At 40.6% G+C, this 144,179-nt stretch overlaps 1 protein-coding gene across 3 annotated transcripts; it reads left to right on the forward strand.

The window, feature by feature from the left end:
* Positions 1-18,701: 18,701 nt before the first annotated feature.
* VCAN (versican) lies at positions 18,702-118,957 on the forward strand. 3 transcript variants are annotated; one of them, XM_032676016.1, is made up of 15 exons: positions 18,702-18,965; positions 27,235-27,310; positions 32,887-33,258; positions 42,723-42,897; positions 43,012-43,139; positions 53,256-53,549; positions 64,175-67,114; positions 85,390-90,882; positions 92,882-92,995; positions 95,079-95,192; positions 100,923-101,081; positions 102,240-102,322; positions 114,310-114,454; positions 114,967-115,149; positions 116,223-118,957. In XM_032676016.1, exons 2-15 carry the CDS (start codon positions 27,241-27,243, stop codon positions 116,351-116,353), a joined length of 10,401 nt encoding a protein of 3,466 aa, XP_032531907.1. In that variant the 5' UTR covers positions 18,702-18,965; positions 27,235-27,240; the 3' UTR covers positions 116,354-118,957. The 3 variants fall into 3 exon arrangements, with proteins under 3 accessions (XP_032531907.1, XP_032531908.1, XP_032531909.1); XM_032676017.1 differs by lacking the exon at positions 85,390-90,882; XM_032676018.1 differs by lacking the exon at positions 85,390-90,882 and having other exon boundaries at positions 64,175-64,588.
* The last annotated feature ends 25,222 nt before the right edge of the window (positions 118,958-144,179 follow it).

Raw genomic sequence — 144,179 nt, forward strand, 5'->3', positions numbered from 1 at the left:
TGGCCCTGCTGGACTCACTGTTCTGGACACTGCCCTGTTCCCTGTGCCAGCCCATTGCTGGATCTGTGGGGAAGGTGGTTGCTCTGCAGTTGCTTTTTTGTTGTCTCCATCGACATACCAGACCCCACAGCTGAGGGAGGAGGATTGGTCATGGTGCCTTGTTTCCTGTTCATATCCCACATGATTTCGTTAGAATTATGAACATGTTGTGAAATGAAAATAAATATAATTCGTGCTTATCCGGTGTAAAACCAGCTTAGTCATGCTGAGATAGGGGCTGTCTGCATCTGTTAATTACACCCTGACAGGCATCAGCTTGAGACTTAGGAGACATCATGGGGTTTTCTGAGATCTCTTGATATAAACTTTTTTCCCTAAAGTGCAGGAACAAGAGCCAAAAGAACTTTTGGGGTTTTTTTTTTGTTCTTAAAGACATCACTGTGTTGGGTCCATCAGTCAGGGTGTGAGATACACCTAATGAGGGCATTGGTTTCTTTGTCAGACAAGTCACAGAACCTCACACAATCCAAAGTGCTCATCTAGAGGGGAATTTTCATTGCAGAGACTCTGGAAAATAACGCTATCCTTTACTGCTTAACTATCTCCTTTTCTGTTTTGAATTTAAAAATGCTATAGAGAGTCCAACAAGTAAGTCTCTTACCTTCTGTAAGAGACACATGTGGGAGAGGAGTTGCTGAGCCCAAGCCAAATGCTGGATATCTAAAGCCAAGAGAGAGAACAGATGTTTTACCACCTGCACACTCTTTTCTACCAGAAAATAATTCAGATTTGGATGTTCTTCACTGGGTGAGTTTTTATTTCTTTTTTTCAAAGCTAACTTACCATCTCCTTATGCTTCAAGTGTAAGCAGAGGGGGAGGGGGAAAAGATATTAGTATTATAACCTGAGTTTGCACAGTGCTTACAGGAAAATGTTAAAATGAAGTTTCTGTCTCTGGGGGTTAATAATGTATGGTTAGTGTAGGGTTGTTATGAAAAGAACATAGTTAACAGTGAGAGCATATGGCCAAATAAAAGAAGGAATCTAGCCCTTCAGAGATGCTCTTCCCATAGACTGGGAAAGGCAAAGCTGACTGGAGCATACATGCTGTGAGTTGCTTGTTTTCCTCACAAAGTATAAGGAAGTGGGTTTTTTTGTGAGTATTTCAACCATAGTGGAGAGTCTTTAGGGAGAGACCTGATGGAAGTCCAAACACTGCAACACAAATTCACTGATCACAAAAGGTGTAAGGAACAACTTAGACTTCGATGAGATCCAGTGTTTGCCTGCCCTGCGGGGGTAGGAGGTGATGGAGATTGTTCGTGGAGGACTCTTCTCCATGTGCTGGTGGATCAGAGTTCCAGAGAGTAGCAGGAAAGCCAGGCACAAAGAGCCTGGATAATGGGATGTGTGAAATTAACTTAGATACCATTTGTAACATGGTAGATTCGAGTTAATAAACAGAATTTATTCTACTTATCACTAACTTGCAGAATGATCTGGGTTGAAAGGGACTTTAGAGACCACCTGGTCCAATCCCTTGCCATGAACACCTTCCTGTAACTCCACGACAGCCTATCCTCTGCCATGGGCAGCACAGACACGGCACTGCAGAATACATTCATTTCTAAACAACTAGAAGAGAGTTTACTTTACTGACAGATAAAGATAAACAGGAGGAGGCAGCTGTAAAAAGAATTCCATTGACCACTGACCTGAAAACATGTAGCTTTCCATAAATTAAGCACAAACTAAGTAAAAGTGAATAGTTAGATTCTTCAGAAATACTTCCTACAGAACCAAGGTAATTATTTTTAGGAGGTGGTGTGAAAGGGATATGTGGAATGGGAAGAGGCATGGCTTTTCTAGGCTAAACTACCACATATTTCAGTGTAACTGCATGGACATCTTTACTCTCTTAAATTAGACCACAGCAAATGCCCAGACCGGTGCTGACTGTACATGGACCTCTTAAAGATAAATCCTAACTCTGGATTCACAAAACAAGCCCAGACCTACACAGAGTAGGAAGCTCTTATTTCAATGCCTTCAATAATTTAAAGTGTTAGAGGCACAGCAGTAGTCTAGAAATATTGGAAAATATATATTAAAAAAACAAGGCTGGAGATAGTCCTGATTTTGTTGGTTCTTTTGGGTTTTTTTGGGATAGGGGTGTTTTTGCTTGGTTTTGATCAGATTTGGCGTATACCTAAAACAAGTGTTTGTGAGGGAAGAGGGTGTATGTGGTTGCCATCTTAGTCAACTCTTTTTCACTTACAGAGACCAGTGATGGCTGCAGTTAATATATGGCAAGTTAAGTCACTGATAAAACAGAGCTTATCTGTACCCTTCCAGCTAATAAAAATACTGGGTATTGGGTTCTTTTTGCTTTTAATCCTCCTCAATCTCCTTCTCAACAGGTACCTGAATTTAAACCCAGTTGCACTTCTTATTTGGGAAAACAGGCTGATAAGCATCAGATGTCTTGGGTCAACATTGCAAAATATGAGATTTTTTTTTAGCATAAATTTGTATAAATACTGTTGAAATCTCTCAAGAATTTCAGTACCTGAGGTGCCTGGGAAAGATGACCAAGCTCCATGTGCATTCTCTGGAGGTCACCTGCATTAAAGTTCAGATTGTCCAAGCACTAAATTTAATCCAAACCTGAACATCCACCAGATCCTTCCAGGACAGTATTCCTGGTTTGTAACTTCTATCCCAAATCCAAGTTTTATTGAGACACAGCCACATTTTACAAAGCCTAAGTCAGAGTAAAAGGCTATTTAGTTTCTATTTAGAAATTATCTTTGTATTCTTAGCTTCTATTTAGTATTTCTCTCAGGTACCACCTCTGTCTGCCTGTAGGTTGAGGGCTCACACCAGGTTTTTGATACCATGCCACATCCCTATAAATCCACTTAACTGGAAAATAGTGATTACAGAAGAGTGAAACGCTGCTTGGAGAAGAGGCTGCCCTACAATCAAACAGGAAAATTGGGTTTGTTTTTCCTTCCAACTGATGGACTAGTTGCTAATAGGAAATGACCCTTTTCTGAGCTGTATTTACTACAGATACCATAGTACATCAATTATTTGATTAGAGCTGGGTAGAAAATGTTCTATGAAACATACAGATGTTTCATCGTATGTCATCATACAGATGACATCGAAACGTTCTAGAAATTCAGATTTGATTTTTACCAAGTCATTTTTCCTATTAAAAAAAAATCTGAGAAAGTCCAGGAAAAACTGGAAACAGTAAGAAAATGGGAGTCCAAGCACTACTTCAGATTATTTTGGAGATTTCCATTCAGGCTAGATTTTTGTTACACGTTGTCTTCAAGTTAAATGTCTAAATCCAAAGCAAAATTAGTTTTCTTTTAAGATTGAGAAAGCACTGCTTAATGCCAAAGTAATTTTTGAGTTGATTGAAAGTGCTAAACTTTGGATGAGCCTGAAATAAAGATTTTTTCTATTTGTCCTTTATTTTGTTTGTTTCCAACCAGCAGTTGAAAAACAAGGATGTATTCCCTCCTCAGCTCTGGTAACAGGAGGGAAGTGCCAGTGGAGCTGCTGGGATTTATGCAAATAGAGCAATGAGAGGTTGACCTTTCCTCGTCCTCCCCAGGCAGCCTCTTCTGCCCTTAAGGCCTTCTGTACATATTTAGGAAAGGCAAAGCAAAGAAACTGCTGCAGACGTGAGGTCATCTTTGATGAAGAATTGCCCTAAAAGTTAAATCTTTTACCATCAGCAAATAATAAGTTTTTTTATGCTAAACTTTTCATCTGTTGTTTTTATATTGAAACAGGTTATTGTGGTTTTTTTAAATATCCTGATGTATAACTTGCATTGACTGACACCAGTTGCTGGATATCCCATGTTTATTACACCAGTTTAAATGTGACCTGCTTGGGCACCTTCTTGGTGGCAAACCACTGGAATTTGGGTACTTGACTTCTGTCTAGTGGACGTCTGCCAATTTGGGCAGAACTTTTTCTGGCACTATCCATAACCTCTTCCACTGAAAAAACAATATAGATAACATGATAAAGTGAAAATTTTAGAAATATTTCCAGTGCTACCATATTATCCAAAGGCATTTCTATTACCTTTTTAGTTAGTTGGGTTTAGCTGGTTTGGGGGGAGGGGTTTGCTTTTTTTTACCATGCAAAAAATTCAAGGCAAAACTGGCTGACAAATATTATAGTTGCTCTCAAAATATGAAACAAATGGATTCTACAAACACTGGCCAACAGCTACATTCTGGTATTTGTTTTACATACAAGAGAGACAAGTGTGAGCTGAGAAATTAAGACTCATAAATTTACCCTGTGCGTATTGCCAGTTTATTTAAGTGATACAGTGTTGTGTTAGTTAAAGTGGTCATAGGAGAGTGCTAATAGCAAGTGATTAGTTGCTCAGGCATATTTATTTAAGAAATATAATAGATTAAAAGCCTTCTGGTCAGAGTAGATACTCCATCATCTTTAAAGGAAAATAATTCCTGCAATTTATGACTCCTTTTGTCATAATTTAGGCTTTATAACCATGAATCACAACTGAATTGCTGTTGACTGGGCTGTAGGCAGAGAAATTTCTAACAACGATAGAAAGAGGAAATTTATGATTGCTGAACTTATTTTCCTCTTCAGGTTAGAAAAGAGAGCACTGAAATGTTCATTTGTAATGTCCCCCGCTTGTAACATTTCCAGCTTTAAAATGACTCTTCAGCAGCTGAAAGTGCTAGCACTTTGTGTAGCAAACCCATTTGCTTTGAATTTTCATGGTAAATCAGTGGAAAATGATAGATGTTAGAAAGATAGCAATAACACTTCTTTGAACAGTACACACTAAACTCTTTGTGTTATTTGTTTTATGGACATTCTACATAAGTATACCTAAGACTTTTCCATAAGTGGTATGTGAGGCTAATTATAAAACCGGCATAAATAGGGAAAAACCAGAAACTTCAGCCCCTGTGTGCTGATGTTCAGCACTCAAAGTCTGCAGAGAAGGAATCACTAAAGGCTGGTTTTGCTCATCAGGACCTGGGCTGTTTCCCTCATCCTTTTTTGGCAGCCTTTTTACTTCTTTGCCATGACATGCCATGGGAGTGGCACCTCCATGAAGTCATGCCAGGGGTCTACAGGACAGACTTGGTGTGACAAAGAATAAAGGTGAAATCACACATTGTGCAAAGAGAAGAGAACACTGGTTATGTATGCATAAATATGACCAAAGTATGCACAAATATGGTCTTGATTTCTTTGTGTTAGACTGGTGAGGTGTGTTTTATACTGTATCAATTTCTGTATTTCTACAATTTACAAAGATACTGAATATTTATCACTTAGATTTTGTCCATGGAGATAGGTCACCTATTTCATGCTAGTATGGGTATAAGTGAGAGATGAGTAATTTGAAAGGTTTTTGTGAATGAATGTTAAGATTTATTGAATGATTCCTCATACCAAAGTAGAAATGGCTGCAATATTAAAATATCTACTCTTTTGTAGTTTGTCTGATTTCTGATGGAGTATCTGTTGCTCTAAAAAAGGGGGCTGCCTGTACAAATTTTAAGGTGAATAGGTCATTGTGTAAGTCTTTTTCTGTAAGATCTTTCATTTGCTATCTGGGACCCAATAATGGAATTGCTCTGTATGTGGGAGCACTTTTTCAAGTTAGGAATATGAAAAACATTCTTGTCTGACTGGGTGCATGGTGGTAGAAATGTTAATATATGGGTAATACATAAGCAGAAGGTCTCTAATATCAAATCCTTGTGAAGGACACATGATCTGTGGTGGAACTGAAGTCCTTTATGCTACACACCAAGGAATTGTGGTGCTGGTGCATTTGAGTCACAGCTTCTCCACTCTGACCTTACCTGTTTTGGGCCAGTCCTTGCATGAACACTGTGGCTTGAGTCTCTGGAATCTGCTCCTATCTCTCCTCTGAGCAGATGGCAATGCACAGCCCCACATCCCAAAGTGAAAATTTCAGTCTAAAATTGTGACAATTTTCCTGAATCAATCATCAACACTGGTTGTGTCCACAAAGCTGCTGCAACTGCGCTTACATCAATTTCCTTTCATAATCTTCCATCCAGAAAAGCACTTCAGCTGTATACACAAAATTGTATTTGTATGATTACCCACATCTAATCACACAAATTATCAAGAAATTATTGCATAGGGCTATATGGCTCTGAGTTAAAAATAATATCTACTTTTCCTGTCCTGGGGACAAAATAAATCAGTTCCTGACTGTTTTGTAGAAGCACTAAAGGTGCCTCCTGCTCTTTCTGACAGGCTATTGTACACAAACTATTAACACGCTGATTTGTGGGCCAATAGGATGAATGCCCAGGTGGTCTCTGGCCTCCTGAAGGAGCTCCAGATCTCTCCCTTCAGGCAAAAAGAACTGCTCACTTAGATTAATACTGCCTTATCTCTTCCTTCTTCAAAGCCAGCCCAAGTCAAACCAGGGCTCAGCTTTCATCTGACAAACTCAGAGCTCTGAACTAAGCCCCTGAACTCAATGCTAATATACTTTTTTTTTTTTTTCCGAAGGGTGATAGTCACAGAATAACAAAACCTAGGGAATTCTCTTGACAGGTGGAGTTTGTGGTGTATGTGTGGGTGCATGAACTCACACAAATTGGGTGTCCTACCTGAGTCTGTTAAATTAATTTTGATATTAAGTGACCAGCGTATTGCAGGCTTCTGGGGAGGCTTAAATGTCTGGTCATGAGAATATGCATTTAGGAAAGATAGCATTTTTCTACTGAAATACTTTCAGGTTTCCTTTTATAGAAGCATAAACACAGTCAACATATTCCTTTTGTTTGACTTTTTTACTGAACATGCCAGAACATAAAGCTCTTCAAAGCTCGGCAGAAGATTCCTGAGGAAAGTCAAAAGATTCCAGACTAGGTATATATTCTAAAAAGAAACAAGAGATAAAAATACCTCCAATATTTTCTTCATTCAAAGGGTTGGTCTAGTCTAAAAAATAAAATCTAATAATAACCAATACAACAGCAATAAAAACAATGAAAATGTGGTTAAAGTATATGGATACGTTCTAACTATGTGTTTACATATATGCACCCCACAAGCAAAAATTGCAAATTAAATCTTAAGAATCCACTTAATACTTTGGGAAATCAAAAAAATTCAGTGGTTAAGACTGTGAGGGCTCCTTGGGAGTAGTTGCAGGAGCACCTTCCTATGAAACAATGAATACTGAAAACCAAAAGAAACAACCATTTTTTTCTTGATTTGGAACTTTTCTCTTATTTTTCTGCATGAACCACTAATTCTTATGCAAAAATTATGTCGAGGCTTCCAAGCAAGGTATTTCTATCCATATAATGAAGGTTACTATCAGTCTATTTTCAGTTAATGAGTATTTTTGTAGCTTTTCAGGGCCTGAGGGTCATCTATAGTTGGATAGTTAATTCATTCCTAGAGCAGGACAGTGCTGGGGAACTCTTATGGATGACACCTATATATCCCACAGGTATTATGACCCTAACCATAGTGAATAGCTTATTATTACTTTATATCTTGGGGACATTTTTGATCTAGCTCCTTAATTTATCTGTAAAGGAATATGTAAGAGTTTAAATATTTCCTCAACTTCCCTGCTTAAGAAAAGTGCTTTATTTGCTTAGCTTTCTTTTTTGAGATGAAATTAACTACATTCCTACATCAAAACAAAAGCTTCTGCACAAAGTTTTAACACAAAGCAATGAATGTACAAATCTTTTCTTCCTGTGTTTGCTCTGTTCAGCTCCTCCTATCTTTAGTTTCACAGTTGTGTAATTTAATTAGGAGGAAAAAGAATTGTCGAGCAGATATGTGCAGCGGCAGTATTAGCACCCATGATTCAATCTCCCTTGTGCTGTTGGAAGTGATTATGATTTCAGGAACAGAACTATTGCTGATGAGTGCTCCTGGGACACAATCAGCCATTCAGGGAGTAGCAGGGATTTGAAGTCCCATCCTGTGAAAATAGATGTTGACATGACCTCAGATCCTGTTCTCCACCAGTGCATGAGATAGAGTGAAGATTGGTGTGTGGGACCTAAAACACCACCCAAAAGTCAGAATTTTCTTGGATTTTGGGTCAAAAGGGAGGGAGTGTTTGCTCAAGGAAAGGAGAGGCCCTGGAAGGAAGTAGTTACACATTCAAGGAAGACATGTATGAACAGAAGAGTCTGGACAAACTCTTCAAGGAGAAACAAAGCTCCGTAGAAAGATCTCTCCAGTTGCTGCTGATAAGTACACCAGGTTTACCAGAGGCTAACAGGGCTCTAGGACCTCCACTGGCTCCAAGGCACTTCTCTGGAGAGTCTGCTGATGCAGTTCCCAGATCACTTCCCAGGGATTTCAACAATGCTGGATCCCTTGGCTTCATCCCTGTATTCACAAACTGGAACACGCTTTTTCTTGCCAACTTTGAAATATTGTAAGTATAAAAATTCTCTCACCTTTTATCCATCCAGCATTTTGCACTGGGCATTTATCCTTATTCCCCCCCCCATCTTGCACACCTGGGCTGCATATAAGGCCACTATTGCAATGAGTGGCTGCCATGACATAGCTGGAGTTTGTTAATAAGGCACTGAATCTGTGGTACAAAGTGGTGCAGTGAAAGTCTTCAGTGAGATGCTGAAAGGAGCAGAATTGGCTGGAATACGTCGGGAAGTTTTTAAAGGCATTAATCCTGGGGGATACTCAGGGGCAGGAACAATCCGTCCCTCTGTGAATCGGAGTGAAATGATTGCAGGGAGCAGAGGTTACGCGATGTGGAGAGTTTTGCTAGAAGCCACTAGACTTTCAGAGCACGAAATCAAAATTACATCAAAGTGAGCAAATTTTCAAGCCTCCTTTTGTGTTGCTTTAAGCATGTGAGAGCTTGTCACATGATTCCACAAATAAGGAATTTTGTCTTCTCATTCCATTTTTAAAAAACATAAATACCTGTGTGAAACTGAACATCTCAAGACACTTCATAGAAAAAAATATACAGACCCTGCCCTGCAAACAAAGTTCTCAATTCTTACGTGACAGCATGAGAATAACTAACAGAGCTAAACACAGAGGGAAGGGGCTGGGTAAAAAAAACATGCAAGTCTTGGCAAAATCGAATCTTGCAAAGTCCAAAGCTACAAGTTCACAAAAAAAAAAAAAAAAAAAAAAAAAGGAGCTAACGAAGATGAATGGGTAAGAAGTAAAAGGGGCAATGGGAGTGTATAGGTATGAATGGATGTCTGGTTGCATCACAGATGATACAGTATAAATACATTGGTGCACACTTTAAAAACATATGTACGTTTAAATCCCTTCATCCCCTTTTTCCATTTGCATGCCACATGCTTCCGCTAAGGTATGTAAAAGAGCCCACTGTTCACCAGCAACTGGGCAGCTGGGGGCAGCTCCTGGGCCCTGGAAAAAGCCACATTTCACTTATCTTACCTTCTCTCCTCTCACCCAGATATTCTGCAAAGCAAGCAAACTACATATCTTCATATCATAGCCGGTGCTGTGTATCAGGCTACATCCACTGAAAGCCCCACTGTCTGGGGCCAGGAGATTCAGAAAACCTTGGCAGAGCTGTCCTTGAGCCTGCTGCTTGATTTATGTTTTCAGATGGAAGCTATATGAAGCTCTTAGTTGTGCCTGGTTTTCTGCCAAAAAATTGGTTTGACCCAAAGCGGGCTTTATGGAAACCTAAAGCACGAAGCGAAGTGTCATACAATCCACAGTAAAACCTGGCACTACCTTTTTTTTTTTTTTTTTTTTGTAATGTATATATAAAGAAAGTGTACATTTTCTTAGGCTGAACTGTGAAGTTTTCTCTCATTTTAAATTTTCCCTGTGGCTGCTGTGAAAGGAGTAGCTTGGAAGGCCCACATTGACTTTCCTGTCTTATCCTTTCTTCGTGTCGCATTGGTGGAGTCTGATACCAAGGCAACAAAGATGGAATGAATTGGGAATGAAAATTGTCTGTTTTCAATAACAACGACTATCTCTGGAGGAAGAGATCCAACTTTACACACATGTAGGAGGCTGAGAAGTTTCAACAGAGGCAAAGAAATCATTGTGAGCCTCCAGCATCTGAAAAAAAAAAAGCGGAGATAAGAAGCCAAGGCGGAAAATATTCATCAGTTGTGTGCTTAAAACAAAATATTGTGCATCAGCTTCCATTATCTGTAGCCGATTAAATAATGTGGGCAATGTTCATCAGCTGTGTCAGATGTTCGCATTAATTACTGTAATTTGTAAGAAGGGAAGTGCCACCTAGTGGACCGCGCCGCGGAAGCGCATCCTGCGTCCCATATTCCGCGCTGCTGTAGTCCCAAAACTGCTAAACACCCCGGAATAATACAGCCTATTAATGGTTTATCAAGTGCCAATGGGAATTGTGGCTCCAGACAAACAGGGGAGGACTCCTAGTCTAATTTAACTGGGACAATAGGTCCTAGACACTCAAGATGGATATTCCCACTGCAGATGCATTCCTCTTAATTCTGTTTAGTTTACCAAATAGGAATTGCTCTAGGAAACCTCAACAAAGAAGTGGATTAATGAGAAACTTAGTAGAGAGTGTTTGCTGTATAAGCAATTCCAAGCCTAAGTAAAGCAAGGGGCAAAGTCTGATCAGCGTTCAGTACCAAACTCAAATAAATTCTGACAGAAGTGGGTGAAAAATGTGCCAGCTGCAGGTCAGCAAGAAATGCTAACAACCCTCAAACACTCGCCTGCCCACTTTCATTAAAAAGCAAACAGGGAGAAAAACAAACACTTATTTCCCCCTGCCTTTTGTTGCTCTGTGGAGTTTATTTTGACACTCATCCTCCTTCAGCTGGATTGTCCCCTGGTTTCTGCTGTTTTCATGGCATCTTGCTGCTCCTCAGCCCCCTTTTCCTCTGCCTGGGCAGCTGTGCAAGGCAGCTCCTGCCATCAGGCCACACTATCCCTCTGTGAGCTTTACCTTGCTGCTGCCAAGTCAAATCTCAGTCTCTGTTGTCCCAAAGGCTCCTCAAATTTGCTTTTACAGAAGCATAGAAGCAGGAAGACCCTACCACCCCAAGCTGCTTACAGCTGCCTCCCTGGAACATGTCGGGGAGACCGTTTCTGTCCTCAGACTGTCCTGGGTCTGCAGTGCTAAAACTGGAAGAGGGGAGGTTGCTGTGCTTCAGAGAGCTTTGTTGTAGCAGCCTGGCCATAACCATCTTCAAAGGTGAGCTGTTTGACCCATCGAACACAAATAAGTGCAGTATCCTAAATAAGTGCAATATCCTACAATGCTGGTAATGGGCAAGACACAGAAGCTGTGAAACTGGGGATGCTACTGGTTGCAGTGGAAACTTTCAAAAAACATGCCTTCCTGTATACCTTATGCATTTGAACCAGAGGAAGAAAACAAAAATAAGAAGGTGATTAAACAGCTCCTTCTTAAATGGCTTTTCTTGTAATGATATGTGCAATTATGTAGCTGAGGCCAGAGGCAAGAAAAAAAACATATCATCTCCCATTCTACACAGACCTGACCCCCTCCCATCCCTCAAAATAAGTTACCAGGCAAGTGGTTTATCTATATTTATGGTGCCACACAGCTCCATGTTTCTTGGCTCACAGAGCCAGCAGGAAGGACCAGCAGCCATTACAAAACATCCATATGGCAGCAGGTTTTAGAATCTCAGGGGAGCTCATGCCCCCAGTGTGAGAGCTCCTTATCTGCTCCAGAGCACACCACTGACCCTGTTTGCAAACTCACCACTCCAAAGAGATAGCAGGAGCTACTATCTAAGCACTCTGGGCATAGAAATGTCACCCTCTGGGGCCACCTGCTGAAAGCCTGTGCTCAGCCGGGTGAAGAGAGGACCCTCCGTTGCACTTTGGCACCAGGCTAACAGCAGTAGTAGGTCCACTTGCATTAGTACAGAAAAATGTCACAAAGTTTCTGCTATTTCTGTCTGATTTTATAGTAAAAAGGACATCTTTTAACTCCTACAGCCAATGTTATTGTTCCCATTCTCCCTCATCCTGGGAGACTCTGCTCACCGCAACAGAGAAAACCTTTCACTGAATATCTGGACACCAGAAACATTTCCTTCCTTCAGCAGATGGAGGATAAAAATGTCATATGTCTTCACAAAAATTGATGAGGAATCCTTGGTGACAGCCCTGAGGATACCTGGTCACAGAGGAGAGCTCGGGATGGTGTGGGGGGAACATGGAGCTTGACGCTCCTTGGGCAGAGTGCCCTGGTTTAGTCTGCAGAGGCATTTTAGCAGTACTGCCTGATGCCTGGCCTTCAGGGCTCACCTGGGGAGCTGTCTTTGGGGTTTTTTTTCTGTCACTGATTATTTTTATTTGCTGTTTGGGTCTTCGGGTGAATTTGCTTCTTCTTTCCAAACTTTTCTCTGCTACAACCGTGATTCATGTTCTGTGTTAAGGGGAAATGAACTTTGTAGGTACTACATTTCCTGCTTTGAGGCCTTCAAAATAAAAATTTTAAAAGTACATTAAAAAACAGAGGACATTCAGAAAAATAATAATAGAAAAGCATTAAAAATGAGAGCAACGTTCAACAGAGTAAAGTTTTCAACAGGGGGTAACCAAATACTTCTCTCTGCTTTTATACCCATCCTCTCCCCACTGAAAAAAAATTATTACTTCCTAGTGATAAGTTTTTTGGGAGACAAATATTTGCTACTACTCCAAGAATCTTGCAAATTGTGCAAGAAGTATTTGCAGACCCCACTAGCCCACTTTGTGTGTTTGTTTGTTTATATGTTTATTACTTATTTTAAATGATGTTATCACAGATGCTATCCTACCCATGTCTGAGAGCCAGCCAAAAGACATAAGATTCGAGGAATAGGCCTGGATCAGATCTTTCAGCCTATTTACACTCTTTGTTTCATGATGGGTTATGACTCTTCCTGTAGACATGGATCTTTTAATCTTTCCTTGCCTGCTAACAGCTACCAAGTTTCCACCTTTCTGTTTTGATCTGCAAAAATATGTCTCCAGGGTAGAAAAATAGAGATTTTCCTACACGATGGAGGATGATGAAAAAGCCTGAATGCTCCCTTTCCTTGACTCTTTAGGGTCTTTCTGATCTATATCATTTCTTTGATTCCCCTGCACACACGTCAAGGGAGAAGAAACTGTTGACTGACACTTGTGGAATCAGGAGGATCTTTCCAGTGACTTCAGTGGGCTTTGGATTAATCACATTGCGAATGTTTGTTATTCCTTTAGCCAAAGATGAGAAGGCCCAGGAAGAAAAGATTAGTTAAGAAAATCTCTCTTAATCCATTTTAAGAGTTTGCCCTGTCAGTGTGGAACCAGACCCAGAGAGTTTATTCTTTGCACAATGGTGGTACCTTCATATCATAAAGGAAAAAAATAAATTAAAAAGAGTACAAAAGACTCATTTGTTTTGGTAACAGCAAGAGAACAAACCTGCATTTGATTATTCAGTGTTACTTCTTCACTAAAGCTTATGATCCAACCACAGAGTTATCAAAACAAAAATAATGCATGCCCAGGATGGAGTTTATCAGAGAAAGCCCAGGACACTATGGATTAGAACAACACTTGACTATGGCTCAGGGCATCCTGTGCTGATAAGTTTCTTAGTTTCTTTCCCCCTTTCTTGCCTTGTCCTGTTTGGTCCTCAAAGGGATCAACACTGAGAAAGACCTTGGTGGTGACCTACCCACACTGACAACTCCTGCCCAAAATTACAAAGCAACCATTCTTCAAGGAGTCAGATCTGGCTGTGTGATGCAGACTGCTTTTTCAGCTTGACTTGAAGACAGAGCCTGATATTTTGGCTTACACCAGGCAGAACCAAACACCACCAGAGCCTTCTGACAAAGGTTTTGAGGGGATTAGCCGTGGGAACAAAAAACATCCCAGTCTAGCCTCTTGTCCTTGGAGTCAGGGCAGAAACATTGCAGCAGAAAAGAAGGCAGCACCGAAACACAGGAGGAAAACATACCATTGTCTTTGCCACCACCCAGTGCTGCTGAAAGCCTGGACCTACTCCTGATAAACCCTGTCCTGGAAACACACTATCTCAGGGTAGATAATGCCGTGTCTGCATCTTTACATTTAATGCAGAAATAATACCTAACCATCAATTGTGGCTTATTCTGTTACCAAATGAAACACTCTATTCATAGCTGAGTGCTCTCCCCTCCGCTGAAGAAACATGGAGCAAAAATAGATGGAGAAGGGTTTTGCCACAAAAGAAACATTGACATAAGCCATCAAGTGTTTCATTTGAGAAAGTGGTTATATACACACTATGGTTACTGCTGCTGCTAAGATTGAGTCCTCTGAAGAGTTTTAATTTGCCTCTGAAAACACATTTGACTCAAAGAGTAGGAAAGAGAAGGACTGGGAAAAGCTTTTCTTAAACACGGAATCCGAGAACTTGCAGAAGTCTATTGTTTCAAAAGATTTTGTGGTTTCTGAAAGCACACTGGGGTTTAGATAACTGAATCACTGCAGAATCAGGAAGCAACCGATGGTTCTGTACCTCTGAAAGGGGAAAATTGGGTCAGTGGACTGTTTTTCAGCACAGCTGGCATGGCACAGCCCTTTACAAGGAGATGGGAATGGGAAGCTGGACCTTCAGATCTAGTGGCCCCTTAAAAGTGGAATAACTTTGCAAGGATCTTTGATTTGCCTAAACTGACCTTAGTGCTGCTGGCACCTAAATTACATTAATTATTCCCTTTACTTTTACCTAAGGTTTTTCACATACAGTGGCTTAAGAGGAAAAAAAAGGAGGAAAAAAGTACAGAAAAGACAAAGAAAAGGTGATTGTGAAGCCACAAAAGATGGCTTAAGAGAACCTATGCCAGACAGATTAGTTTTTCCTTGAGAGACTGTGTTTTAGACTCACAGTATTCTTTCAAGTGATGGGAAGCTTTTTTTTTTCCACAGATGTTCGGTTTGATATTTGCACATTGGCTGTAGCCATGGTCTAATTAATTTCAGATATTTCAAAACAATGGTTTCTCATAAAGAACCATTTAGGGTCTATGTTTCACATTTAAAATTATAGTCATTGTTGAGCCCGTAACATAAAACCTATGCTTAAAAAGTGTGTAATGAAAATAGAATTTTTTCTTCATCTCTGGACTACCATGTAGCTAGCAGGATTATTTTTTTTTCTCCAGTGATATTGCTTTAGGATGCAGACAAAGCCTAAACATTTTCCCTTTTCTTGGGTTTTCTCACACAAATCTGAACATCTGAAAACAATGATTTGTCATGGGAGATATTTGGCAGCCGGAGGAAAGGTTTACTGTTTCTACTTTTCCTAAAATATTTACAAAGCAAAATATCTGACATTCGCAGTAAGTCAGACAATGTTTCGGACCTCTGACAAAATCCATGGAGGCAGCCTGAGTGGTCTCTCTGAGAGGAGGAAAGGAGATCCCCTTTCTAGACAGTTTCTTGGTTCAGTGCAGAAACCTTGGCTCTGGAGGAAGACGGGGAGAGTTAAATAAAGTGGGACGAAAACACCGGGAGGTTGCAGAGGTCTGTTTTTGCAGCTTGATCAGCTCTTCACTTTCCTCAGTCCTTCTTGAAAGCCCCGAGGGTCTCCGGTGTAACCCATCAGAGTGGGTGAGCACAAGGAAAGGGAAGCCCCGCTACCACCTTCACTCCCTCCGCATCGCCCCCCACCCCACTGCGCAGAAACCCCCATCCCACCGCGAAGTGAAGGGGTGGGGGGCACGGGGGAAACACAGAGCTCCCCGTCTGGCTCGTCTCCTTGTGCTCCCCTCGCTTTTCCCCTCTGGAAAGGGGGCTCCAGGAGCTCCTCTGGGGGGAGAGGAGGAAGAGGAGAACGAGGAAGGCGGTGGGGCGGGATGGGAAGGGGGAAGGGGGTGGTTTCTGCATCCTCTGCTTTCTTCCCAGCTCCGAAATCTAGCAGCTTGGCCAGTCAGTTTTCATCAGGGCTCCTGCAGGCATGGGGAGGGAGAGAAAAGGGAAGGGCTGAAGGGTCTTTTCTTTTTAGAAAAATAATCTATTTTCTTTTCTATTGTGGAGAAAAAAACCCCAACAAACCCAACAACAACAACAAAAAGAAAAAGAAAAGAAAGATGTGCCAGCAGCAAGGCTGGGTTAGCCCCGGGGTTTAACTCCTCGTTGCTTCTTGGTGGTGCCTGTAGGTGTCTGTAGGTAGAGAACAGCCCCCACCACCCCGCCCTACCCCCTCCCCAAATTTCTGGTCATGCTGTCTCCTCATTCCCAGGAAGGTTGGTCAGCAATTCAGCTGGACCCCCAGAACAGTGCATGTCCCGGTGAGAAGAGACAGGTCCAACTTCTCCTCTCGGGGTTGTGCTGCTGGCACCTGGGGCAGTCGCTCTTCGGCAGAGCATGGATCTTCACAGAGTGGGGGCAGCAGAATCATCTCTTCCCATCCTTTGCCAGGAGCAGTTGTTCTGTCTCCAGTAGACATGAGTGAAGAGATGATGGAGAAGCAAGACCAGGGCTGCAGAGGTGGCTTCTGCTCCATCAGAGGACACCCATCCTGCCTGAAGCCAAGGCAAGGAGTGAGTGAGAACAAGCTGGAAAGTTGGGGCGGATGGTGAAGGATAGAGGGGCAACTTCATTTGACTGTGATGCCTGGTCATTTACAAGTTCATCATTTGTCTTTGAGGGTGGCCTGGAGATAGGTAGATACCCAATGCTATGGGGTATGTCCTGTTGTCCTTTCCAGAGGATTGGGATGGTGGCAGGATGGTCTCCCACTTCTTCATCCAGAAAAGAGAATTGGTGCAAAGGACAGGAGAAGTCCAGAGAGTTTCCTGCCTTATGCACATATCCTCAAAGGGTTTGTCTGCAGCCTGAGAAGGCTAAGACTGTGTAGGGAGAGGGAACAGTGCCTTAAAAGTGTGTCTCACACAGACCCCTTATGTCTGGGAGAGCAGAAGAGGCTTGTTTGAATCAATGTGGGAGAGATTCCATGTAAAGTGTTCTCCTTTCATCACAACATTGTGCAGAGGAAGTGTGTACCGTCTCAGCAGTGACACTGCACATGGCAAGGCAGAGAAGGCCAGGCTGGCAAAAACAGGAACTGCAAAGCCTTTGTGTGAATTTGTATCAAACCCTCTCAAAAATGTGCCTGCAACTCTTTATAGTGCCTGTTTGAAAGCAAAGAATTGTATTTCTGTCAGCTCTTCCACCACACAAGGTTCAAGGATTGAGAAACCTGCATCCCAACATGGGGCAAGACCAGTGCACAGGAGGAACACGTGCCATGTAGGGTCTCATCCATACATGGGGAATTGGAGGGACTGGTGCTGGTGGGGGCTGGCAATGGTGAAGAGGGCTCCTGCACTGTCTTGGGAGAAGGGGAGCAGCCTCTCTCCAGCACCCCAAGTAACCAGATGTGGGTTCACCCTATTCAAGGCAGAAAGATCAACAAGCTTTGCAAGGTGAGATAAGCATTTCACCCAGCACTCCATCTCCATAGCTCACACAAACCTTGTCTGGTTTAAGCCTCCAGGTCTCCATTTCCCCCTGTTTGTCTGTCATCTTTCCACCTGCAGCTCCTCTAACTTGGCAATGGAGGTCTGCCTTTGGAAACGAGGGCTTTGGGATTGTCTGAAATCCACTGTCAGCGTATGTCTGGGGCCAGACCAGCTGGAACAGTGACAGCAAATGGCGCTGAAGGAAAACTCCTCCTCTACCTCTTCCAGTTGTACCTGGGGCTGCCAAAGATGTGCCCAGAGCAGTGTGATCAGACACACCTATTCGTCCAGGGTTTTCTTTTCTGGCTTTACACCTTCCTGGAGGAGGGGGGCTTGTGGCATCCAGTGGTCTGAGAAGGCACATGCCAGAGGCACCTCTCCTGCCAGTGTTTTGAGAGGGTGCCTTAAGCGTCTCCCACAGACTGAGACAGGAACATTTTGGGACAGGAGCTGCCTGGAGAGGACAGAAGACCCTTTATTAAAGGGTCCCTGGTGAAAGTCCCTTGTAAGAGGGTGGTTTAGAATTCTGCTTATGACTTCATCTCTGAGAGGTCTGGACAGCAAAAGCAGAGTCTAATCAAAAAAAAAAAAAAAAAAAAAAAAAAAAAGAAAAAAAAAGAAAGAAAAATGGCTGGAGATGCATAAAGCTAGGGTGGAGAAACTTGGCTCAGGAGGCTGCCTATGCAAGGCTGCCTGTGAATTAGCATCGGCAGGGGAAGTTTGGAGCCAGCACCAATATATTCTTTCATTGCAATCTCCGCTGAGACTGGGGAGGCAAAGGGGAAAAAAAAGGATTTCAGTCCCAGTCACTTTCCCCCATTTCAACCGGCTTCCGGAGCCAGGGTACAGGAGGTCTCTGCATTCTTTTCTCGGTTAATTGTTTAATTGGGGAACAATGCGCCCTGTGCACCCTCTCTGGATGGCTAGTGCCCGTCTCGCCGCACCGGGCTGCGGGTCGCGCTGCGGATCTGGGGTGCAGGGGGCGCCCCGAGGGGGCCGAGAGGGGGGCCCCGCTCGGCGCAGGCGGGCGCTGGGGGCTCTCCTGCGCCTAGCAGCTGCGGGAGCTTTGGAAATTGCAGGGAGGCTCTCGCAGAGCCTGTGAACCCTCCTCTCCCCGAGCCAGCGCCCCTCCTCTGCAGCGCTGACGGTACAACGATATAATAATGATGGGTGGCTGAGACTCGCATTTGAACTTGCAGGCGAGCTCCCTTTGCCCACAGCTCGGTCCTGGCTCCGCAGCCGGGAGTCAGGTGCTCGCTGGCGGGAGGGCAGGGAAGGAGGGAAGACCGAGCTCTGGGAGAAGGGGAGACCCCGGATCCATCGGCTCCTTCCAGCGCTAACGAGGGGATTTACTCTTTTATGCGGCCACTGGGATTTCTGGACTAGCCCAGCCACCACGTTGTGATTTTTTGTGATCTCTGCAATACGCTACCTTTTAAGGTAACTATAACTCTTTTATTGCGGGTTGGTTTTTTGTACTTTTTTTCCTCCCCCCCCCCCCCTTTTTCTTTACCTATGATTGGCAGCACACACTTAGTGTGGGATTTAAAACAATTGTTTTACTGCTGTACCAACAAAGAGTTTGAACTGCAAATCCTAAGCGGGAGGGAATAAGCGATGATTGGTGAATTTAAACAACCTGGGGTAAGTTCAACGACACGCACAGGGGAGAGGAGAAGGAGGGATGCTCGGGAACCCACCAAAAAAAAAAAAAAAAGGAAATCCAGTGCAAGAAGGAGAACAAAGAAAACTAGGGAATAGAAGGCTTTTGGGTGGGAGCCCTGGCAGAAGTGGTTGGTACTGGTGGTTTGGATGGCTGGGAAGGCAGAGCCGCACCTTGGGCTCGGGAGGGAGACGAGAGGAAGTTGCTCCGTTTGAATGTTAAGTACACAAAGCGCCCGTGTGGCAGGAGCTACCAGAACGGACCTTTCCCTTCAGCCACCGGCTTTTCTAGCGCTGGGAAAAGCGTGTGCTCGGTCTCCTCCGCTCCTGTGTGCTCCCCCCATCCATCTCCCCCTTCCCCCTTTTTTTTTTCCCCTTTCAATCTCTTCTCCTGATGTTCCTGGAAAGCTGCTCGCAGAGCAGAGCGGGGCTGAGGTGCTGCGCATCTCTCTCCCAAGGAGCCGGAGAGCAGCGTATCCCCCTGAGCCACATTTTCACTGCGGAAAGGGAGGCAGTGGGTGAGGAGGAGGAGGATCGCGAGGTCAGTGGAGCAAAACGCCCCCTCTTAGACCCGCGTCCAGCTTCTCTGTGGTACGGGCACTGTCTTCCCCCTCCGCTCCCGGGGATCTCGCCTTTGTGTTACAAAGGAAAAGTGAGAGCATCGTGGAGGGAATTGAGGGAGTTCGGACGGCGGGAAGAAGCGGGGGCAGTGTGTGTATGTGTGTGCGGAGAGACGGGACCCTCTGCAGCTCCCTCCGTCCCCCGACCCCGTCCCCACACAAAGGGCGGTCCCGGCCTTCATTGTCCCCCTGGTCACGTCTTCTCGGCCACCCTCTCTCCGTCGCTCTCTCCCGGCACCAGCTCTCGGGAGTAAGCCCCGATGGCTTTTCTTTCTTTCTTTCTTTTTTTAAAATTTTCTTCCCCCCCCCCGACTTCTCCTTTTTTTTTTTTTCTTTTCACCCCTTTCCCTCGTTTTTTCCGCTTTCCTCCCTCTCTCCCTCCCCCCTTTTTTCTTCTCCTTTTTTGTCCGTGTCCCCTCCCTTTCTCCCCCTCATTTTTCCCCTTTTACCCCTTTTTTTCCTTTTCTCCCCTTCCCCCCCCCTTTTTCGCTTTTTCTTTTTTTTTTCTCCTTCCCTCTCCTGTTTTCCCCCTTTACCCACCCATTTCCCCATCCTTCCCTCCTTTTTTTCCCCTTCTCCCCCTTTTTCCCCTTCCCCCCCCTTTTTTTCCCCTTTTCGTCTCTTTTTTTGACCTCCCCCCCCTTTTTTTCCTCCCCCCCTTTTCTCCTCCCCCCCTTTTTTCCTCCCCTCCCTTTCTTCCCTCCACCCCTTTTTTCCCTTCCCTCCCTTTTTCCCTTTCTCTCTCTTTTTCCCTTTCCCTTCCTTTTCCCCTTTCCCCCCTTTTCCCTTTTTCCTCTCTGTTTTCCCTTTCCCCCTTCTTTCTTTCCCATTCTTCTTTCCCCTTTGCCTCTCCTTTCATGCTCCTTCTTCCTTTTCCTCCTTCCCCTTTTCCCCTCTTTCCCCCCCTTTTCCTTTTTCAGTTTAGGCATGAGCTTTGAGACCCATCTCAGGATGGGAGAGTATGAATGTCGGGTGGGTTTAGGGATTGGCTTTATTTCTGTGCCGGGTTTTTTTCTCTCTCTCTCTCTCTTTTTTTTTTTTAATTTTATTTTTTTATTTTTTTATTTTTTTTTTTCTTAAACAAGCCGGAGCGAAAGAGGAAGTTTCCTCCTCCCTCATGAGGAGCTGGAGAGGCCGGAGGGGCGCGGGACGGGGCGGGCCCGATGCCGCAGCCCGCTTGGCGCGCAGCCGGGGCAGGGGGCGGCTGTAACAGGGATGAGTGTCCTCGGGGCCGGTTTGGGGGGGTCCCGGTTTTAGGGATCCCAGCTTTGAGGACCCCAGTGTAGTGGCGCGGCTGCTGTCGAGGAACGGGGCGGGCGCGGCGGCGGCACCGCGGCGCCCCCCGGCGGCAATGGCGGCATCGCAGCGGCCGCCGCTTTCCCGCCCGAGGGCTCCGGGCTCCTCACTGTGAGGGGAAAATTCCCACCCCATCCCCTCGAAAAAAAAGCTACAAAACCCAAATCATCATCGTAATAAAATAATTAAAAAGAAATACCCTCGAACAAAAAAAAAACAACAAACAACTCTGTGGCTTCTCTGTTTTGGTGTGTTCCTCGCACTCCTCATCCAGCTCTGGGGTTCTGGGCGCAGAAGAAGACACGGACCTGTTGAGGCGAGTCCAGAGGAGGCACCAAGATGATCAGAGGGATGGAGCAGCTCTACTGTGAGGAAAGCCTGGCAGAGTTGGGATTGTTCAACCTGGAGAAGAGAAGGATATGGAGTGACATAGTTGTGGCCTTACAGTACCTGAAAGGGCTACAAGGAACATGGAGAGAGACTATTTACAAGGGCCTGAAGTGAAAGGACAAGGGAGAATGGCTTCAACTGACAGAGGGCAGGGTTAGATGGGATACTGGGAAGGAATTCTTCCCTGTGAGGCTGTTGAGGCCCTGGTAGAGGTTGCCCAGAGTAGCTGTGGGTACCCCATCCCTGGAAGTGTCCAAGGCTTGGTTTGACGGATCTTGGATCAACCTGGCGTAGTGGAAGCTGTCTCTGCCCAGGGCAGGGGGTGGAATGGGATGATCTTTGAGGTCTCTTCCAACCCAAACTATTCAGTGATTCTATGACAGGGGAGCCAGCAGTGCCTGAAGGGCTGTATTTGACAGTGATGTGGAACTGGGGTCTTTCCCAGCTTCAGATGGCCCCTCAGTGCCATCAGATGGGATTGGGGCTGTGGAGAAGGTGCAGCAGGGCACTCTCAACCTCCCTTGAGCTCAGCACTGGTGCTGGGTGGACCCCAAGACTCACTGAGGAGCCCCTCACCCGGCCCACAGGCTGGTCCTGGAGCTGAGGCTCTGTGATGGCAGCACGAGCAGCACCTTTGTGTCATTTATCCATGACTGCACTTCTTGCTCCCTTCACTAGTGTGGGTGCTCAGGACAGGTGGGCAGGGGATGTCTGCAGCTCTCCTGGACCAGGTCCCCCAGGCAGTGGTCCCAGCCTCAAGGCTGCCAGAGGTCAAGAAGCATTTGGACAATGGTCTCAGGGACACGGTGGGATTCTTGGGGTGTCCTGTGCAGGGCCAGAAGTTATGATCAATGATCCTTGTGAATATCCCAGCTTGGGATATTCAATGGCTTTGGAAAGTGGGAATCGGAAGTTGGAGCTGGCACTGGTGTGGTGCTGGGAGGAGCAAGGTGTGCTCATTGCTCTTCCACAGGCTCCCGAACTCTGGGTCATCTCTCCACACGCTGCCTCTGGAAGTTTTCCAGCATGTCTCTGCATGGCTGTACCAGAGCCTGGAGCCACTTCTGGCATAATTGAGCACGGGACTGGGAGGGATGTCCTGAGGCAGCACTGCCACAGCAAGGAGCACCAGAACACACTATGCTCTGCTCACTTTTCCTGTCTGTGCCCCAGGCTAGAGCCAGCACTCTGGTTAGTGAGGCTTCAGTGTGGAAGATTTCCCCCCCCGCAGCTGCAGAAGGTGGTGAGGAAGGGATGATGCAGTAGCCCCCAAGACCTTCTGCAAGGCCTTAGGAGGAGCTTTCCAAGTGATAACAGGCCAAGCAGAGGTTGCTAATGAATCAGATGCAGTCTGATGCACCATATGGCAGCACAGTGGGCTAATTAATCATGTAGCATAGACATGGTGAAACTGACAAAGTAATTAAGCAGCATTAATGGTGAGGTGGATACATGTCAGCAATAAACAGTCAGGCAGTGTAAAACGATCAAAGGGCTGCAGAAGCAAAAGAAAGTGCAGAATGTGTGCATGTTTTAGAAAGGATGGAAGCTGTGAAGTTTCAGAGCTTGGGAGGTATCAAGAGTTGTTCTGGTTGTTTCCAGCTTACTGGGATTCCACTGGGAAGTTGTAATTTGCTGTTTTACCCATTAGTATGAGCAGCAACCTTCCTTCACTTCTCCAGAACTAGATTCTGTTAGGTTCCTCCCTCCTATTTTTATTTTTTCTTTTAGTTTTTTATATCCTTCTGACTTTCACTATGAGGGTCAATGGGCAGAGGCTGCTTTTTATGTGTTTAAGAAACACATTCAGCATTCACAGTGCAGCTGTGGAGCATGTGCTGAATCAACTTCAGTGTGACCTGAGGAGTTGCAGGCTTCAGAGACAGTGTTACCTCCATCAAAGCAGCTAATTCCTCACTGTCCCAGCTTCAGAGAAAATGGGAGTAGTTTTTGGATGGTGAATTTTAGTCTGTTCCACACCAGGACAATTCACTGTCTTTCTGAACCTGGAGTTTTAAACAGAAAGAGAGACATGATGTTCTCCCATCTGGTTAAAGTAGCACTGGTATGAGATCAAGCTTACATTGTAAACTAAACACAAGCTGGAATTTGGTCAGAACTTACTGCTCCTATGAATTTTTGCTGTAGTAAGGGAAGGTAGCAGTGCCTGCAAAAATAGGAGACATGCTCTGTCTCCACAGAGAGAACCCCCACGGCAAGTTTTTAAAGATTTGAAGTTTGACAAGGACTTTGGCAACTTTTGGTTAAAAGATTCTGCGCTCAGGGTTGCATACCATTTAAAAATGCAGTGCAAATTCCCACTGTAGATCCATCTGCCTGTGGTAGCTCCTAAGAAAGTGGATCAGTCCAGTTGGAAACCAGTCAGCAGGCAACCCAAGTTTGGTCATGTTAAGTGAGATACTTTTTTTAATAGAAGGTGGAAATTAAGCACTTACTCAAGTCTTGCAGCTTTAGCTGGCAAGCTTTTCTCATAGTGTTATGGATTTCTTTTACTTTGGGTGTAGTGACACCAAGGGGAAAAAAAATGCCTGTGGAAAAAGGTAAGTTTAGAAGGATTTTGGCTAATTGTTGTGGACTTAGGGACAATATGGTAGTCAGGCAGCAGACTTATGCAAGCTGTAGAGTGCAGGAATGGAAAACACAAACCAGTTTTAGAGTAGAGATTTTGCTTAGGAGGCTGCAAGGAAACACGGTCAGCTGCATCCTCTGCCAGCAAAAGGGAAGGAGGCAGGAGCAGCCACAGGCCAGTGTCCTGGAAATGTGGGCAGCACTGAAGGGGAATTGGGATGCAAGGTGTAAGCCACAGCCTCTGCCTTGCCTGTGGCTCCTCGGGAGGATTTTTGGCACTAGGTCTGCAAAGCTCCGCTTTCCCCTAAGCTGGGCTGCCCTGGGGGACTGAGCGGGGTGCTGCTGTTATGGTCTGCATGTTTGGAGAGGGTGGCAGGAGTAATTGCACATCTCATTCTGGCAGCTGTAGGGGAACCGCACTCGGTAACCCAGGAGTATTTACGGGAGCCGACCAAGGACCATAACATGACAACCAACCCTCAGGTGTGGAGGGTTGTTTGGGAATCACTCTCCTGAGCCTGCGGGTTGGAAATCAGACCATTCCCCCAGGGTTTTTCATTGCTCCAGTAAGCATTTCAGGATAACGAAGATTTATAAAAAATCAAGAAGTGGTGTTCCAATAGAGAGGTGGGGATTTTTGGCAGATGTCTCATATTAATCTCGGTGCTCAAACAGTGCAGTTTTTTGGAGCCATCCGAGCTCTTGGTGCAGCAGGTGTAATTCCTGCTCTGCTCAACAAAAAGCTTAGAACCATCACAGCCACAAGTGCTCTCTTCTGTTCCCATGGATACCTCAAAAATTGTCCTTCCACAGCTGCCTCTCTGTTTTCACATGTCACTGTGGGTGTGCATGCTGTGTTTGGTGACTGGGAGCGGAGCAGTAGGGTTTGTCTTTGCCAAACCTGGAATCAGTTGTGTTATGACAGTATTGCAACAAGCTTCCAAGGGCAACGGGCTTCCACTGGCATGTGTCAGGTGTCCAGGAGCTCCAGATCAGAGCCAGGACAATGGAGCAGGAGATGGATGCAACATGCAACCCATGACCTGGAAAAAGAAAATACTTTATTCTTTTTCTTGGCCATGGTTTCTGGTCCCAAAAGCCGAGGTTGTCTTTGGGGGAAGGAGGAGGAAAATAAAGCATGGGGGTAAATATGGAAAGCTAAACTTGTAAACATTCTGTTCAGGATTTTTTGTTTTGCTGCTGGTGTAGCCAGTGTGTGACACACGAGAGCACATGAGGACAGAAAATCTCTAAAGAAAGTTTGGAGCCACTCAGCTTTCACAGAAGCCCAATCTTTCACGTTGTCTTGCAGGCAGGTCCATCACCCACCACCTTGGGAGGTGGAGAATTCTGTCAGTCTTCTTTCTGTCCTCTCTTCAGAGAGCTTGTGTTACTGTAGGGACCGGTTTGGTGCCTAGGGCTTCCAGCAGCTTCAGGATACAAGCATTGCTTGAAGATCCTTATAGTCTGTGTAGGCTCAGGCTGACCTCTCTATTCTTTAATTATTGTGTAATAATGAGGATCATTTAAGTGTTTATCTCAGTAAACGTGACTGTCTGTATTTCAGAGCTGGTCTGTTGCATTTAAAGGACTTTAATGTCTGCAGCTCTGAATTTGTGCAACCTCCTCACTCACAGCAACCTTCTACAGGCAATTTATATCAGAGCACAGTATAGAATTTTAAGATTAGCTATTAAATAGCCACTTTATTTTCTTCACATGCAGGTTGGCTTGTGTAATTGTACGGAGACATGAAACTGTCTGGGTGTTGGGGTTGTGTGTTAGAGCCTTCAGAAAAAGTTTTATGGTAGATAGGGCTTAAACTGAATGAAGTCAAAGATGTCCCTGGTTCTTGTTTGGGACATGAGAAGTGCAAATTCCATGGAGTTCATGTTGCAAAATAAGTGATATCACACTGTACACTCAGCCCTCCTGAATGGCTGAGGCAGAGATGGGGTGTCCTTGGCAGTGCACAGCCAGATCTGTGGAAAGCAGCTGCATTTCTTCCTCCACGCCCTGGGAATACGCTGCAGCAGATGTTTCCTAGTGTAACCATCTGGCTCTGGCCATCTATGTATAGGGAATGAAGGTCTTTGGGGTTTTCAGCCCTGGCAGGTGGGAATTTTTAGCTTGGCTCATTGGAAAGGCTTGGTTTGGGATGTTTTGTGCCTTTTCCGAGCTGCTCAGATGTTACAGAACATATAGCAGCTCACAAAGACTTTTGTGAAGTGTGGGCCTATGGGGCGCAGCTGTGAGCTGTGGAGAGAACTGTCCTGAGGTTGAGGACGTCAACAGCAGTTTTCTGGAGATGTCTTTCTGTGTGTCTTGCTGTCATGTTCACTATCACTTGTGAAGATTTTTAAATGTATTAATGTTTTCTGTTATACATTTGTGCAATGCAGGTTCCATAGTTATAACACAGATATATCTCTGTGTTATAAATCTCTGCTACGCTGATCCTTAGAGCAGCTCAACTTTGAGTAATCTCTCTTGGACAGGAGAAAACTATCAGTCAGGCTACTTGGCCAAGTGAGAAACCCAAGTAGCATATTTTGACAGCAATTATCAGGGTTTTGTGATAAAACTTTTTCAATGGTAGGGTTTGGAAAACTACTGCTGAAAGTTATTTCTTCTGATGTCTGGATGGTACCTATGTGTAACTGTATGGATGAGGGACTTACAAACCCCTAATAGTTATTGGTGTCTGTGGGGTTTGTAATGCTATTGTCAGTATGCTTTTGAAATTTTTGAGAGGTTTACAGGTCTGGTGTGTGTAACTATGAACTGAAATAGAAATGGAGAAATACTATTATGAAGATGCAATTATTGTTCTGTACATATGATACATGTAGAGAGCCCTTCAGTGGTTAAAGGTGGAGCCTGTAAAGGGAATGAGAAGCAAACTCAAATGGAACTGATGTGTCTGAATATCCCTCTGGACTCAATCACCTGAAACTCACTATAGATCTACATTCCACGGGGGCACATCATCATTATAACAGTTTTCCTTCATAAGTTATCGAATGGAGACACCCCGGAAGCAGGAAGGACCGCTTCTGATATCAATGACAAACACTGATATACTGAGTTACAACACTTGTTAAGAGCACAATGCAACACTAACAACTTATCCTTTTGTTCTTTATTTCTAGGTCAAGATGTTGTTAAGTATAAAAAGTATCTTATGGATGTACTCTGCGTTAGTTATAACATATATGCTACCTAAAGGTAAGTCTGTTGTACCCAGGACCATTCATTAAAATCAATTTAGTCCAGCTGGTGGTGTGTTTCCCTGGACTTAGCTGCTGGGGTCTGGAGCAAGGATGTGTCAGGGCAGCTGCAGGTCTGCAGTTTGAGTGGGAAGGAAAGAGCCCTTATTACTTCTCCTGGCAATTACATGCTAGAACTAGAGTGTGTATTCATGTGTGGTTGCCATGGTTATTTGAAATTTTGAGTCAGTAAGGGCAACGTCCCTGCAGTTGCTGCAGGCTCACAAAATTGGGATAACAGCTTTCCCAAGTTTCAAAATGAGATCTTTCTCTATTTTCTTTTCCCCCTCTTTCCAGGAACTCCTCAAGCTGAATTTAGCCTTTGGGAAAATCAAATTTACTCTTTTTTTTTTTTCTTCCTGCCCGACTTGAACACTGTTGCTAGCAAAATCTTTAGGCAGTCCTGAAAGATAAAGGAGAAGACTGTTATGCTTAGTGGAGCTAACTAGAAAAGAAAGTTGATTTTTTCCTCAAGCAGGTTTCTTACTAGAGCAGGACAAGGGACAACAGTTTTAGACTGAAAGAGAATAGGTTTAGATTGGATATAAGGAAGAAATATTTTACAGTAAGGGTGGTGAGACAGTGGCACAAGTCACCCAGAGAAGTTGTGGATTCTTCATCCCTGGAATAGCAGGACATCTCTAGATATCCCCTAACTTACTCCACTTTTTATTACTTCTTGAAGGCTCCTGTTATCTCCAGAGTAGAATTTTTGGTCCTTAAGAAAGTTCTAGATGAATGTCCCAGTAAGGACTTCTTTGGAATGTAAACCAGGTTGTGACCCATCCTTATTTGTCCAAAATTTTTGAGAGAATTTTTGACCCTGATTTTCCTAAAACACACTGTGAACTTTGTGGGGTTTATTTTTGAAGACCATTCTTTTACCACAGAGAGACTTAAACAAATTCAAAGTATGGCCATGGTGAGGAAGACAAAGAGTAAAAAATTTCCTTTTTCATACATTGGTTCAATTCATGATCCCAAAGGGTCTCGGGGATCAACTCTCATCCTTCTCTTTTGCAGAAACGTCAGTCAGTTTGTGTAATAGTATTTTTAAGGATGAATGTTAGAAGACTTACACAATCTTTATATGTGCACCTGCTTCTTTTGTTTGAAAATACTCTAAAAATAAAATACATCTCAGCATTTTGAAGTGTTAGACATCTTGAGCTTCAACCTCTTCTTTTCAAATCCTTAATTTGAACACAAAATTGAAGCCTTGAAATCTTTTGTGAGACACAAATTCCCACCACTCACCACTATTCCTGTCTTTGCTTTTCACCCTCATCTTTTTGAATGGTCACATTCATAATACCTGCAGTGTTTGCACAGCATTCTCCTTAGATTTTATGTAGTAACAAAAGTGGTTTTCCTTTGAGGTTGAGAATGGCCTTGCATGGGTTCTTTAAGACTTTGAATACTCAGATGTGTGTCAAGAGGCAGCAGGAAATGGAGTTTAAGGTTCTGGGTTCCGTGACTGTCCCTCTGTGAGACCTTTTTTTGCTCGGGTACAGGTGAAGGATTAATGGCAGAAGTTCACCATCAAGGTTTATGCCTACTGCTGATATGACATTTACTCACTTTGAACTGGTGTTAGGGTATTGTAGTTTACGAGCTGGGCCCTGTGATTATGCTGGAGTTTTCCTTACCTGTTTTAAGTGTCTATTTGTCATGCCATGGGTGAGCACCCTTTTGTGAAAGCTCTGTAATCCAGAAGGCAGTAGAAATCCCCTAGATTGTAGCGTGTGGTACATTCTTTCAAAAATATATAAACAACATGCCAGTGTAAACATCAGTTTGTGTGATCATGTTTGTGTCACGGGTGCTATAAACTACATGTGTTCATGTCTATAATGTCTGCATATGTTATGTTGAATTCTGCAGCTGAGATTTACATTTGCCTGGCTTCCTGTGACTTTCCTGCAGACTATAAAAGTAGTTCTCCATCACTCTATGCCTCCTTCTCTTATTCTTCTTGCTTAGACCACAAACCAACTAGTAAAAGACTCCCTGAGGGTTTTTGTTGGGCCTCAGTCCTTTGCTTCTGCTGTCAGTTTCATACAAGTTTGTGTAAGAGGTGCACTCAATTTAATTCATCATTATCTTCATTAAGAGATTTGTGGTTAATGAAAAGACTTCTCTTAGGTTCAGTGCTAGTGGTTGGATTAAGAAAACACATAATTTTGTTGATCCTTTCTATCTCCGCTGCTAGGCAGGGCAATATACCATATGTCTAGGCAGGTTGTTGATGAACTGAAAAATGAGATGCAATTTTTTTTCTCATGAATTTAGCTAAAAATAAATGGAATCTTTTATTCTTTAAGCATGTGAGATTTGTCTGCATAGTCGGTAGCAACATCAGTTCAATTAAGTTTAATTATGTAGCAAAATCACTCATCTAAGCAGTGTCATTTCATGTAGGGCATTCTTTTCTTCAGACTCCTTGTCCATTGCAGACCTTCCAGTCTGATCATTGTGGTTGATGTGAAACAGAAGGGCAGAATTCTGTAATTCTTTTTATCTCCTTGGATTCACACTTTAAGAATTTTGTAACATTTACCACAGAAGAAATGTACAAATTCTAGAGAAAGAGGCTTTGTCCTCCAGCAAGAAGCCTTTGATTCCCCCTCCAAAGGAAATTATCAATCTATGTGTCATTGGTAGGATAAGTTGACTTTGCAGCTGGAATAGTGGACTGGGAGGAACTATGGAAGCATGACAACAAAAATCCCCAATGTGTGAGGCACATTACATGCAGGATCTGCCCGAAATAAAACTGCACCAACTCTAGTCCCACCATCTTGTACAACTCCCTCATTGACTTTGCTGGGAGTTCTACCAAAATAAGTGTTGTGGCCAGGTAATTTGGGTTTAGCTGTGTGTTTTATTCCTTTATTGTCTGTGTATTTTCTCTAATAAATTAATTATGCCTGAGTGATATAGGTTAGTCAGCAACTGAGGAAAATGCTTATATTCATTGCCAGCAAACAAAGTGTTTTCAAAACCATTCTCTTAAGAGTACAGATGTCATAAGTATTCTAGGTCCTACATGGGGTGGAAACTTGGTATTTACATTGGCAAATACTTGGTTTTCTGAGCTTGTTTTCCAATTTACAAAGAGTTACTTAGTGTTTTGGTCATACTTTTGCCCTCCATATCCCTTCTAAGAAATAGTCTATCACATACCATTGATAGTGGATGACATGGAGTATATCATAGGGAAAATGCTAAAGGGAAAAAAAGGTATGGATTATTATAAGACATTAATACATTCTGCATTGGTCAGTAAATTCTGCTAGATTAACTAATTTGGGCTGCTGCTAGAAATCAGACTTTTCACAATTGTGCAGGACATCAATCAATCTTATATTTCAAATACCATATCAGACAAATAGTTTTGGTTGTTTTTTTTTTCAGTAGGGAAAAGCTTCTGCTTCTCCTTCTCCTTCTTTATCCTTCTCCTCCTTTCTCCTTCTCCTCTTTTTCCTTCTCCTTCTTCTCTTTCTTCTTCTCTTTCTTCCCTCCTCTCATCAAAACAAATAGGTTTTTTTCTGTGGTGCTTTCTGGAGTTAGAGAAATGTGTCTGTAGCTACAGTCTCCTGTTCTGGGATGTAACACAATTTAAACTGGATCTAGTTTGCATGTCATTAGGATATGTGTTATTTGCCAAGTGTTACAGTTAGCTGATATGAAGGTTTTAAACAGAGGAAATTTCCTCAGGGTTCAGTGCTGATATCGCGGATCACTTATAATCAGAAACAATGTTCTCAAATGTTTGTTGAAATTCTGTCAGTCAGAATAATTATAACTAGGTCATTCCTCATTTAAGAAGAAATTTCCTATAATGTCTATAGATAATAAGAGATCATAATAGATACCAAATATTTTGAGACTGATTTTAATCTTCCACCTGTGAAATTTGGCAGTAATTCGACCACAACTGATAGAACTGAGAATTCATTCTGCTTCTTTATCTCTAACCTACTGTAACTCAGGGAAGTTTCAGAAATTAAAGGTGATATAAAAAGTCTCTGATCTAATCAGTTTTGATGCCATCATCTTGACTCTATCTGAATTTTGTTCCCAAGGAATTCTAATTATGGAGGCTGGATGGAAAGGACCTGAGTACTTCCATTCTGGGGATCCCCTGTATCAGATAATTTTTCTCTTTTTCTCGTTAGTGCTTTATTATTGAAATGCTTGGGCATCAAGCTGTGATTCTTTTATTGAACCTTTTTAGATAATACTGTTATCTAATACTTTTTCCTGTATAAAGTAGTCTGTCTCTGTTAAAATAATCAACTTGAACAATTTTACATTTTTCTTCTTTTTTTTGCGTTCTTTTTAAAGAAAGGTAAAAAATCTCTTTTTCTCTTTCTCTTTTCCTCTTCTTTAATTTCCCTCCCTCCCCCAGTCCTCTACTTTTTACAGAGAGATGGAGAGATTATATTTTTATTATAGATCAATAGCTAGATAATTTTCATGTAGTGGTGTCACTTCATTGGTGTCCAGTATATTAATTTATTATACTTCTAAACTTTATGACTCCTAGTTCACCACAATGGTGACCAAGTTCCACCTTTCAAAAAATGTTAGAGTGCAAGACAGTGAAAGAGGTGAAATAGATTCTGTTGTGCATCAGCTTTTAATGTTCATTAAGCCATGTATGATGAAATAACAGCGCATAAAAAAGTAAATCCATCAGAAATCCTCTTTCAAATTGCTGTGTGTGGGTTGGATGAACAGTAGTCAACTTCTCCCTCAGGATATTGTCAGATGGAAGTGTTTGCAAAATGTTTGCAGCTGGAGATGTCATAAAAATGATAAAGGTCCTATCACGTCAAGTCTAAACCAAGCAGGGACCTTCTCTGTGCTTTACTTCCTTCTTTGCTTAACATCCTGAGATAATTAATTTCTACAATGTGTTAAAGGCCCTGAGGCTACAAGGAAACAACCTTGACTATTTGGGGGAATCTCATTGAAAAGTCTTTTGGTCTGCAATAAAAAGAGTTAACCCCTGGAAGAATAGAGGAGTCAGGGATATCATGTGGGCAAAGTCATGGGCTGTGCTTTCCTCTGAGGACAGGAGCACATGAACAAGCTGCTGTGAGGAAAGGCAAGGTGTAAACACCACTAAGCTCCCATATATGTATTGTTTTGGTCAGCAACAGATGAGAGATAACTCATCATCTTTCACTCAGAGTGCTCTTCTTCCTGTCAATTGAAGAAACAGCCCTTGCAGTTCATCTGTCACCTGAAATTTCAGACCAGTTTCCAAAGGTCAATAACTTGGTGACTGTAACAAACAGAGAAAATAAAACAGAATTAAATTTGCCCAAAGAGAAAAGGGCTCCAGCAGCAGTCTGAGATTGGTAAAAACTCTTTTTTATCTTATCCTAACCAGTCAAATTAGCTAAGGTTCAGGTGTTTCAGGTCTTGTGCAAGCAAATCATTAAATAACAACAAAATATATTTGTTTCCCATTTCATTAATGTGATTTCTCCTTTCTCTCCTCCCTCTCTCCCCTTTTCCTAGTTAAAGCAGAAAAAAAAACCATGGTGAAGGGTTCTCTCTCTGGGACTTCAGTGCTGCCATGCTTCTTCTCAACCACCCCCACCATAGCCTCCAGCTATGCAGCTGAGTACCTCCGGATCAAGTGGTCAAAGGTGGAACTGGATAAAAGCAGGAAAGATGCGAAAGAAACCACCGTCCTGGTGGCCCAGAACGGCAACATCAAGATAGGTCAGAGCTACAAGGACAGAGTGTCTGTCCCAACTCACTCAGAAGAGACTGGTGACGCCTCACTGACCTTCTCGAAGCTGCGCGCAAGTGATGCTGGAGTCTATCGCTGCGACATCATGTATGGGGTGGAGGACACACAAGGGATTGTCTCACTGGCTGTTGAGGGTAAGGACTTGTCTGTTTCATTTGTAACCAATACTGATTCTGGTTAAATTAGTAAAACTTAGTAATTAACACAGAACTAGGGAGTATTTAAAGAAGCATCTTTAGCAATTTGCCCTTGTTTGCATAGGATGAGAAGAAGCAACAGTCTTGCAGCTGAAGCTGTGGTTGACCCATCTTGATGTACCAAACCATGTTGCCATCAGAACCACTCTTTCTGTGGCAGGAATGTCAAGCACAAAGAAAGTTGCTTTTCACGCAGTGGTAAAGGTTGTATAGGCAGAGGGAAACTCATCTGACAGAAGCTGCAGGAGAACAATTAGTGGAGGGGTTTGCTAGATGTGGAGTGTCCAGTGATAACAGTTTGCTTGCCATCACTGTTAGGAAATAGCCTCCAAAATTTTGAGGGGGAGAAGTCTGCTTGTAGAGAGACAGAAGAGACAGATCTTTCAAAATCATAGAATTATTGAGGCTGGAGAAGACCTCTAAGATTATCAAGTCCAACCATTAACCCAGCACTACCATGTTCACCTACCATACCATGTCTCCAAATGCCACATCCATGCATTTTTTGAACACTTCCAGAGATAATGGCTCCCCCATTTTCCCGAGAAGCCTGTGCCAATGCCTGACAACCCTTTCAGGGAAGGTGTATTTCCTCATATCTAACCTAAACCTTCCCTGACACAACCCGAGGCCTCTTGTTCTCATCCAGTCCCTTGTTCCCTGGGAGAAAAGAGCAATCCTCACCTGGCTCCATCCTGCCATCAGGTTGTGGCGGAGACTGAGAACTTCCTCCTCGAGCCCCCTTTTCTCCAGGTTGAGCCTCCCCAGCTCCCTCAGCCACTCCTGGTGCTCCAGACCCTTCCCCAGCTCTGTTCCCTCAGTGCTCCAATCCCTCAGTCTTTCTTATCTGAGGGGCCCAGAACTGCCCCCATCACTCAAGGTGTGACCCCAGCCATACCCAGCACAGGGACAGCACTCTCAGGGCCTTTTCCAGCTTTTCAGCCCCTCTGCCCCAGTCTGGAGCTGCAGGGGATTATGCAAAAAATGGTGACAAAAGCAGTATCTGATCTATAAGTGTTTTTCTCCCAGGAACCACTTAACCAGCACAGCGAGTACAGCACAGAGGCTACCCCAGAGCCTAGTGCTGTACAGCCTTGTCAGTTTGGCACCAAGTCTGAGCTAACAGCCTGCACTGAAAGGCAGGATGTATTAGCCCAGGCTCTGTGCCATGCATAGGCAAATTCTGGACCCAGGTTTACTGTGTGTGCTTAGAACAACACTGTGCTGTGTGGACATATCTGCTTGCAGGAGCCTTGGTTTGGACCCTGCCTTGCACTCCTTTGCAGTTCTGTGTTTTTTGGAAGTCCAATATTTACTCAAATGACCGGATCCCAAAACAAACATTAATATCTGCTGCTGGAAATTATGGCTTTGGCTTAGATTTTTTTGGTGAGCTTAACACTGCATTGTTCTTCCAATATGCCTTACCTAACGTGAACAGTCTGTTGCCATGGGTTCAATGAAAGGATTTGAAGGTGTGGTCTTAATTTGGAAATGAAATAAATCAATGTTGCCACTAATGCCTGCATAACCTCATAAATTGTTGGTCCTAATGAAAAAAGCAAAAGGGATCCTGTTTTGAACATTATTTTTTAATAGCAAATGTATCTCGCATTCCTTACTCCTCTTCAAGTGCTCCCCTGACTATATATCTATATCCAGGAGCAGTAGATGTTTACTACAATAAAATATCTGATGTTATTCAGCTTTTGTAGTTAGTGCTCCTGGAAAAACACTGCAAAGTGATGAACTGATTACATTTATGTTTTCAATTCAAAGAAAATCTCACATGCTCTATTTTCTTTCTGTGACTGTTCTTTTCCATGATTGCTTTAATGTTAAAATTTCAGGAGAGGAAGAAGCTAGGTCTTGACCCAAATGAAAAATAACATCCATTCTCAATTTTCTACAATGTTTGCAAACAAATGTCATTTATCAGACTTGTAAGAATTTCTTGTGAATGTTGATGCTCAAATCTTCTGCCCCCTTTTCAGTGAGGCTTTATGGTTTCTTATGATTTCAGCTTGTAAGTGTGAAAACAAAAACCATTGGTCCAAAAAGTGAATTATCTCCATTGTGTTGCCTTTTTGAATCTGCACCCCAAAGTGATATCAGTTGAAGTCACGTGATCTCCTGTACACTCCCTTTGTGAACTCTGTACTACCTGTCCTTCGTGGGGTATTTCCGTGTCAACTGAGGTTATTCCAGAGCTGAGGGCAGTTTCAGCACCGTGCTTTGGTCAGCTCTCCTGGGTGGAGCTGGGGCTGTTGCTTGCAGAGTGATTCATGAAGTCCTGACAAATTTATCATCACTTTTGTTATTTCGTACATTTTATGCTCACATGAAGTAAGCCAAAAAATATCAGCATTGCTCTGAAGTAGATGTAATTCTTCTTTTGTCATGAGAATAGATTAATTAGGCTCAGGATCTCCATTTGTTTTATAGACATTCCCTAATTTTAAACCTTCAAACAAAAAGCACAATTGAGCATCAATGAAGCCAGAGAGATAAGCTTAGACAGCTGGCCTGCTTGTTTTTCAAATTAACCTTTGCTAGTAACATAATAGGTATCTGTGAGAGCTAATTTGAATAAAATTACTGTAATTGCTATTTCTATCCTTTAGGTATGCTGGGTATATAAAATTGCTGTTGAACACACTGTCCATCAAGCAAATGCATTTTACCAGTGATGGAATATATTGTGAACTAAAAATGGGATTTCTGACGAAGAGTAACTTTCTCTGTAGCATATAGATTTTCTTCAGTCAAGCTGTACAAGATGAATAGTTGGTATTAGGCATTGAAAGTAAAGCTTTTAATGCCTAATTATTTTTTTGCCTGAACCTCAAGCCCAAGACCATCTGTAGAAGTTCTGTGTATTTGTGCATCTATTTTTTCTTTCTACTTAGCTATCACAACTGACAAATTTGATAATTGGCATGCCAGTATCCAGTTAATTTGCTCTTTTAGATGCCAAATGAACTTCTGAAATTCTGAAAAGTCATAATCATATGTGATTAACAACAAACTTGTGTCTGTACCATTTCAAACTAAAGATCTGGCTGTCCAAGTGTCCTGTTCCAATGAAAGCAACAATAGACGATATCAAAGGGCAAACCTCAATATTTACTCTATTACTGTCAGAGACTTGTCACTCATGGAATTACTCACACAGAGGCTTTACAGTATTCAGTCCTGAGCAGATATGGTTTTTTCCATTTGTTTTTGGAATGTCTGTGGATTTCTAATATCTAGAGCTGGACTACAGGTTAAGCCACCCCTTAACCACAGCTGGTTATCTTAGTTATTATTCACAAGGAAGATACATTTCTCATCGCCCCCTTTGCCTTTTTTTCTGCATTGCATATTTCTGCTACATTTTTTTTTTGGCAGGTAAAAGCTTCCAAAGAGTGACAGGAAAGTCGTAGCAAAGTAGGGGTAGAAGGACATTTTGGGCCCCTTGAACTCATTTGTTCAGCACTGCGAGTGCCCGTACTATGTGCTGTGCTGCCTGCCTTTAATAATCCCAAAATCAAGTGGGAACACCCATTCACATGGATTAGGTGCTTCCTGTATTCCACCTCTGAAATCAGTGTTGCTATTTTTCATTTTGCGGTTGGTGAGAGTGTAAGAGAGAGAGGAGGGGAAACAATTTTAGCCCATACAGGAAGTCCCAGGGCAGCCAGATATCTGCCCTGCCTGTTAATTGCATCTGCAGAGCTGTCCATGATCCACGGGATGGTGCCCATGGAGGGGCAGTTTTGTCCCACTGGATACACCCTTTCCTATTTCTAATTGTGGGAAGCGCTTTCCTCACACCCTGGTTGCTGCTGTAATTACATCAACCTCTCAGACAAGGATATTTGATATTCAGAATGGATCCAACAGCATCACGATGTTAAGATGCTTCAGCTTCTTACAAGAAGAGAAACGTAGAATCACAGGTCATTTTGAGTTGGAAGGGACCCAGTAGGATCATCAAAGTCCAATACTCCAGAATAAGTCATTCACACTGATTTTTTCTTCCATATATTTTCTTCTCTACCTTCTGTGCATGTTCCTCTGAAATCTTCCCCTTGTCTCAGGAGCAAATCTTCCTTTGTCAGGTTTTGTAATTTCATTTTTCTACAATGTTTTGAGATTTTCTTCCAATGTTTCTTAATGTTACTAAACTGACAGATCAAACTATCTCCCATTGAGAGTCCTTGGCCTCACAGTTTTTGAATGTTCTTGGGTGAGATGAGCTCTCTGCCATTCCATATCCCTGGTGACTGATTTGAGAGATTTACAGATGGCAATTTTAGACTTGGCTTCTAACCTTTAGCAAAGCCAGCTTTGGTGAGTTGAATCCCAGAAAGGATTCTCTAAAAAGTATTGCTGTACCTTTCTATGTCCACATTTATTCCTTCTCTCTAGTTATAGTGAAGTCCACTTGTATAAAATATTTTTGACCTACCTTGTAAAAAGCTGACCTAGAAGTGAAATGGGACACTACTCTTTATCCTGGAACATAATTGAATATTTAATTAAATTCTTGTTTTATGTGATGCTATGATGTTGGACAACAAAAAATAACATGTATGACCCAGTGTAATTAAAAAAACTAAATCTGAATGAAGAACTCATTGAGCTGAATTTTTGTTACCTTCCTTGGAGATAATTTGATTTAAAGGGATCAAACTGGCAAATGGGATTCTTCCAGTTTTCTCACTTTTTTGTCATAACTTCTCAGTAAATACTTTTTTCCCAAAAGTGAGAGCACTTTTTTCTTTTCTTACTGATTTTTTGGGAGTCCACTGTTTTCATGGGCCTCATTTTAGTTGTTTCTGTTTGATTCTGCTGCAAATCTGGGGGACTTTTTCCCCAATTTTTTTTCTGTTTTCTTTTTAAAACCAGTAAAGAAAATCCTAGGCTTAAAATACTTATCCTGTTAATGGAAAGAAGCAGGGTAGATGGCAATTCACATTTTCATGTTTATGCAAACTCATCTTTCTTACAAGCATTATAATAATAATAAATTAAAGTTGTTTCCATGTGGGAATGCTGCCACTCAAAGGTGCTGTTAGCCCTGAGAGATATGTTGACAACCTAATTAATCTGTTCCCTCCACAAGAACTCCCCTGCTTTATCTCTTAAGCGTTTGAAGAGATGTTTTTATTTAATCTGTTAGGCTTACCTTGAAACCTCACCTCCCATTGATGTTGAACTTCTGTGCTTCCTTTCTGACTAAATTATTGTGGGCTTCTGCATTTTTAAGATATCTCCCTGGGAAGGGAAGGGCACAGCTGGTAGCCACCACTGAAGGATGGGAGAGAGAAACTTATCTCTAGGTAATAAAGACACAGTTAGTGCCAGGAATCTCTATCCTTACAGGGCAGGAGGTGCAGGGCAGAGGGCTTGGAAAGCACTTTCTCTCCTCACAGTGAGTTCCCCAAGGCCTTGGCAAGGGAGCTCCTGCTGATGCAGGGCAAGCCTGCTCCTCAGGCTGCCAAACGCTAAGACAGGGGTCAGAAGATGAGTGGAAAACCTCAAATGAGGGACATACATGAATTATTCATGCGGGAAGCTGAAAACCCTGCCCTGTTCCTTCCTTTCATACAGTGCTCAGTCCTGTAACCTCTATTTTGGGGTGTATTTGTGATGTAAGTTTTGTTCTGCATTAAAGGCAAGGAAAGTCATCAAATTGCGTGGCAGTTTTGTCAATGGGCTGGGGCTTATTTCGGGGGTCTGCACCACAGCGCCCAACATTTAAAGGCAAAAATTAATAGAATAACAGCCACTGCCATCATAATCTTTTCTGTTTTTCTCTCTTTGCTGTATGAGACAACTTCTGAAATTCAGGCTTTATGTGGCCACATCCAACACCGCATGAAGCAGCAGCCTGAGCTCACTACTGAGTGTGAAATGTAATTTATTAGCCATACCAGCAGCTAATAAACTAACTTCCCCTGCTGTTTCACAAGGTTTTGGTGCACCATACCCTGTCAAGTACTACAGGAAAGTTGCAATCTAAAGGTGCGGAAACACAAAACCAGGCTTTAACCCATGGAAACTCTGGTTTGTTAAAAGTTAAATACTTTAGATTTTCATTTTCTGATCTAATACATGAGATAAATGATTAAAAGCCATTCACTCTTGCTCTGACAGAAGTGAATTTTGGATGCTACAAATTATGTCCCTGTGAGTGCTCTTTCTTGCTGCTACTCCTTCCTGTAATTACACTGACTTTGTTTGCCAGATGTTCAGTGACAACATTATACTGCTCTAGTCTGTTTTCCAGTTGTTTTATTTGTTCCTAGGACAACTCCTTCATTGCCTTTTTTATTTCAGGGAGGAAATAGACAAAAGAGGAATTAAAAAAAAAAACCCAAAACCTTTACAAATGTTTTAAAGTGCAAAGGCTGGGACAATGGGTTTTGCCCCTCTCTCTGTCTAACTGAAACAATGAAAGTCCTGCACTTTAATCTTCTTAGCCCCAGGGGTTCTTCTAATTATTGCAGCTGTTGCACAGGCTTATGCATAGTGACGTCCTCCTTCCCATTCATCTTGGAGGCTCTTTCATGTCCATCAGCTCCTCCTCCATGGAAATGGAAGAGCCTCCAGCTCTTAAGAATAGGTGAAGTTTACCTTTAGGATCAGGCTGAGGAGAACAAAGCATTCCCCGGGTTCCTTTCCAGGATTTACAATTGACCGAAGGCTCTTAGCTCACTGCAAAATCCATTGTAAATTGGTGGGGATATTAACTCTTTAGTCCTGACTTATTCAGGTGTCACAGGGATATCCCAAGTACATGTCAGCTAGGAATGGCAGTGGTTACTTCCAATATATAAGAAATGAGAGGTGAGATGGTTGGTTATGGAGAATATGCTCAATATATTTAAACAGCAGGAAGCTTTTTTTTTTTTTTAATAAGTGCAACTTCAGAGAAATATGTTGCCATCCCCTGCTAAGGTAATGAAAGTTTTTGTGGTTGCACTGAGAATCAGGGCTCTTGTGCCCAGCTGAAGTCATGTAGTATCAGTTAAGCAATCTTGGTAAGAGAAAGAGGCAATTAATCTAAATTAATACAAAATACATTTTAATTAACATTAAAACCGAATAGAAAAATTGCTTCACATACTTGGACGTTTCTGGTTTGACTATGAGTTACAGACGTGCCTGTAACAAATGTGGATAAAGCCTTCCCAAATCTTCGTTCGCGAAGCCCAGCCATGAAAATGAGTTACAGAGTTGGTACCAAACATTATCTATTACAGAAACACCAGTGTTTCCCAAAAAAAGGAAAGTTTTAAAAAGTCTGTGCATATTCAACAATAATATGGAGTAAAGGCAGATACTCAGCTTGTGAATATTATTATGGGTTGTAGTTGTGATTCAGGGTAAATGTTTTATCTGCTTCCATTGTGAGCTCTGCAGTAGTTGCCCATTTTTTACTTTTAGACTCAGAACACCAAGCAGGTCATCTGAACTTTTGGTTTTATTTATTACTGTACTACTGATACAGCAATGCTCACTTATACCAGCAGGTATTTTCCTCAAAGTGTCAGCCCATGTTACTAAATTCTGAATATATTAAAATAAATATTTTAGTGCACACAGTATCTTTAAAAAAAATAACCTCCAAAGAAAATTTTTTATTTTAAGATTTTAGATGCCAAATGTGATTATTTACTCTTGCCTGACTCGTTCTGCAACAAGGCTGTCTGGAGCAGTGTGACCCCCATCCACCCTGTCATGCTCCTTTGGCTCCCAGCAGCAGATGAAGATGCCCTTTGGAAGCTGTCCCTGTTCTCTGCTAGTCACTGAAATTGCCTAAGAAACTCCTTGGAACAGTGTCATGGGGCCTGGGCCAAATAATGCAGCGAACTAATCTAGCGATTTAACACCCTTAATGACCAAATCTCTCACCTGGGATATTTAATTTAGTGATGCAAACACAGCTATAATTTTTCAGAGTGTATTCTTTGCTTGTCACTGCTACCAAACAACTTGTGGGTCCATTCAAAGGTGAAATTACATCACTGCTCGGAAGAAGCTCTTTGTGGTAGGTTTTATCAGTGGCTCTGAAAAGGAATTTTAGAGGGATGCTCGTGGTCTGCAAATTTCCAGTTAGTGGCTGCAGCTGGTGTGTGACTCCACATCAAATGATGTAATATGGGGATTCCCACCATTTCCTCTTTCATTTCCTGTTTCTCTGCAAGTAGCTTTGATGAAATTTATGTCTGATGGCCAAGGTTTAACCCATCTGTGAGTAGTTCTCAGATAAAATTTTCTATTTTAATTCCTTATTCCATCACAACAAGATTAAAAATGTATATTTTCCATCTAATGGACATATGTAGATCTTTGATAAGGGGTAAAATTTTACTGAATTTGTCTGCAAGAGAAAAGTATTTCTAAATATGTTGCAACCTCTTACATCGTTTCACTAAGTGACCCATATTTCTTTTTACTTGCAAATTAGCAGACATTTTCCATCTTTCAACAATGCTCTAATAACAAATACTTTAAAAATCATTATCGCTAAAATGTCACCATTTTTGCAAACTGTATTACAGTATATTATTGCCTCATCATGAAGTACTCCAGTGAAATCATCAGAGAAAGGGAACATTTTATGGTTTAGGTTTTTTCTTTTTTCTTTGCTTGTTTTGTTGTCATTCTGTGCATGTTTTATGGTGGTGTAATGCTTTCTGAAATATTTAGAGTGCAATAAGTGAGGTTGGATGTTATTTTTAAGAGTCAATCAGGGGACACTCCTTTGATAGTAAACCGTAAAAGACAGTGGTAATAGGGGGAAGTGGTTTTGCAAGGTAGAATTGCTGTTTCCTGCCACTTTGGTGCCCTTTTTGGTTTGTTTCAGCTGTTGTCAAATTCAGTGGGAATTATGTGTATGTAGAAAGCAGAATGTGGCTTCTAGACAGATCCTGTCTTAACTAAAACCATCTTAACTCTAGGCCTCATCTTGAAATATCCAGCTGAAGTTGTCAAGTCTCTTTCTAGAACTAGAAAAATCCCAGATAAAAACACACTTTGTTTTGTCTATATCATTCATATCATGTGCAGGAAAAGGTGGTTATGAAAAATTGACTAAAAGCCATATATTTATAAATTTAGTATTTGTAGTAAGCTTTGACGTATTAGGAACAGATTATAGAACTAGATCAGGCTAACCAATGTGCTTCAAAAGCACAATTTTTTGGGGTATTTTATCATCACTGGTATCAACCACTAGAGGGGGAACATCATTTATATCAAATATATCTTTTAACCTTTTACTATTTTTATTCTACCCATTTGTTTCAGCATTCTAACAACATCTAGGCAGAGTTACAGCACAATGATGGCTGCAGGAACAACAGAAAACATGTTACTAACAAAAAATTTTGGTTTTTTTTCAGGTGTTGTATTTCACTACCGTGCAGCGACCAGCAGATACACCTTGAATTTCACACAGGCTCACCAGACATGTCGGGACAACGGTGCTGTGATGGCAAGCCCAGAGCAACTGAAAGCCGCCTATGAGGATGGGTTTGAGCAGTGTGATGCTGGCTGGGTGTCTGACCAGACTGTGAGGTGAGGCATTTAAACATTCCATTGACACACTTTCCCAACATTTATATGCTTTGACTGTGCAGGCTTAAACTGCTGACTTGCCCTAATAATAAATCTAACTGTGCTGCATTCCAGGTATCCAATTAGACATCCAAGAGTTGGCTGCTTTGGAGATAAGATGGGAAAGAAAGGAGTCAGAACATATGGGCGCCGCTTCCCCAACGAGACTTATGATGTGTATTGCTACGTGGAGCACATGGAAGGTAGGATGGGTCTGCAAAACTCATGAGATCTGGGCTACAGATCCTCATGTGGAAGGGCAAAGAAATAGGAAATCCCATTTAAAATAAGTTTTGGCTGCCTTGGATCTGCAGGGAATCGCTGAATGGAGCAAACCTACAGTTTGTGGTCTGGTAGGTCTTAATTAAAGGCAAATGTGGACCCTGCAAAGAGACAGTCAGGGTTAAAGCTGCTATAGTTAGTGCAACAGATCTCACAAAAATTGCTGTTGAAGCATCTTGTGGTTTTTTGAATGTTATAGAAGTATTTTCATAGAAACACATTTAATGTTTGAGAAACTATATATAAATATATATTTATACATATATAAAGGTAGACATAGTACATGTGCTGACTGTATTATAGTTTATAGAGTATGTAAACAAGTTTTTTATGTGTTTATGACATAAAATTAAGCAGGTATCGAGTTGCCATCTAATTTTAATAATATCTTTTTTGAAGGGGGGACATTTTAACATCAAAAAGAAACAAGAAAAAAAAACTTTCTAGTGAGAAATCTGGATCTCCTTTAGTAAAATTCTTTGCCACTTCACAGTAGAACTATAGTCTTTTGAAAATCTACTATTTAGGGGGCTCTTGAGGGTGGTCATGATTCTACCACAGGGTGACTGTGAGCTACGGATCATGTTGTGGACCCCATGGTATCTTGTGATCCATTGTTGGGATCTATGATCAGTCCTTATTCAAAAAAGGGTTTGATAATATGGTAAATTTTTCTGTAATAAAGCAGTTTAGCCCATGTGAACAAATCTCCATACTACAGGTGTGATGTTGTAATAATTTCTTATAATCTCCCTTCTGGAAGTGAATTTAACTATATCCTTTCAGTGGGCGGGTAGATACACTCCAGGCATCAAATATCCTTATGCTTAGGCATTACTATGACTAGTTAAATGCATAGAATTAAAATGTAAATGCAGAAATAATCTTTCCTGTCCTGTAGTCTGTGTTTTTTTGGCTTTGTACTGGCTATACACATGGGAACCCCCATTCTGGTACAGAAATACTTTGCAACAAGGACCAAAGTACATTTTCAATTTACCACAATGATCTGAGAGTGTCACACTTCTTCTGCCTTTGCAAGTTTATATTCCATACCAGTTTCACTGTTCCTTTCTAAAGAAACCCTGATAGTTCCTAATTAAATAGCTTTTGGGAAGATCCTTGACAGTCATACATTTCATTCGGTGCTCTTGCAGGCAGCAGAACAATAAATCACTCATGGCTTCTGTACATATATTTGCAGCAAGCAATTGCAAAATGAAGGTGCTCAGTGTTTGTAATCTGTCTTAGAGAAGGAATAGCTTAGATCATGCAAAGTTTTCTCCTGCTGATGATTTGTAGATGCTTTAGTCACTGAAATCAAAAAATGTTTTACTTTTAGCAGCTGAAGATCTGGCCCAAGAGATCTTTATAACGCTTGGAGAGTTATAAAGTACAAGTAATACAAGTCTTGCAAAGCCTCAAAAAATATATAAACTTGAGAAATATGAAAATTAAGTGACAGAATTTTGTTAGTTCTCTTCATTGCTTTAATTTTAGTTATGTCCCATTTATATATGTTAGTGAGCAGCATTGCTGGACATCTACAGTTCATAACATTTGATCCTCCATCAGTCCTTGGTGGGATTGAATTCTGAATCACCTCTGATCCAAGAGTGTTAAATTCAGTTTGGGTCTTTCCTACTTTACAAAAAGAACTTTTGACCAATCTGTTTCATTCCTGGATGAAAGGCAGTTCTTTGATCCTTTCCTTCTTTAAGAACAGAGGAGTGTAACTTAATACAGAGAAGCCCATCTTGGATGCTTGTGAGCCAGCAATTTCTCAGGGTCAAATATTCCCACTAAGCTTTCAAAAATAAAAATTAAAATAAGCCAAAAAACGGAAGCGTTTTTCACTGAAGCTTATGGTCTCTGCATGGAACAATCTGGAACCAGGCTGTGAGGCTCAAAGTAATTGCAATGACTGTGCAGTCTTTGTGGGTGAAGATGCATATGCATAGATTTTCAGTTTCTCATGGGTATTAATTTGTTCTTCCTCATTATAAAATTTCATTTGCCAAGACTTCTGAGCTGGATTTCCTCTCTGGATACACTTAAATTTCTGTCCTATTGTTGTGGGTGATGGTTTGCTTAAGCATATGCCTGTTGTTGTGGCCTATCAAATGTACTGTGGTATAGTGATCTGCTTGGATATGAAACTTTCAGCATTTAAGAAATATAATCCAGGAGAGAATATAGGGAATATTTGGTCTATGAACACAGGTAGCAATAAGGACATTCATTTATTGATCAATTTTAATTCTAGATTATTATAATATTTAGCCAAAAATACTCCCCCCTTTTTTCTCCACTGGTTTGTTTGTTTTCCTTTTTTCATGTGTGTGATTACATTTTTTTTTCCTGTTTTCTCAGAAGTTTTCAAGTGATCTGGAGTGTGGAAAGAACTTCTATGATTTCCAGAAGGAGCGATTGTTTACGAATATAGGGTACAGGAATGGTGTAGGCATGTTATAGTGGCATGCGGAGAGGTTAAATTACTCTGTGTGGATGAAGATAAACAGGTGCTTGTTAGGAAGACACATCATGAAATAGTGAAGGATAAATTATTCCTCAGTACCTTCACAGAAACATGAGCCTCTGAGCCAGACTCTCTTTTAAGTTGGGACTAAGGAGCCAAGGTGGCTTTTTCTGTACAACAGAAGCAGTTTCTGTGAGAAAAAAGGTTAATTTCGAATGAAGAGCTTGATAGAAGTCACGTAACATTAATGAGTTTATAATTCAGAGCCACTCACCCACGGAAAACAGACATTTAGACAAAATGTCAGTAAAGTTACTGCAAGGTGAAGGCTGCACAAAACTAGATTGCAGTGCTGGTGGAAAACTTGCAGTTCAAAATTTAAGCATATGTCAAATTGCTGGTTGCCCTGTCCATCAAAGGCTGATTCTGCAATGTACGACCTTTCTCTTGTAATGAGCACTCCCAACACTTAACTCATAACAAAGGACATCCATGGCACTGAGGGTACTGTAGAACAAGGCTTAAACATGACTTTTTCCATGCGAATTTGAAAGCTTATATTTGCATAGCCTGTTCTTGTTCAATACCAAAACTATTAGACTTACTTGCACTAAATAGGTCCTTATTTGGAGAGTCTGTATCATTGGAATGACTATTTGTGGAATAAGACAGTGCTTGATTAATGATATCAAAAATCTGGTCCATAGCGAGGATGGAAGCCATTGAACAATTATTGGTCTGCTGGCTGCTATTTGTGTGTTACCCAGAAGGCCATAAATGGTGGTAGGAATTCTTGCAATACATTTCAAAGTAAATGTGCCTTGAATTTGCAGTACTAATTTTGGTATTTGCACTGAGGATTTGTAGGAGCAACTCCATTTCAGTTTTATTCCTTTCTGGCCATATGAAATCATGAAGTTGGCCAGAGACATGGATTTCTCCTTGAAGTACAAATGATTAGCTTAAATTAAAACCAGTTATCTAGGCTAACTCTTACCATTTCCTTGTACTGAGGAAAGCCAGAGAGATTAAAGGCTGTAAAATCCTAATTTAAATATTGAGCTTTGCTAAAACTCTCAAAAGAATAATTATGGGAAGGATTTAAAATTTCTGTACTCCTAGTGAAAAAAATGGGAATCTGGAGTCAAAATATTAAAAGGGTGCTGGGCATGGTCTCTTACTGCAAACTGATCTACATCCCTCATATTTTATCATGTATTTCAGTGTACCAAGCATTAACAGAAACATTTAGGATACTTTTAACTGCAGGAGATGACTTGCTATTAAAGAGTTTAATGTAAAGTGGTTGAGCTGCAGAGGTTTCGGTTTAACTTTTGAGGTTCTCTGAACATCTCCAGCTGAAGCAGTGTCAGCACCAATATCCATGGAATAATCCCTTGGACAGAGGTGGATGTTGGGGAAGGAAGAGTTTCCGTCCCACCCTCAAATAAAGGGGGTGTGTGGTTCATTTGACAGCGCTGTGGTGTCAGGGACAGAGACAAAATGCCAAGTGAGGGCCTTGAGGTGTCTGGTGCTGAGCCAAGGCACAAACTAACCTGTCAGGATTATCTCCTGGCCAAAGCCACGAGAACCCATATCTGCCTAACAAACCTATAATGTATGCAGATGGGGACTCACGCTAAGAAAGATGTTTTGGGGTGTCTGTGGGGAAGATTATACAGCTTCCCTTCCATTGCACCATTTACCCTCTACAGTGAGCACATGGAATAAAAACAAGAATCAAAACCAGATGTCCTTTGAATACTTTCCACCTACCCTCATGCGGTTTTGCCACAGTCATGGAAATTTCTGTGAGACTGATAATAATAATTAAAGAAGTCATAGTCTAAAATATGGCTTCAGGTGAGATGTTGTTTCTGTGTTTGGGGCAGCTAAAGATCCTCTCTGGAATCCATTCTGATTCTGCTGCAGCAATTGGATTAGATTTTAAAAGTGGGACACAGAGAAGAGAACCTTTTTTTTTCTTTCTAGTTCAGGGCCTGTGATAAGCCTTTGCATTGGTTTATCCAGGAGACTTATCCAGGCTAGGATTGTGTGACATCATGCAGGGTTCATGGATCCAAGGGTTCTCAAGAGGATTCCTGTTCAGCCTACAGGTTTGCACAGAATAGACTCAAGGCATTCAGGAGAGTTTAATTAAATCATTGCTGATATGTATCAAAAGCAATCCACTCACTTGGAGGAAAAAAAAAGCTTCTTCACCTTTTCCAGCCTTCTGCTTTAAGGCTGAACCAAACTTCTTAGAGGTTTGTGATTTTCCATTCCTAGAAGGTGTTTCCTATTAATTAGTGACTTTTTTAAGGACACCTCTTTTTTACTCTGGTGTGTCAGAAAACACAGACAGCAGAGAAAGAGAGGAGGAGGAAATGGAATTTCTTGGGACACATGGTCCTGAAGGTGCAAGGGTGAATGCTTTAGTCCCCAAAGTGCCCATGGTATTTCTGCTTCTTTGCACACTTGATAGTGTCCTAGGAATAAAGTTTTGAGCAGATTCCACGTTTCTGAGTAAAAGAAAGTCATGGTGGCACTGCCTCATCACTGCTTGAGCTTTGAACTGCCAACCATGTGGCTGTGACCAAACATTTATGAGGAGCAGAAACAGCAGGTTACAGCCGCAGGTGGGAAAATGTCCTTGGAATGCTCTATGTAACACCAGAAAAGATGATATTTTGTCACTTTGAGACATCTTTCATAACGGACCCAGGGCATCCTGGTCTGCTACTGCAGACCCTGGAGCTCTAACACCCCCAAAAGGGCATCTCTGCTTTATGAAACTTGGTGGTTTCCACCATCTCTCAGAAGCAGCTAATGAACAAGTCTGGAGTTCAACATAGACACATTAAAAGAAATGAGAGCTGCCAATTCTTAGTGGGAAGATAATGTTTCTTCTCCTGAAACAAGAACTTCACCAAGGAGCTAAGATGAAAAAGCACTGGAACTTTTTTTGTGCTGTTTTTATTTAAACTGTGAGACTTAAGCATTTCCATTTACAGAAATGATTAGATTTTCATGTCTTTAATATCCCTCTGGATATTCTAATGTCTTTCTTTAGTTGACACTGAAGGTTGACACTTGGGTGGAATATGACCACCCAAGTAAAAGATGAAGCTCATGAACACCAAATTCCAGATGGGACAGTAATAATCACAGAATTATAGAATCACTAAGGCTAGAAAAGATCTTTAAGATCACCAAGTCTGACCACCAACCCAGCACCACCACTACATTCACCATTAAACCATGCCCTAATAAAGGCTTCTTAGAGAAAAAAACAGGGAAAGAGACTAAAAATATTGCAAACTTTATGAGTTCATTCCCTTCACATGGAGTGAGTAATAGCAAGGACTCTGCGCAGGTGCTTCATCAGTTACCATCCACAGCAGTTGGTCAAAAAAGTGTTAAAAGCATCTGGACAGAGATTCACAGGTTACCTCCTGAGCTTCCCTGCAGTTTCGGAGGATCATTCTGTAAAGCTTTTGTTGCAGACTTGCATGGAATTCCTTCGTTTCCACAAGGGACTTGTGGTTCATTTTGCTGTGCCTGGCACTGTGCTAAGCAAAGCTGTGGAGATGATGCTTTGCTCTGGGAGGAGAGTGCCACATAGTCAGGCTCACAGATGTCCTCTAGGAGATAGCAGCCCACTAATCCCCTGATTTTGGCTTCATCTGTGGAAAAAAGGACATTACTAGCAAGGTCTGTGCTGAAGGGTTTGCATCTAGGTTCATGATGTCTACCCCAGTCAGTATGTGTTGACCCTGGCCATGGTTTGAGCCTACCTCGCTTCCCATCTTGCTTTTAAGATGTGTGATTCATGAAATTCATGTCAGAAAAACACACCCAGCTCAGTGAGACTCCTCCTGATGGGAGAGAGTAAGTGAATGAAAGGGATGAAACTTGCTGTAAAACTGGCTGATAAGCCTGTAGATATTAAACTTTTTCCTTAGGGATTGTAGTGAATCAGTTTCTGTCTTCCAAAGGAAAACCTGGCTTCTTTTTCTGCCCTAATGTATTGGAAAGAGATGGAAAAAGCATGACTTTCAGCAGGTGTCTCTTTTAACCAAGCAAAACAAGCACACGCGACAGGAAAATCTTGGGGATTCTTCAAGTACTGTGACGGCTGAGACTGGTCCATCAGCCTGGAGCTTGGTTTTAGATAGGAGCCAGCAAAAATACCCTACATTATTGTCTGCAGTCTAAACCTTGTCACGTTCTCCATCTCACCTCCTGGTACATGCAGGGTTGGTTTTTCCTCATCTGCTGGTCTAAGCCCTGGGGTTTATCTGCCTAATATTGTTCAGTTACTCGTAGTGAACTCCAGCTATAAAAACATTGCCTTTAACAGGCACAGAACTGGATCTGCCCTGCTTGGTGCTGTGGCTATGTAATTTGTTTATCGACCAGAAACATTTTCTCTCTTAATTTCCTTGTTTTCAGTGTTTTGGCTGAGAAATTGAGGTGCTTTCAGTCACTATAACAAAAACACTTGTGACAGTGTGACAGGATCAGTCCCTCTGCTAAATGTAGAACCTACTGTGCGTTCAAAAATAGGAGCAAATTTTAGAGATTTCGTGGATTAAATAAGTTTTATTAGCCTCAGCATTACTTTTCTTGCTTTTTAAAAGAAGTTTCTGTTCAAGTTTCAAGTCTTTTTAGTACTTTGAAGGAGTCAGGATGTTTCAGTCATGTGGTGAAAGTGAATGCACTAAAGAAAAAAAATAAGACTTTTTTTTATGGTAAGGTGTTTTTAGAAGATTGCATGCCACTTCTAAGTGTTTCTGGATTTATATAGCAAGCAAGGCCCTTATTAAACTCTTGCTTTATTTTTCACATCTTATTCCAACAATTATTATGCACATTAAGTGCACACTCAATCACAGAGAACTTCGATTTATTTTCAGACTGGATAGACAAATTGTGGAGCCATAACTCCTAGAGTAAATGATTGCTATTTGGAATCTGACTTTTGCACTTGATTTATAAAAAATAATAATTGTGGAAATCAATGAAAAATGCTCTTTAACTAGAGCAATTGCAAGGTACCATGTTTAAGGTACCATCTTTATGCTTTATCTTATCTCTAGAATTCATGAAATAAATGAATATTTACTTGGTATATGATGGAATTTTACTGATTCCTCTGCTACCTTTTTACCTTCTTTGTGAGTTTAATGGCACAAATTCTTTAATATACCAGTTAGGTGGCAAATACTTTGGATTTCACTAATTGGATTGTTCTGGTTAGGATGCATTTTGCCTTAGACACATGGGGTTTTTATCATTTTGTTTTGTTTTTTTTGTAAAACAGCCGTTGACAAAGATAGTATCTGTATGCCAGCTGATGACTTTTAAGAGACGAACAAAATAAATATGTGTGGGGTCAATAGAATAGATTCAATACAAAAAAAAGATATGCTACCCATCTTTTAAATGTGCAGGATTATCAATATTTCATATACAGGCAAACCCCAAGGCAAATTTGAGGCAGACTTCCATATAGAAATGCTATTGTGCAATTTAGATAAGTAATTCCTCTGTAGAGTGACCTCTCTTAAAGAACCTTGTATTTTGAAATCTTACAGCAAGACATGACCATTCCCTAAGTTTATTTGCCTTAACTGAGTACAGATGACAGCTCAGAGGAACAAATAACACCAACATTAATGATGTTATGCACAAGTGCCAGTCGGAGCCAGTGATCCAGATCAGCTGATGGAAAAATTTCTTTTCTAGTAATCTTTCATGTTTACCCATTTCCCCGTCTATTCAGTGAGTTTCCCCCAGAAAGAATGTTGTCAGATTGTCTGACATTATTTAGGTTTTGATCCATTTTTTCACCTAGAAATCATGGCGATTAATTGTTCTTCTTTACTTGTCTCATTTTCTTATCTAATTGGACTGATAACTGCTGTATAATTTCAATTTAATTGCATTGTAACTGCTAATTTTCATAAACGTCATAGCTTCTGTGAGAGAGGATCAGTGATCTTCCTCAGAGCAGAATGGGCTTTCTATGGAGAGGCCTTCCCTTGCCCCATTGTTCCATGATACTGGTGCTTGGACAGGACTGTGGGATAACTGTATCCATCATTCTGCGCTGGCCATGACACCAGAGCTGGTACGCAGATGCAGAAAAAGCTGTCTTCTGCAAAACGGTTTAATAAAAAGAAGAGTTCATTGTCTGTGTGGTCTGAAGAGCTGAATGAAGTATTCTGGTCCTTCTGAGGATTAATGGTTCCTTGCTTTTCTTATCTGTCCCTCTCCCATAGATATATTCTGGCCCTTTACCTCTGAGTTGGAAGCTCCACACAACATGTATAAAGAAACTTACACTATGGAATTGGAATTACAGCTGTAATAACAAATCAAGAGTTTCCACCTAGGAAGAAAAAGAAAGTTGGCACTTTGCCTCCTTTCACACTTACATTCCTTTCAGTCCCCAAACAAGTGTAATATTGATGTGAATGGAACTGCTCGGGGTGATGTAGTTTCTGTCTGCATTTTTCTGGGTTCCCTTCAGACTAGTGCAAGGCTAAGAGAGATTGCATGACCAGTATGAAAAAGTAGTGGTCTCCTGCAACACTGGCTGCTGTGTTCTGGCCTACTCCATCTGAGGAAGGGAACGGCTGTCTTGTAAAAAATATTTTTAATTTTACACTGTTGATTTGAAAATACTGATTTTAGGTCTCATCAGTTCCATCTGAAGTCTGAGCAAAAACTGGGAAAGAGTCAGTCTATTGCTTCATTCCCAGGACATGAACATTAGAGGCTTGATTTTTTATTTTTTTTAATAGTGCTTGGGTGAATGAGGCAACCTAGACAACTGCATGAGGGTGATTTAGCTTGGAAGTAAAAAATCACACATGCTATTCGCTTTGTTTCAGTTTCAAACTGAATGGCTATTAGTCACAAACTGTTAGTCCATGGAAGCTAAACAATACTAAAAACATTCTAGACTAATTCAGCTTTTCTTCACACAAAAAGGGCTTTGTATATGAAACATATCTGTTGTATTTCCCCACCTGTGTTTCCCTGTGGAGCAAGGTGAAGACTGGCAGAAATCTGACCCTAGAAGCTGCTCTGGAACAGCAGAACATTTGCCTATTTTGTTTTTGAGGAGGTGTCTCAAGTGAGATTCTAGTGATGATTAAATGATCAGGTAAGATGCTTGCAAATGTAAAAGATTTGTTCTACAGAGAAAGTAAACTGTGTTGAGCTGGGCTTAATTAGCTCAGTTGAGTTGCAAAGTTTAACAGAGGAGTCTAACAAAGTCTAACAAAGCTTCAGGGACTGAGGGAGAGACTCAGCGTCCAACCACCGTGCACTTTGTCACATGAAGTTTGCTTACAAACGCTCGTGCTTTGAGGTAGGTTAATTTTCAAATTCAAATGTGGAACATTTGGTTTCCAACTGGCTGATTTTTTTTTTCTTTCAAGGAAAAACCTATTTGGGAAAAAAAATCCAACCTTGCAGATATTGACTGGAAGAGGAGAACTAAGCTGAGTTGACAATGTTTGTTATTTCTCTTTTCTTCCCCTAGATGAAGTGGTTCATGTCTCAGCCCCTGAGAAGTTCACCTTTGAGGAAGCCAAGGAGCTTTGCAAGGAAAGAGGGGGTGTCCTGGCCTCTGTGGGGAACCTGTACGTGGCCTGGAGGAACGGTTTTGACCAGTGTGACTACGGATGGCTGGCAGATGGCAGTGTGCGCTACCCGGCCTCCGTGGCGCGGCCCCAGTGCGGAGGAGGGTTGCTTGGGGTGAGAACCCTGTATCGCTATGAGAACCAGACAGGCTTCCCTTACCCACATAGCAAGTTTGATGCCTACTGCTATGAACGTAAGCAAGTTTTATTCAGTCATTATTTTTGTTGTGCTTACCCTGTTTTCTTTAAATATTTGTTTTACTTTGGTTCTTGCTGTGCACATGTGTTTTTTTAAAAGAATTGGCTTTATCACTACTGCTTTGCCAAAAAGAGAAAAGCCAAACTAAAGCAAACGTCATAAAGTAACGCTGGCAGATGAAGACAGGCAAGGTTTTAAGGTAAGATTTCAACCTGAGCAGTATTTTCACATGCCCATAGTCACCCTGAGCCTGTGGATGCTCCATTTTTTGATGCCTGAGTGCAACTTGGTATACTTGTGTCATGTCAGTGGACACAAGCCATATCAGACATTAAAACCCCCACCTGGATGTGTTCCTATGTCACCTTCTGCAGGTGACCCTGCCTTGGCAGGGAGGTTGGACTGGATAATCTCCGGAGGTCCCTTCCAACCCCAGCTATTCTCTGATTCTGTGATAAAAACAAAAATGTCCTACTTGAGCAGGTGAATGACTGTCATATAACTTGGTATTCTGTCTCCAGGGATGGCAGTAGGAGAGGCTGTTAGCAGGCTGTGTACAAGCCTGGTCACTTTCAGGTCTCTGAGACGCCTCTAATTTTGGGGCTATCTCTGGATCCCAGACACTTTATCCCGTCATAATATTTCTCTTACTTGCTCAGTCCCCATGAATTGTCTAAATTGCCTTTCTCAGTGCTGCTTGTTTCCCTCCTGGTGTTTTCAGAGGCACATCAAGCACTTGCCACAGTCACATGGTAGACTGCATCAATCTAAACCAGACATCCTCCACACCTCTCAGCTTTCCTTTGGGATTCAATATTCCCCTGCAACCTCATCTATCTCCAGTGACCGCTGCCTGGCTCTGATATTATGGTGCATCCTATCCCTGCACAGGCTTCTGTTGTCCCAGTTTCCCAGCTGAATCTCCTACTTCCCTCAGCAGCACAGGGAGGTTGGAGAGCCCAGCAATTTTCCTACAGGCCTCTCTGCTCAAGGAAGTTCCTGTGGTTGCAAATAGCACAACTGACATTAACATTGTGCTGAGTTAAAAGTGCAGAGCTTGGTTGTAACTATGAATATCTTGGTTTTTTGGACTCAGTCCTGTGCCTCCAACTCAGAACTGCCTGAAATGTGCAGTTGGTACTGTCCCTATTTTTGTGGATGGTGAACCAACTTCAGCTGCTGATCTTTCTAGCTCAGGAATTGAAGACCTATTTATGAACAAATCTTACCATTTGATAACAAATCTCAACATCTGTTGCAGTCTGGCTGTTCTCAGACACTGTTTTGTTTTTTTAATTTTCCTTTATAATTTGTGGGTATGATGTTCTAAAACTTTGCATGTGAAAGTAGCACTAATAGACTTCAAGGGAACTGCACACAGGAAAAAGGACTTAGTTAAGTTCAGGGGTCTGTGCTTGATCCTACAGAACAGAGTTTTGTCATATCACTGCTTCTGTTCCTCCTCAAAATTGTTTATGGTCTGTTTAAACTCTTGCAGACAAAACAGTCTTTAATGGGGGTGAATTTCATCAGTCCCTCTAAAAGACTGGAATAGGAACTGGAAATTTTGCCTGTAACCTAGCCTTTAGTTAGGACAAATTCCAACTTGCTGTTTGTTTTTGGGAATTTCACCCCTTTCAAGCAGCGTGTGCCTTTACAATGTTGTTCCCAGTAGTTTTAGTTAGCAAATTTTAGTATCAGACAATTTGTTCTAAAAAACCCCTTGATTAAGTATGGGGTTGTTACCTTTTCTGCAAACTCTTGCCCTTGATACGTGAAGAATAAATATTTCCTCACTTTGCAGCCCAGGAAGTAGACAGTGTAGGACTATCGACCCTTTTATGAGACACAATAAGACTAAACAGGACCAACACAATTTGATAAAGAGTGAGCTGCTCTCTAGCAACTTTAATTACAAGCAACATTACATCAGAATTAATTAAACACCACTAGCTACATGACTCAGGTTTTGCCATACATCTGGTTTTACATAGGGAAATGCAGGAGTGTGATGCTGTACCTCCTTCAGGGAGCCTGTCTACTGCATATTTCAGAAGTTACTGAAAGTTCTCTCCCCCTCTCAGAAGGTGCTTGGGACCCCACAGAAACCAGCTGTGACTCCTCACTGCTTTTGCTAAAAGATTTATGCATGTGGTGAGTAATGAGACTCAGTTCCCAGCATCTTGGTCCTCCACATCTCCAGCAGCTGCCTGATGCAGTGGCTTTGGAGTGAGTCACTCTCTCCTACTGGAGCCTTGGAACCAGTCCCTCTCTTGGGGCAGAAAAAGGGAGAGGGTGAAAAAAATGGTCCTGCGTGAGAGCAGAAGGCTTGAATTTAAAGTCTTTGTTCCAAACCGTCTTTTGTCTGGAAGTGTCTTCCAAAGCTTCTCATTATCTCCGTTTCAAAGTTTTGGTGCATTAGTCCATCACAAACCCCACCATTCCCCAGCTCTGGCTGCTTTTAGGTCAATGTGAAGCTTTCACAGAGAGATTTCCACAGTGCCTGACAACAAAACTATGCTCCCAAAGCCCTTGGCTTTCCCTATAACCCCGATTCAGTGCTCATAGCCCTTAATTATGTGTCTCACATTACACTGCTGTTTCCCTCCTCACCTGAACGCCCAGTCATACCACAACAGATTTGTGGCAAACTAGGCACCTGTTTTAGTCATCACAAAGACAAACCATGTATTTAAGAAGGGGAATATCTCCTCCTTCATCCTAACTTAGACTCTTCACCTCTATTCTGTGATTGAAAGTCTCTTTGGTGGAAAAAATCTCAAAATATTAATTTTAATTTGCAGTTGAAAGAAACTTCAATTCATATTTTGAACATTTTGCTTACTTTTTAAAAAGGAATCATATTTATTAAAATATACAAAAGATCCAGGAAGTAAATTTAATTTAAAAATTATATGCACTAGTTTCAGTAAAGCAGCCAACCTGGGCAACTTTTAAAAGCACAGTTAAGTTCAGGATTTTAACTTCAACAGTGTTTTGGTTACAAAATTACATGGTATGAAGTGTCTTGACTTTATGAAAATAAAAGTGGCCCAGACTAATAATACATGATTTAAAATCAGAAAGTCTTGTTAGAAAACCTGAAAACTTCATCTCTTTGATCACAAGTGCTTTTCACTCTGCAGAAGCCACATGGCTCTGAGCTTCTGAAACATTATCTGTGTGTTTAATTTCATCCCTCCAAGGCTTTTTTTTTTTTTTTTTCCTGAGAGATACCTAATCTTGTATCTGATGAGGCCTGAAAAAGATTCATGTTAGACATATGATTAAGTACTTGCAGCTCCTTGGAGGCGTCGTCAGAGAGAAGGTTTTTCAAGTGTTAACTTATAGGACTTGTAATATATTAATGTAATTTTTTTTTTTAGAAAAAAGTAGAAAAATTGTGCTGAGCACCTATGTTAATTTTTAAGAGGTTAAAGCATTTTATCATAAAAAAATCCTCTTTAATATGTAGCTATTTAATACTTCTTGCATAAAGCTATAGGGTATTTATTTAATCCAATCCCTCAGCTTCCCAGTCTTTCCAGACCTAATTCACTGGTCTGAGTAGAAATTAGACTTCAGCTGACTTTGGATGGGCCACTTTATCCTACAACATCTGCAGGACAAATTGCACCCCAGAAATGCACTAATCAAAATGTATGCGAGGTTTTTTTCCTTACATACCTGCAAAAAACTGAATTTGATGAGCTTTGTACACAGAAGTCGTTGAATTTTTGAAATGTAAATCCCCATTTTGCTGAGTAACACTGATTTATGAACTGTTTCACAGACCTGTATTGATCTTGGCAAACCTTTCAGCAAAGCATTTTTTTACTTGACTCAAAACATGTGTTGATCGTTTCGCTCTGGATTTGTCCCACTTTCCTCTCACATTTTGCTCTTTCATTTTGACTCAGTTTCGCACACCTTTATTGTTTCTCTTTGGTTATACCACTTTGGTTTGGAACCATGACTTAATTTTAGCTGTGGATTGTGAAATTCCAGTTCTAGGATAGTATTGCCATGTGTATTCATTGGGAATGGAGTTCATGTTGTTCTGATTGTTCCAACACGGTATCATCAAGGGTGTATCCAAGCTAACAACTGTTTGGGACTGAAGGCCTCTGGCTTTGATACTTCATCCACCTAAAGCTCAAAATCAGAGCATGATTTTATAGAAGAAACATAGGGAATGATGATCTCCATAATATGTAACCTCTGTTTCAAGAGGTCCTACAGGAAGAGCCACCACAACTGCAGGCAGAGCCTCAGGAATCATCCACAGTGCTCCACTTGTCTGGCAGCAGGAAGGATATGACTCTTAGGCACAGCTCAATAGCTGGCAAAGGAAACTTTGTCTTCCCTTTTCCTGCATGTAACTTAGCCTGGAAAACTTTGAATAACTGGACAGTCCTGTTCTTCTCTGCAGCAACTGTAGGTAGCTGCGTGTCCCAGCTATTTCCTGGATGAGGGAGTTGTTTCCAGCCTGATGTCAGGAACTGCATTACAGGAGATCTGTGGATTTCTGATCAGCTTGGAAATGACCACAGAACAGTGAAGACCTAGGGTGTGATGGTGATACCCAGGGAGCAAAATTGCTGACCTGAAGAGAGGAAGAAAACCAAAAAGAGAAGTTTTATCTTATATGAAAGGTAGTAGAGTGCTGGGCATAATAAAGCCAGTGGGCTCCACCATTTCACAACCCAGTATCAGAATGGGCAGATGCCTTTGAGCAGGCAAGTACCTCGAGGTCATGGCACTGACCACAGAGTGTAGAAGGCTGTTGGCTCTGCTCTAGCTGCCTTTCCCCTCTGTGAAGGTGAAGGTATGCAAGATTAAGCCACCTTACTGAGACACCTACCATCACATAACAACTCTTCAGCCCTTTATTACTTTCCTAAGAAGGCAAATCTCTGTGCTTCTGTCAGATATGCAGTTATTGCTGCATATATAGAGATCCCCAGTAATACCTTGAATTGGGTGTGGGAGTAATAAGTCCCTGCAGGTCCCTGCTGAGTTTATAGCAACAGGCACAGAGGCTGGGTACACTGACAGCTCACCGCAGGTTTCTCACCTCACTCTGCCTTGGGATTTTGAGAAGTCAGTCAAGTCATGCTGAAAATGGCAAGAAAAATCTCAATCCACTTCAAACAACTGTGCTATAACACCTCACTAGTACCTCACCCTGAGAAGAAGGTGGTCAGGTGCAGCTTGACCTTTTAAATGTAGGAACACAGAAAACACAATTTATCAATCTAACTGATGTGTGTGGAGCAACTGCTGGGAGCCTCAGGAGGTGGAGCTTGAGGAGTTCTTCCAGAGCAAGTGAACTTGCTTTTATCTGAGTGACTCAAAACTGGGTGCTTTAAGAGTAACCTCTAAGTGCAAATGTTGTGGCCAGAGGGAGAGAGGAAAGAGAAGAAGACACACCTGGAGGCATTTTCCTTTCATTCCCTCAGGTCACTGAATGGGTCAGGTAACAAGGACAGGATTAGGAGCAATAAGGTGAAGAAGCAAAAGATTCATCCCTTTAGGTGTTCATGGGCAGCAAAGATAAATTGGTTGTTCTCTTTGCTCACTGCTGCAGGGACTGGACACCACTAAGGGTGATTTTGCTCCTTTCACACCAGGTGGGGAGAGTAGAGCAGCAAGAATTTTGCTGTCAGTTCTTCTCCAAGTGACAATCTTGGCTCTTTTTGTCCTTCAATTGTTTTTTTGCAATCATGAAGCAAAGACTGTTGGTTTTATTTGGTACTGGGATACAGATTTAATTAGGAAGAGCTGACTAAAGGGGCCTGCTGGTTTATTCTTTTTTTTTTTTGTCCTCTTCGGCAGTTTTATTATAAATAATGAGGAAAGAGAAATGGGTTTTTTTTTTTGCTATTGTTCCTTTGTGGGTAGATTGGCAGGTTATAATTCGTTCACAGAACTATACTTGCATGTGGGGAAACCAGGAGATAACATATCTTTTCCCCTTTAACCATCTGACTTCAGATGTTATGAAACAGCAAGTGGTTTTACTTAAGAGTGTTTGTGTTCACAGAGCTAAAAGAGCTGCTGCCTCTGCTATTTTGTTAACTGGAAGAAAAGGCCTTGGGCAATGGTGTGAAGAGAATGCATGACTGTTCGTTAGAAGTTTTTTTCTTACAGATAAGGTAGACTGATAGCTTCCAAATTTGTATTTTTATAAGAATCCTACTGGTTTTCTCTGATATTGCACATATTTTGTGCAATGGACACTGCATTTAGATTTTCATATTTTTCTCATTACATTTGGCTTTTGATTTTGACATCAAAAACCACAGTGTAGGTAAGTGGAAGTATACACCTGGAGTCAGAGAGAAGTTCGTACAGCTGCAGGGTCAGATTTTGGTTTCTTGTTGTTCTACCAAAGGTCTCATTATTTATGAACACAATTCCACATTCCCTGTGCACCAACCTGCTTCTGGAAAGGTGTGAAGGAGCAGGTACTGAGTCAGTAGCATAATCAGAGGTTTCTTGCTCAGTCTGTAACTCAGAGCACTATTTTATTTTCTTTCATTTTGTTTTATTTTGTTTTATTTTATTTTATTTTATTTTTGTTTTTTAATCTGTTCTTAATCTTAGACTTGTCCAGTTTGGAAGGTTCTGCCAATAGTTTAAACTCCAGTTAGCAAAACTCTTGGAGTCAGGGGAACATTCAAGGCTGTCCTCTCTGCTGGGGTTGGTAGCAGGGAAGGGACAGACACACAGAACAAACTCAACAAATTAACGCAAAAAAATGCATAAAAAATAAGCAGAGCAGATTTCTGCATAGGCATCATGCTCAAATTGGGCTGGAAGACATTAAACTATTATTTTTGACTGATATTTTCTAATAATTTATTTTGTCTATAATTCACATGAAGAATTCACTATTTTCATGTTTTGTTCCCACTTAAAACAATTTTTGTTTTTTGGCTGTTGGCAATGACTCAGAGCAATCTTTGTCTATAGGGTCTATATTCTTCTGCCAGGTTTTTAGGAACATACCTGAATGTAAACATGCAAACAATATTTCTGAGTGCAGAAAAACTGCTCAAGTGGTTCAAGTTAAGTATATGAGTAAAGATTTTTTGGAACTGGTAATGTTGAAAAAGTATATATATAAATCATAATATATTTATAGTCTTAAAGATAAGCATTACTCCTCTAGAAAGTACACCTATATATCCTGAAATTATTATTAAACAGCACAGAACATGTTAAAATCCTTACTTGGTAATTGTGAAGTAAAACCCTGTCTAAAGTTGTGCAGCTTGATTTCCTTGAAAAAATATTAAGTTTTAATATTGATTCATTATTTTGAATCCTTATTTAAACAACAGAGGAAGAGAATTCTATACAATAAAAGTATAAAATAAATAAATACAGAGAAAAAAATGTAGTATCTCTGCAAAGTCATGTAGTCCTTCCAAAATCATTTTCATGCAAGTTGTTCAGTATAAAAGGACTCCATTAAAAAAAAGAAAGAAAAGACAGTCTTTGATATGAGCAGCTGTTGGTGAGATAATTTGCTTTCTTGCTGCTAATATGTTCATGAAATTTATTAGGAAAATCTGCCTCATGTCTTGAATCAGGAGGAGGACAAAGGAGATAGCGCATTGCACGCATGTGGCAATGAGTACAGTAATGCAAAACATCTGGATGGAGCAGACAATGTTCAAACTCATGTGGTTTATTAAAAAAGCAACCTCCTCTTTGTTTTGTTTTTCTTTTCCCACAGAAAAAAAAATATAACACTGACAGATTTCTTATTGAAGCAGCACGATTTCTTTTTATCCACTCAAATAAGTTTGCAAACCTCTATGAAAAAAACTTACATATCGTGTTTATGACAAAGTGATTTTAGAGGTCCTGTAGTTGATTTTAACCAGAGCTGAACTGCACACAGTTTCCATGGGAGAAAATTTGGCTGTTTATTGATAAACTCTTAGAAAATGTGGGCTTGCCTCTTACTACTATATAAATCTAATATTTATTTATTAATTTCTTAATATAAGCAAATAAAATACACTCAGTGTTTTTTCAGGTTTGCATAATAAATATACACCTATTTTGTTAAATAATTGGCAGATATGAGTCATGAACAATAAAAAACTGCATCTCAGGCATAAATATGTGAACTTTTGGGACTTCCAAGCATTTCTTGGAAATTTGGAAGCTACATAAGTGGCTGTGAGTAAGTATACACGACTTCCCAGCAGTGATGAAATAAAGTTACCTTTTTTTTTCTGCAGGTTTTAAAGTCTGTTCCCATGCCCTCATTTTCTAACTTTGTGAGAGGGTATTACGTTTTCATATTCCTTCAAACAGTGAACTTGATAGTCACTTAGAGTATGGCAACTGGGGTCTGAATGAGCGTTTGTGTTGGCTGCAAAACCAATTCCATCTGCATTAAGGAAACTGATCCCATGATTACAAGAGAGAGTTTGAGACTGGCCTGTTTCCTTTCCATTTTACCATAAAAAAATAGCTGTTAGAGGAAAAAAAATTGGTGAATTCTTTGGTAGAAATTTTAAGAGCTACAGTAGCACAGAGCACTTGTGTACACCCTTCGCTCCCCAGTTGTGAAACAAAACTTACGTGGTTTAAACCAGCCTCACGCAAGCAGAGAGGGAGGAAAATTGCAAGGATTTCTTGATTCTTGGAAGTACCATCTCATACTTGAATCACATTGGCATTGAAAACAACAAAGATCCACTTGAGGCAGTAGAACCCCAAAACACAAAAATCTCTTGTCTTAAGGTTGTGTTTTTGCTTGGTGGGATTTCAACAATTTTACTCCTTTTTGCTCAACTGAATGTTTTTATTTACTGGGAAAAAAAATAAATCTCTCTATATAAGTAGCTAAGTCTTCTTTGTAAAACCACAACAAGATTTAACATATAGTAGGGATAATAATCCATTCTCCTTTCTGCTGGCAAAGACCACCACCACTTCTAAACATAACAATGTCGTATTTTCCTACCCTCATAATTTCCTTTTCACTTTCACTTCTCATGCATAAAAGTTGAAATATCAACTCTTTTTTCTCTGGCAAGCCTTTCTACTCTAGGGTAAATCAAACAGGTCTCTTGCAAAGGTGACATTTTCAAAGCTTGGTGCATGAAACTAAACAAATATTTGTGTGACTCTGACTTACATGTGTGGAATTCATATCTACAGTTGTCAATGGGGCACTTAATGAGTCACGGGTGTGTGAAAAGAACTGATTTGTGCATACATGCTCCTTATGCTTGAGTATAAATTGTAAAACAGTGGAGTTATTCTGATTTCTGCCTGTGACTGGAATAGAGTTCTTTGCTCCCTTATAAGCTGAGCAATATTTTGTTTTTCAAGAAGTTGTAGTGTAGTTGTGTCTGTCTGGTAAGCAGTGAGTCCTCATACACATGGCCTGTTTAAAACATTCTTCATATGCTTAGTGTGATTTAGAGACTATATTTTACTCTTTATTTGAATCCTTATAAGGCTTTTGGCTCTCAGTCACTTAGCAATTAACAGAACTTATTTAAGACATTCACATCTTCCACCTGAATGCTCCTATTGCCCTTCTGAAGATTCCTGATCTGGAAGACTGGCAGAAGGGAAGATGTTCACACCCTGGGCTTTTCCTAAGTAAAACCTGTTTTCAGAGCACAGACTTACCTTTTTCAGGAATTTAAAATCTGCTGACAGGCCTCGCAGTGCTGGCACACATTTCCTCCTCAGATAGTAATGGAAATCTGGGATAGAAGGAGTGGACAAGGAGCAAGGCAACAAGATTCTTTAAAACATCTCAATTTGGTTCACTGAAGGACCTTCCTTTGTGTCTCCTGTGGGTCTAGGACAGCTAACCCCTTGCTCTGGCCACCATCTAGAGGGTTCAACATTCTGCCTTTTCATGTCCAGCACTCCCATAGAAGCATTTCTGTGTGTGGAGTAGTTTCAGAACACTTCAGATCGTTGAAGTGTTTTCCAAAGATCAACATCATTACAGTATTAAGTTTATGATCTTAATGGCTGGTTTACCATTCTCACCTTTCCTCATAATAAATTTCTCTCAGCAGAATTTAAATGCAGTACTTTTTGATGGCATACTTGATCCTACTGATTAGCCACTCTCTCACTCCAGTGAGGTTTCCTTTTTGCAATTTGTAATTACATGCTGAAAATAAACTAAAGCAATTTTTCAGTCCCTTTATGCATTTGGGTTGGATGCTGCAGCAAACTCTGAAGAAAACCCAGAGGTTTGCAGCTCCACTCATTTGTGATATCATGAAATTAAGTTTTATATTCCCAGATCAGCATTGAGCTCTTTGATGGGTACTCATGTAGCACAAGGACTTCCAGAAGTACTTACATAAATAAAAAAATATGGAGAATACTGCTACTCTTCTCACTTCATCTGACTTTGAGTTAGATGTTCTGCACCTTAATATTGTGTTATTGTGTGTCATTCAAAGCTCTTAACAACTGTCTAAAGCCTTTGACCTTTACACTTATTTCTCAGTGTGGCATTTAGTTTTTGTTGGGAATGCTCAAACTGAATTAATGTAATAGTCATTTGTGTTCTGATTGAATGATTCCTTAACTCTTTCCCCTCCCCCCTTTTTTAAGGTAAAAAAGTCACAACACAGCCTACAACTTTTGAGACCGTGACATCTCTGAAAACTGACAGCGTGAAATCGCTACTTGCTGAAGTTACCTTTAAACCTCCTGTCTTTGAGACTCCGATTACTGAAGTGCCTGACACCCAAACAGAGGCCCCTGACTGGGAGGAAACAACCCCAGAGAGTGAGGAAGACACAGAAATAACTACTGAACTGGTTGAAGAGAAAAGGGAGATGGAGGTGCTTATGGAGAACATTCAGTTAACCACCCTTCTACCTCAGACTGTCACAAATGGCGAAATAAGCACTTACTATACACTGGGAAGGACTGAATATGTTTTCCCCAAGCTAACAGAGAGCACATCTGCAGCTTTGGAACTGGACCACACTTACTCTGAAGCAGAACTGCCTGAGGAACAAGGTAGGTCTGAAAGCATTGAGGACGCTTTCTTGACCTCTATAATTTTTCAGGATAGCGCAGCTGTAGATAAGAGTTCTACTGGTTTTTGGGAAGATACTGACACAGGAGACGCACAAAAACATGATGTTGATAATCAAACTGAGCAAATAGAAGTGGGCCCTGTGATGACAGCTACAGATAGCTTGTTACTGACTTCCCGGAGAGAGTCTCCCAGGTCAGGGACTTCACTTTCACTAACAAAAGAGAATGTGTATCATGGTGCCCACTCAACACGAGAACCCACCAAAAAGTCAATGGAGGCAAAATCTGACAAGAAACTTACAACTGTTGTAATCCCTAAAGCTTTGCTCACTGATCAGTATGATCTTACTGCAGAGGGGGAGGGCAGTGAGAGCACATACACCGTTGTGCCTGACAGAATTTCTGGCATGGCTACAGGTAGTGTCCCAGAATCAGAACAGTCTGCTTCATCAGAGACACTCTTAGATGAGCATGCAGTAACCACTGGACAATTTTCTTCAGCAAGTGGGTCAACACCACTTGTTAAATTTAGTTCTGCAATGGCGTTTGATAGTGAGGCATCGGCCCAAGGAAGCAGGGAGGACCTGAGAGATGTGCAGCCTACCCTGGCACCTGGGACACCTGTATCCTTTTCTGTATCATGTGTTGGTCAAACAGAATGTGAGGCTGCCTCAGGAAGCACTGATCCCCCATCAAGCCTGGGAGAAAGCAAATTTGTTATCCCTTCATCTCAGCAGATGGAAGCATCAGCCTTTTCAGAGGAGCAGGGAAAAGCAAAGGAGCCAGAAATGAGAACAACGGACATTAAGACCCCTCTTACCACAGCCATCATCCCTCCCTGTGCTGCAGCAGAGTCTGAGGGATGTTCTGTAAGGGAGAAGTTCACACAGGCTCCTCCAGCTCCTGAAACATGGCTGCCAACAGATGAATATCAGGGGTATATGACAGAGGAGTCATCTCACACTGAGGGAATCCCTGAGTTAGGTACAGAGGAGGGTGTCTCTGGAATGGAGCCTACAGCATTTTCAGGGCAGACTGCAGAATATACAATGCACCCAGGAGCTTCAATTTCAGCAGTTACAGATGAAACTGAGACAAGCATGGAGCCAGGGGAGACCACGAATGATGAAGAAGTGGTATCAACTGATTTTGGTCAGAGTAGACATACTACAGGTGTCTCCTACACAAGCCGCTCTTTGGATTTGGAAATGAACCTGGTATCCAAAATACCAGTGGAAGAAAGTAGTGCAACAATAGGGTCCTTTAGCTCCTCAAATGTTAGTGTATGGCCAAGTGCTATGGCCACAACTGTAGGGGTAACTGAGCACGAAGGAGATGAAACATCAAGGACAAGTGGAACTATTGTATTTACAGATGTAACAGAGGTAGATTCTGCAATCCCATGGAAAGAACATGATGCTTCCCTAGTTCCAGTTACTGTAGAGAGTGAGGTCATTAGAGATATACCAGTTACTGATCAGACTCCTTTTGATGGTATCTTTCATACAGAAGCATCAGAAACAACTGCAAAACACAGGGAGGTGTTCCCAGAGGAACCCTCCACAAAAGATCAAGATGAGCCAGGAACTGCCAGAGAGTCAACTTTATCTGTGACATCTGTCCAAACACATGAACAAAGGACAGCACCAGGATCTGAATCATCTCCAACACCTGTTAATGAGAAGCAGGATGAGACAGGTTCAGCCTACGATGAGACATACCCAGAAACAGAAGTACCAGTGCCTGCAGTGGAGTTCACAGACCATGGAGGAGTTCTGGGACCTGATGAAACCAGCACCAGGACCTTGCACCTCACAGTGTCTCCAAAAGCTGAAACTGCTACTGATGAAGAGCAGAAGGTCACTGAGGTAATGCCCATGACAGCTGGTACCCAGGAAAGCCAAGGAACTCCCAGTAGGGAAGTAGACAGGGATGCAGTCACCTGGGATCCTGTGTTACCCCCTCATACAGTGCTGACAGGCCGTTCCACTGTGGAAAGCATCACTCATCTGACCTTGCAAGCTTCTCCAAGCCAAATCACAGAAAGTTCAGGAATGACTGAGGAACCTGAAGAAATCAAGTCAGTATTTGCAGCTACTGCAACAGATAAGGCTGCAATCCTCACCAGTGTAATACGTTCCAGTAGTGCTGTAGACAAAACTCAGCCCACATTGGCATCCAAACATTTAGTCACTCAAAAATCCCCTCGTATCATCCCTGAGGAAGAAGAGGAGGTAACGAGCCATGACATCATCATCATTGATGAGTCTGTTTCTCCCAGTAAAGCCACTGCTGATGAGGATCTGACAGGAAAGACGTCAGAGCCGGAGATCGACAAGGAATATTTCACAGCATCCACAGCCACGGCGGTGGTACGGCCAACAGCACCACCCAGGGTGGAGGAGGCCACAGAGGCTTTGCAACCTCAGGAGGTGTCTCCTTCTACTTCACACCCTGACAATGACATAAGAATGTATGTTATTCAAATCACAGGCAATGACACAGGTAAGATTTTGCCTTTTAGACCTGCAGTCCACCAGAATGGACAGTTTGTCATAACAAAGAGGTGTCCTTTAGGATATATTGGAGATGTTGCTTGGATCACTGAAGGATGCAAAGTACCAGTTTTATCTAGACAGCAACTTACTGAATATTGGTAGGTCTATTTTCCTATCCAATAAAAAGCCCTCAGAAACGTATGTTACATTTGCTTTGCAGTAAGATTAATTTCTATGTAAGAATGAATATGAAACTCTGGTATTTTCTCTTAAAAGTCATGATGGCTATAGTCTAGTTTTCTTATTTAACATTGTCAAGTCACTCATTTAACTTCAGCTATCTGTGAAACAAGCATTTTAATTTCACAGTTTCCATTTCATGCATTACTAGTCCTAAACAAAGTGCCAGATTATTTTAACATTCCATTAGTCTGTAGCAATTAACAATGCCATGTACAGTGGAGTCAGCTAAAAAATGGTTAAAGCACTCTACTGCCTCCTGTGATTTGGGGAAAGGTTTTTTTCATGTTTTTGTATCATATCATGGTATTTTTTAAAATCGGTTTTAGAGAATATGTGATGCAAATTGACATAATTTTAAATTCTGCCTCATTTTTTGGCTGATGGTTCTGTACATGTGTATGTAGCTTCAATTCCATGGGTATCCAGAACAGAAACTTCTAAAGTAGTAATGAACTGCTGGGTTTTATGTTGAATATATCTCCATAATGCAATAACTGAAGGCTATGCAATTTCACAATAAAGGAGCCTGTTAACTGACTACTATTTAAAGATGTCTTGGTAAAACCTTATTTTTTAAAATGAAATGTAAAAGAACTGACAAGCAGGACAAAGCACAGAATGTTGTTAGGTTAAATGTTTTATTCTGTTTAATTATTTTATAGCTGCATAATAATTTTCTTTTTAAGGAAGACAGTAAAAATGGATCCTATGTCTTATATACCTTAACCACATGTACTACTTTTGAATGGTTATGTAAGAAACTGTTTTCTAACTGGTTCTCTAAAGAACTCATCCAACAGAATCCATAATGTATGGGACTCTTGGATGATTTTGTCAGGTTTGGGCTTGGTAAAGTTCCATTCAGAAATTAAAAATCAGTAGTGCTTCCCTTGAGATATGCCATATCCTGGCTGGACTTTTCATGCAGTGGTTTTATATCTTTATTCACTTGATGCTTGTTATCCCACTTTATATTTACAAGTTGTAAATCTGCACAAATTATATCAATAACCTTCTATTTCAGAAAATGATAGTTCTGTTGTCTTAGCTTTTAAACACTCCTTTTGTTTCTGTGGTATATTATCATTATTTTGTCTGAAGCTTTATGTGTTATCAGTGTCTTGAAATGAGACAAGTCCTGTAAATCAGAGCAGAAGGGGAACTTCTGAAGACTAGAGTTAAGCAACATGATAAATACTTTCGTACCTGTGGAAATTTGATTAATTTGACTTAGAAATGAATAGTTGCACTGTGTAGTGTTTTTCCTGCTAGATTTTTTAGCTCTACTATGGTTTATTGCAAAAGGGAGAGTGGGTTGTACTGGGCAGCTGCATATTCCAAGGAGATGGAGAGAAGGAGAATGATTTGGAAGGATGTGGATGTAGGATTTCTCTGCATATACATCAAGGACAGTCTTATTTTACACATTTTTTTTCCAGAATTATGTGTGTACTGTGATTCATTAAATCAGGATTTAGTTCAAACTGGATTATCTAAGGGACAGTGGATCAATACTTAAATCCTTTTCATAGCTACACTTGCTTTCCCTTGGGTGATCAGGTCTTTAGGCCAAACTTTCTCCAGGATTTGCCTTCTTCACCTTCACAAACTTTCAAAACTGTGCATACATTTCCCATCTACATATGTGCTTATGTGTCAGCATCTTTTTAAGCAGACCTAAATTATACATCCTTAAAAAATCTAGCCTTAAAAATTATTTAGTCTATGAGCATAGAAAAAACCCCTTATTTTCTTGAAATATTATTAAAGTCTCAATATGGCACTATTTGTATTCTCTTTAAACATAGGGAGCTTCCTGTATCCAGTGCAAGGTTAAAATGAAGTTTTCTTTATTTTCTGTTTTCAGACCCAATCAGTGAGAATTCCACCACTTATATTTCCACAAAGAAAAGGCACCCTATACCTACTTACCACAACTTAAGTCAGAGAGGCCAAAGATTTATTCTGTTCGAGGATTTGGATTGGTGTTTTCTTTTGTTTCTACAGAAATAAAAGACTGCATCTGAAAAATCTTGTCAAGCTCATTTTCACTTCATTGTTCCTCAGTCCATAAACTTTTCTTTGTGCTGAAGAAAATGTGTATAGGAAGTGGTGAAGAGGAGCAAATTTGGCAAATATGACTATATATGCTTTTCACTAGGACATGGTCTAACTTCATATTCCATCACTCTTTATTTGAGAATTGCTCCTCATTCATAAGGAACTACATAAACTGTACCTCTGGCTTTTTATTCTTAGCTGGATGAGAACTAGAAATACGGTTTTCATCCTTACATCTCTCTCATAAAACAAAAGTTTTTCCTCCTTTGTCATGTTTCAAGGTAATATAGCATTCTTAAAATTAATTAGTGAATGTTATATGCAAATGTCTTCTTGATCTTTGAGTCAAGAATCCAAAAGTGCCTCCTGAGAAAAGATAGCTTGCTTTCCAAAGCCCTTCAAAAAACAACTATTTAAAATAGGAATAATAATGAGAGGTTTGCAGTATAGCTGGTATTGCCTATAAATTAATATAATAATTTCATTTCTGTGTATGCACAAGTGCTGGAAACATTTATGAGATTAATTTTCCCCCTCTTTCTTCCCCTCCTTGTTATCCAACTTTTGCCAGGAGGGACAGTTTCATGGCAGAGCAGAAATTCAGCATCACGGTTTGTTTCCTATCAGCTGTGTCACTCAATTACAGTAAAAACTTGCTGTTACACCAGCACAGCTGAATATTGCTCTCTGCAGCTCCATTTGCCATCTGTAGCTCAGGGGTAATAATATTTAAGTGCTTCATGGAGGTGCTATTAGGCTTTGTTAGTCAGGAGCAGTGTTTTATATTCCACGTGGGAGCGAAGGGTCTCAGTAAATGGGTGGATTTTTGAGGGTTGCAGACAATTTTAACAGTTTCCAGCAAGCAGGACAGAGTGTATCCCATGGAGAATAGAGGCCCCTATGCCCTTGGTGTGTGTCCTACCTCCTGTGGAATGTGGGGGAGCAGCACTGGCTCAGGTGAGTCCACCTGTGGCCATGCACAGGTAGAGGGAGAAGCAGGAAGGATTTTTTTTTGTGCCTTTCTTCTCATTCTCAAACCCTCCCTAAACTGGCACCAACTTTACTGAGGCACTTTGAAGTTTTTGGCTAGAATGTGCTACTGGTGTATGGAATGTATTATGGATGTATGGAATGTGGGGGATATATTATTCCTCATTATTGCTGTAGACTCAAGCTGCACTGGATAGTTGTTGAATGTTGACTGGGTTAAATTGATTTAAATATGGTGGCAAGGATATTAGTCTGTCTTAGACACACATCCTCCTTAGTATGAAGTGCACAATATAGAACTGAAACTTGATGTTAAATATTTTCATTTCTTTAGCATATTAAGCCCTTACGTTTATTAGACCAGAAAGAGTTTCTCCTAGAGGACTACTTTCCTTATCCAAGAGGTAAATAGCTATACTCCTGGCCTTCAAAATGTATCCTTACAATCAATTAAAACTTTCATAAAGGAAATTTCAGTTACTTTTAGATTAAAAAAATAAATACCCTGGAAACAGAAGTAATTTGGAGTCCTGGTGGAAGGTCAAGCTCATTAGCTTAAATTCTGGAAAATACCTTCAAGTGCTGATAAGAAAGAACACACAGCTGAATAGATTAAGCTGCTTATTTGTGTAAGAACACAGCAGTTTTCACTGAGGAAATGTATTGTACAATCAATCCTTGCAATTCCATGTGGTCAAGTGTGAGGCAGGTGCACAAATTAATGAGGGTAATAAGATGTGTTTTCTCTGACAGCCTGTGGCACATGGGCAGGTGTTTCAATTAATGGGGAAAATATATTTGTACATGGGGAAACGTCTCTTTTTATGCCACAAAAAGGACATGTTTCATAATGGAAGGAGCTTGGGACTTTCATCCACTTGGGTGGAACTGGAGGCTATTCCCTTGGGTTTATGACCATATTGTGGAAGTGAGAAAGAAAAATATCCCCTGCACTGTGAGGTGTTACCACCTGAACAGCTTTCCATGTCATCAAAGGTTACAGAGAAGTTAGTCTTTCACTGCAAGGATGCAAAACTTGCCAACTTGTGCCCTGTTGTATCCTCATAGCTCCGTGTGTTGTAGTGGTGAGGACTGATGCTGGTGCTGGAAGGTATTGGATTAGCAGCTGAAAAAAACAAAAAAAAAATACTCAAACCCAAACCTGAAGGAACTTTTCAGCTCATAAAGCTTTTATGAGCTGAAAAATGCTTGTGGGGGTGTTGTTTAACAGTGGTTGAGGGGATGCTGGAAACATAACTCCCATCTGTATCAGGAGTAATTTGCACACCTGCATTTTTTGGAGACATTTAAAAGTCTTTACTTAGAGAAATGTGTTTCAAAGTGCTTATTGAACTGTGGGACTCACATCAGCTCTGTCTGGTTTCTTGTCCCTTCCAGCTTTGAAGAGAATGAAATTGCAGGAACTTGTGCTTTGTAGATGTGAAATTTTATGGAAAGAGGTTACAAACCTTTGTATTTCGACATGTAATTCTCTGACATGCATATTTCTGCCTTAGCAATGTGAGAGGGCATGTGAAATTTGAATGAAATGTAGAATGGTAATGAGTCACAGTCATAAACCTTAACAAAGAAGGTAGAATGGAGTCTTTTCAGGTCCACATTAGGCCTTGCCTTAAAATTCTTTTAATCCTGTTGTCTTCACAGTTCCTTCTGGAGGACTGTCAAAGACCGTCATGGCTCTCTTTAAGCCTGAGTCTAACATCTAGCCTGAATTGCTTCTTGGCCAGTTTATACCCGTGTTTATTCTTGCCAGCATTGTCTTTAGCTTGAATAGGTCTTTTTTCTTCCTGGCACTTATCCCTTGGTACTTTTATTTCTCTGTTCAGTCATAGAGAATAACCACGTCCCCTTTTTTCAGCCTTCATTTTGCTCACTTCTGAGGCGGATGTGTGTGTGAGAGAGTGGGAATGCACTGGCACCATGGTGGGAGGAGAGACACTGGCTCTGTCCTGGGGGCTGCGGGTGTTGGGATGACTAGAGCAGATGAGGGTGTGAAGGTCAGGAGCAGTGTGGCTCAAAATGCCATTTCCAGACAGCTCCTCATGTCCAATAGAGACAACTCAAAAGCTTGGAGCATGGATCTGTCTGCACCTGTACCCACATTGTTCTCTCTTAAGTTATTTTATGTATGCCCTATGGAAAATAATCTATCTGGATATCATACTTTGTGGTGTACACACATAGGCTAGGTGCAATTATTGGTGTACTTTTCAAAAAGTACAAGCATTAATTACAGTGTTAGAGAGACTTCTGCTGAAGGAGAGGAGACTTGGTGTTTTACTTGCTGAAATCACCATTTGTTTTTTCCTCAAATGAAGAGCATATGCTACTGAAAGACTATTGTTTATTCATAGAACCTACTTCAAATCAAGGTTTACTGTGAGGAAAGATGCTGTAGGCTGACCTGAATTCATTTCTGGTGGGATGTTGAAGCAATAGTAAAAGCGACCTCATGTGGGCTGAGCCAATTTCCCGTCTTTTTAAACATAAAATCTCCTATTTGTTTAATGGAGGGCTGGGCTTGTCTCCTTATTAACTGTAATTTTCAAATGAAACAGGTTTGTTGGTGTCCGACAGGCATTTAAGTAATTTTCATGTCCTGAATGACCAAACTCTCCATGTTACTCACAAAACCTGTCACAGGGACAGCCACATTCCCCTTGTTGTGTCTCAAGCAACTGAAGTGTTAAACTCCAACTAAGATGGCCAGATTCTGATATCATCTTCCCGAGGGTAATTACACCATAGTAATTCCAATGAGGTGATTGAGGGCAGAATTGCTGTGGGGATGTGAGGATAGTAGGTATCAGAATGTCTTCATAACATTTTTGATGCTCCTGGATCATTATTTTTTATGATTATTTATGATTATGATTATTTTTCTTTAGAACACATTTGAGTCACACCTTCAACCCAAACTGGTAGAACCATTGATTAATTAAACCAGTAGGAGTTTTTCTATATGAGAACACTTGTTTTTCACCGGTGCTGTGGAGGGCTTTTTAAAATAGATTGTACACCATCTGGTATATATCATACTTAAAATAGAACGAACACCAGTGATGCCCTGTATGAAAGCAAGATCTAATAAACAGGTAATTGTAATAAATTCAAGCTTTTTGCACACTTCTCCTTTTTCCAAAACAAAGGAAAATGAAAAACAAACAAACAAACAAAAACCCCAGCCCCATATCCAACAGAGCTGAAACTTGATACTTAGAAAGTTTCACAAGAAGCTAAGACTGAATTAATAAGTGATCTTCAGGCCACTATTTCTGGCTCTTCCTGAAGTCTTATTATAGAACGATAATTTCTTTTTCCACATTCCTTTCTAGACCTCCAAGGAACAGTGCCCTCACATTAAACACTGCTCAGAGGATGCCTACACATTCCCTGCTGTTTTTGTACTGTATCCAAGGAAACATCTCAGATTTAGACATAGGGATTACACATTTCTTGCTTTCTTATAGCTCTTTGTTTATTCATGAGAGAAATGAAGGATTTTTAGTCATAGGTACAATGTGGTTTTTCATACTTTTGTTTTGAGGAACAGGAATCCTTTTAGAAGTTTTGTTTGCACGTGGAGATGCAGAAAAGATGAGCTGTCTTTTACATGGTGATGCAATATGAATTAATTTCTTTTTTTAGGAAAGTGGTTTTCTGCACCAAAGTTTTCTGAGTGTATCCAGACTGTAACTTTCTGAATATGTAGTTTTCAGTGGTCTTTTTTTTTTTTTTTGCAGTTGTTCTTCTCACCTTTTGAGATTTACTGATTGAATTAATCCTTGCTAATCCAGCCAGTCTTTTTCTATCTCCCTCTTTTTGGAAGTGGTTAGGAGATAAATTTAATCAATGATATACAAAATACCCCATAGTGTCTTTCAGGATACTTGTGGATTTTTTCCTGGCACAAGTGAGAATGCGTGCAAAGTATTTGCTGCATGTTTTCTGTTTTATTTGGGAACACGCAACTGAAGTTATTGATTTTTTTCTACGGAGTAAGTCTTTTTTTTTAACTGCTCATTGAATTAGGACTTTGCTGACCAGTGGTGTGTTACTATTTTTGCTTAAATGAGGAGAATTCACTGTGAAAACTCTCTACTTCCTGAGGAGGAGAAATGTAGTTGGAATTTTATTCCTGGTCAGGAGGGATCTTATCTTCCATGCTTTGGTGTTACCTCTGCTACACTTCATTAACTTTTTGATACCGAGCATTAGCTCAAAGATTGCATAAGAAACATTAATTTCTAACTTTCAACCAATATCTTGGATTTTTCATGCAATACCTCATCAAACAAGAGTTCCATAGTTTTAGTGGGAGGTTTTTTGGCATTAGGACAAGAATTTCCACATATGATGTAATTTTATTTTTTTTTTCCAAAGTAGCAAGAAACAATATGTCTATATGCACAAAGAGCAGCATAGGGATTTTTGATCATATTTTATTGTGGCATTTGTCTAAAACATTTTTTTCCTTTCTTAGAAGTGATGATTAAAATGATTCTGGGGTTACTTATATATTTACTACTCCAGTAAATGGACTTGTAGTGAGTTCCAGTGATGTGTTTAGCCAAATCTTGAGCATTAAAAGCAAAATTCATGAGTCCTTTGGAAAAGCTGTGGACACTTAGTCCAACTGACAGGCAAGGATTAACCTAAAATGTTACTCAAACATGTATTTGTTCATACCTTAATTGAATTTTTTGATTTCTTGACTCACAAACATTTTTCAGTTTATTCTGTCTACATACAGAACTTCTCAAAAGTAAACTAATTCTGTAGTCATGTCACCATTTTAGTACAGGATGGAGTTTGTGCTAATGGGTTCATAGTCAAAAATACCTCCCCCTCTGCTGATTTTTACTAGTGCCCTGGTCTTACCCCATCTAGGCATCTATTTTCATCTGTAGTTGATTGAAAACCTTTGTTCTCAGGTATTGTCCAACAAAAAGCTCTTTTTTAAAAAAGCCCGAAGTGTTTCTGAAAATAAATAAATATTTTTTCAAAGCAAATATTTCAGTTTTGCCAAGGGAAAAAAAACTAACCTTGGATGAAAAAAGTTCTGTTTTTAAAAGCAAAATGCATGGGATTATATGGCTAAAAAGAAGCTTATGTTCTGTATGCGTTATATGAAATTGTGTCTGAAAGAGAGTCACACTTGTGTTATTCCGTCTGCAGCAGTGGGTTTTTTGCAGCCTTATGCTGGTTTAACTGAGAATCTGGTTTGTCCCTGGGTTGCTTTGGTTTCTTAATACCCAAAGAAATCTCATTTCCTAACCCCTATAGCTAAATTTAAAACATTTTCTGTTTTTTATTATTTTCAGAAGTCAAAGGGTGATGTTAATAATATGCCATTAAAATTGCAATTACTGAATCCACCCTGTGTCTTCTGAGTAATAGTTGCAAAGCAGAAGATTCAGATCTATGTGCAAAAATCCACGTGCCATATATGTCAATATTTGTGTATGCAACCACCCTAATTATGTATTCTAAGACATATTTGCATTTAAGATGTCATGAAGATCCTCTAATAATTTTAGTTATCACTGACACTGCTGTAGCAACTCAAGTATTTTTGAAGAAGCAGATGGGTCTAGGACAAGGGTGTTTTGGGCCTCAATGAACTATTCCAGCAAAACTTTAGTGGTATTTCACTGAAGAAAAATTAAGCTTAAAAAAATAGATTTGCTTTGACAAAATGATTATATGTTGCTACATGATTAATAACTCTCTCAAAGAAGCAGGGACTGCAGCCAAACAGTGTGATTTTGAGTGCTGGTTGCACGAAGAGTGCAGACACTAAACTAGAAGTGTGCTGATCAGGTGTTTGAAAAAACGCTTGGAAAATGATAGGAGATAAAATAGCAGAAAAGTACCATAAGTGGTATAAACATCTCCAGATATGCCATGCCTTCCCTTCCCTTCCCTTCCCTTCCCTTCCCTTCCCTTCCCTTCCCTTCCCTTCCCTTCCCTTCCTTCCCTTCCCTTCCCTTCCCTTCCCTTCCCTTCCCTTCCCTTCCCTTCCCTTCCCTTCCCTTCCCTTCCCTTCCCTTCCCTTCCCTTCCCTTCCCTTCCCTTCCCTTCCCTTCCCTTCCTCCCTTCCCTTCCCTTCCCTTCCCTTCCCTTCCCTTCCCTTCCCTTCCCTTCCCTTCCCTTCCCTTCCCTTCCCTTCCCTTCCCTTCCCTTCCCTTCCCTTCCCTTCCCTTCCCAAAACTTCCCTTCCCTTCCCTTCCCAAAACTTCCCTTCCCAAAACTTCCCTTCCCAAAACTTCCCTTCCCAAAACTTCCCTTCCCTTCCCTTCCCTTCCCTTCCCTTCCCTTCCCTTCCCTTCCCTTCCCTTCCCTTCCCTTCCCTTCCCTTCCCTTCCCAAACCTTCCCAAACCTTCCCAAACCTTCCCAAACCTTCCCAAACCTTCCCAAACCTTCCCTTCCCAAACCTTCCCAAACCTTCCCTTCCCTTCCCTTCCCAAACCTTCCCAAACCTTCCCTTCCCTTCCCTTCCCTTCCCTTCCCTTCCCTTCCCTTCCCTTCCCTTCCCTTCCCTTCCCTTCCCTTCCCTTCCCTTCCCTTCCCTTCCCTTCCCTTCCCTTCCCTTCCCTTCCCTTCCCTTCCCTTCCCTTCCCTTCCCTTCCCTTCCCTTCCCTTCCCTTCCCTTCCCTTCCCTTCCCTTCCCTTCCCTTCCCTTCCCTTCCCTTCCCTTCCCTTCCCTTCCCTTCCCTTCCCTTCCCTTCCCTTCCCTTCCCTTCCCTTCCCTTCCCTTCCCTTCCCTTCCCTTCCCTTCCCTTCCCTTCCCTTCCCTTCCCTTCCCTTCCCTTCCCTTCCCTTCCCTTCCCTTCCCTTCCCTTCCCTTCCCTTCCCTTCCCTTCCCTTCCCTTCCCTTCCCTTCCCTTCCCTTCCCTTCCCTTCCCTTCCCAAACCTTCCCAAACCTTCCCTTCCCTTCCCAAAACTTCCCTTCCCTTCCCTTCCCAAAACTTCCCTTCCCTTCCCTTCCCTTCCCTTCCCAAACCTTCCCTTCCCTTCCCTTCCCTTCCCTTCCCTTCCCTTCCCTTCCCTTCCCAAACCTTCCCAAACCTTCCCTTCCCAAACCTTCCCTTCCCAAACCTTCCCTTCCCTTCCCAAACCTTCCCTTCCCTTCCCTTCCCAAACCTTCCCTTCCCAAACCTTCCCTTCCCTTCCCTTCCCTTCCCTTCCCTTCCCTTCCCTTCCCTTCCCTTCCCTTCCCTTCCCTTCCCTTCCCTTCCCTTCCCTTCCCTTCCCTTCCCTTCCCTTCCCTTCCCTTCCCTTCCCTTCCCTTCCCTTCCCTTCCCTTCCCTTCCCTTCCCTTCCCTTCCCTTCCCTTCCCTTCCCTTCCCTTCCCTTCCCTTCCCTTCCCTTCCCTTCCCTTCCCTTCCCAAACCTTCCCTTCCCTTCCCTTCCCTTCCCTTCCCTTCCCTTCCCTTCCCTTCCCTTCCCTTCCCTTCCCTTCCCTTCCCTTCCCTTCCCTTCCCTTCCCTTCCCTTCCCTTCCCTTCCCTTCCCTTCCCTTCCCTTCCCAAACCTTCCCAAACCTTCCCAAACCTTCCCTTCCCTTCCCAAACCTTCCCTTCCCAAACCTTCCCTTCCCTTCCCTTCCCAAACCTTCCCTTCCCTTCCCTTCCCTTCCCTTCCCAAACCTTCCCTTCCCAAACCTTCCCAAACCTTCCCTTCCCTTCCCTTCCCTTCCCTTCCCTTCCCTTCCCAAACCTTCCCAAACCTTCCCTTCCCTTCCCAAACCTTCCCTTCCCTTCCCAAACCTTCCCTTCCCTTCCCTTCCCTTCCCTTCCCAAACCTTCCCTTCCCTTCCCAAACCTTCCCTTCCCTTCCCTTCCCTTCCCTTCCCTTCCCTTCCCTTCCCTTCCCTTCCCTTCCCTTCCCTTCCCTTCCCTTCCCTTCCCTTCCCTTCCCTTCCCTTCCCTTCCCTTCCCTTCCCTTCCCTTCCCTTCCCTTCCCTTCCCTTCCCTTCCCTTCCCTTCCCTTCCCAAACCTTCCCAAACCTTCCCTTCCCTTCCCTTCCCTTCCCAAACCTTCCCAAACCTTCCCAAACCTTCCCAAACCTTCCCAAACCTTCCCTTCCCAAACCTTCCCAAACCTTCCCAAACCTTCCCTTCCCAAACCTTCCCAAACCTTCCCTTCCCAAACCTTCCCAAACCTTCCCAAACCTTTCCTTCCCAAACCTTCCCAAACCTTTCCTTCCCAAACCTTCCCTTTCCCCTTCTCCCTTCCCTTTTGAGTTGGACTTCCCCCTGTGCACATCCAGACACACCAGCTGATCAGGCACTGTGCAGCTGCACAGTCCAACTCCTTGCTTTGTTTGGGATTCCACCTGGAGGAAAATGATTTATTGCATGTCAGTTGCTTGGGTTTGAGTTGTTTAGTCCTACGGAGCTTTAGAATTGTACCTGGGGAGGTTTAGGTTGGATATTAGAAAGAATTTCTTTACAGAGAGCGTGATCAGACATTGGAATGGGCTGCCCAGCGAAGTAGTGGATTCTCCATCCCTGGAGATTTTAAAAAAGAGACTGGATGTGGCACTTAGTGCCGTGGTCTAGTAACTAGTAGTTGCTAGTAGTGGATCAAGGGTTGGACTTGATGATCTCGAAGGTCCCTTCCAACCCAGCTGATTCTATGATTCTATGATTCTAATTGGTTTCTCCATGGGCAGCAAATGAAATGTTGTTGTTGTTGGAAGGATGCTCATGTCCAGGAGTGCTCAGAGACGGCTGGAGTGTCACTTTGTTAGGGACATACTGGTGCAGAGAGAAATGGGAATAACTGTCCTTAGCATATTCTATGACAAACACTCAGGCATTTCCCAGGAAACCGTATCCTGCCCTTGCTGGGGCTTAGCCTTGACACTGCAATTTTTAACAACTTGACATTCACTCAGTCTGAGGGGGAGGAAAGAAGGAAGCGATGAGGCTGAGGGGAACACCAAGGATTGCAAGAAGTCTTCATGAGATGCTCTTGAAATAGAACAGTTTGTTTCTGACATGGTTTCTGCATCATCATGTCTATCACTCTAAAGTTTGGCAGGGACGTGTGAGCACATCCGTGGATCCCAAGAGCCTTGTGAAGAGCAGTTTTTCACCACAGTGACATCCACTTTCCACAGGTGCCTGTGGTCATAGACAAAAACTCCATTAGGATGGAGCCTGGGGGGACTGGTGTGGCTGTAAAAAAGGCTGCAATTTAGCAACATGCCAGAAATTGATGCTCAGGTTTCCATCAGGGCTGTATTTTGCAAGGAAACCCCCAAATATGGTGAAGCAGACAACCGGATAAGTGAATTTCAGTAGGCAAGGCTGACCACCCACCTTGAATTTTTTTAAACTTCTGCTCAACCAGCTGTGCAAAAATCACCCTTTACAATTATTTTCTTCCAGAAATTTACCTGAGTCATTGAAATTTTTATGCAAGGTAAATTTATATGTGTCTATCTATCTATCTATCTATCTATCTATCTATTTATCTATCTATCTATCCATCTATCTATCTAAAATGCATTTGTCTCTTTTGACTCTCAGAGGGATAACAAAGCCATAAATTTTGATAAAATTTAGAAGTCTAAAAAAAAACCAATCCAATCCCCAAACTATTGAAACCTGCCCTATGACCTTATGCAGTTGTAAAGGGAGCCAAATTTAACAAAAATTTTAGGAATACAGAGCCAGATGGGAAACATTTTAAAGTGAACTAAATAAAATCTTTTGTTTACTTAGACTGAACAGTAATCAAAAACTGGGTTTTACTACACCTAATCATATATACTAGTCATGTTAACATGAGGTAGAAGGATTAAAAGTATCAAAAATTTAATTTTTCTGGACCTTTCTTAGTGCACTTTTTTGTGTTTGTTTTTGTTTGTTGTTCGTTTTGTTTGTTTGTTTGTTTGGTTTGTTTTTTTAACTTAGGTGTATATATATTAGTAGCCATATTTCTTTAACGCCTTAGACTATCTCCTTGGTAGTATTCCCACCTTTTCCTGAAGGGGAGATGGGATATACCTGGAGCACTGTTGCACTTTGTGCTTAGGTAGGTTAATGATGCTTCAAGATGACACAAGTTGGAGGAATTGCATGTACCAGAGGCTGACACTTGAAATTTTGCTTCAGCAGGAAATGTCTGTATTTCAAAATCTTGTTTCTTTTGAAATGAGATAAAAAGAAGAACATTTAAAAAAATCCTTTTTCTATGGAACAGCCCTAAAGATGTTATCAAATTGGTTTATTTCTGTAAAATTGAAGTTTTCTGTTCCAGTTTAATATTTTAAGGGGGAAAAACCCCACTAAATTTGAAGGCGTGGGGTTTTTTGTTTGTTTGTTTGTTTGTTTTTTGTATTGGAACAGCTTGTCAAATCACCTTTTTTACCTCCTCAATATGCCTTTAAAACAAAATATATTCAACAAGATTGGCACATTCCTGTGGAGTTGGTTGAAACTGGGGGTTTTTTTGCTGGAGGACTTTCAGCAAAGCATAGTCATAAAACTACTTGAATCCACCCAGACTGCAGATCTGGTCCCTGGCAGAGCCGACTTCAGGGAAGGCAGAATATGTCATAAAGCTGTTTAAGTCTTTCCTCAGTCACACAATAATATTAATTACATTTTAGTTTTAATTCACTTGTATATAATTCTATTGAAGCCAAAAAAACCCCCCAAAACTTCTGATTATCAAGTGCAGGAAATAATTTCACTAATGCAAACTGTTTTGATCTTTCATGCAGCCCTGTCTTGTGGCTATGGGTTCTTGGTAGTGAATATAACGGATTTTGTGATAGTATCACATTTATCACATTGTGTAATGAAATACTTTTGAAATGAGCAGTCCAAAATAGTTTCGTTCTTATTCATAAAATCTTTTTTTTTCTATTTAGCTCTATTCTAATCAAAATACAGGGCCTGATTTAAAGTCCACAGAACATTTGGTGACCCTTTCTGTGAATTTCATGGGTTTATCAAACCTCTAACCCTTCTATAAAAGACTGAACTCTGCTATTGCTCACAAACTCAGCATGTTGCTCTGAAGCAATAAGCAAACAAACTGCTGAAATCTGCAGATGAAATTCTGTTATCTGCAGGATGCTAGGTTAGATGCTAACACCCTCCTTTTTAATGAGAATGTCACAAAATTGCTCTAAATCCATGTCTACTGAATGAAATATTTTGGGCTTTGAAAGTTTGGAAAACATCAGAGCATGTTTTCTATTTAATTCCCTACTAATTCTTCTTCAGCTGCTTATCTGATTGCTTTGGAGAGAGAAAAATGCTTTTTACTGCCTGCCCCCTCAAAAATAGTCTTGGAAAAGCTCTCTGTAGAATATTAAGTCTTCTGAAGAGAAAATATTACTGCATGATACATATTTGGATGTATGCAGGAGTTGGCTTGTGCATCAGGAGCACAGAGGGAATTTTTCTGTTTGATCCACTGAAAAACTGCTGTGGGTTTTGAACCAGTTGTGACTGATTAGAAGAAGGGTTGTAATGAAACTGGTGCCAACTTGGGCAGTGGCTCTGTGGTTTTTTGTAGTAGCAGGTTAAAAAGCACCCTGTAGCTAGAGGGATTTCCACTTCACAGCTACTGTTGTTGAGGTCCATGCCTATTCCATGCAGGTAATTTAAAACATCTAGACAGATGGACTAAGAAACAATCTATGCTGCATATGCAGTCATCTATCTATCCATTCCATCTCTATTCCAGTGCATACCTCATCACTTCCCTCAAAAGAAGAGTTTTTACTGGTAAATCTTCCTCAGGGCTTGTTTGGATTGGCTCTCTGAGCTGACAACCCTTGGCTTCACTCCTTTTTAGCTACTTGTTTTTACTTTCCTTTTCTTGGAGTCAGTTACAAACTTGCACAAGTTGAACAAGTACTTCTTTCGGCTGGTTTTGCATGACAACGTGTGAGCTATTGATAAACATGTTTAGTAGCCGAACTCCTTTCCCTTAAAGTCCTAATTTCATCTCTTTTTAGTAGTCTTTGGTCTGTGTGTCTTTACCTGCAGCTGGAAGAGGCTTGGGGAAAAAGAAAATACAAAATCCCCAAAGACATTTATTATTTAATGACAGAGCCTCCTGAAAGTTTATTATCGGAATATCATACTTTTAGCTAACGTTCTTTTATGTGGATCTTTGTGGCATGTGAGATCTTGAAAAAGCTAACAAAGTAAAAGTAGGGTCTGATAGAGATCTCTGCAAATGTAAGAATTTGTGTGTATCTTCTAGGTGAATTTGGAACAGATGTTACTCACTAAATTTATTACCTACCATAAATGACTTCCTGTGAGTCAGTAATTTGAAGGACTCTCAGGTGTGTACTGCTGCAAAAATACTACAGTGCTGGTCAGAACTTGTTAGTCAGGGCGCCCTCCTACAAATTATAGCCTACACAGCCCCATCCAGGCTTTATAATTTATTTCTTTTAATGTACAGTTCTGTGCAAAAGCCTGCTACAGGCTTTGTCACACAAACTCAACTGCTGTGTATGAAATTATAATTAATATTTATGGCACACTAGTCTATATGCCATATTCTTCCCTCAGCTGTGTATGCAGTACAAGATATCTTTCTTGCCCATGCACATTTTACGTGTAGTTTTCTGATCCTATGTGTGGGTGCGGTTACTTCTTAGCAAAATTACTGAGAATCAGAAACTATCAGAGCTCCATGGTAGCTTTGCCTGGCTATTCTTTCGCTTATTGAATTTCCACATATTTTTTCACAATTTCTAAAGGATGGTATTCAATTCTCTGTTGTTTAGAGCTTCTACTTTTATGAAAACATGTTTTCTCTGTATGACTGGTGGTGCTGTTTGCTATAATTTGTGGATTCCGCAAGTGATGTTGTTAAACACTTGAAGTCATATTGCCAATCTTGGACAGATTACCAAATTCTTGCTTTTCACAGGGATCTAGGGAAGCTCAAATAAAACTTTATTTTTCTGTGGTTTCGGGCAGCCTCTGTAAATATTTTTAATTTATTGGAGAAAGAAATTCTTCCTTTACAGGTATTGCATAAAATAACTCCCAAAAAGCGCAGGTGAGGAAAGCAAAAAAGATCAGTTCTGTAGTCATCTAATACAGCTGTCATGGCACAAAGTAAATGCCAGGTTTCACTGGGGCAACGTAGAACAGCCAGGCAGAATTGAGGTTAAAAACAACCTTTATTTCATAGCACTGGGAGTGCTGAGCTTAGTGCTGCACAAATGGAACACTGTGATTGAAATAAATAATGCTGAAGGTGATTTATTTTCTCTATTCTTCAGCAGGAGGTTTAGCAAAGATAAGACTCAGTAACACTTATGAGTTTAGCTGTGAATACAGCATGAGATATTAGGACATTAATTCTCAATGGAGTTGGAGTGACCTTTTCAAAACCAAGTTGCTGTCAATTTCCACACACAGAACAGCCCAAGCTGTGGAATCACAAGCCTTTTGCAGTGCTCTGTATCAGTTTAATGTGACTTAATACATTCTTTTCCAGAGTGATCACCTGATGACTCTTTCTCTAATGACTCAGTAGTCATAGAGGTTAAATGATCTTCACAGGTAGGGGAATTACTTTGAAACAGTGAAGTACCTTGACTCAGGTTCTCATTGTTCTATATCTTATAAACAGTTTAAATGGGGAAGTTTTGCTTAAAAAAATGACCTCTGTCATATTCTGTAAATATATTTTGGGAATCAGTCAATGCAGACAACACAGTAAGGCAGGAGTGCCATTAATTAGTTCAGATCGTCTTCTGGCAGATGTGGACAAAGCTCCATTGGCTGCCCCAGTTTGTACCAGCAAAAAGTAATTTTGCATTGGAAAAATGATTATAAAGATAGATTCAGAAGAAAGAAATTCTCATGGAATAAGATTTCAGCTCAAGGTTTCCAATTTAGAGTCACTTGGACAAGCTTGAAATGTGGATCTTTTTTTTTTTGACTAAGTCTGTTGTATTCTTTTTTTAAAAAAAATATTTATTTCTTTACTTATTTATTTAATTTTGTTTTAATGGGCGTAGAGTCTATTGTCTGGAACAGAAGGCTTGCAGTAATGTTTGTGCTGAAAGGGCAAGTTTAAAAAGTGTCTATGGAGTTTGGGATCATGAATACTAGAGGAATTCAGGAGGCTTTCTGCAGCTAAAATCTTGCCTTCTTAGGTCTTCTTTCTTCCTGCTTTTCTGCTTAACCACCTAGGAAAAAAATCCGAGATGTTTGCAACCTGTGGGAGTGTGTAAATACCTTGGAGTGAGTGGTAACCAGAAGACAATTACTGGACTTTACTCATGTTATGCTCTGAGCAGTGCTTGATTCTTGAATCTGTGATTTTTTTTTCATATTTGCTTCATAATGCTTTAAAATTCCAAATAGCAGTCACTCTGTAAAGCAATACTTTATTCACTGACCTAGGGTCCAAGTCTAATGAACAGAGAAATTGATGTAGTTTTTATGGTGTTCCTAGTAATTTGAGTTACTCTATGCTAAGCAATAATGGAGATGTATAGGTATTGCCTGTATGTCCTATTTTATTTCAAACTTTACCTTGCTTAGCTTTGTCTAACTTTAGTTTTTGGTAAAGGTCAGCTGGTGTCTAAATCCATGGAAGCAGTTATAACAGGTTGGTCTAAAAAATTATTTTCCTCTTGTCCATTTCTCATCTCTCCTGAATAGAACAACGTGACTTGGGTGTGGGTTTGAGGCCAAATACATATGACAATCAACAGCACTAAATAATTATTGTGTTCAATATGCAGAAAGGCTTCAACTAGAAAGTCACACATCATGGCTGAGTTTAACTTTGTGTCAACAGAAGAACACACTGAATTTAAAAAAAATTGTTTAATTTTGAAGGCTTCTTTGTTTGTTTTTTTTTCTCTGACAGGTTGCTTGTATTTCATGTGTGTACTGTAATGCACAACTATTGCTGTCACTCAGAGATTATGAAAAGCTCTCTTTTTTTTGCAGATCATCCGGTGAATGAATTTTTGGATCTGTTCAATCGCCATGTGCTCCCCCATGCAATAGATGAGACCCACATTGATGCAGAGTCAGCTCAGACCGAACCCTGTACCTCAGACTCTGTGCAGGATTCATCTGAATTTATAATATTGGATCCTTTCTTTCCAAACTATATAGAATTTGAGGAAGAGGAAGACTGTGAAAATACTACTGACGTTACAGCTCCTCCAGCTTTGCAGTTCATCAATGGGAAGCAGCAGGTTACCAGTGCCCCTAAGAGCACAAAGGCTGAGGAAGCGAGAAGTGACAAAATTGAAAGCGTTGCACATTCCAAAAATGTAACCTTTGCTCAAATCAATGAAACAAACACATTTATAATATCTGAATCTGAAGCTTCTGGTACTATGCAACCAAGCAAAGCTGGAGAAGTGACAGGGGTGTTTGAAGTTACTCAGCCAACAGCAGATGTTGCAATGTTAGAGCCTGTCTATAGTGGTGAGTCAGAAGTTGTCACAACAGATAAATCAATAGCCATTACTTCTTCACACAAGCAGTCTCTGCAAAACAATAAAGAGATCATAACATGGCATGGAAATGAGGAGAGCTCTACTAAGGGTGCCAAAAACTTGCTTTTGGATACTATTGAATCTTCTGGAGATGGCTCCATGGAGTCTGACCTATCCACTTCTGCCTTAGAAGTTGTGACAATGTCAAGAAAGGAAAATGATAAAAAAAATTCTGGTGTAACTTCTGTTCCTGATGCATTTACTGTGGAAAGTTCTGCTGTAACTGCTTCTCTGGATGCAGTTTTTATTCCTGCTACAGCACATGAAAGTGTGACTGATCCTATTCCAGAAGAGGCAACCTCTGCTCCAGGAGGTCATTATAAATCAACTGCTAAACTTAGTGCAAATTCCCCTGTCGATAATATTCTGGAAACAAGTCCTACAACAAAGCCTGAGATGAGTGCTGCTTCTTTTATGGTTCTGGAAGGCTCTGGGGATGAAAAAGAGGACATCACTGTAACAACAGGGGAAATAGCAGTAACAGAAACACTTTCAATGCAAGATATTTCTTTGGGCTCTGGCACAGTAATGCCAACAGAAGTTTCTGTAACTGCCTCAGGAATCACCTCTGCTTTGCCCAGGGGTATAACTCATTATTCTGCTTTTGATCAAAGTCCTGAAGCATCTGTTGCCACCAACTCTGTGTCTGAGTTTATTACGAAAAAAGTACTTGCCAGCTCTCACGTAACTGAAAAGAATATTGATGATGAAAAGGAAATACAGACCACTGTTTACTCAGGTCACCAAAATTCAGCTACTGCTGCAGAGGGAAATTTGGAGTTGAATGAATCTGAGAGCACAAGTGAAGTCAGAACTGTAAGTCAGGAGCCCAGCTTACCCAGTAAAAGAGTACCAGGTACCATAAGTTCTGAAACCAAAAAGGTCACCTCCATTCCTTTCTTGAGAGACAAGAAGCTTTTTATAAATGAAGGATCAGCAGAAGAACCAGCAGACTTATTTGCAGGGAGTCCCACAAGAAAAGTGGTAAGTACTGACTCCCCATTTTTTGGTCCAGGTTCTGGTGACATAGACCTTATCATTCAGTCTGCTACTTTGACTTCAGTTCCATTAAGGCCTGTCACTGAAACATACACTGAAAAGCATGAAGGAAAAGTTTACAACACAGATGACACTTCCCCAAAGGATGCAACAACAGAATATGGGAAACATGCAAGAATAGGTGAATTTGCAGTAACAGTTTCAAGTACTGGGTCAGATGGCTTGACAGAGGGGTCTGGAGGAGCAAGTGAGGCGTCCTTGGATGTGTTAAGTACAAGAAAGCCAGGAGAACAAAACATGGGAACAGAACCAATCTACACAGCTCCTTCTTACATAAGATCTGGTTCTATAAAGGAGGTAAGACCTCATACTGCACCAGGAATTAAAACAGAAGGTTCAGAATCAGGTGAAGTCACGCCATCTCCGGAATCCATGGTTCATAACAACCCTCATGACAATGTGGTGACGCGTGGTACTGGCAGTGGAAAAGCAGTAGCTGAATCTATAGAAAGCAAAAATGGAAGATTTGGTTCTTCCACTGCCTCACTGGGCAAGATTCTTTTGATTGAGCATGGCTCTGGAGAAGAATTCAAAGACAACAGTAGCACCACAAAACTGATGTTTAACGGACCTACTGAAGAAATACTTGGGGATCATTTCTCACTCCCTAATCAGGGATCTGGAGAACCAGACACATTCTTTGGATCATTTGCAAAAACAGAATTTTCACCTACTGGGAGCTCAGAAACATGGGAGAAGCATGACAATCACAATGTTGTCAGCACATCATCTGTGAATCTTGCCTTCACTGCTAACCCTGACGAGCCAGTCACAAGTCCTGAACATGAGGAAACCACCATGGAAACTGTAACTGACCTGAGAATGGAAGAGAAAACAACTGATGAATTGACAGTGAGAACTTTTTCAATGACGATTCCTTTGGTAGAAGATTTGTATTCTGGGGAAGACAGGCCAAGGGAAATTTTGCCAAAAGCTATGGAATCTTCTGAAGAAAAAGCAGCAGCAGACCCATTCTTTAAAAGTACACAGGTTACCCATGAACATCTGGAATTTTCAAATGTTCCGATTGTCAGTCATTCAGAAGAAAATGAATTAGAAACCAAACCTGTTCAGAAAGTACTTTTGCCATTTAATGATGACAGAGTAACTGAACCTATAAAGATTGAAAGGAAATACATAAGCTCTCCAGTTACAGATACAGAACAAGAGAAGAAGTTGATACAAAACATTTTCCCTACAAAAGATATTCCCAGAATATTGCTGATGTCTCAGGAAGAAAAACAATCAAATAATGAGTTCATTAGTGATCCATTATTTTCAGGACAGGGATCAGGAGATGACCTTGATGTAATTCCTTCTATAGTACCATTGGTTGTTAAAGGAATCAAGAGTACCTTGAGTCCTCCACCTTCTCATCCTGCAAACATGGGACCTGAAGTTTCAACTGTAAAGACACGTGACTTTGAAAGAGGAAGCACCCAAGCAAATGCTGAAGTTAATGAAGAAGTTTCAAATGCTCTGACTGAGCTGGTCTCAGAAACTGGAGGCCAATTCCCCACCTCTGTGTTCCCCAGTTTCCCAGCTTTAACAGAAGTCAGCTCCAAGAGCTTCATCTCCAAACAGATGGAAGAGATGACCCATTATTTTGTGGCAACTGAAGAACCTCACAATCGGGAAACTAGTTATAGGAGAGGAGAAAATGAAACAGATAGGACAACAGCTACTTCTAAAGCTGTTTCACGAGAGGAAACTTCACATTTTGTGATTAAAGGTGGAGTAACTTCTGGGTCTGTTATACTGAATGGAACTCCCAATCCTCAAGCAGATGAATGTCTTATAACATCAACAACAAAAATGCCAGGCGGAGTATTACCTGAAAGCTCTGGAGAAGGATCTGGCTGGGTTGCTGTTTTGGATTCATCTTCTCCTGACAGGTTTACTCATCTGTCAATACCCCCGGTATCAAAAGTAGAAGTAAATGCTTCCTCTAGTGCTTCTGGGCATATTTATTCCAAAGTTATGACTACAGAGGCACTGACAGATGGGTCACAGACTGTGATCACAGGACCAGTATCCCTTTTTACTGAAGAAACAGAGATTGTGTCAAATCCATCTACTGTTCATCCAAAGGCAACTACATCAGAAGAACTAGCAAGTGACACGGGAATAGATGAGAAAATTATTCCCATGATTGATGACAAAAAAAGCACTTTATTGAACGTTTCTGTTTATGGTGACATCACTCTAATTGAAGAAAGATTTCAAATCCCATCAGAAGACACAACAATTATAGACATGGATCACTCAAAATCAATGCCTGAAGATATAATAAGTGTGCAGACAATGCCAAATCCTGTTACACAGTCAACATATGGCAGTGATGATGATAGCATGACAGCTAAAGGAGAGAAATATGATTCAACACCCAAATTTTCCATAACCAAAAAGAAGACACTTGGATCTGGTGATAGTCTTTCTTTGATTACATCCAGTCCACCAAGCAGAGAATCGGTAACAACTGGGCACAGACCAAAACCAGATGATATGGATTTGGGTTCAGGGAATGCCATGAATGTTGCAACAGAAACTCTCACCACTACTGAACTCTCTGAACTGGGCATTTTCCTTCCTACAGTACCATCTCTGGGAATCCCTCAGGTGCCCTATGAGTCTAAACATGTTGTAACCACCACCCCAGAAGACAGCTATGAGCCAAATACTTCAGCAAACAACAGAGTAATAGCAGATCAAAGTGAAACAAGCTCTGTGTCTGACTTTTCTGGAATGGGCCAAGAAGAACCAACTGATTATCAACCTGTGGTTCCTTCCCTTACAACAGTTTTAGCTACTGAGCTAGAAAAGCCTGTGACAACTGACTTGCTTGAGTTGAGTATTGTCACCACACAGCATGCATCCCAGGTCGTGACTGTATCACCCAGCAAAAATGCAAAAAATCACACCGTGGTATACATAAACACAAAATCAGCATCAGCAGAGTATGAAGAAAGAGATTCTGAGAGTTTTCATTCTATCCCTCAAACTCCTACATCCTCAGTAACTGTTCATTTAGCTAATGGAGTGTCTGAGTATCCTGAGGTAATCATTCCAAGTACATCATCATCATCAACAAAGGATTCAGATCAGCCCAATCATTCATCAGAAGGATCCTTTAAAGAGGTTAGTTCTGATATTACAGCAACATATAAACCCCGTAGTACAGACCTTCTCGACACAACAGAGTCTTCTCTGCTGGAGCTTTCTCCCGAGTCTGTCCCAGAAAGCACAGCTATGGAAAGTACTCCTCACTTTGGCAGGCTGGTAACAGGCAGGACAGAGGAGACAGAAACCCCTGTCACTGATTTTTCTGTTGAGGAAGAATCTACAGTTTCTGGAGATTCTTCATCAACACATGTCTTGCCTGCTGCTTTTCTGAATTTTGGAGAAAGAGCGAGCACAGATGTCCCAAAAGTTAGCACAACAAAAGTTGAAGCTTTCTCGGGGAGAGTGAATAATTCCCACCAAGAAGAAGACAGGACTACTAAGAGAGAGAACCCCTTACTCGTTTCCACACCGGACTCACCCAAAAGCATTGAAAATGAAGGATTTAAACGCGACCAGGGAGCAGTTACAAAGCTGACTTCACCTTCCCAACTTCTGGAAGGAAGCACAGAAACACAGTCAGCTTTTTTTGGTCGAGGGGAGATCACAACAATTTCTTCTAACATTGCAACACACGGCATTGCTCCTGGCAACCGTCCCTACCAAAATGAACAGTCCACAATGAGCTCTGAGGAGCCAAACACTGTTGAAGTTGTAACCTCCTCGTTTTCCCTTCCTGAAGTCACTAATGGATCAGATTTTGTGATTGGCACCAGTGTGGGTTCAGTTGAAGGAACAGCAGTACAAATCCCAGGTAACTCCCAAGTATGATCACTGTGTTACGTGTATTTACACCTGTAAAAGTGTTTTCTTAGCTCTGGTGAGATGTGTGACTACCAGAGCATCCTGTGAAATAACATCAGCTCTTGGGACTCTCCAGCTGTGCATCATGGAGCTCTGGATCAGACTTGAGGTAACAAGCCAGTTCTAGAAGGCAGGAAAGTAACACTGGTTGTGATAGGGAATTCTGCTGTAATTATTAAATTTTCCAATTTCAGGCAGATAATTTTGTCTGATAGCTCTTCTGTGCTAGCGTGAAGATAGTACTCATACAACGGGTTTGGAAATAGGGTTGTTCTTGACATCTTGCAGTTGACTTAAAAAGAAACCCTCATGCACATTTTAAGATCAGAATTTTCACAAAAATTAGCACCTCCTAACCTACAAGATAACTTTCCACACAAGAGAGAAACAAGACCTTGTTTTCAGCCTATCTGTAGCTTTAAGTGGTTGATAAAGTGTCTACCTCTTAAAAATTACAGATCTTTTTATTAGACATCACTTACCACAGAGTTTTTTTTCATGATGGTTATTAGGCACCATTTCACCAAATACATGGATGATGCAGGTAGGGTCTCTGTGAGTATTGTAACTTCAAATTTTTGTCCGGATATAGCTGAGTAAAGAACGGGCTTAATTTTATAGGGGTTTGTATTATTTTTCCTCAAACAATCCAGGTAGCTGTCAACTTGAAAATGTTTACTGGGAAAATATCCAGTCTGTAGGACAAAGCGACAGCAAGCACACAATAAATATCATTAAGGTGCTCAACACAGCCCTACATTTGTGACATTCAGTGAAGCAGTCCTAAAACAAACACCCTCTTGTATGGATGGTATCAGATTCTTTTCAAAACCTCCAAGGTGAAATCCCTAATTATTTAGTTATATTCCCAAACTTGTGTACATGGGAGTTTCCTCAGGAGGCTTTCAGCTGGACTTTCTGCACTCCCATGACTAGACAGGGAACTTGGTACTTTAGGAAGACTTTGAATGTCCAGTTTGCAAGGGTAAAATAGATGTTATTTACCTTTTTTTTTCCATTGACCATAATCAGATTTTTTTTGTGGAAAATATAATCAGAAATCTTATTTTTTTCTCATTTCTCTGGTTTACAGAAATATCTGAACCATTTCGTAAATTTTCAAAGCCAGGGCTTTATTTTTGTACCCCAGAAGAACTGTCCTCAGGATTTCCCTCTAACTCTGAGAAGCTAACACTTAGAAATGGTTTAGTGTGCACTTGTTTGTGTGAATGAGTTCTCCTAGGCATGAAATTAAATGCAAATACCTAGGTATCTAAACTCAGTGGAAATAAACACCACTAGAAGGCATAAAGTTCTGCAAGGAAAAGCTATTTAAATGATAACTCCTGTAACAACCAAGGATTTCATATCAGGTAAGCTTTTCTCTGACTTTTTAGTTCAGTTACAAATATACTCAGTATCTTTATTTTTGTTCTTCAAATGTATTTCTAAGAAAGACTTTGCAGGCATTGATTGATTAGATAAAAGAAAGACCTGAAACAACAGCAGCCAGTAGTATGTTCTGTGTACCCTGTCATTCTGCATAAACTAACCCTGTTCAAAAGAAAAGCATTTCTCATTCATTGTTCATATGTTTAACTGTTTTCAGCTATAATTCAGCATCATGTCATGCAAACTAAATCCTTAGAGTATCATGACTGCCAAATACAGTGCAAATTGCTGTGAAAAAGCATAATTCTAAAAATAATTTGTATTAGTTCTTAGTAAATGCCATATTTTGTTGTTAAAGTTGAAATATGGTGATGCCTGAAGACAAGCTTTACTGTTTTACAAAACTATGTTATTTGCAGTGTTAATAGTTTCTGTAATCACAGTAAAACTGCACCATCAATGCAGCAATGAAGATTTTTTTTCTTACAAAAAATTGAAAATATACTATTTCCTTGAAACTGCGGAGTCAAATTCATTTTTTTCTACTTGTTTAACAGGCCAAGATCCCTGCAAGAGCAACCCCTGCCTCAACGGTGGCACCTGCTACTCTCGTGGTTCGTTCTACATCTGTACCTGTCTTCCAGGTTTCAGTGGAGAGCAGTGTGAATTAGGTAAGATGAAGCCTAAGAAAAGTTTTCCTACATGAGATCTGCACAAGTGCTGAGTTTTGAAGTTGAAGAATAAGCAGACATTTGAAAAACTCTGCAGTGAGTCCCTTAAGAGCAATAAAAGAGAGGAGGTCCTCTCTTTTCTCTCTCCCCATAAAGTGCACTGATGTGTGCACAGAAAGGTTGAGAGAGCTGTGCAGGAACTCAAATTCAGAACACTAAGTTCAAAAATACCTGAATAAAACAAACCAAACATTAATATTTGGGATAGTTCTCTAAGAGCCTGTAGTAATTATTTGGAAGGCTGCTAAAATAAATTTATCCTAAAAGTGACTGGGAAGATGAGTACTGAATGCCAGTCTGATATTTTTTCCCAGGAAATTGTAAATATTATGGTAATCATATGCATATTTGGTATAGATTGGTATTTTTGTAACAACTCTACCTGAGGACCTCTTCAAGCTGCCTGTGGCATCCATGTGTACCTGCTGTGACTGTGGATTTTCAGAGACTCACCTGTACAGTGTAAAATAACCAGTTTTTCTTCCAGAAATCTAACCAAAATATGGTAAAAGTGGTAGGTTGGCTGTTTAGTGCAGAGATGATTTAGACTGTTGAAAAGCTGTAGGTTTCATTCCCTGATAAATATCATGGATTTGTCTGTTATACAGTTGCCTGCCAAATTTGAAAGAAAAAAAATATGCTAAAATGAGTTTAACTCATCATATATAGATTAGGAGAAAAAACCTCAACTCCACCCAAAGGTTGACGAAATCACTGCAGCATAGCTGTCAGGATTAATATGGTTTTATTTGTGTTCTGTAAAACAAATTTGTGTTTTTTGCATGTGATTTAAAAAATAGTTAATATTGTTCTCTGCTTTCCTAGCTCATCGTGATGAGTTTGGTATTTCACTAGTTCATTAGTGGTAGACATCACATTTTAGATGCTGCATCTTAAGTCTTTGTCAAGGAATATGGCGTTCCCTCATTGCAAAACACAGGTCAGATATAATAATTATAAAAAAATGATCTGTGCACTTTGTGTCCCTTAACACTTTTAGAGGCTTATCCAAAAATTGGAGTGTGACTCTCCACAGACCATTGCCATGTAGAAGTAGGTTTTGTGATACCTAAGATAGGAAACCTCAGCATTTTTAGCCCTTGTATTCAGGGATATTCTGGATATAAAGCCTAAAATATTACCTTGAGATCTTTCCAAATGACCGGAGCAAGTAAGACCTAGCAAAAATTTGAAAAGAGTGTATTTTAAAATAGAAATATTTTTTAAAAAAGCCCTCCTCATGATGCAGCAATTATTCCTAGTTGTTGTTTTTTGGTTTGTAGATATGTCTAACTTCTGTCTTATGTTTCAATGAGTGAATCATTACCAGCAATTCACTTTGGACTGAGGTGTTTGCAAAATCTGCATTAAAGTTTAAGTTGTGATTGTTTAAGAGAAACAGAACTCATTAGAAATCATCATATGAACTTTATGAAAAGACAGACTAGCTTATAAACTATATGAATACATGTACAAAGTAATTACTTTAAATGAACTAGTGCTCCAATTTAAAAGGTGAAGACAAGATGTTTTAGCCTTGGAGGAGTGGGGGACAGAAATTGTTTATTGTGTAAGACTGCTACTATCTGACTGGTCATTAAGTGATATGGCCTTTATGGTGCTTTGTCCTCATCTTGATAAGATTAGACAAGGAAGAAATGAGAAATGCAAGCCAACAACAAGCCAGTGCCTGCTTATTTGCAGGCTGAAATTAGCAGTGTGTTTGATGCTACATGGTAAGATTTCCAATATTTGAGTTTCATGAAGATACTTGAGGTCCTCAGTGCTTAGTGAGAGTTTTTGTGCTGTGGTCACATGTAAAAGTCAAATTTTCCACCAGCACAGGAAAATGCTGCATGGTGCAGCATTTCTTCTCATCCACACAGTGACCACTTGGATCTTGCACAGTGTTTTACTCTTCTGTGCTGAACTGGTCCCAGTCACCAGTGTGACTAAGGCTGAAGAGCATTTACCTTCTGGGAGCTGGGTGGGTTGTACAAACACTCTTATCTTTTTGCTGCAGATGTTGATGAGTGCCAGTCCAACCCGTGCAGGAACGGAGCCACATGCATTGATGGCCTCAATACCTTCACCTGCCTGTGCCTGCCAAGCTACATAGGCGCTCTCTGTGAGCAAGGTAAGGTGTGTTCTTCAGCCTGTGGTGATGGAGGTCGTCCTTTTCCATTCCAACACCCTTCTGGAGTAACTAGGCAAAGCCTCCTAAACTGACTGAGTTTCTGTCTTAAAAAATTACACACACTGTAAGACATATCAGAACCCTTCACCTCCAATAAACATCGGTCATGTAGGAATACTCTACTGAATAATTCAGATTATGTATTCATCCACTGGGGGCCATAGATCTGACAGCTTTATCCCAGAATTTTCAAAATTACTTGTTCTGTAATTATTTCAGCCAAAGTAGGTAGAGGATTTATAGTTTCAAGTAAGTTGTAAGAGGCTTTCTAAACTGGGCAGATGAAATAAGGTTAAATACCCATGTCTCTGCAACTGTTAGAAAGTTCCCTGCAAGAAATGCCACTGTATTTACAAGACACATTTATAGTGTGAGATGCTTACTCAATATGTAGGAGGAGGACTAGAGTAGCAAAATCTGTTCTGTTAATAAAATTGATGAAGGCATTTCCATGGGAAAAGAAATGGTGTATTAAAATGTACTTGCTCAGCTCATGAAAATATTTTTTTCTTTTTCTTCGGTTGAATGTTTTTGGTCACAGATGAATGAACTAAATCTTTGAATTTGTTTAATTAAGGAATTGTGTATTTTCATGTTTGTTTCTCAGCTTCAGTGAAGAGCAGTTTGCAAAGTCTTCCAGCTCAACTTATAGAGATTTGTTTGTCAGAGCTGAAAAACCTCAGACTTGACCAGTACTTTTCAAGGTTTAACCTTTTTCAGTAGTCTGGCTAACCTTGCAACTTGAGACAACTTTCTGAATCTTGTGTCCCAAATTATAAATTGACAGTGTTTTTACAACAAAGGAAATAAATATTCTCACTCCCTTCCTCCTCCCCTTCATTCCAGCAAATCCATAGCAGTGAGTGGCTCTGAGTACCATGGTAGCTTTAAGCTCCTTTTTGTGACCCGAGAGTGCATTTCAGGTGGTAAATGGGAACATTTCCTAGTTTGTCAATCAGAACCAGAGCTGTGCTCTCTCAGCTTTGGAATTTAAATTTCCTCCGCTTAAAGTCCTGCAGTGGTTTGGGATTTGGGAAAAGGTTTTAGTGCCAAATTTCCGCTCCACCAGACAAAATAAAACTGTGTTGGTGATTCAGACATGGTTGTCTGGCAAGCAGGCTTTATTTCAAGGCACCAGTCCTGACCTCACTAGATTTAAAGACCAGCCAGGATGATAGAATGTGTTGCCTCGGTGCCACAGAAAAGATGGTGCTCACAGAAAAATACACCGAGATTTTATTTCATTATTTTTTTTCCCCGCCAAATATAATATTCATTTTAGAAAACTTAAAAAAAAAAAAAGTCAAGCTGAAGGGCTTTCTTAGGCACACTGCTGTGCATTCAAAATGCCACGGGGGGCCAGGGAACAGGAGAAGGGCTTCCTCTGGAAATGAGGCTCAAAAAGTAGGAGGTGATTCCATCACATCTGCACCCACTGGAGCTTGGGATGGTAGGAGTGAGAGGAACCTTCTGGGAGTTCCGGTCTGGATGACGGAAATCAGTCCTGAGACTCAGACATGGAACTGGCTCCCTGGCACCCCTTTTTTTTGCCAGGTTGAAACAGTTCAACAGTTTGAGCCCAGGAACATCTTCCTGAAGAGAGCTAAAGTTATCTTAGAAATAGAGCAGCTGAAGTTGTTCACTTTTAAACTAGATTTTCAGCTCAGTCAGGTAGCATCACTTCTGGTTCAGAGGAGATCAAAAGTGAGTGGAGTACCTCTCTTAGACCCTGTTTTGTCCGCCACCTGTGTCTTTTCAAAGTACAGATGCATGTTCTGCATGACACTTGGTGACATCTGAACATCACTTCTTAAAATGCATAAATATCCCCAAAACACCTATTTGTACAGGATGAGACTCCTCAGGATGGTACAACCAGCTGTTCTCTTCCAGGTTTCGAAGAAAATACAACTGGTTTTTTTTAATTATCATATTAGGAACAATTTTTTTTTTTAATAACCCAAGTTCATCATTCCAGTGTCTGTGATTACTCCAGTCTTATTTAATTCACTTTGTTCCTAGGACTTGGTAGCTGGAGATTGAAGTAGTTGAGAAGGTCTTAGTGCAAAGATACTTTCTGAAAACAGATGGTCTCTTACTGATGTCTTTCAGCTGAGAAGGGATTATTTCGAATATTTACGAGAAAAATGGGTTTCTCCACAAGAAGTGTGGGCTAATGAGCCTCTGGCATTTGTTCATTAGCTGAAGGTAGAGAGTCATAGATAAAATTCACAGCTGAGTAAGACTCTCATTATGTTCTAGTACCTGTGTCAGTCTTTATTTTCTTTAAGCCCCTTATGGTATTTCTTTAAAGACAAGGGACCTATTGTCAGCAGATTACTGCAGCTCTTGAAAAAGCAGTACTTATCTATGTATTAGACCTACAGACAACTCTTTTTTTAATGCAGAGTTTAGAGATGTTGTCACATATGTACAATTGCAGCTACAGAGAGATGAAGCTGCATAAATAACTCCTTGCACACATCACCCAAATACTCCCATAAATTGTCATAAATCTTAACGCTAGTGAGACAAGTTTCAAAACACCATAAATATGAGTGTTTAAGTCTTTCCATCACATTCTGGGATAAGGTTACAGAGATCTGTGATTGCCTCCCTGGCTGAGTACACAACGAATGTGGAGTAAGTGCTTGGACCTACTCTGCTTGCAGGTGACTGAGTCAGAAAATTTACAGCCACCAGCAATTAGGCTTTACTGGTTCAGTAAAGGCATTAAAAGTTTATACCCATATCGAACCCTTACCTCTCTGTCAGCCTTGCAGCTCTCTTTATCTGTTAAGTTACGTGAGCTGAGGACAAAGATGTTGATGAGCACAGGGACGAAACAGTCCCCACATTTTTACTTGGCTGGTTTTGCATTTTTCATCCTCTGCCCTCCTGAATCTTCCTTTCCCTGTTCATTTTTCCCCTCTTCTCATCAACCTCTCCTCTCAAAAATAAAAAAAGCAACAACAACAACAACAACAAAAACCAACTTAACCACCCCAAACAAAAAAAAACCCAACAAACCAAAAGCAAAAAGCAACAAAAAAACCCCCCCAACCACTCACCAATTCAAACCAAAAATACCCTCTTCCCCCTCATGTGCGAACATTATGTATTTTATGGCCATCAGTCCTGTCTTTTGCTGCTTTTCTAGATTTTTGGGCTACCAACAGGGGCAGAAGAAGTTATTTAACATTTCTCTTTTGGAAGACAATCTACTATTTTGTATAGGAGGGAGGAGTTGGATGTGCATTGCAGTGCATGCGCTTAAATAAAGAGCACTCTGGTCACTGTTTGACACTTTCTATCTTAAGAAGAGAAGTTGTGTTATTTATGGTTGATACTCAGGCCATTGTATCTTATTTTCTGAACACAGTCTTCTCAGTTTTGTGTTTTCAGGCCTCTTTGCCTCCTCTACCTGCCTTTCAGCAAATCTTCTCTCAAATCCTTCACTCCTTCCCTAGGAGAGGCCAGGGAGGGCTTGGTTAGAATAATGTGGAAATCCTCTCTGACCACGTTTTTCTCAGCATGCAAACCTCCTTGTTATTATCTGACTTGTTTCCTGTGGGACAAAGGAGACCCTGAAAAAGATAAATAATAAAACCCGGAGAGCCTTCACAAAGGACATAGGACTGTTAGTCAGCCTCGTGTGGTTAAAGAAATATTCTAGAAGGCCAAAGGCAGACTAAGCTTTAAAATTATCTAGATGTCAGAGATTAAAGATGTATCTACATCCTGCACCTCACACAGAATACAAAGAGGGAAAATTAAAAACATCTAGCAAGTTGGTAGTGTAGATTACATGTCTTTTTTCATAACTGGGATTACTCAAGGTGTAAGCAGTTTCCTACAGTTCAACTTCCCGAAAATAAAAGGAAGATAACCAGTGTAAACTTTATTATGCCTTTGCATTAATTATATTTATGTCAGTACTAATGACTTTTGGGAAATTATTCTGGTGCCAAATTCCTAAGACAATGACTGCTGTGTTACCAGTATCAGAGCAATTATAGTAAACCTTTGATGTGACATATTTGCACTTTTGAGTCCATTTATATACATCTAAAGTGTAGTTTTTGTTATGGGGAATTTAAATTTTTTTCGTAAAAATATACACTTTTCTGCTTCAGGATGTGAATGGCCTCTTCCTGCTATGAATTGAAAACCTGACTGGGGTTGTGAAAAACTATTCTACAGTTGTGGTAGCATCTCAAAGCTAAGTAATGTCTTAGTTAAGGCATTTTCAGTCATCTGTCCTTGGCATGTTCTGCAATAATTGGCTGTTTCTGTACTAATGCAAAAAGAGCCCTTTTGACCAAAGCTTGTTATTGACCATTGACTATATGGACTTACTGAAAATAAGAAATCCAGTTTCATACCCAGGATGCCTTTGTACCTCTGGAAAGGCCAGAGAGTTGATTTCAGACATAGTTTTGTTCAGGGATTGATAAAACTTGGTGGGAAGGGGCAAATTCCTGGTGGGTGGGTGGGGTGTGGGAAGTCAGGCTTTGTGTTTCTGTTCTTCAACATCCTGCCACTGAGGCACCTCAGGGTGAGATAGCTGTGGTTGGAACAGGCTGTAATCTTGTGCTGAAGTATCCTTTATGATGCCATTTTGTCTGTCATAGCTCAAAACTGTCTGTGTTTTCCCTGTTGTTTCTCCCACTCCTCCCTAAAACTCTCTCTTATCAGTGGCAAGTTGTTCTCATTCTCAAGCACAGCTCGGATACATTCAGACATCACATTTGTTTTGTCCATCTTATTAATGTTGACTTTTTTCTGTGATTCATTCAGCAAACTTGGAACCAAAAAGGTGCAGTTTCTTGCCATCTACTCTGTTTGCAGCTGCCTAACTTGAGAAAATAATTAGCATCAAATCTACAGGTTGTTCTTGTTCCAAGGTTCAAGTTTATTTCTCTTTAGATGGAAGCACATACTGGCTGGTGTGAACTTCTGTTTGTGATTCTTTCTTATCAGCACTATGCCTCAGAGAAGCACAGACAACGTACAGTTTCATTACTTTGTATTTCAGCTTTGCAACCTTCCCAAGAAGCTGATGCCTAAAGTTTATTAAGTTAGACTTTGTCAAGGAAGATGGGTTTTGGGGCAGCATTTGGAGGTGTAAGTTCAGAAAGACAATATTGCATCTTTGCTTCTGTGGGCTGAACAATCACAGTAATTTTCCTTTGTATTATTTTCATTCATAATTTTCTTCCAAAAGTAATTCAGTAATTCAGTATATTAACTCAAAGAACTGTTTGTCCTTGCAAGTAAAAATTCTCATCCACATATACAGGGTCAGAAAATTCAGATGAGTTGTAGAATAACTGCAGTTGAACATCCAGGCACTTCATTCATTCAGAGTGATGGATGATGTTCTCTTGAGATGGCCCAAACAGAGCCTAGTTCCATCAGTGGAAACTCACAAAGTTTCCAGTTGCAGTTATACTCCTCAGATAAGTAGTATTCTTGCAGCTTTTACTGAAACTGGCTAAACAGAACTATCTGCAAATGATATCTCATGGATGAATGTTTGCTTTTGTACTACTTAAAAGGTGGGGTTTTTTCTTGGAGCTTTGCCCTACAGAAAATCCATCAGCTTGCACAAAACTTCCGTATGTTTCTTACCCACTGACAGAGAAGTGGTTTATTTGTTTGCCACAGACACGGAGACCTGTGACTATGGCTGGCACAAGTTCCAGGGGCAGTGCTACAAGTACTTCGCGCACCGACGCACGTGGGACACGGCAGAACGGGAGTGTCGGCTCCAGGGGGCTCATCTGACCAGCATCCTGTCCCATGAGGAGCAGATCTTCGTCAACCGTATGTGCCCCATTCAAGGGCTCCTCTGCCTCCAGCTTTGGGGGGGGTAAAGTAAGAAGGATATAAAGACCTCATGGGGGTCTGCAGATCCTCCAGAGGAGCAGCTCTGATCTCTGCTCCGTGTGAGCAGGGACAGGACCCCAGGGAATGCCTGAAGTTGTGTCAGGGCAGGCTTAGGTTGAATGTCAGGAAAAGGTTCTTCCTCTAGAGGGTGGTTGGACACTGAACAGGCTCCCCAGGGCAGCAGTCACAGCACCAGGGCTGCAGAGCTCAAGGAACATTTGGATGATCCTCTCAGGCACATTGTGTTACTTTTGGGGATGGTCCTGTGCAGGGCCAGGACTGGATGATCCTTGTGGGTCCCTTCCCACTCAGGATATTCCATGACTCTGGTCAGTGAGGATTCAGAGCTGGTGAAATACCCTCCTGACTACTCAGCTTTTACAACTCCATCCTAAAATATACTTTTAGAATGTTTAAAAGGCACACTTTGTGTTCTTAATGTTTACTTCTACAGTCAAATACAAGTTCCCTGTCACTATTAAGTTATTTTTTGTTGCATAGAAAATACTTTTTTGGGGGAGAAGAGGGTGCTTTTTGATGGGGGGAAGAAGATAGGAACTTTAATGTTGACACTGGAAATTCTTGAAACATTATTTTTCTGGAGGCTTAAGATCTTTTTGTGCACATGATATCAATGCCCCCACCACCATATATTGTATTAGTTTGGCATACAGAAATAGTCTCGCTGTGTTGTGTTGTTCAATCTAGACAACACAGGTCACAGCCGTACCAAAACTTGAAGAATGTAGAATATAATACATGATTTTGTTATTTTAATGTTTTAGTTGCCTTTTTTTTTCTCCCCCTCGTATGCGCTCAGGTAGAAAACTAATTCTGTTTCCCTTGGTAGACACCAACAGAAGTGAAGAGACAGGGTTGTTTAAGAATGTTAGATGAGAATCTGCATTTTTATAGACATTCTAAATTTAAAACAAAACAAAACTGACAAAGAGTCTGTAAAACAGTTGTTTGCATAATGAGTAGAAGAATCTTAAGGACAGGATGTCTGATTCATGTCTGTGTAAAATTATTTTCTTTGATGAAATCTGTTCCATTTATGGGAAGCTTAATGAAAATACCCTTCTGGTTCCCTAGGTATTGGGCACGACTACCAGTGGATTGGCCTCAATGACAAGATGTTTGAGCGTGATTTCCGCTGGACTGATGGTAGCCCACTGGTAAGATGCCTTTGAAATGAAATCACTCATCCATTTCTTTTTCTGGTAGCTTAGCAAATTCCCACCAGCAATGAGAGAAGTTGTGTGCAGAAAAAAAAAAAAGCTGCCACCAAATATGGACCTGAGTAAACAGCCAGTGAAATCACTTTGGGATAACTAATATTTTGTTATTTGGTTCCAAAGTCTTGTTCTTACTTCCTATTTTTGTATGTGTGAGAAATCTCAAGGATTTCAAAGAGTAGTAATTTAAGGGTCTCTGGTTGAGCTGGTTTGGGCACTTCTTGTCTTACACAAGGGCATGTGTAGCAGTTCCCTGACCATCTGTACACAGAGCAGGATGCATTTTTTGGGTGAGGATATGGCATTCAAGCTGTTGCATTTGCTGGGTCTGTGGAGTGCACAGAGGAGCCTCCCAGGTATTGCTGGAGCCTGTTCTGTGTGGCAACTCTACAGCTGGGGTGTAGAGCCATTCTGATGTGGTTCAGGGGGCCTGCAACCAATAATTCACCCATAACATTTTAGGATGCTATTGATACCTCTTTCTGCCTTAAAACAAGAAAGAGATTCAGCAGAAGGAGAATCAAAGAACTGGTGAATGCAGGATGTGATCAAGCTCTTTCCAACTCAAACTCATCTGTTTTGTAGAAGAGGCAGGTGATTTATTGCTATTTAGCACCCACTGAAGAAAATTACATTAAGGAAAAACCCTCAAACTAGTTATGTTTATTATTTGTGAATTCTGAAATCAGAAAGCCTCTGGACACACATGTGCATGTGTTGCTGCAACTTATGTAGAAAGACACCTGGAGCAAGGCAGGCAAATTAAAACTGAAATTAGAACTGAGATCTTACTTCTTAATTCAGGCTACCGACCAAATGTGGTGTTATATTTTTACTGTAATTTTCAATTTTAAGAAATTAAGATTTTCTAGGAACAGAATGAGACCATCTGTCCAACAGATTTCTGTTTTGATTGATCTTTCTTTATCTCACTTTCTTTTTCTTTCAATTTTAACAGCTTCCCTCTGTCTCTTCCTTCAGAAACAATTTAGGTGTCTCTTCAAATCATTTATGTTCACTGCTTCAATAGATTTCCCTCGTAACTTATTCCATATGAATTCTGCATCCTGTGGTGTTGACCAACTACCTCATTTGTTCCTTTGTCCTAGCTTTTAACTCATTTCTCATACTTTCTAATCACAGTTCTGGTTATAGTGATTTATAACCTCTCTAGTGATTAATAGAAATGATGACCTAATTAAATATATGCATCAAATGTATTTCCCTGATGATGTTCTAAGTTTGCAATGAATTTGAATACTATGTAGGTAAAAAAATTGCCTTTTTTATGTAGTTGCAGCTGAGTAGTATTCATGATAGTGTTAAATGCATTAGTACAATTTGTGATCATAAAAATCAGACTTATTGCATCAGCACTCAGGTTCTAACTTGAATTTCTGAGTTTAGGAATGGGTTTTCCCTACAGGCAAAGCCTAAATAGCCTTCATATGTTTTACATATCAGAGTGCGTCTGTAATTCAGCTGTTTCTAAATTTGTTTCCCAGCTTGATGTGCTCTCTCCAAAATATTCTTCTCTATCTACAATTCTGTTTAACACTTCTGGCATAGGGGAAAATTTGTCAATTCTGTTGAGGGTCCCCATGATAATAGTTTTCTTGGAGATACTATCAGAAAACTGGTTGAGGATTTACAAGTTTATGTACTTTCATCTTTATCTTGATACTACTTTGAATTTTTTCCAATAAGATCTTGATTTAATCTACAAATCATGATTACATGATTTTATGAGGTTTTGGATTGAAAAAAACCCCCACACTGTTCTGATGCTTGGTAGACTTCAAAGAAAAAACAAATTGACAACAAAAACAGCAGCAGCAGCAAAACATGTTATGGACGGAATTGTTTATGCCATACTGTGATAAATTTTAGTGATTTCTCTTTCACATGAGTTTTCTTTCTTAAACAAAAAAAAAAACCAAAACACCCTGGAATTGTGAATCCTTGAACCACAGGCACCATTACTGAAGATTTTGGAACAAGGTTTGCATCACTCCTTTACCACAAACATGAGGAAACCAACTAGAATATGCAGGACATAGGCAGGAACTCTTTCGCCAGGTGGCATGTATTTGTTTAGCAATTTCTGGAAAAGGGATCAAATACCCAAATACCTTTCCTTTTTTTTTTTTTTTTTTTTTTTTAACTTTACCCCTAAAAGATATTTCAACCAATGAGCTCAGTGGAGTGAAATCAGTAATTTTTTGACATTTTCAGCTTATGCCTGTTTGTGTTTTTCCTTTTTTTTCTTTTAACTGAGGCCAAATGCCAGCCACCATTAAATATGATAGTTGGACAAAGCATGTACATGAGAATATAGAATTAAGGTTCTCACTGGGAAACGTACACTGAATGTAGAGTACCTTTGACAGGCTCACAGCTCTACTGAAAATTATTGTTTAGTTGCATAGTAGTGGAAAAAAAAAATCAGACACCCTTGATATTTTGGAATTCATTCTTTTTAACCCCTCTAGAAAGTACTAGCTGTTAGCAATTCATGAAAACCAGCAGCAGTCAAAAAAGCCCCTCTATTCCTGTACGTGCTTTTTGTGCATCAACTGGAATTATGCTGAACAGAAATAATGACAGAAAACAAGTCTTGGAATAAACGAAGAGTAAATACATGCTCTGATTCTCAGAATTCCCCGAGAAAAATGTTGGTGTCTTGAATAATGAAGCAAGTACAGATTTAGTGAGAAAGCAAGAAATAGTATTTAATACTTCTTGGCCCACATAACTTTTGTCTATATCTGCATTGCGTCTACCTGTTTTCCATTCAAAAAAAGTTTTAAGACAAAAAAAATAATCCACTGGTCCACTCCTAAATCACAGTATTGCAGATCTGCTACTGCAGAGAGAATTTGAAGAGGCTTTTAGATCTACCTCACTGAAGTGTCTGATGCATCATTATCTGGGTACTTTTAGGGTGTTTTGGCAGGTTTATTTCTTAACTGTAAAGTGTTTTGGGTTTTGATTTGGGTTTTTGTTGTTGTTGATTTTTTTTATTTAAAACTGCTTAGCAGTTTCCTGCCTTTCAGGCAAAGTGACATAGTCTTGTGCAAGGGGCTGAGTGGTGTAGATGAAGTCTCACCATATGCTGGTAAAACACACTTTTTCAGCATTCTCTATCCACTAAATCCCAAACACAGACTGGGCTTGAGAAGTGAAAAATTACATGAATAATGTAGTTGTGTCATACCTCTCATGCATTCAAGTTTAATTGTCAGTCCAGGTGGTACTTTTTCATAAAGGAATTGCTTTCCAGGTAACTGATACATCATTATACTGGATTTCATTGGTCAGACCAATCTGCTTATATTTGTCTTTTTGCAGATTATTAAAAAAAAATTAAAATTGGGAGCTTCTTGGTTAAGGTCAGAGTATATCTTCAAAGAGCTCCTTGGCTAAGCTTGGAGCTTAGCCAAGGCCAATAAGCAGAATAAAATAAGCTATAATTATACTAAGCTGTGGGATCCATTGGCCACTCCCACATAGCTGATTTGTTCTGATTTGCTGTACTGTATCCCCATGGCAGGAAGAAATTTGTCCCAACATGTTTCTACTCTCTTTTTTTTTTAATTCTCTTTTTTTTTTTCCTGTTTAGGAAAGAAATAATTTTTCAGTGTTTCTGATAGTTGGGAGAGGTGGATTCATGTTCTGGAGCTGATGAACCACTTTGGCAGCATAAGTCATTCCCTTTTTGTATGAAGGGAAAGAAGCTAATGGCAGCTGTGTTAGTACAACATAAAACAGTGAATGTTCTTTCAGGAAATCTCAGGGATCCTCACATGTGGAGCAAGTTCACTGAGAGCTGGAGATCAAAGGCCACTGCCACAGTCATGGGCTTGGACTGGGAGCAGCATCCAAAATTGTGTGGAGCAGCAGGAAGGGAATTTGTAAACTGAAAACTTTGACATATCTGCTCAGTCCCTAAGTTCAGATAATTTGTCTCAGAGGTGAAGGCAGTGAGAGCAGGTACTGAAGTGTGTTCAGAGAACTCGCAACACCCCAACGTTTTTAGAGCTTTGTTATTCACTGAAAATCAAGCCAATTTCTGCTCAAGGCATTTCAGGTATGATTACAGTGATAGACTGAAGAGGCAGAAGAGAGTTTTATACTATTTTTAAGAGCATATTTTGTTAGCTCTTCTTTCCTTCTGTTGCAGCGTAGTTAAAGGGCTGTTCTGTTGGCTCTTGGTGTGGGAGAAATATTCGTTTTCCTCTGATTTATATGCTGCACTGGAGTGAAAATGGCTAAATATTGTCTTCATTTGCATCTAGAAAACTACAGAATCAAAATTATTCTTGCACTTTCCTGCAGACTTTGCTCCCAGCATTTCTAGAATAGTGAACAACTCTTTAAGGATGTATCATGGGCAATCTTCATCCTACAATTATCATGGAAAGCACTGAGCAATAAAAACAACTTTGGGAAAAACACAGAGACCTAGACAGTCACAACTATGTGAACAGAGGAATTTGTCCATGCTATTTGTATCTTTTTATACTTTAAATGTGATGCAATACAAACTACAAAACACCAAAATTTACATCATTTAATAATTGATCAAAGGGAAAGAGAACAAAATGCAAAAGATCCCCGGATGAAATTGAATTTAAATAGTTCACTTAGGCCTGTGAATACCAACTTTTACAGCTGTAAAGCACACCCATCCAAACAGAAAAAAAAAAAAAAAAGAAAAAAAAGGAAAAAAAAAAAGAAAGAAAAATCTGGTGTTGCTTTTGGCAACTTCCCCTTTGTATTTAGACGGCTGGGTTTTCCCTGCTAAGGACCCTTGTGAGCAGGCACAGCAGAGAAGGAGTTATTCATGTTATGGATTAAGCCCATACGGCTACTTGGGGTGGTGCCTCACAAGGGGGGTTATTCACATCCTCTGGAAAATGCTGCTGATAATTAGAACTTTGCAGGGCAGTGAGCTCACCCCCATTACATAAGATTAGTGCTGCAACAAGGAGCTGGCCAGTGTCTGTGGCCAGATTGTCTGTCACTGGGAGAGTGCTGCCAGCCAGGGAAGTAACGGGGCATATTGCCATTTTTAAAGCTGCCTAGAGAACCTGAGCTGGTTTTCCTTCCCTTCATCATAGGAGCACTTATGCTTTGTGTTCTGCAAAGCTGGTGCTCAGGTTGTTAGCGTTAGGTAGCTACATTTAAAAAAAAAAAAAGAAAAAAGAAAAAAAGAAAGCAACCAGAAGTTTAGTTCTGGTGAAAACAAAGCCCTCTCTTTTCCGTCCTTCACTGGCTGGTGAATCAGAAAGCTTTAACTTGAGAAAAAAAAAATCTGTAACTGCACCCCTCTCTCAGAAAGAGTAACTTCATTGAACACAAACACAAAAAAAAAAACCTTCAAAAAGGCACAGAGTATTGTAGGGAAGGAGCCTGCCTCTGTGGGTTAAATAAAGCAAACAAACTAAAAAAGTGCTGTAGTCAGCTGCAAACAAAAAGCTCATTGTGCCCGTGTCCCACAGGGTCCTTGGAGAAGGAGATTTTAAACCTACCAAATGTTTGGTTCTGTGCTGCAGTCAGACATTATGGCCTCTTTTTAAGATGCTCGTTTGACCTGCACTCAAATGGAGGAGAACTATATAATGTTATTAATGACAGGTATATTTTTGGTCCAGGGTGCCGTAGGCAGTATAGGAGGTCCTCTTGGACAAAGTGGGGTTTTGTCTTGTTTTTGTCAAGGGGGTCAGCAGTTACTCCAGAGCCTCATTATTGTTGGCTCTGGGCTAAAAATCTTGGGCAGCTTCAAATTTGCAGTAATTGTTGACATAAATGACATAAATTTTTTTTCCTGCTGGCTCTCCTGGTAGCTGTGCACAAAAAGAATAAGTCACACCCTATACAATTTGAGAACGTATAATTATACCAGTGTGACTCCCAAAGAACATTACACCAACCAACACTTACCACCCTACCATTCCTTTCTTCCACAGTAAAACATGTGCCCAGTACCAAGAGAAATTCACCAGCTTTTTGCCACTTACTTTTGAAGTGAATTCTCTTACTGAAGTGACTTCCAAAAGCCTAGCACACATAGCATACCCTCAAAATTGAACTGTACAGTGTATGAACCATGTTGAAAGCTATTACTCAAAAAAAAAAAAAATCAGCAAAACCATGATACAGAGCAGATAAAAGTCCGTGGGTTCACTTAGCTTTGAAAGAGTTAATAAAAGAGGTGTCTTTTCTGAATAATTATAATTTTGGAGTACTCCAGTGAGTATTTGGACTCAGCAATGAGTAGACAGTGTCACCTAGTGGGGGTTTATCGCCATACTCACTGTTTTCCACTTTTCATGGAAAAAATGTCATACTGTGATATTATTTTAAAAAAAGTCAGCTGGTTATCTACTCCACCTCACAATCGGCTCCTCCCAAAATGTAGAATTGACAGAATTATATTTCAGCTTCATCAGCTGGTGTTTTTTCACTCTTTAATTCTTATTCATTACATTTCTTTCTCAAATTATTTATTTTTGCATAGATCTTCCTGATTATTCAATCTGCAATCACTGCTTGTTGATATCCATAGATACACACGAGTGTATGTGTTCCAGAGTCCCTTTTTTTTTGCAAGCTGCTACATAGGACTCAGAGAGTTTTTCAATACATCCCATCTCCCTGTTACCAAAAAAACCCAACCCTTTCAAGTAAAATCTTTTGCAAAAGTCCTTAGCAAAGCTCTTCTCAGGAGTTTGTCTTGCTCACAGTGTGACTCAGTCATGGCGAGTGTTGGGTTCTTGCCTGGGCCAAGCCCTGCCAGTTTCCCAAATCCTATGCAAACAAAACTCAGATTAAGAGGTAGAGGGAAGGTATTCAACTACGACCTAAAAAATCATCAGGATCATGACATGTGATTTTGGTGTGTACTTGTAGATAAGTTTAAATACAACAGTTGTCTCCAAATTGATTTGAGTTTCTCCCAGCAAAGGTTTACACATACCCTTAACTTGGTCCCTGTCACAGGTATCTGATCTTCCCTGCAAAGTTTAAGGCACCACCTATGCCTCTAAATCAAGGTATGTGCTTAAGCAGTCACTGAATGGAGTTTTTAGTCTCAAGAATTCTTCTGGTGAGTTCTGTCAGACTGCTCCCATTCATAAAATTAAACAGAAAAATTCTTTGCAGGACTGGGGGGAACTTTAGTGAAACAGAGTCTACACTATAAGGTAGTTTCCTGTCTTTCCCAATGTATAAATGCATTTAAATATGAGGTGACATTAATGGAAGTATTTCAGACATTGCCAAATCTTCATAGAAATATATTTGATTTTTTTTTTAGAGAAAATGCAATCCTGTTCAAACTTTCCAAATATCTCATGTAACAGCAGCAGTGGTCTATAATAGCATGAGCCACAAATGAGGAGTCTATGTTCTCATCGTAACCTTGAGCTGATCTTGCCGAAATTCAGCCTCTGAGTAATTACCAGGACTGTCTGAAAGTGAGATATAACTTTTAGTTGAGCTATTCAATCATAGCAGAACCTCCACAGTGAGGGTCTCTTTCAGGGGCTTTCCTGATAAAGATTTCTAAGACTTTGTCTGCTATTGTGAAGAAAAAAACAAAAAAGTGTATTCCTGTTATAGCAATAAAAAAAAGGATGATGGTCAATGAGGTTTGCAGTGGTGGTCTCGACTTAATCATAAATACCAGGCAGGAAATGCTGCTTCACTTTCAGATGAAATGGCACAGGAAGTTCCCAGTCAGCCAGTCCCTACATCTCTCACTGTTGTTTGTTGTTTTTTAAATTTGCCTCATTAGTCTTGCATTAAGAAGGAATAAGATAGGGAAGCAGCCAGAATGAAAGAAAATAAAAATCACAATAACAAGTGCCAAAAAGTGCCAAGACAGTTTTATTTGTACTTTAAGGTTATCTAAACATGCTGAAGACAAGCTTCCTTTGCCCAGAAGGGCAAAGGCAAAAGCCTTAACCTGTAAATCTAAATAGGAGTATTTCAGGTAAATTATTGATCTTTACACAATACTGAGGTCAAGTAGTAAAATTTTGTTTGCACCAGTACTTTATTTTGTTGTCTTTCATTACAAACAGCGTTTGTTAAATGTTTTGGAATGCAAAGTCCAAGTGATTATCTCAGCCACTTGATGGGCCTTTTGGAGATAAAGGAATGGCTGAAATTTCCGAAGGAGTGTCACAAAGCTGAGCTTCTGCTTACTCGCAGATTCACCTTGACAGTGCAAACACCTGACAGAACTGAGTGGTTACCCATTATTAAGGAAATGAGTCCATCAAGGAAGGTTGCTTATCTGAAATTTAAATAACAAATCTCCCTCAAGGTGAGATCTTGTTCATTATGTGAAGATTATGCTCCTTCTGTTTAAATAGCGGCCATCTGAATGAGAATAAGTAGTGACTAGCTAATAAAGTTTTCTACTTTACAGCTCTTGCTGTAATCCTGGCTTCTTTCGTTCAATTTGTGACAAGCTAGCCTGTCACACCACATGGCTGTGACTTAATGCCATGCCATATAAGGAAATCCTTCCCAAAAATGTGGAACTTAAAAAAAATGCCCTTACAGGCTTTTGTAACCATTCTATCCAAACTTCCCCTGTGAGTCCACTTCATGGACTGGGAATGGCCAGCCAAGTGCATTGTCTAATGCAACGCAGAAAGTCTGAAGAGCTGAATTCCAGCTCAGTTCCATCTCTAAGTCGTGGATCATCCACTCTCTGTCTGCAGGAAAATTTTCAGGGCCCTTTAGCAGAGGAAGCTGGAACAAATAAATCCAGTGTGACAGTGTAGGCTTTGATTTCAACAACAATAAGAAAAAATCTACAAGGAAGATTAATTATTACAGAATAATTAAAGACATAAAGAGCATAACAAGAGCTCCAATTTTTAGCCTGAAATGGTGGCAAGACAGACTAGTGATTCCCCAAGGACCAAATGGAGGTAACAGGGATCAAAATCCTATCCCCAGGGCTAGGTTCTGCAGTTACGAGTTTACAGAGAAACCTTAGACTTTTAAGAAAAAGCCCCAATTTTCCTGCCACTGTGGGTGCTGAAAGCTTTGCAGAGTGGCTGGTACAGTAGTGCCTGTCTGAGCCTGAGGCTTAATCAAGGATGGATTGGATGAGGCTTGGCTAGTGGAAGGTGTTCCTACCCATGGCAGGGTGTGGAACAAGATGGGCTTTAAGGTCCCTCCCAACACAAACCATTCTGTCATTCCATTATTGCTTTGCCTCTCCACAGCCTGCGAGAGAAAAATGTCTTGAGCCAAACCTCCTCTGATTTTGAGTCATGTACATAATTAAGGTTATATGTCCAAAAATGTGCGGTCTGGAAGTACTTTATACTTTAATCCACAGAAAAAAAGTTGTAGTAAAGCTACTTAAAAGCCAGGGTAGTGATAGCTTTTAGGTCACTGTGCAATCACCCGGTGTAAGTATTTCTGCTGAGGACTAAAAGGGTGGTATCAGCTTTTCTTTAGCATATTACCTTGTTGTATCATTCACAAGACAAAACTAAATAGAACCAAAACCTAAGAGTGTTGCCAAGGGTTTCTTCCCATTAATTCTTTTGCTGATATATATTTACTGGAGATGGTGCAGTAACACCTGAGTTACACTAGTGTAAGTGAAAATCAGAACCATGCTTATGATCCTGCAAAGATCTAATCCGTAAAAGGAAAGCAAAATATTAGTTTATTTGTCTAGCTGTTTATTCCACTCAATCAGGGAGAATCTCTTTGTATCATTGTCCCATTTTCAGTGGCTAAATAAGGAGTTGAAAAACTACAGAAGATCTGGGTGGAGACCTAAGAAAGCAATTCAGAAGTCTGGAACTTCCTCTGCTAAGCAATTCTGGCACTAAACCCAGGCAAAAATCAGAGGTCCTCAGCCAAAATAAATCTGTGCAATTATGATATCAGATGTGAGGTAATAGCAAGTTATGCTGGAGGGCATTAGACATTCTTAAACAAGCCACAGGGCCCAGATATAATCCTTTGCCATTACACTGCAGCCCTGCCAGCAAAGCAAATGCATATTTTGGAGTCGTTTTGCTGAGGCGAGTAAGAGCATATGGAGTCTGTGTGCTGAGGGTGGGGCCACCTCCAGCTCACACGCCCCCAATAGCCATCAAATATCCTCCATTCCCACACTCTGATTCCTGCGGAAGCAAACAGCTCTCTGGTGTCATTTCCAAAAGAAACAGCTTGTTGCAGCCTTTCCTTTGCTCTCAATTATTGATCAGATTTTCTACCATTAGACTTACTGCTTTCCTCAATTTTTGTGTGTCTGTGCATGTTCTTGAAAGCAAATGGATTCTGGACCTGGGTAAATGAGTTAGTGTTCATTGTAGTTTAGAACTGTTAAACACTGGAAAGTCAAGACGGAATTAAGTTAGTTCCACATAAAAAGGGGGAAGTTTATTAGAGCTAATAAACTCAGTGCAGAACAAATTTATTTGGACTGTGATGGTTAAACTGCCTGGATAATTAAAACCTGTGATGAGTAAGATGACACATGGTAGGAAAATGTTAAGTACTTAACTAATTTATTTTTCTGTAGTTCGATTCACTGGAAGGTAAATACTACTTGTGTGGGGCATGTTAACTTTATTTTTAAAATGTGTTCACCCAGGCAATGAATGGGGGTTATGTAATAAGTTTTAAAAAATAGAAAGCTAAACTTTTATGACATTTATATAGGCCAGCTCTAGACAGAAGGATGTAAGCACTGAGGAAAATATAAGCACTGTAGAAACTGTGTAATTTTGACCATACAAGGGGCTAGCTGCCTGGTTAATGTCTGGCATTTATGTGAATTCCAGCTCTTACAGATATCTATTTTTATCCTTCGTTAAATTCTTCTCAGAGTCAGACAGCAGAAATCCCAACGAAAATCTCTAGGAATGGTTTCCAAATCTTCTCTCACTTTCCTCTGTGCAAATCTCAAATTACTGTGCTTTGTTTGGAAACAAGGTTAGAGGAGAAAAGGGATAAGGATTATACCACCTCTGCTGACTGCTAGGGGAGGAAGTTGTACGTCCCTGACACGGACTGATGCACAGGTTTCAGTTGGTGTGACACTCCCTATGTTGCAATTTTTCCTCCTGATTGATTGAAAAAACAGACTGAATCCTCCCAAATTTTCATCTAAAAAAGACATTGTGCAGATATTTTACAGCCATTTGAAGATTATTCTGTGGGATTTTTTTGTTAGTTTGTTTTGCACATACCAACAACCAGATTTCTACTTCTAAAACCAGTTTGTCACTTTCTGCTCTTATTCATATATATGTTCGTAGATACCTGAAGTCAGCTTTTCTGCAGAGGGCAACATTTGAATCCCCATTTCTAAGGCTGAAAGGCTGCTGTCTGTGCTCAGTCTGTCACCTAGCATTTTTAATGGAAACATCAGTCTGGGATTGTCTGGCGAAACATTCACTTATGTTTCACCTAATTCTGCGCGTCATCTCATTGAGTGACTTCATTAAATGAGGTCAGAGAACAAATAATCTGAGTCTAAAAAGCCAGTCTGTGATTTATCACCTTGTAGATATGGACTAATGAGGGTTATGGGCTATTTACTGTATTTCCTAGCATTCTACTTCATGTCTGTCTATGTAGGAAAGAGTGGTTTTGACACACTTAGGATCTGGTTTTGCTTGTGCTGAATTGTGTCTCTTTGTTTTTTTCACCTGACATCAGTTTACAGTAAATGAGGTGTTAGAGCAGAATATTTTTTCCCATTGAGAAAACCTGTTAATAGACTGGGAGCATTTCATAAATCTAGCTTTATTTAGTCCATGCTTAACAGCCTGAATCAAATTGAGATTGCTGTTCACCAAAGGTGCACTTCTGTTAAATGGAATGTGAATGTTCTCCAGCACTGGGGATAATGGTTTTGCTTCACCTCTCTGCAGCAATATGAGAACTGGAGACCCAACCAGCCAGACAGCTTCTTTTCTGCTGGAGAAGACTGTGTTGTTATAATCTGGCATGAGAATGGGCAGTGGAATGATGTACCATGCAATTATCACCTGACCTACACCTGCAAGAAAGCAACAGGTACAAACTTTCCAGTGACAAAAAGCATAATTCTCTAAACTGGCACTTAAAACTTTGTGTTAATGTGTTCTCTGGGCCTTGGTGGATTCAGTTTTAAGTCCTTTTAAACAATGTCATTGAGGAAGACATGAGAAATATTGAAAATGAGACTTTTTTTTTTTAAATGCCTGTAGTAACTTCACTGGTTTTCAGGCTTTTGAAAAATCCCTTCTTTGTGTGACTGTGACTGTGACTGTGTGAGTTTTGGCTCAAATTTACATCAGAATTTAAACCAAAAAGGGGTTACTAACCACAATATCTGCCATTTTCCAATCTACATCACTACTGTGTTTGGTCTACAAGACTGGAGAACTACAGGAAAGACTGACTCCCCTGTCCTTGTCTGGATGTGCCTCTTAGGGGTCTGACTGAGGTTCCTTGACCCCTTCCCTTAGCTAGGGCTCAGAGGGCAGTCCCAGCTCAAAGTGGGTTTGCAGGGTGATGTTTTGGGTGACGTTCTCTCTTCCTTCAAGTTGCTTGTGGTCAACCTCCTGTTGTGGAAAACGCCAAGACCTTTGGAAAGATGAAACCTCGCTACGAGATCAACTCCCTCATCAGATACCATTGCAAAGACGGTTTCATCCAGCGCCACATCCCAACCATCCGATGCCAAGGGAATGGAAGATGGGACATGCCCAAAATTACCTGCATGAATCGTGAGTTCTTTGAAAGCAAAACGGTGCCAGACCAGAAACTGTACGATAATTTATGATCAATAAGTAATGAGTAATTAATAAGTAATAAGAGAAGAGCAAACGTTGCCACGGCTCGCAGGGGTAGAGGGAATGGGGACACGGCACTGCAATCAGGTTCGGGACACAGTTGAGGTGAGGGAAGCAATGCCTCTTTATTAAGGGTAACAGAGATTTAAATAGGGAAGGTTCAGGGGGTGGACTCAGGCTTAGGGAGGAGCATAAGATAGGCAGCTCAGGGAAAGCAGCGACTGGGAGAACAGGGAAAGATGGGTGGCAGCCTTGGGTCTCCAGGGGAAAGGGCCAATGGAAGCTCTCTCTGCACTGCAGCAAACCAAAGCCAATCAGGTGCAGAGGAGCGGGAAAGCAGGTGAGAACAAGGGAGTAAACAAGTTTCGGTGGGAAAAGTGTGAGGGGAGAAGGAGACAACATGGAGGGTATAAAATTTTTAACAACAAACTGGGGTACATGGAACTTCATAGCAATACAACCATAAGCTGGGGTGAACTGGGGAAAACTGTCAAATCTAGTAAATGTCTAATCCGGTATGAGAATGTCCATTTCAGCAGTAAAGTGTCCATTCAGCTCTCATATATCTTTCTCCACGCTTGGTATTTTTCCCATTCTGATTCCTCTCCTCCAACAAAACGTGGTATGAAAGATTATGACAGCAGCACTGCTCGCTCTGTCCATAGGAAAGAACACCAATCCTCCAAAACTACTAAAATATTAAAGAAAATATTCCCTTTCTGTCTTTACAGAAGGCACTGAGATTCTTTAAAAATAAACAATAACAGTGTTATAATTTCTGGAATCAACAGGTTCCTAATATCACTAACGATTTTTTCTGCCACTGTGTGTAAGAGATGCTTCTCCTGCCTGTAACACAGTCATAGCACTCATAGTCATAGCAATCATAGCATAACTCTCTAATTAACGAAGAATTAACAGACCTGTGTCATGAAATGTAGCCAATTAAATAACTTTAAACTAATTTCCCTTTTCTTTTTTTTTTAATTTCCTCCTTCTCATTGCAGCATCCACATACCAAAGGACTTACTCTAAGAAATACTACTACAAACACTCCTCATTGGGGAAGGGAACATCACTAAACTCGTCGAAGCACTACCACCGCTGGATGAGGACGTGGCAGGACTCAAGGCGCTGAGAGCTAAATGGTGAATGGGGGATCTCCACCATTTCAGCCAAAGTCATAACTTCCTGTGCCTTTTCTATCACTTATAGGATTATTATCAAGTTGTTTTGAAAACTACGGACTGCAGTATTCACAATGTGTTTTTGCAAAAAAATAAAAAAAGATATGGTGTTTATCATAAAATTTAAGAAATAAATAAATAAATAAAAAAAAGAGGAGAAGTGCTTATGGGGATAAAAGGAAACCATTTCCAGCCTGTAAAGATTATTAGTTTTCTATATGCCATCGGTGTGGACCATTTTAATGATATGTACCAGCCTTCTGCAATATTTAAACAGCTTGATTTTAGCACCAATGAAAATGTAAATAAGATGATTTTAATGTTGTTTGTGTGTTGTTTTTAAAATCGTGTATATAAAATGAAAAGTCACACTAATTTCAGGCATATTTATGGTTAGAACGGCCTCAGAGGTCTTCAGTCATTTATGACGTTGTTTTTATGTTGTTTACTTAGGCTGGAAATGGTTGAAATAATGACTTCACTGACTGAAATTTGCTGTTATCAGGTGAAGATAAACACACAAGTTACATGACTTTTTTTTTTTTTTTTTTAATGAGAACTGTGCCAATTCCCATCCAAGGTACAGTTTGTGCCCATGAGATGCAAAGTTTAGACAGAGCACATAAAAGTGGCATAAGGCATGAACTAGGGACTGCAATATGGAACATTTTTTTCTGCTCTCCATTCCAGCTTCACCACTCATGAGAAAGGACTGCGTGGAGGAATTTTGTATGACAGGGAGAGCCTGTAAAATTCCAAGTGCTAATACATTAACTTTATCAACCAAGGCTACTTTTTTTTTTTTCAGAGAAGAAAAAAAAAAACAGGAAAAAAAGAAAGGAAAAAAAATTACTTTCACAACATTAACCACAAGGTTTATATTACAGGTCTCTGCATTCCAAAAATGGAGGTAGACCTGGTATTTGGGGGATTTTTTTTTTGTAAAAAACAAGCAAAAATCAAAAAAGTAAATAATTTTGTATATATAACCATTTTTTAACCTTTTTATAAAGTAATGAATGTTTGTGTATGAATGCTGCAGCTGTGAAGCGTACATAAATAAATGAAGTAAGCCATACTGATTTAATTTATTGGATGTTATTTTACCCATACAAAGAAGATTGAAAGAGCTCGCCAGTGCAGTATTAGCCCCTGAGCTCCACTTTTGGAACCATCTTTCAGTTCAACTTGCTATTTTCTCCAGAGAGCAAAATTCCTGCTCAACAGGATCATTTGTTTTGCAGTTTAAATGAGTGAGAACTGTGTGACTTACAGAAGAATCAGGATCTTGGCTTTCTAGAGAGAAGTGTGTGCACAGAGAGATGATTAGGTTGTAGCTGGTGCAGTGTGTAGGTAGGAGTTTTCTGTTATGGTTTCTTACCCTGGTTAGTGTGATAACTGGCCTTGATGTGTACAGTGAAGTAGAAGTTAACATTTGGAACGATCTCTCCACAGAAGGGACTGTTATTCCTGCCAAGTGCCTTGCACACCTTTGGGCACAGGATTTAAAAAAAAACAAAACCAACAACAACAAAAAAAGGGGGAAAAAAAGGAAAAAAAATTAAAATAAAGGGCAGTAAGTTCCTTAAGATGTACCTTTCAAAGCAACATGACAAATACACACAAATGTGAGGTTGACACCTTTGTGTTCATGTGGGGTTGTAATGAAAAAGGTTGGAAAGAAAAGGATAAGAGCTGAAAGCCGGCTAACATGGCAGAGCTGCCCGTGGAGTGACCAGGCCATAGGCTGGGAACTGGGATCACAGTTCAGACAACATCCCTTACGAAAAGGCAGTGGCTGCTCAACCCTCATGTGTCCAACACAGTTGGCTGGTTCATTGCCCACCCCTCGCCCCCAAACAATGCACATAATACTTTTTTCTATTTATATTATTATCTTGTATAGTGTATAATGTGAATGTCTGGGTTTGGGGTTTTTTTGTGAATGAAAGTCTAAAATCTTTGTAACTTTTATATATGCTTCTGTTTCACCAAAGAAACAAGGTTTTTTGCTATACTGTGACTTGTCTTGTTATTGCATGTCTTCCTGTTTAAATCTATGCAATGTGATTTTTTTCATATGAATACAATTAGACTGTCAGGTACTTCACAATTACCATAGGCCTGGTCAAGTGCCCAGTCAAAGAGTCAGCTGGCTGAACTTTAGTAGGTGCTGGATTTGACTTTGTATGAGCAGCTTTAGGGGATATTTTAAGAATACATTGTATGTTTTGAAGCTGATTATTGCTTGTAAAAGTCAAGGCTCTGTTCATAAATATACAGTAATCCACACATAACTTCCTCGTACCAGAAACATACAGAACAGAAAATATATTTCAACACTTTGCAAATTTTCTTCACCATATGTATAAAAACCCCTGCATAGATTTGTTGTTTTCTTGTCTACTTGTTGGATTTAAACAATGTTGTAAGACATTCAAATAACATTGTGTTTGTAGTTTTAATTAGGTTAGATTCAGAGCTTATGTCGATTTTTTTTCACCACCTTCTATTATGCATAATAAAATAAGACTGACAATATTCCTTATTAAAAACAACAACAACAACAACAAAACCTAAAAATCCCTGTCACCCATGCTTGTTTATTTAGACAGAGAATGGTAATTTATTCAGTTCTGGAGACTCCAAAGCGTTCCAGTACCAACCCCCTGCAAGAAGCACATCTTCATGTCACAGAGTTGGCTCTGCTGTGAATCCCGGGCAATTCCACCATGATGGCCATGATTCCTTTATGTAGAACATCTCTGAACTCCAGTTTGTGGAAGTGTATTGGAATTGGAGTAGAGAGAAGAGAGAACTAGAGATCTCACAAGGGCCTGGAGTGACAGGACAGGGGGAATGGCCTCTCACTGCCAGAGAGCAGGCTTAGATGGAATATTGAGGAGAACATTCCCTGTGAGAGTGGAGAGGCCTTGGCACAGGTTACTCAGAGAAGCTGTGGCTGCCCCATCCCTGGAAGTAACCAAGGCCAGGTTGGGCGGGGCTTGGAGCAACTTGGGATAGTGGAAGGTGTCCCTGCTCATGGCAGGGAATGGGACTGGATGATCATTAAGGTCTCTTCGAACCCAAACCATTCAATGATTCCATGATTCCATGACTTGAACACTGATTTTGCATTTTGTGAGCCAATGAAAATCCCTGAGAGTAACAGTTTCTGCTCTGAATGTGTTCCTGTCCCTGCAGATATTGACAGTATTTGACTCCTGGTGTGCACCCCAGGGCACGGGGTTCAAATCCTGCACAGGTTCACACCACACAGGGCAGGAGTAAGTCAGGCCTACTCTTCTGGGAGAGCTTTTAAATAGAAAGAGGAGGTGCTGGTCAGTGAAAACATTCCTGAATTCCAGCTACACCCAAAAAGATGCACAGGCTCTTTGAAACAAGAGAGAAAAAGATAGCTCCCTGATGGCAGAACTCATGGATATACTTTGGTTTCTGTGGGACCCCTTGCCTGAGACATCACAACTCATTAGAGACTAGGGGTGGAGGAACAACAATAGGAGACACAAGTCCCAGGAATTGCAGCAGCTGGGCCAGCAAGGTGCAGGTGAGCTGGTAAGAGGCTGCCAGCAGAAAGTATGTGGTGCCAAGAGAAGTTTGCAGTAAGAAATTGCTTTGCCAGGGCAGTGGTTGGAAGAACATTGAGGTTCCATCTGTGGCTGTAGTTAAGATCTATGTCTGTGACACATTCTTAGGACAGATGTCTTCATTTCTAGAGGCAACATCTCTGCTCTGAGCATATGCAGAGACAGTCCCTGGGCAGTGGGAAGTGAAAATGCAACAGCTGGTGCAAAAGGATGAATGCATTCTTTTTTTTCAGAGAAAATATACAACTCCATTACTGATTGTAAGCAGAAACATGTGTAGGACTCTATGAGTACCCTGATTTTCCTGAAAATAATGTTTGGATAAAGCATGGACAAAAGCTTGAAGGCCACATCAGGCATGGTGGAGCCCAGAAGTAAAGACAGAAATATCACCCAGAAAAAGGTGTATAATTTGAAAACTTCACCAATAGACCTGGAAGGAAGCTTAAGAGCTTGTAAAGTGCAATTTGTTGGCAAATTTTGTTTTTCATAGCAAATATTTTCAAGTGGGGAAGACATTGGCTATAACTGCTGCAGAGGCTCTGCTGCTGTTTGAATGCAGATAAAACAGAGAAATAGAACCTTGAGGTATGTTAGTGAGGAATTTATTGCAAAGGCAGGAGTGGACTCATGTCACCACCAGAATGCCTCTAGATTGCCAGCTGCCTGGAGCTAGAAGAAATGGATTCAAGATGAGAATGGTCCTGTAGCTGAATTTCTGTGGTGGTTGGAAGAGTGGAGAAGATGAAAGGAAGGCAAACACTGATGTATCCTGCATAGTTGCCACAGAATGATGAGCAATTAAAGGCTCTGGAAGTGACATCATGGAGTGATGAGAAACCCATGGTACCAAAAGTCCTTATTAAGACAGGAGGGTAATTCATTTGGAAAAGGGAATAAATGGTATAGTTTTCTTCAGTAGCAGGAGAATGGCAGGAGTTTTGCTTCTGTGTTTTTTATAGTCTTTGAGGTGATAATCATACATCTTGTTCCTAAGTGATTTGGCAGAGGTCACACAAAAAGATCTGCAGCAGACCTGAGAGGGGAATTTGTGTTCACTGAAGACCCTGTTCTTTCACATAAAAAAAAAAAAAAAAAAAAAAAAAAAAAGAGAAGTGACTTTTCTAAGCATATAATGGAAGATTTAATTCCAATGGCAGCAGGATCCCAGTTTGCTCTCTTCAGGTTAGAACAAACTTTGGGCTCACCCATGTGCTGCATCTTTGTCAAAACATATATTCTTAATAAGCTTAGTAAGGCAGCAAGAAGCACCAGATGTTGCTGACTGCTGTTTGCTTGCTGAATGAGGGATCCCTTTGATTCCCTGGAGCCCCAATTCTTCCTCCATTGCTGCTTAAACAATGACAGCTTCCAGATTTGCTCAAATCTTTACCAAGGATTCAAAATCCAGGAATCAAAAGAATTCTTGGATTACCAAGGATCAAAAGATCCAAAATACATGGACTTTTTTAGTACATGGCAGGGTAACAGGCCTTGTGTCTCCCAAAAGTGCATTTCCATGGGAACCCATGCTCTATTAACAAAACGTGTAGATTTTGGTGAATTTCAAAAGAATTATGAGAGGAAAAGTAAAAGAGTATTGATTTGAAAATGGAAAATCAGTCTAGGTTAGCTTTGTATTAGAGAGGAATTTGAATTTATACAGATGGATTTAGACCAACCAGACAGTAATATTCACAGCAAACACAAACCAGTACTACAGCTACATATGATACAAAACATGCGCTATTCTAATTTTTGACAACCTGGCCTAAATGTGTGTGCACTTTGTGTTAGTTTTTGTCTGCATTCTATGGTGACAGGTGTTTTATTATTTTTAAAAAGCTACTTCAATCCTTCAAGGCCTTATTTAAGACAGGCCTTTTAGCCTGTGTTTGTGCTAATGGGCTACACTTCCCATTGCTCTCTAGTCCTTGAAAATTCTTAGGAACAGCTGTTTGCATTTGTAAAGCCAAACATTTGAGTTTAAAGTGACAGGCAGCAGGGACACAGGGATTTTTCAAGTTGAAGTGACAGTTAACATACTAATGGAGTGGAATGACTTCTAAAGATAAGAGCTTTGGATGTCCAGCATCACTCTATGCTGCTCTTGGGAGTGGAGGGGGAGATTCTTCCTGAAAAAGAGATTCCAAATATGAAAGCTAAGGAAAAACTTGGAGTTTAGTCTACAAAAGTCTTTCGAGATTGGCAGCGTACTGGATACTAACATGTGACTGCACAAAGAATGACACTTCTTTTACATTTTAGGACATAGTTTTATAGTTTTATATAATAAATATTTATTTTTCAGGGATAAAAAAATCAGAGATATGTGTTTTCATAGGTTCAATATAAGGAGTCCAAGGCACAAGTAACAACATCAGAAATAATCTTAGAGAGAGAAATTATTTTCCAAAGGAGAGATTAATAAAATCACAGAAATCCGTTAACATATTTTTTTATTCTCCTTCACTTACCTTATCTTCTTAACAAGAGTATGGTGCCATCTGCACCTGAAAAACCAAGTATGCTTGATGACTTCTGTGAATTCCTCAAAGCAGAGACACCTCTTTGGATCTTGGCCCAAATATATCTTGTGTGATAGCCAATGTATACATGGCTCCAGCTGATCTCACATCACATAAGCAATAATCCTTTCTGGCTGCAAATTTTCAGCTTGTGCTCAGTGGATGTTAAGAACAGATCACAAAAGGGAAACAAGTGAATTTTGTGCAGCAAAAAACTTCTTTCCTTTCTCACCTCTGCTGTATTACTATTTGCATAAGCAACAGTCTTAGTAGCAGTGAAATGTCATATCTTTACTTTTTATGATATATTTCTTTATAATAGATGTTTCTGAGACCTGTGTATCTTCAGATGTGACAATGGTAATATCCTACCCTGACCATTCACAGTGAAGAGTTAAGCCTCCGACCCCAATACAGATCAACAGGTATCATTTGATCTCACCAAGAAGTGTGTTTCTTTAATTAATGATCTCCAACTTCCATAAATTAATAAATGTTGACATTTTTTTTAAAATATAATTGATCATCATGATAGTAAGAAGAATCTCTCCTAGAGTAAAGACAAAGTGCAAATATTTAGTAGCCTTAATTTCACTTTGTTACCTTTGTTCTCAAAATAGGTGAAGTACTTATTTCACACAGATCCAATCCAGAGTAAAAGGCATGTTCCATTCTTAGAACAGGAGAAATCAAGTTCACCTTTTTTCAGTTACATTCATAGAATGATAGAATAACAGAATGGTTTGGGTTGGAAAGATCTTAAAGCTCATATTGTTACAAACCCTGCAATAGACAGAGACATTTTCCACTAGACCAGGTGGAGAAGGAATCCTTTGCAGTGATTTATAGTAACCTGGTTTTGCAGAGGTAAATAAATGCCTTTGAAACCTGGGCCAGAACATGAATTAATAAATCAGGATTTAATTGTACAGTTGAGAGGAAAAAGGGAGCTTCCTAAATCAAGGGACTGATATCCACTTGAATTTGGATATGAAATACCCAGTTTCACACCTCTAAGTTGTTTTATGGCAGGTACATTTAGAGCTTGACCTACCTGCACAGCTTGTTGGGTGGGCACTTTTTCTTTGCAGAAGTTTTGGGGTCACCTTTGGGAGCTATTCCCATGCTTTTTAGCCTTGGAGCACAACATCACCAAGATCTAATGCAAACCCCTGCATCCCTTTTCCCTCAACCCACCGTTGACATTTTGTGGTGAAGGAAACCCATTTTTCTCTGTTTTGCTCTGTTGCTTATGGGATGTTTAAATTGGATAATAGGAAAAATTTCTTTACTGAAAGGGTGGTCAGGCACTCTCACAGGCTGCCCAGGGCAGTGGTGGAGTCACCATCTCTGGAAGTGTTAAAAAAATATGTAGTGTGGCAACCAGGGACATGATTTAGTGGTGGGCTTGGCAGTGCTGGCTTGAATTCAATTATCTTAGAGGTAATTTCCAACCAAATTCTCTATTCTATGAAATTATATAATGCAAGCACAAGGAGGCGTTTTATTCAGTCTTTCCTTAACAATGTGGAAAAGCATCAGTTTTAGCATAAACATTACAAATATATACATATCTGTTGCATGAGTGGGTAAAGAGGGAGAGCAAGACACTAGAGAAATATTACAAATAAAATCATTATCTGGGATTAAGTTTTGGTGGATATTAGTAAGTCTCCTTCCAAGATCAGCCTCTCCACACTCAAGAATGAGATAAACTCCAAGGAGGATTGGACTACATGGATTTTATTAACAATTATGGGCTTCTTCAACTTCACACGTGCCGAAAAATTAAATCCATATAGTTATGGCCCAGGGCAAAAAAGCTGTGGATGAAACAGCTAGCAATGGGTGACAGTAGCAAAATGGAAATTTTTGCATTTTGCGGGGCTGTATCTCTCTGCTTAGAACCTGTCCTGCAGCTGCCTAACATCTGAGATACTGTCACTCAGAGAGTTGCAGGTGAAAAAGCTTTATTTGCTTCCCTGTATTATTTATTTAAAAGTGCAATTGCTTTCTGAAAGTTCAAAAGCAGGAGGAAAAAAGCCTTGAAAAGTCATGAAAAAAGGGAAAACTAATCAAGATTTTTTTTTCCCCAAAATCTCAAAAGGAGAAAAATTACCTGAACAGAGGAAATATTTTATATCATTTGGGAGAATTCATCACCTCAAAATTGTTCTTCTTGATGATGGATTCCCTAGTAACTGAGAGACTTTTGGTTGCTGGGGGCTAATCAAGGAAGGGCCAAATTGTAAGCTGCTTTACAAATTTATAGCACATATTTTTGGTCAGTAATAATTTATATTGCTGTTCAGCTATTGAAAGAATTGCTTTGGGTGGCTACAATGTTAGTTTTATATCATTACTAGTTTTATATAATCTGATCTGACATGGATCAGAGTCAGAAAGAAAAAAAGATGATAGATTACAAAGTAAGTGTATTAATTGCTTATTATATAATAAGCAAGTATAAAAGAAGTAAATAAATATATTCATTGCTTATCAAGCAATGCCAACAAGACATACTTTTATAGCATCATTCTGAATTGAAATACCTGCATTCAAACATCATGAGGAAATGCATGAACATAAAGAACTTGGTCTTACAAGAATTTAAGGCTCCACACACTCACTCTTCATTTAGATTTGGGCTTGTGCAAACTAATTTCCAACAGAAAATGATTCAGTGCACTTGGGATTTGAGGCTTTGCTCCAACATTTATTATCATCACACAGTACCTGATTTTGCAGTATGATAAACATTAGGCCCAGAGCCAAAGACAACTTAAAAAAAACCCTGTGAAATGTGCATGATTTACTTCTCTGTGTGTTCAGGAGCATGTTCAGAATGGTAGAGTTGAAGCTGCAAAACATGACTATCTGCAAGACCAAATTTTCAGGCAGAAAGTGTATAATGAGAAAACTCTGTTTGCCACAAGCAGAAGCCAATTTTTAGTTTTTAAGGCTTACAAGTAGCACAAGGAATCTCCCCAGCTGCTGGACCCCACCTTAGAGAGGACTTTGGGAAAGGAAGAGAGATCCTGCATCACCTGTGTGTCTGCAAATCCTTTATTAACCTCCCAAGCTTGGATTTTCCAAACACCCTTACAGCCAGATTTTCTACCCATTATTTGCTAATTTTCTATCCTTCTCCCAGGCCTCGGCATTGCATCATACATGGCTCAGAGGACCCTGGTGTCATGATGATTGTCTGAGCCTTGTGCTTTAAACTTGTCATATTTAAAAAATTCATTTCTAACCTCGGAAATGCTAGAATGCTAGTAATTATTTTTTTTGTGGTTTTTTTTGGTTTTGTTTTGTTTTTGTTTATTTGTTTTGTTTTTTTTTTGTTGTTGTTGTTGTTTTGTTTGTTCGGGGTTTTTTTTTGGTTGGTTGTTTTCATTTTGTTTCTGTTTTTGTTTTAGGTTTTGCTTGAAAACTACCAGGCTGAACATTTTTGCATTTTGATGAATTCTGTATAGTTGAATGATTGGGGAACCCCGAAACATTACAGGGGCTGTGGTGTAAGAGTTGAATCTGATGCCTCCATGGGACATTGAAAAAAAGAGCTTTGCAGGTGATAGACAGGCACAGACACATCCAAAAGTCAATATTGAGACACAAAGTAGATGTTCTATGTGTTTTTATTAGTAATCTTATGGTGAATTAACTTTGGAAAATCCAGTGCTCTTTATCATATTTTTCATTGTGACTCCTGTTAAAATTTCTTGAACTGAAAGGAAAAAAACCATATTTTTTCCTGTACTATTCGAGTCTTCATGGTTGCAATGCATGTCCCTTATAAAAGAAACACTAATGGGAGTGTTAAAATACGTGTTTTCAGTGAAAATACTGTTTCCCCACCCCCTACCCCTTCATGTGTTGGTTGCTTCAAGAGAAATCTGGCATTTCTGACCATATTAGGACCAGTTTTAAGATTTAACCTTGAAGTGGGAGGGTGCAATGTTTGCCTCCTCTTCAGCAACAAACACTGTGCAGCATATAAAGCTCTCAGCTATTAGCCTGTCCTTGTACAACAACACTCTTGAAACATCAGCTTTTATTTCCTTCTTCCCTGTGTATTTCACTGAAGAAGCACAAGATCCATTTAAAGGTTGTTTTGTCAAACTTAAAGAGCTTTACAGAAAGCACACACAAAGCCTTTCCCCTTCAGGCATAAAAAGGCAGGTGTGGTTAAGGATTTCAGTAGGTGATTTAAGGGAAAAGGAGGAGAAATGAGTTTCTATGATGTGTCAACCAAGAGAGATTTATAGGGATTTGTAATTTAACAGACCCTACCTAACGATTAGTGTCCACTGATGTTGGGGTTGTTATGTTATCTTTTTTTAATCATACAGACTGTGGTGGTGGGTTTTGAATTAAAATGTCAGTGCTTTATAAGCCAAGATTTTCTAAATCATCTTCCCAGGTATCTGATTCCCTGCTTCTCCTCTGGAGTTTTATTCCCTGTGAGTAGCTGAGATGGGCAGAGTTATTTTTATGAGCTCCGTGATTAGTTACAGTCCTCCGCAATTCCAGGTGCCTCTCTGATAACCTGATTTGGTTTCTGGCAGCTCCCGGCCAAAACTGTCTCCAGTACTCCATCTGTTGTTTCCAGTTAATGAGAAAAAGTGACCTCATGTGGCCTGTGAATTGATGTTTTTTTCTGCTTTTTTACAGAGAAAATGTATTGTGTGTTTTCTCCTGCATGGAGTACGAATATCCTTGGACTTTACGACAGCTATCTTCAGGGATGTGTAGCTGTGGTGCAGTGCAAGATACTTTTTATGTATGGATGGACTGCAAAAATGTGGTGATATGCAGATTCAAGTCAGATGTCTGCAGTTTAAGGAGAAAAAAGAAAGCACTGCACTCCCAGCAGCTCTTTCTCAGTTTTCCTCTTGTAACAGAGGATTTAAGGTTTTCCATTTTCCCCTTCCCTGTAAAAGTGTCATTTTCTCAACTAGATCAGTTAAAAGAATGAAAAATCCTCTACCTTCCTATAACCTTTGCCTTTTGTTACATCCACTGACAGCCTTGGTGAAAATGGCAAATTTAATTTTAAGCCACAAATACTGTTTTAAATGGAAACTACAAACCACATGTTTAAAAGCATATTCCTTTTACCTATCATCCATTCAACAAGAAAGGCTCTTGAGGATTTTGTATTTTCCCTGATAAAGTTGGGATTCCAAAGAAGTTACAAAGCTGAGGGTGGGTTTACAATAGTATCAAGAGGATTGAGGGACACAAGTACTGTCCAGCTTTTTTCCTTATAATTGTTTTAGGACCCTCTGAAAAGCCTCTCCTCTGTGCTTTATTTATTTGACCTGTCCACTGACAAGGACTGAGATTACAAATGTCAGTAACTCTGTAGAGCACTAAAGCTCACTCACTGAAGTTTATTTCCTTAACTGATTTCTGGTTGTGAAATCACCTCAGAGAACACTACCCAGAGAACTCCGGAGAAAGGTTGTTTTATTCGTCCTTTAAATGAAATAAACTCGGTTAATTCATTTCAGGTCCATTACTAGTAATGATCCTGCTAGAACAGGTAAAGCAATTTCATACCTGTTATCAAATAATTGTATTATAACGATGCACCTTCCTCCACCCCCCTGGTGGCATGGTTGGGATGACTTGGATGACTTGAATGATTCCAGGTTCTTTCTCTTTCTTTCGTTTGCTGCACACAGGCTTGTCCTTTGAGTAAGCGAACACTAGATGTCACATAGAGGAGGGTTATTGCAAGAGGAAACAGCATGCAAGGAAAGATTTTTTTCTTCCTTTTTTACTTTATTTTCACTTCTTTCAGCAGCAGCCACGGGTTAACTCATGATAGACCAGCAGCACTACGAATGTCAGGTGCTATAGAAAATAAAACCAATTCATTTCACAAGTTATTCTAAGGAGAATGTAACTTTATATTCCTGTCACAGGACCATCAGCTGAGGTTTGAGCACTTTCTTTCCAGACTGCTAGACTTCAAAGTGACTCTGTTTTAATTTAGTTGTGCTTAGTGTACTCTGAAGAGAGTAGACTGCCATTTGCAGGTGAATATTACTTAAAATTGTGTTTTCAAATATTGGGGATTGTTGGTAGAAGTTGCTGTAAAAATTCCATCTCTTGTTACAATTGCAATGACGATGCGGGGAAATTAAAATTAACCCAAACCTGCACTAGTTCCTTCAGATAAATCACATACTTTCTCTGTACACAGAGAGCTGTCTGACTTCATTATTGACTGTTCATCTTCTCTTTTCATTAATATCCTCAGTTCTCATGCCACATTATATAATAACTAGAACAGTGAAATCTTGGGTTTGTATCTCATTTTTGATAAGTTTTCTTTTTCCTGGATACCAAGTTCAGTAGTTTTATTAGTTAAAATTTTGTCTTTAAAGTATGAGCCTTGAACTTTCCCTGAATTATGCAGAATTCTACAAATCACATTTGCAATCCTTTTATCGTTTAATCTTTGGAGACTTTTTGGTGTAGGGGGACAACTGTGTCTTGTTACATCTATCAACGTTGTCTCTTATTTCTATTAAAATCACTACAGTTGCCCAGTGCCCACTACAGTTTCATCTGCAGTCTGGCTGCTTTTATTACTGAGTAATCATTCTAAATTATTAATTTATGCCTGGAACACAGAACCTGTGTTTAAACACAGAACCTGTTTAAATTCATGTACTTTGTTACTCGAATAATCAACAGAGAGATAAATATCGTATGGTCATGAATTATGTAGAAAATTGTGACTGGAATAGTTAAAACCTTAAACTATCATGACTTTTTGCAGTTAGTTGGTTTCTGGGGGAAGAACGAGATGTTGCCTGTAGATAGTGTGGTTTAATTACTCAAAGAGGAATATGCAACGAAAGAAAGCAAAGCAGAGGAGTGTGTATTTATGTGATGTCTTGTTGGAAGTGTGGCACTGTTACACCTTCATTTTCTTGGAATCACAGAACAGCTGAAGATGGAAGGCACCTCTGGAGATCACCCAGTACAAACCTCCCTGCTCAAAGGCAGAACAAGCTGACCAGGAATTTTGAGTATGTCCATGTAGGGAGACTTTATAGCCTCTTGGGACACCTGATGTTTGACTATAAAACAGTACTTTCTTTTGCTCAGGTAGGTTTCTGCCAATGGTTTCCTGTCCTGTTGCTGGGCATCACTGGGAGGAGCTGGGATTTGTTTTCCTTGCTACAGGTCTCTGTGTCCACGCATTACAAAGTTTATTCCTGAGTTATGATGTCACATGAAAGGTCTAGGCAGTAATGTCTCTTGCCTCAGTGCCCTGCAGTGTGGGTGAACGGCAGGATTATGAGACCTGGAAAGAACAGCTTTAGAAACAGGTCCATTACAGCGGCAGCTTCCCGGGACTGAGCAAAGCAGAAAAACAACTACTTGTGTTTTTATTCTATGGGTTTTCCCTGAGTTATGTACTTCCCCTGGTCCACGCAGCCCCCCCACTCGGAACAATGTTGTCTCCCCTCCCCAGTTGCAGACTCCTGTTGCACCCGTATCTCCCCAAATCCCTGTCTCGGTTACAGGAACACGGTCCTCCTATATCTCCCATTGGTCAGTGGGCTCTCAAGCCACTCCCTTCCCCCCGTACCTCGACCCAATCACAGCCCTCCTTCTTACCCTCCCGCCTAACCCACATAAACCGCGCGAGTTTAAGATTAAAGGTCTTTTAGCCACGGGACACCTGGCGAAGCTTGGTCTCTCTCTCCTCCTGCCAAAAGGGGGACAGCGCAGCTGAGCTCTCTCTGGGAATACCAGCGGAGAGTCCACACTCAGATCCGTTACTGTAGAGGTATTTATTTGCCAAGTAATGTCAACCTTTTAATCAAATAAATAATTCATAACCAGTGTGTGATGATACAAGTGCCTGGGAATTGTGCACTGTGTGGAGTGGAATAAAGCTATCAGTGTGAAAGGGCAGTGGTAGAGTCCAGGGTGGATCAATGGAAGTAGAAGGACATTTCTATTTGGTTTATAACTAAATGATCTTTTTTGAAAGGTCTAAGTTTGGAGAGCTATACTCTCGCAATTGTCTTCTTCTATGATCACCCAAGATTTTGGAGTGTTTTGAGTAACATGGAAATAATCTTTTTAATTTTTAGCTAATTCAGTAATTCACTAATTTTAGTTAATTCAGTGACATCTTAAATGGGGCTGATTCAAGCAGTCATAAAGCAAGGAAACAACCCATACACAACCAGTGCTCAAAGGTTATTACAATGTCACCTTGGAGTTAACGCTCCATCTACTTGCTCATGGCATTCTGCAGGATTTACCAGTTATTCCTCACCCAAATACTGGTTTTATTCCTCATCCTGGAAAAGCTGGCCCCCTGAGTGCCAGTGGTGCTGCTTCTGAGGAAACTGGGGATGAACTTCTTCCATCATGTAACGAAACTTTCCACAGAGCCATTGGCAGTGGAACCACGACTGGCAGCCACAGGCTCAGGTACCAACGGCAAAGCCAACCAGGGAAGGGCTGTTTTCTCCTGTGGTCCCAACCAGAATCCAGCCTTGGAATGAGCCACGGAGTGACGGACTGTTGCTGGGTTAGGAGAGAAACAGCCTTTTCATAAGTTGTTGAGAGCTGGCCAGTGCTGTTCTGTGTGTTTGTGTTTGAGCCCAGGTGGGATGGGATCAGCTTTAGGATCAGCTTGGAACTCTATTACTCAGCAAATCTAACTCAGTGTGAATAATGGCTTGGTTGTGCTTGGTTTTTTCCATCTTATGCTGAAGAAATTAAAGGAATCTACTCATTTATTTAGTTGCGTAAAAAAAGTTTTCCTTATATCTAGAATTTAAAAAAATCAAACTAAAATCACATATTGATTTGATGAGCTGTCTGGTCACATGATTGAAACCCCATTTGGGCTTGGAATCCCCTTGACTGAAACCCCATTGGATGCAACCTACTATTAATCAGTACTAAAAAATTGTCCAATATTAGAAACAAAGCAATTGCTTTCTCTTCTTCCTCTTCTCCAGAGTTATGCTTTAATTATTTTTCTTGACTTCAAGTTATTAATATTTTGATGATATCCTTTTGTTTGGAGGACACATTTTTGCTTCCCTGTTCTCTTCATGTCTTCTTTTTAGCACACCTACCTCCATCCTTGTCCCAGAATTTGTTTAAACCTCAATACTGAGTTTTTCCTCAGTATGGCAGCAAATTGGTGTTATAGACTATAAATCCCAGGAGTGGAATTTTTCTTCCCCTTCTCAGCTGTGGGAAGAACAGAATTCGAATAGGGAAGAGGGAAGGGAGTCAATTAGCTTTACAAAGGGTCTAGCCAGCAAGGCTGCATTCCTAGCTAATGGCCCATTTGAAGGTTGGAGTGAGGGGGGAAGGAGTTTGGGATTTCGGTAGCTGGCCCGGCTCACGGGGGGGCGGGGGTTGCTGGCCACCTTCACACAGGACAGGCCAGACTGCTGAGCTCTCTCTCTGGGATGGAGACGGGGGTCTGTGTTTCTGGCTTCTCGCCCTGGTGAAGCCGGATCACTGGTCTCAGCTGGCTTTGCACACTGCCTTGTGACTCCAGCCGGAGCCTACTGTGTTTTCATCGGAGAGCTCTGTGCCCACTGAGGGAGAGAGAAGAGGAGCCTTGAGACACCGTGATCTGGGAACAACAGTGAGTTCCGTTGGGGGTGGACTGCTTTCCTTTCCCCCTTTTCTTCCACTGGGGGAAGGGTCCCCATTTTCTTTTCGGCTTCTCCCGCAATCCGAGACCAACCCCCCCCAGCCCCCCTTCCCTTCCCGCGCGGTGACCGCCAGAGCCCAACAGCGCCCCCTGCAGGTCAACACAGAGCACTGCAGGCTCTGCTCCTCCAGCGATCCAACAGCGCCCCCTGCCGACCGTGATCAGAGCTGTGCTAAAGACAGAGAAGTATTCAGACTTCTTCTTTTGTTTGAAGGGAACTTCTGGGTACAGGACTATTGTTCAGCTGTTTTTATGTTCTGTTACTGTTCTTGTCAATATACATATATCTTTTAATAAAGGGTTGTTATTTCTTCTTTTTTTCCACACTTCCTCAATTAAAGCCCCCTTAATTTTGAATTTACAATTGCTGAGAGAGAGGAGTTTGGTCTGTCTCATAACTCATCCTCTTTAACAAACATTCCAGTCACTTCAAACTGAGACAACTGACAAGTCAGAAACAGACCCTAATTTAGAAAAAATGCAATATTTTACCCAAATAAAGTGGCAAAGGCAGCTTAGAACAAAAATTATCAACAATGGTATCTGTATAGTTTCTTCTGTCAGTGATACAGACCTCTGCAACTTTCACATGTGTTCTTATTTCTTCTAAAAACATGTCTCCAAAAAAGTATCAAAAGCAGTGCTTTTGTAGAATAAAATATTTCCGTGGAAAGTGAATCAGGATACTTCACTTTATGCTGGATCTGCTGTGAGAAGTGCCTTTTTTGGCGTTTTAGCTTGCAAGAGCAATAAAATCATCAATCTGTGCTACATTTCAACAATCTTCATAATCTCCGCTCCAAATTGGTCAAACAGACAAAGAGTGGGAAATGTGTAGTTATTTGCACACCTTCTGCAAGAGCAATGTTTTTAATGCAATCCAAGTCAGTCTTCCATCTACTTTTCATTGACTGAAGGTTTGGAGTAGTGCTAAGGGTCAAACCTAAATTCTAGGTGTGCCAAATGCACCAATGTCCTGGAGACAAAGGTTACTTTTGCTGTATGAAATCTCTTCCAGAGTGAAATTTATTTATCTAAACTTTGTTTACTGTAAAATGACTGGAAGATGTTTTCATTAGATTCCTTTTGTGTGTGTGTGAGTGTTGCTTGATTTTGGTTTGGTTTTTGATTTTATTTTTTTTTTTTTTTTTTTTGTAATTTAATTAACACAAGCTCAGTTCCTTTTCCAGTCATGGAGATGGTGGGTAAAAGAGGCAAAATCCAGTTCAAACAGTAAAGAAGTTGTTATGGGTTATAAATCTGAGAGAGGAATTTTCCCTTCCCCTGCTTTCCCTGTAAGAGAAACAGAGTTCGAAGGGGGGAAGGGAGTTGATTAGCCTTACAAAGGAACTGGTCGATCAGTTAATGGGCCTTTAACTGCCTGGGGATGGGGAATGTGGGAGACAGAGACGGGAGGACAGGAGAGACGGCGGTGTGTTCGGACCAGGACAGGGACGGGGACTGTTTCTTCGGGCATCTCCGGAGGAGGGTCTGGGAACCAGCTCTCTTCCCTGGTTTTTCCGTCCTGGTGGGATCTGCCTGCCGATCCTACGCTGCCGGTGCCGTATGATTCCCACCGGGGCCGACGAGTCTTTGTTGCTTCTTTTCATCGGAGAGGTCTGTGCTAGCTGAAGGGCGGAGAACCTTGGAAGTACTGTCATCTGGGAACAGTGAGTCCTCTTGAGGGGGTGAACTTTTGTTTTCTCCTCTCACCCCTTCCCTCCATTGAGGAGAGGGGGTCCCCCCTCCCCGTTTCCCTCTCGGTTTCTCCTGCAGGCCGGGGCTGCTCCCTCCAGACCCCTCTGCCCGCGGGGTGGCTGCTGGAGCCCACAGCGCCCCCTGCCGACCACGACAGGGTACTGCAGGCCCTGCACCTTCCAGCGATCCCACAGCGCCCCCTGCCGACCACAACCAGGTACTGCAGGCCCTGCACCTTCCAGCGATCCCACAGCGCCCCCTGCAGGCCACCACAGGGTGCTGCAGGCCCTGCACCTTCCAGTGACCCAACAACATCCCCGGCAGGACACAATTAGGACTGTGCTAACGGACAGAGGAGTATCCATTTAGACTTGTTGTTGTTATTGTTGTTTCTTGTTACTGTTTTTGCTAACATACATATATCTTTTAATAAAGGGTTGTTATTTCTTCTGTTTTTCCACATTTTCCTTGAGTAAAGCCCCTTAATTTGACATTACAATTGCAGAGAGAGAGGAGTTTTGGTCTACCTCATAGCTCATCCTCTTTAGCAAACAGTCCAGTCTCACCATGACTGCGATAGAAGTGCATTTATAACTGTTCAAAACTGGACAGCATTGTAGGAGTACACGTAAAAGGAAACTCAAGTAATGAGGAGCATTGACTGTTTCTCATTAAAAAGTGGGGGCAGGAGGTGGTGATGGGGAAGATGTGGTTGTACTCCTGTGGGCTTCTCTCCCTGGTCACAGTCCTGACCCTCACACACAAGACTTGTTCTCTGTTGGAAACAGCAGCTTTCACAACCAATTAGGAGAGATCTGCACAGTCCAAGACCTCTTAGGGTTCACCCTGGAAAAAACCAGGTACCCTGGGAGGTCAGTAGTGTTTCCTCAAACCCTGATGAGCAGATCTCAGCCTCGTACTGTGACCACAGCAGAGGTGCTGTGGGCCATGGCTATTTTCCAGTCCCATCCAGCAGTACACAAAACAGAGCTTGAAATGCATTGATGGGTCAAAGGATTGAACAAGCAGAGAATTCAATGGAAGATACTCCTGATTACTACCTGGCAATACTGTGTGGCAACGGAGCTGGAAGCTCAGCAGCAAAGGGTACTCTCAGGCATTGTATAAAGTGCTAAACTACGAGACAAATATTTGGATAAGACACTTCCACGACTCGTGTGACCACAGCTGTTAACTCCAGCTGAGATGCAGACAAAAGTTGCTGATTTGGCAAGAAACAGTAAGCAGCAGTACTGCCTCTTCAAAAGATACCAGGTAGTTTGTCTTGAGGTGTCCAGTCAACCAGGCTAAGTCAACATTTAAGATGAAGGATTTAGTGATCTCTCTTTTCTCACCTCTGTGGGCCCAAAGCCCTCTTCTGTCTGATTTATGAGTTTCTTCTGTTTTCTGAATGGCCCTTGATCCTCCTTCTGAAATCTGAGATCCAAAGGGCCCTCTTGAAATTTCCCTTTCACACTCAAGTGCGAAAAATCAGTTTCCAAGTTTCCTAGTGGATAATTTGTACCTACCATCCTTCCATCTGGTCCCCATATATGTTAGCAAAGCAGAGTGGCTATGGATAACTGAACATGTGATAACAAGCCAGATGAAGCTGGGCAAAATTATATGTATTTCACATGTGACACACACAGAAGGTACAGAAATGAGGTGTGTAAGATGACACAGCATTTTGTGCTGAATAAAATACTTGAATTCAGAAAAAAAACCATCCGAACTGCCTACACTAGCCATGCTTCTGCATTCCAGGAGATACCACATGGAAAGAGGGAAGATTTGCTGATGGAATGGCAGGGCAGGCAGTCACAAAAAAAATCAATCCAAAGTAAAGTGTTTATTGGGTGGCTTCCAATGAAATTTATTGCTTGTCATTTCACTGACAGCTTTCTTCAGAGCCTTCAAAACTCGAGAGAAATTGACAGTGTTTGAAATTTTGCAACAGGAAGTATTAATTTTGTGTGATGTGTTTTGGGGGGTATTTGCTCTGTGTTTTTTGTACATTGGCCCTTGTTATTTTTTTCATTATGTTTGCGCAGATTGAAGCACAACACTGTGACCTAACCTGGAAATATTTGGCAGAGGAGCAGTGGATCCTGATGCTTTTGGCAGGGGAGGAAATGGTTGCTGTGGCAGTACTGGAGTGTGTGCTGTGTTGCAGACATCCCTCAACTTCTTAAAGAGGTCTTTTTGCTGAGTTTTGAATGGAGTATTTCAGGTCAGAACAGGGGAAATACCCTTTCAGGAAAATCTATATGATGTTGGGGGACTTAGTGAAGAATCTTTCTGGATCCCCGCGTCTTTCCCAGGAGCAAGGTGAGGGAGGTGACCAGGACAGGACCTGGAGTCCTTCCAAATTCGTGTCCATAAAATACCAAAGAAACCTGGGACTGTGTGGCTTTCAGAAAGTCCTTGGCCACACATCATTAAACCTTGAGGATATTTGTAATTAAAGCAGCAATCTTGACTCTGAGTTGTGACTTCTAAAGAGTTTAAAGAACTTAGACAATGAACCATCTTGTTTTACATCATCAGGAGAAACTTAGGAGATGTGGCAGTAACTTGACAGCTGGTGTCCCTTGTCCTCTGCATGTCAGTTCACTGAGTGGACCAGTCAGACACATCCATTTTGAGGCTGTGAGTATGAAAAAATAGCAGGTGAAACCTGGAAGCGTGACCGACATAAGACTTGCTCAAAACAAATACCACTTCTACTTTGAAGATCTTGAATTTTTTTCTTAAGTAAATTTATTACAATGTCTTTGCAGGCCCTGTCAGTAGTGCTGTTAACAGAGCACAAAGCATTTAAACATTTAAAAAAGAGATTCTACCCTTCTCAGGACAGTAGTTTGGCTTTATCTCCCAAACTCTTGATGTTGTGCTGATCAGGAGAACATCGATTTCTTTATCTTATTTTGTTCTTCAGTCACTTGAAAGAAGATAAGACACATGAATGCACTTGATTTGACAGTATTAGTAATAGGAATCTGCTGAATTTCCAAGGCTTCAAGTTTTCTTCCACAAATGGGTGGTCTTTGCTATCTTCATTGGACAGGTGCCCAATTCTTAAATGCTGCTGCATTTTTTGCAGGTGGCATGCAGCAGCTGTTACTTCAGAATCAAGAGCTCTGTAGTTTTTAACTCAAAGATGTAAAAAGTGAAAGATTCCTTGGCTTTCCCTCTCATTCTCTTTGTTACAATCCCTGAGATGACTTACACTGCCCTACTTTCATCAAATGATCTACTGAGCTGAAACATTCAGCCAAACACAGGTGCCAACAAAAACTGAGCCACACACACAGTGCAGTGAATCATTTGGGGTTCAGCTGAGACCTTGATACATATGTGGTTATCCCACACAGTGACATGTTTTGCTGTCGTTTGTGCTCAAGGCTTCTTACACTCTATGTCAGATATCTGACAGTGATCTGTGTCACATCCTATGTCTAAATAAAAATATTTAGAGGACTCACAGTGTTTTGTGTAAGGTAAATCCAAACTAACCAGATGCCGGGAAGCACCTCTGTTCATTCACAAAGGCACCAAGCTTGTGGACTGGATGTATCAGGGCAAGGAAACTCTGCTTTACTGCATTGAATTTGCCTTTAGGGACGTTGTTGTGAAAACTGCTGACAAGCTACCCTGGATTGTCTGGTTTTTAAATTTTGTGTTCATTTTCTGCACTCTGGCTGAAAAAAGGAGAGTCCAGCCAGGTAATTGCAAGTCAACAGCGATGCCAAAGCCTGGCTGTACTGCACAGCACAAGGTTGTGCAAGATCTCTGAGTTAGTGCAGGGTGGTGGGCCCTCAGAAACAAAGGCACAGCACTTTGTGGGGGCACAACTCATTTGGGACTTGCTTCATTAGCAGGATGCTCCATCACAACCAATGAGCCCTGTCTCTCTTCAGGACCAACCCTCCTAGCACGAGGCTGTGCTGCTCCACAAGGATATTTCTGCACAAAATTATGCCCATTGTGAAGGAAAAATATGCCCTTGAAAAATCACATGGAAATATTTGGCTGTGTTTGTTTCTAATTTGAGGTAAAATGATTAAATTTGACGTAAGGACAAGTTGGTGAAAAATGGCCATTGTAAAATTAACTGTGAGGGTACCTCAGCTGTGCTCCCCATGCTGTGAAATGCATGCTTTTGTTGTCCCTTTCCTTCTCCCTCTTTTCCTTGGAAAAGGCTTGGACATTTGTCAACCCCCCTGTGCAGTCTGGAGCACAAACCTCTGCATGAGCGTGCTCCAGCAGGGAAATGAGGAACATCCTCTACAGCCAGGGGAGATAAAAATGTATACACTCACTTCCAAGTCCTTCCAAGACTGTTCAAGAATCAGCATAACAAATCTGGAGATGCCATCAAACAGATGAGTTTGTAGTAAACATATACTTCTTAATGGACTGGAGAAGTTATGGGAATCCTTTCTCCCCCTTATGACAAATTCCCAAAAGGGGAAGGAGGGAAGTGAGAAATTTGGAGTTTGAAAAGTTTAATTATTCCTGAAAACAGGAATAGCTTTTTTATTTCTTGTTGGGGTTTATTTGTTTCTTTGTTTTGATTGGTTTGGAGTTTTTGTTTTGTTTTGTTTTTAATGAAACAAGCTGACATATGAGCCTTCACCCCCATCCCAACCTGACTTCTTTTTTTTTTTTGCCCTTTCTGACTGTACCAGCTCGGGTTTTCTCTGTACAGCAGGACACCTGAGGTAGATAGAAAAAGAAATGTCATTGCAAAGAAACACCTCTTCCCAAACTGCCCATACTAGTAATGGCAACATGGATGCAGCTTGGGTGAATTAGGCTTTTATTTTGGAACTTTTAGAATGGTAATGTAGTTACACTGTTTGTTCTAATGTGGTCACTTTACCCTGCAGACCTTACTTATCGTTGAGGCCCTTTCTTCTTGCCCAATCCTGACAGATTTCCACTGTATTTTGCCCTTGGTCCTTGGGCATACCAGACAGGGTTGGAAAGCTCCAGAGCTGGTCAGAAAAATGTCAGCTGAGAAATATCCAATTCCTTCTTGAAGGCCATTAGGGCCAGGGGACTCTTTTCAATCCAGAATGGACAGTTTCCATTATCATCCTTGTAGAATTTGGACTCCACAAAACTGTAAATTTCACCTAGTGACTTCCAGTTCTATCCCAATTATTTGTGAAGTGCTGTTTGTTAAGAAGTCATCTGGTCTTGATTTGAAGGCTAGGAAATTAATTCAAACTGATGGAGAACTTCCACGAATGACAAATTCCATCAAACTGATGTATCTCAACCTGATTGAAACAATATTAGAATTTTTTTTACATAATATTTATTTTTATGGATGAGTTAGGAAGAATGAATGGCCTCTTTTGTGAAATTTTGCTTTGAAACTCTGGTTTCATACTGCCAGGTTTTCATTGTAATTACTTTTTACACTGGAATTCAGTCACCAATTCAATATAAACTTAACATAACAGAAGTTCCAAATGTGTCCAAAGTGAGTTCTTAAGTACCAATCTAAACTCATTATGGGTATGAACTGGCATTGAGGTTTAGCTGTGTGAGTTCAAAAGGAAATTAAGCCAATAAATGAAGTGTGGGAGTTAAATAGCACATCCTAACTCAGTTTTCATTCATTCTTTTGCTCATTAGCCTCAATGCATGTGTCTCTCCCTCTCCCTGTGGGTGAAAAATGTTGGACAGGTCTGGTAGGAGAGACTGGAGCAGCTACTGGGACTCTGCTGCTCCTCTGGTTGAATGTCAGAATAAGAGCCAGCTGAAGTCAACCCAATGTGATGCTTTAAAATTAAAGAAAGTAAAGGGTGAAACAGGTTTAAGAGTTAAGTATGGAGACAGAAATGTCAGGATCCTGAACTCCCCAGAGCTCAAGTGAAAATATGTGCAAAACTGGCCTCTGGTTTCTCTTCCCCTACCAGAAAAGATACTTAGCCCAGTGGTCCTTAATGATGAGTTCTCACTCCCTGTGTTCTTCTGAGAAATCAGAGAGAAATAGGCAAAAAGGTATCCCTGTAGCATGTTACTGAATCAGTCTATTTTATTGTTCCAGTTTGGAAACATCATTGAAAGGCGTTTCTCTTTTAATTGATTGAGGTAGTGTTTTCGCCATGTTTAGATGCAACTTCCTGAGCAGAAGATATACTTTTACAGATAGCTGTACACTGAAACTTAGGTGAAAAAAAGTAAAAATTAAGGGATCATCGAAAATGTTTTCTCCCTTTGCTTCTAAAAAATATAATATTTTCTCTATTTTTTGATTTTGGCAAAGACTGCTGTGGATGCCAGCCAGAAAGTCAGTAAAATAAGTCAAAGACTGCCCTTGTCCAAATGTTTGAAATGGACTACCAAAAATGCATCATTTTTTCCAACATTTTTGTTGGGTGGAGTGCGGAAGGTGATTCCTCCTTCACACCCTTACATAAATATTTGTACAGAACAGCTTTAGCTGAACCTGAAGGGAAAATTCTGAGAGTGCTTCAGAAAGCCTGTGGCAGGAAATAAAAACTTGAAACAATTTCCATTAAACTGTTGGCTCTGAGCACGATGTCATGGGCTTGGCATACATGGTGGGTCTTGAGTCAAACAAATAGCCCTACAGAAAACCCTGAAGTTTTTTGACTACATCTTCACAAACTGTCTCTGTTACTCACCAGGCACTGGAAAAGGAGAGGAGGAAATGCTTTGCTGCCTTGGGAGAGCACATTAAATAAGTCTGCTGTCCTTTTCTACCTCCTCACTGAAAAGCAGAAGAATAGTGAAAGGACACCCTATCTGACGTGAAAAAAAATACATAGCATCAGAGACACAAAGGGGATGTATAAGGGATCATAGGACAAGCATTTGTTTTAAAAATAAAGAGGTCTTTTGTAAGAAGATTAAAGGTTTGGGCTTGCTGCAGATGGACGAGCTCTTGGCAATGCTGTCTCCTCCTAACTCAGCAAAGGGAAAAACCAGGAATAGGTCTAAACTAGGTACTTGGGGAACAGTGCTGAGCTGAGCACTGGATTTAGACCTGTACCTGTTTTTCCCCTTGCTGGTTTAGGTTAAAAGTCATAATTATCCTGTGATCCATCCCCAAGTACCTCATCCCCAAGTGCCTCAGTTAGAGACTTTACTGCTCTGTAAACACAGAGCCGAGGTTGGCAAACACTCTCTGCTGGCCTCCCTGCCCTGGATTTACCCTACTTAACTCCACATGGGTGGACCAGCATTGCTATTATTTCCTCTCTTTGTGTCAGGTACCTGCCCAGCATCACAGGCCCAGGTTTTACCTGCTCTCCTGCTGCAGGTAACCCTCAAGACTCCATTGTCCTTTCCTAGTGCCCCACTCACCCTGTCACAAACACAGAAAGTCAGGAAAAGACTGATTTTTGCAAGAAAGTGGAAGTGTCTTATAGGACCTTTCCAGTTTAATTTATAAATGATGGCAGCTGATTGCTTGGCTACCTACTTAAATTGATTTTCTCCCAACTTGAAAACGAGAACACAAAGCTAATGCATTTTAACCTGAAAGTGAACAGAGACATCCTTTAAAAACAGTGAAATTTGTCTTTGTTTTGCAAGGAAACTTGCATTTCACTGTATTACCATGAGTATGATGTCCTCACAGTGACTTACCAGGAGCTGCTCCTGGTTAAACTCTTGAGAAGTAAAGGAATTACTAAGGAATAAAGGAATAAAGGCATCTCTTCTCGCTCTATCATCGTCATTACAATGATGGTGGTTGTATAGGGTAGACACATCACTGAAGAGTTACGTCAAAAGCTTTGTAAGTGCAGGCCAGAGGCAAATTAGATTTAAAATATTATTTTATGTATTTAATACAATGCCAAAAATTTTAATGCTTTAGACAATTAAAGAAAAACTGTAGGAAAAGGTCTAACAAAGCCTACAGTTTTATGATATGAGAGGTGTTGGTTTCCAGCAGTCTGGCATGTTTCTCCCCGTTCTCCTTCTCTACCCAGTTGGTTTTGGACGACTGGGAAGGACTGGGCAACACCAGCCTCTCTCTAAATTCCCTAATCTGTAGGAAAGTACCACTTTGCAGTTATCTTGTTTGCTCTTCCTGTTAGGAAACCTCACTTCAGCATATCTACCACCAGTCAGCCCCTAATTGCTCTGTGTAATTAACCAATTAGTGGCTGTCAGCGAGCCCTAAAGCATCTGTCCCTAACTGCGCTCTCCGTGAGCTACAACAGCACTGGGATCTTCATAACGTCATCCCGAAAGGAGGTAGCATCTTTTGTTTTGTTTGAAGGTCTCTGTTCAGCTTCTCTGTGCAGAGTGAGAGGCTGCACTGCAACGAAACAACAGATGAAAAACAACATCCCTCCTGGAACAACATCCTGTCTCCTGGAAACAGACTGAAATGCAATACCAGCCTGGAAGAGCTGAAGGTTTCGTTGTGGTTTTTTTTTGGTGTTTGTTTTTTTTTTATTTAGTTCATTAAAATTACTTTTTGAAGACTAACATCTTGAATACTTTTCTGGCTCAAAAAAATCAGTGATCCATCCAGGACCCAAAGGATTCTCTGATAGGAGTGACTGGGGAGAAAAGTGTGACTCTGGGGCTATTGCTGGGCAGTGAAATGTGACTGTCACAATGTCTCTCGGGTTAATCTGCTGACTTTCTCCAACCTGGCTGGCCACTTCCTTGGTTGCATCAATGTTTAAAAGTGTGAGAAATTTGTGCAGAAATACAGTTTGGTGGAGCAGAGTCCTTGCCTTTGAGTTTCTTTTGTTTCCCTCAGTAAGTTAGGTCAGCTTCAGAGAAAGAAACAATTAAATATACACACTGTTTTACATTTTTAATGTTTATAAATAGGCGTTTACCAAATGGATAGGGAATCTTTAAACACCAGAGCAAAAGTCACAGCTTTAAGACAAATCATTGCAACAAATTTTTACTAAAGACTTCTCATTAATAAATCATTATTTTGCATTTGGGAAATGTGGAGGTTTATTAATGTGGATTTTTGGTCCCTGCCATGATGGAAGTATTCTGCAGTGCTGCTCAGGTACTTGATCTCAGAATTTTCGTTCATAAATCTAAGTCACATTTCCTGGATATAATTTTTAGTCTGCTAAATATGATTTAGGCAAAGACTTTTACGAAAGTACTTATGTTTTAGGATGTGGCTTAAATGGACTACTGTGTCAAAGTTGGGCTGAAATAATTGCCTAATTTGTAACGGAAATGAATTTTAAAAAACTATGAGAGAGTAGATATGAATTGCTGATTGGCCATGGCCTTCTCTTCCGACTGGAAAATGTTACCTTGACCTTTTGTCCAAGAACAGTGACTGGGCAGAGAGCCCCAGCACTAGCAATATATGCATGCATGAATGTGCCCATCCATGTCTACCCTTGCCCCCTCAGTGCAGAGTGACTGTCCCTCTGGATCTTTGCTCCCTTTTTCTTGGCAGAGGATTTTTAGGAAAAAAATCCTGAAAAATTAAGTTACCTTTGAGCACCAGATCAAGCAATGGAGCTTTGGGCTGGGCTGAATGGCTTGTTGTCTCTCTCTCAGATAAGGTTTTTTTAAAATTTATTCTCCTATGGCCATGAGGTTTTGAAAAAATTTAGGATGAGGAAATACTTCATCCTCACTGCTCATTGCAACTCCATTTGTTTTAGTTGTATTTTAAGTAAAACCATCATTTATCTGTATCCAAACCTAACACATAGGTTTATGCCAGATATTTTATCTAATTTTTTTGTTAATGAAACTGTCTACCATATGTGCAATAATAAATCCAAATAAAATAAAATAAAGTTTTTAAAAAATCTACTGGTCTGTAAGAAATAAAAATTTCCCCCCTAACAGCCTGACTGAATTCCATGTATAGTTAACCTTGCATGATTGATTACTGCATTGCTACTGCAGCTTACACAGACCCAAACAAAGCCTTTTTAAAGACTTTGTCATAGGCTTGGTTGGAAATGATCAAAATAATTTATTTTCTGGATCAATGCAGAAACTTTAGTCTTGTAAAATGCATTGGGAGTATGAACACCTCTATAAGTAATGTTAATGGTGATTAAGAATTATTGTAAAGAAGTGCTATAAGTGTTCTCTTTCTGTAGAGCATTTTTTTTTTGTTTAGGATTTAACTACAGATCATTTTCCTTTTTCAAGAGAAGATAGTGACTTATGCTATTTTTTGAAATTTATGAATGTAGATGCCAATTTTTCAAGAAGT

Source organism: Chiroxiphia lanceolata, chromosome Z, assembly GCF_009829145.1.
Source record: "Chiroxiphia lanceolata isolate bChiLan1 chromosome Z, bChiLan1.pri, whole genome shotgun sequence".
Taxonomy (NCBI): Eukaryota; Metazoa; Chordata; class Aves; order Passeriformes; family Pipridae; genus Chiroxiphia; species Chiroxiphia lanceolata.

Coding starts and splice junctions, on each gene's coding strand:
- VCAN (XM_032676016.1), top strand. CDS start 27,241: ATGTTGTTAAGTATAAAAAGTATCTTATGGATGTACTCTGCGTTAGTT. Junction 114,455..114,966: donor CACCTGCAAGAAAGCAACAG/GTACAAACTTTC, acceptor TCTTCCTTCAAG/TTGCTTGTGGTCAACCTCCT. Junction 115,150..116,222: donor CAAAATTACCTGCATGAATC/GTGAGTTCTTTG, acceptor TTCTCATTGCAG/CATCCACATACCAAAGGACT.